The 121,896-nt window shown below is 41.1% G+C and overlaps 3 protein-coding genes and 2 pseudogenes across 3 annotated transcripts; 4 read left to right on the forward strand and 1 right to left on the reverse strand.

Annotated features, from left to right (window-relative positions):
- Positions 1–9,336: 9,336 nt before the first annotated feature.
- Positions 9,337–10,302, forward strand: LOC132691182 (vomeronasal type-1 receptor 4-like; annotated as a pseudogene).
- Positions 10,303–39,177: 28,875 nt separating this feature from the next.
- Positions 39,178–40,258, forward strand: LOC132675550 (vomeronasal type-1 receptor 4-like). Its single transcript, XM_060627872.2, has one exon. It carries the CDS (start codon positions 39,178–39,180, stop codon positions 40,117–40,119), a length of 942 nt encoding a protein of 313 aa, XP_060483855.2. The 3' UTR covers positions 40,120–40,258.
- A 7,634-nt stretch (positions 40,259–47,892) lies between these two features.
- On the forward strand, positions 47,893–49,860 carry LOC144614607 (protein FRG2-like-1). Its single transcript, XM_078438774.2, has 4 exons — positions 47,893–48,167; positions 48,441–48,515; positions 48,737–48,817; positions 49,083–49,860. Exons 1-4 carry the CDS (start codon positions 47,987–47,989, stop codon positions 49,769–49,771), a joined length of 1,026 nt encoding a protein of 341 aa, XP_078294900.1. The 5' UTR covers positions 47,893–47,986; the 3' UTR covers positions 49,772–49,860.
- Positions 49,861–54,898: 5,038 nt separating this feature from the next.
- LOC132691090 (uncharacterized) lies at positions 54,899–107,409 on the forward strand. Its single transcript, XM_078439248.2, is given in 11 exon segments — positions 54,899–55,012; positions 57,366–57,427; positions 63,057–63,210; positions 67,398–69,377; positions 71,688–71,739; positions 86,464–86,811; positions 89,437–89,494; positions 99,142–99,295; positions 104,818–106,929; positions 106,932–107,122; positions 107,124–107,409. Coding segments are annotated over 10 exon segments (5,331 nt in total). The 5' UTR covers positions 54,899–55,012; positions 57,366–57,412; the 3' UTR covers positions 107,391–107,409.
- A 9,860-nt stretch (positions 107,410–117,269) lies between these two features.
- Positions 117,270–118,236, reverse strand: LOC132689961 (vomeronasal type-1 receptor 2-like; annotated as a pseudogene).
- Between the last annotated feature and the right edge of the window lie 3,660 nt (positions 118,237–121,896).

A 121,896-nucleotide genomic window follows, 5' to 3' on the forward strand; every position in this document is an offset into this window, starting at 1 on the left:
GGGTGGGTGATGGGTATTGAAGAGGGCATCTTTTGGGATGAGCACTGGGTGTTGCATGGAAACCAATTTGACAATAAATTTCATATATTTAAAAAATAAAAGGAAGGAGGATACAAGACAAACACCTAAAACTGGATGCGGGATAATTAATGTGGGATTTCTTTTACTTCGTTCTATAACTCTTTTATAATTACATTTATTTCCACATGTACAGGCATACCAGAAATATTGTGGGTTTGGTTCTAGACAACCCTGACAAAGTGAGTATTACAATAAAGCAAGTCAAGTAAATGTTTTGGTTTCCTAGTGCATATAAATGTTTACATGACACTGTAGTTTATTGAGTATGCAATAGCATTATGTCTAAAAAAAAGTGTATATACCTTAATTTTAAAATACTTTATTGCTACAACGTGCTAACCATCATCTGAGCTTTCATTGAGTTGTGTTTTTTTGCTGGTGGACAGGGTCTTGCCTCCATGTTGATTTAGCTGCTGACTTGTCAGAGTGGTGATTGCTGAAGACGGGGTGGCTGTGACAATTTCTTAAAATAAGAGAACAGTGAAGTTTGCCACATGGATTGACTCTTCTTTTCACTAACAATTTCTCTGTAGCACGTGGTGCTGTTCCATAGCATTTCACCCAGCAGAACTACTTTCAAAATTGGAGTCCAGGGGCGCCTGGGTGGCACAGTCGGTTAAGCGTCCGACTTCAGCCAGGTCACGATCTCGCGGTCCGTGAGTTCGAGCCCCGCGTCAGGCTCTGGGCTGACGGCTCAGAGCCTGGAGCCTGCTTCCGATTCTGTGTCTCCCTCTCTCTCTGCCCCTCCCCCGTTCATGCTCTGTCTCTCTCTGTCCCAAAAATAAATAAAAAACGTTGAAAAAAAAATTAAAAAAAAAAAATTGGAGTCCATCCACCCAAGCCCTGCTGCTGCTTTATCACCTAAGTCTATGTAATATTCTAAAGATTTTGTGGTCATTTCAACAATCTTCCACAGCAACATCAACAGGAGTAGATCCCAACTCAAGAAACTACTTTTATTGCACATCCATAAAAAGCAACTTTTTCATCCATTAAAATTTTATCATGTGATTGCAGCAGTTCAGTTCCATCTTCAAGTTCCACTTTTTTTTTTAATGTTTATTTATGTTTAAGAGAGAGACAGAGAGAGAGCATGCACGCACACACACAAGCAGGGGAGGGGCAGAAAGAGAGGAAGACACAGAATCCAAAGCAGGCTCCAGGCTCCAAGCTGTCAGAACAGACCCTGACGCAGGGCTGAAACTCATGAACCACAAGATCATGACCTGAGCTGAAGTCGGACGCTTAACCGACTGAGCCACCCAGGTGCCCCCAAACTTCTAATTCAGGTTCTCTTGCTGTTTCCACCACATCTGCAGTAGGTTCTTCCCTGAAGTCTTGAACCCTTCAACTTCATCCATGAGGGTTGGAATCAACTTCTTCCAAACTCCTGCTCATATTGATATTTTGAGCTCTTCTCATGAATCAGAAATGTTCTTTTTAAAAAAAAAATATTTTATTTATTTTGACAGAGAGAGAGAGAGGGTCAGGAAGGGACAGAGAGAGAATCCCAAGCAGGCTCTGTGCTGTAAGCACAGAGCCCAATGTGGGGCTCGATCTTGTGAACTGTGAGATCATGATCTTATCTAAAATCAAGAGTCGGATGCTTAACCTACTGAGCCACCCAGGTGCACCTGAGTCAAAAATGTTCTTAATGGCATCTAGAATGGTGAATTCATTCCAGAAAATTTTCAGTTCACTTTGCCCAGATCCACCAGAGGAATCACAATCTATGGCAGTCAAAGCCTTATGAAATTGCTTTCTTTTTTAAAAAAAATTTTTTTAACCTTTTTTTTTTTAATTTTTGAGACAGGGAGAGACAGAGCATGAACAGGGGAGGTTCAGAGAGAGGGAGACACAGAATCTGAAACAGGCTCCAGGCTCTGAGCTCTGAGCTGTCAGCACAGAGCCCAACTCAGAGCTCGAACTCACGGACCGCGAGATCATGACCTGAGCCGAAGTCAGCCCCTTAACTGACTGAGCCACCCAGGCACCCCGAAATTGCTTTCTTAAATAATAAGACTGGAAAGTCAAAATGGCTTCTCAATCCATGGGTTGCAAAATGGATGTTGTGTTAGCAGGCATGCAAAGAACATTAATCTCATTGTGTGTCCCCATCAGAGCCCTTGGGTGACCAGGTACGTTGCCAATAAGCAGTCACATTTTGAAAGAAATCTTTTTTTTTTTTTTTCCTGACCAGTAGGTCTCAACAGTGGGCTTAAAATATTCAGTAACTGTGTTGTAAACAGATGTGCTGTCATCCTGGCTTTGCTGTTCCATTTAGAGAGCACAGGCAGAGTAGATATAGCATAATTCTTAAGGACTCTAGGATTTTCAGAATGGTCACTGAGCACTGGTTTCCACTTAAAGTCAGAAGCTGCATTAGCCTCTAAAAGGAGTCAGCCTGTCCTCAGAGGCTTTAAAGCCAGGCATTGACTTCTCCTCTCTAGCAATGAAAGTCGTACATGACATCTTCTTCCAGTAGAAGGTTGTTTTGTCTACACTGGAAATCTGTTGTTTGGTGTAGCCACATTCACAAAAGATCTTAGCGAGCTCTGGACAACTTGTTGCAGCTTCTACATCAGCACTTGCTGCTTCACCTTGTGATGTTACGGAGATGGCTTCTTTCCTTCAGCTTCCTGAACCACCTCCGCTAGCTTCAGACTGGTCATCTGCCGCCTCCATGCCTCTCTCGTGGCCTTCACAGAATTGAAGGGAGTCAGGGCCTTGCGCTGGATTAGGCTTTGGCTTAAGGGAATGTTGTGGCTGTTTTGATCTTCTCTGCAGACCATGACAGATTTCTCCATATCAGCGTAGGCTCTTTTGCCTTCTTATTTGTGTGTTCACTGGACTAGCACTTTTAACTTCCTTCAAGAACCTTTCCTTTGCATTCACAGTTTGGCTGTTTGGTACGACAGACCCAGCTTTCAGCCTGTCTTGGCCTTCGACATGCCTTCTCACTAAGCTTAATCATTTCTAGCTTTTAAGCTGAGAGGCATGTGACTCTTCCTTACACTTGGAAGCCACTCCCTCTCTCTCTGCTCCTCCCCCCTTTCTCTGAATAAATAAACTTATATTAAGTCACCTGATCTCAATGCTGTTGTGTCTCAGGGAATAAGGAGGTCTGGGGAGAGGGAGGGAGAGGGAGAGAGAGAGAGAGAGAGAGAGAGAGAGAGAGAGAGAGAGAGAGAGACGGGGACATAGCTGGCCAGTGAAGCACTCAGAACACACACAACGTTTATCGATTAAGTTTGTCGTCTTACGTGGCTGTGGTTTGTGGCACCCCAAAGCAATTACAATAGTAACTTCAAAGATCACCAATCACAGATCACCATCACAAATATATTAATGGAAAAGTTTGGACTATTGCAGGAATTACCAAAACGTGACAGAGACACAAAGTGAGCAACTGCTGTTAGAACAATGGTACTGATAGATTTGCTGGAGGCGGGGTTACCAGAAAGTTTCAACTGAAGCAAAACAAAGTGAAGCATAACAAAATGAGGTATGAGTATTTTGTATTTCCAACCTAACAAATTGCCACATACTTAGTGGCTAATATAACACCCACTTATGGTCTCACAGTTCATAAATCAGAAGTTCTGTAGGCTTGGCTGGGTACGCTGCTTAGAAGCTCAAAAATCAAAAATCCAGAGGGCAACCCACATGGGCTCTTCTGGGTAACACTAGGGAAGAATTCGGGTTCCAAGATCCTTTGGTTATTGGCAGAAATTATTTCCTCCTCATGGTTTCCATGTGCCCCTAGTCACCTGTCTCCAAAGAGAGTCACAGCATGGGAAGAAACCCTCAGGCCTCTCATCTCTAACTTACTCCTTGGTCTAAGACTTCATCTGGTTACACTGCACCCATTCGATAAACCCTTTTTGTGGTCACTTTATCACCTACACACAGAACCTTAAGGACATCTGCAACCTTAAAGACATCTGCAAAGTCCCTCTTATAAATTTTTTTTTAACGTTTATTTATTTTTGAGACAGAGAGAGACAAAGCATGAACGGGGGAGGGTCAGAGAGAGGGAGACACAGAATCTGAAGCAGGCTCCAGGCCCTGAGCTGTCAGCACAGAGCCCGATGCGGGGCTCGAACTCACAGACCGTGAGATCATGACCTGAGCCTAAGTCGGCCGCTTAACCGTCTGAGCCACCCAGGCGCCCCTGCAAAGTCCCTCTTGTAATGCGACATGACATAAACCTCCCAGTTACAACAGTGGGTGGAGATGTATTGGCCACATTATGAGACCAGTGATTTTTCTCAATGAAAACATAGGTTTAAAATAAATTTCAGTAAATCTACAAAAATAGTACAACTCTTCAAATGGTTTCCAATAAGGGGACAAAATAAAAGAAAAAAGAATACTTAGAAATTTAAGTTTTACCTTGCTCTGTCTCATATTTTAATAAAGCACATATTATATTCTAGCAACAGTGGAACAAAGGGATTTTCACCATTAACTGTGAGGTACTCAAGGTCTTCAAGACATAGGTAAAGCCAGATAAGGGACATTCTGACACCACTTTCCATCACTGAGTACCTGATACTGGTTAAAGGTGGCTCCTGGCCAAACTGCCATGGTCACACTCTTTGCTTCACATCTTAAAGGAGCAAAATGAGGGCACCTGGGTGACTCAGTCAGTTAAGCATCTGACTCTTGATTTTGGCTCAGTTCATGATCTCATGGTTCATGAGCTTGAGCCCTGCTTCATCAGGCTCTGCACTGTCAGTGCAGTCTCCAAAGACTGGGATTCTTTTTCTCCCTCTCTGCCATGCCCCCCTTTCTCTAAATAAATAAATAAACTTTAAAAACATATTAAAAAAAAAAAAGAGCAAAATGGCTGTAGCTTGTAGTACACCCCAATTCCTGCATCCAGTTCTCCACTACATATTCAATTTCAGGTGTTTTATGCCTAAGTTTTTTTTGCCTTGTGAATTAAACCTAGAATCTTTCCAAGATTAAGTTGTGAGTCAAATGTAAATGAGGGAATTAATGAATGTGGTGAGTGAATTAGTGATATCCAGTCTTCCCCTGTGACCTCCATCACTCCAGGCTCCATCTGTCCCCACCCTTTGGCTTTCCCCACTCCCACTCACTTGACCTTGAACATCCCCTAAAACTCCATAGGACCTCACCACCATATGATCCTTCAAAACTCCTCTATTGTGCTCTGAACTCAAATCTCCACCCCTCCTGCCCTACTGCATTCCAGATATCACAGACGAGCTTTCTTCACCAGCCATCACCCTTCTGTTAGCCCTCCAGTGCTGCCTTTCCCTAGACATAAATCAGTCCTCTGTTCTAGAGATCCCAGTCTGTTTCCACTGAACTCGGTGCTCCTGGAACCTAGCAGCCCTGGGCCCCCATCACCCAGCTTTCTTCTCTCACCCAACAGCCTCACACACCATCTCAACCATGAAATCCCCGCCCCTTTCCCTGGGCTGTTTAGCACATGGTGGAAGTATCCTCCCAATCTCCGTTCATCACTCTTCCGCCATTTTGCCTCACTCTTCATTACCATGGCCCACAGCTCTACCTCCCCTTCTACTCTCCGCCACTGTTTAGGCTCATTAACCACCCCCAGGACCTGCATGCCCTACTTGTAATAATACCCCCTCACCCATCACAGTCTTTAACCTCTCAAAGATGTAAAGTCCCTTTTACCCACTCTCCTTAACCACCTTCTCCCATTACCTGCCCATTCCCATTAAGCCCTTCTTTCCCGGGACCCCAAACCACTTATTCACCCAGCACACACAGTATCTTCCTACCCTTAACTTCTCTGCACAATTTGCCCCTCACTTAGTGAAACCTACACTTTAACTGCTCTATGAATCAACCACTCCTGTATCTTTTAAACCCCTTTCCTCTGTTCCTCAATTTCTGTCTCCCCACATCCCCATGCTCTCTAAACCATATCTATACCCCCATCCTGTGCCCTTGTTGTAGGTCACTCTATCCCACATTCTCGTTCTCTGTCACACATGCAGAGCAGCACATCCCCAACACCCCAACTTTACCACTGTGTGCCTCAACCTGAAGTGGCCTTATCACGGCATCTTTGAAATGTTACAGTTAGTAAACAACATCACAGGGATGGAAGGATGTAAAATGAGCAAGATATGTCCACTTTGCAGGTATCTAGAGTTCTGGAGCTACTACTGTTCTACACGTGAACCCCTTTTTAAGACTTATTGAGGATTATTAGGGCTGTGTGTCATAGTCACATAGGAATGTGACTGTGGCTGATCATGAGTTTGTCACCGAAAGTACATGTGAGTGTGAATGTGTTTAAGAAGTGTATATTTGAGTGTGTTGATATGTATGTGTGTAAATTTACAACTGTGAAAGTGTATGTGTGTGTAGGGGTTATCATCATTATGTCTCTAATCCCTGATTTGTAAATTGGGGAAACTGGATAGTGTAATAGTGTTAAATATTGGATTTGTTTCTTAGGCAAAAAAAAAGAAAAAAAAAAAAAGCAATGGATTAATTGTAGAAGTTCCACCATTAGCGGTCTTGAAGTAGTATCAACTTATTTCATAGTTTAAAAATTACACAATCAGCCTGAATAACCATCTGATTTTAGTGCTTGTCTTTTAACAGACACCTATAAATCTCTAATGTTCCATGGATGTTGTTCTGTTTAGACTTCCTATTGGAAGTTTTTATAGACTTCTTCTATGGAAGAAAAAAAATCCCATATCACCTAAACTACCAAATTAATTGACACTGACTTCTGGGGGGAAAAGAGTCCAATGTTTTCTAATATAAATGATTATTATGTTCTTTTTTTAACCACATTTTTTAACTGCTTTAAAAATCCTTCTGAGGTACATTATCTGGTTTATGTTCTCGTAATTTAAATGATGGAACAGAACACTGGCCTGAAAATTAGTTAAGGCTCACTTCTGGGATGAACAACTCAGGGGAGCAGAGAAGCCCATGAGACACCTCAGCCTTACTGCCAGTCCCACACGTGTCAGACCTTACTATTTCCTGCTCCCTCCCTATGAGACCCTGTCTGCTTCCAGGCATTAAGGAAAAGAAAAAGCCCTCTTAACACTTGCAAAGTTCTTTTAGGAGCTGATAACTAGAAACTTGTCATTATTTTCAGCAATTAGCAACTGGGGGAAAAAGTCTGTCACAAATATTCTCAGTTCCCCAAGCCTGTCCTCTCACTGTGGCTACAGGTGAAAAGATAATTCTGCAGGGAGGTGAGATCATAGAACTGCAAACCCATATCTTACGGTCTGGCTGCCTCCCTCCCTATCACACAAACCCTGATTGTCATGACCAGCACACTGAGCCCACCGTCCTGGCGGCTGGAGGGAGTCAAGTGACTTTTTTCTTTATCAGTCTGAGAGGCAGAGTCTGCAAGCACAGTGGGGTACCAGGAGTCTTGGAAAGTGACGTTCTCAGAAAGAGAGAGTCTTCTGGTTGAGTGCCAAGGGTGCACAGGAAGGAGGAATAATTCTGAGGCATGAGCTGAGCTAGTAAAGGGAGATGAGTTCCTAGACCTGATGGCTCCTGATGTGATTTAGTGTAATCCTAACTGACAGTGACTACTGGTGTTTAATCCAAGTGATAAGGAAAACAGACTTTAAAGTACTTAAGGACTGTGTACAGGAATCATAGACTACATTTTCAGGATTTGTAGCAGTGTGACTCTAACATCTGCATGCTTGTAATAAGGATTAAAATAAATCTACAGGAATCCTCTAAACTAGTGTAAAACCAGTGCATCCAAAAGGCAATTTCTGATATAGGAATGATTTCTCTAATTCTGGGTGTATGAAAAGCTATGGAGACAAGAATTGTTTCCTACTGAATATATCCTTGGTCTATTGAGTTTGGTGAGACTATTGTCCCTCTTCAAATTAAGGGGGAAGCAATTGAAATAGTAACGTTACAAAATGGGTTTCAGACAGCAACTATTACCCGGGAAATATCTTGTGATGTATTCTCTGGTTTAAAACTAGTCTTATATTAACCCCAAACTCTACAATCTCAATTTATATAATACACTTTCAAGCTAAGAAATTCTCTTGTGTAAGTCTTACATTTTGATTTTTCACAAACCTTCTTATTGCTAATACCTTTTCTTAAGTGGTGGTAAACAGAGCAGCTTAAGATTTGAAATTACTAATATTGAGTTTCTATTCTATACCAGCTTATCACATATTGGCATTTCAAGTCTCACTATTTAGGGCATGACATGGCATTCAATGATTTCTATGGTAGGTGTCATAAAAGAAAAATAGTGGATCAATTGCCAATACGCTAGAAAGCTAACGACACACTCTTTTCTTTAAACACAATTTGTCATGGAGCAGGTCCCTAGAATTATACTACAGTCAGTGAGTCTAGATTTGATTGAGATATTAAAATATTCATTATTGTTAGTGGTCAACACAAGAAATCTTTAAACATAAATGAAAAAATGTTAGAAAAAATACTACTTATCTAAAATAAGATCACAAGGTATGAGAATGTCTGAATATATGCCTGTATTTTGAATGTTTTTTAAAGTTTATTTATTTAAGTAATCTGTACACCTGATGTGGGCTCTAACTCACAACTCCCAGATCAAGAGTCACATGCTCTTACAACTGAGCCATCCAGGCATAACAATAGATCTGTATTTTTTAAAAATATTTATTCAATGAGCGATTGAAAGAGAGAGAGAGAGAGAGAGAGAGAGAGAATGAGAATGAATCCCAAGCAGGTTCCACACTCAGTGCAGACACCCTCAGATCACGACCTGAGCCAAAATCAAAAGTTGGATGCTCAAGCGACTAAGCCTCCCAGGTGCCCCTATACACCTGTATTTTGAAGAATACGTCTAATTAGCTTTGTTAAAACAGCACTGTGTTTAAAGTCACTGCCATCATACCAGCCCAGTCAGGTTCTAATCTCCCCATTCCCATTCAAATGTCAAAACATTTGAATTTGACAAATCACCAAACTTTCTCTGCCTCCTTATCTTTTCCATGAAAATACTGGACTCTCAACAACTTATGAAGAATACAGAATGTACTACATACACAGCCTTTATAGCAATGATCTATGTTACGTAAAAAGCTCTTCTAGTGTTCTAAGTTCAGCCCTTGGAAACTTGTTAAAAAGTAAATATTCTAAATAATTATTTTTAAGTGGGAACTCAAGTTAAGTGGAGAACATTGGATTTTAACCAATGTGACACACGTGCCTCACACCTCCTGTTCCCATGCAGGAACCTGGCTCAGAAGAAGAATTTCACTCCCTGGGATTTTACAGAATGACCACCAGGGATTTGACGATGGCAGTGATCTTTTTCTTACAAACTACAGTTGGACTTCTGGGGAATTTCTCTGTTTTTTACTATTATCTCTTCCTTTGTTTGACAGGATACAAGCTTAGGTGCACAGACTTGATTCTCAAGTATCTGACTGTAGCCAACCTCTTAGTTATTTTTTCTAAAGGAATCCCTCAAACAATGGCATCCTTTGGGTTGACACATTTTCTCGATGATTTTGGATGCAAACTTGTTTTCTTTGTTCACAGAGTGGGCAGGGATGTGGCCATTGGAACCACCTGCCTCTTGACTGTCTTCCAGGTGATCATGATCAGTCCTGGGGACTCCAGGTGGGCACAGCTTAAAATAAAAGCTCCCAAGTACGTGGGCACCTCCAACATCTTCTGCTGGGTCTTGAATATAGTGCGAAGTATTGTGGTTCCTTTTCATCTAACTGACAAAAGGAATAACATAAACGTCACAAAGAAAATAGATCAGGACTACTGTTACGCGATATCTTATGACAAAATCGCAGAGTCATTCTATGTGCCATTGCTATTATCCCATGATGGTTTCTGTTTGGGGCTCATGTTCTGGGCCAGCAGCTCCATGGTTTTCATCCTGCACAGCCACAAGCAGCAGGTCCAATACATTCGTAGGAACAATCTCTCCCCCAGATCCTCCCCTGAGAGCAGAGCCACCCGAAGGATCCTTGTGCTGGCGTGCTTCTTCCTTTCTTTATGGATGCTGTCCTCTATCTTCCACATTTGTCAGTTTTTAACAACTCCAGTCTGTGGCTGAGGAACACTTCTACACTACTCACTACGTGTTTTCCTACTCTCAGCCCCTACATCCTCATGAGACATGACCCCAGAGTGTCCACCCTCTACTCTGCCTGGATAAGGAAACAAAACCCCCTAAACTTATCATAAATATGTAAGTTATATGCCTATTCACAGTGGTTATTTATTAACCCCTTTCAATGTGCAAGCACATTTATGAAATATTCATATTATGAGAGAGGGGTAAACGAGACAAACTGAGCTTCTCCTAAATAAACAACATCCAGAGCAATTATAAACGAAATGTGGTATAGTTATCAAGTTAAAATACAGTAGCACCTCCTTATCCAAGGTCTCACCCTCTGCAGTTTGAGTTCCATGTGGTCAACGGCAGCCCACGAGCAGACAATCCTCCTTCTGATTTATGGTCAGAAGCTCCATAGCAGCCTAGCGCTAAATCACAAGCCTACCTCATTCCCCTCACTTCATCTCATCACGTAGGCATTTTATTGTCTCACATCATCATAAGAAGTGTGAGGACAGCACAATATTTTGAGGGAGGAGGAGAGAAAGGGAGAGAGAGAGACCAGATTCACAGTATTATTACAGTATATTGTTATAATTTTTATTATTACTCATTATTGTTAATCTCTTACCACATCTGACTCATAAGTTAAACTGCATCATAGATATGAGATATGTATGTGTGGAAAAAATCTCGTATGTATACAGTTCAATACTATCTGCAGTTTCAAGCATCCACTGGATCTGGAATCCGGAACATATCCCGAGTGGATAAGGGAAGACTGCGGTATATTTCTACGTATATGTTGCCAGATTAATATCTTCTCCATCAAATAATATTGGATAATTGCACATTCAGGAACATTAAAATAATTCTTAGTCCAATAACTGCAAACTGCCTTTTCTTTAAATTCTTTTTAATCTGATATTTATCTCACCATGCTGGTTGATTAATTGGGTGAAGTTGCATGCTTTTCAGTTTTCTACTATATTCCTTATGTTTTAGCTCTATCTCTTAATACATGTCAAATTGTATATACAACGTTTGATTTTAACAAGAACAATTTGATAGGATGTATATTTTTAGGATTTGCTTTACATATATGTTGTGGGCTCTCAACGACATGTTTTAATTTCTTATTCTAGCTTACTTCTCTCGTGTTTTCTTTTTTTTTTTTTTTACATTTATTTAGTTTTTTTTTTTCAACGTTTTTTTTTTTTTTTTAATTTATTTTTGGGACAGAGAGAGACAGAGCATGAACGGGGGAGGGGCAGAGAGAGAAGGAGACACAGAATCAGAAAGAGGCTCCAGGCTCCGAGCTGTCAGCCCAGAGCCTGACGCGGGGCTCGAACTCACGGACCGTGAGATCGTGACCTGGCTGAAGTCGGACGCTTAACCGACTGCGCCACCCAGGCGCCCCAACATTTATTTAGTTTTGAGAGAGAGAGTGTGTGAGAAACAGTGGGGGAGGAGCAGAGAGAGAGGGAGAGAGAGAAACCCAAACAGGCTCTGTCAACTCAGAGCCCGATGTGGGGCTCAATCTCATGAGACCATGACCTGAGCTGAAATCAAGATGTGGATGCTTAACCAACTGAGCCACAATCAGGTGCCCCTTTTGTGTTAATTTTTAAATTATTGTACAATTTATCCTTTTTCTTTAGAGATTGTAATATTCACGATCTCTTCGTTTTTAACCCAGATATTACAACAGATTTTTAGGGTTTTTTTTCAAAGTTTATTTATTTACTTTGAGAGAGAGATGCGGGAAAGGCAGAGAGAGAGGAAAAGAGAGTCCCAAGCAGGTTCTGCACCATCAGCCCAGACCCTGATGCGGGTCTCAGACCCATGAACCACAAGACCATGACCTGAACCAAAACCAGGAGTTGGATGCTTAACTGACTGAGCCACCCAGGTGCCCCACAAAAGACTTAAAAACTAGCCAAAGTGCCAAGTTATTTAGTATCTTTAACTTATACCTGGAAAACATAAGGACATTTCAACACTAACATATTTACATCTTCCCAGCTTTTTAACATTTCTTTGCAATGATAAGCCTTGTATCTCCTACCCAGAGACTCATGCCCTCTGCCAGCATCCATGAAACTTACAGGTAACTTGTTGGTTTGCAAATAGGATAAAATGGAAAACTCTCCATGCTTCTTGACAGTTTTGGTAAGGGGAATGATAGAAGAGGAAGAGAGATTTTCTGGAAGAGAAAATGACAAGGCCCTTTGTGGGGCTGGTTAGGGGACAGGAGAAAGTCTCCTGAAACCGGTAGCTAGTGCTCTTCACCAATGTGGGTAAAGTTGCAGAAGAGCCTCCACATCCTCCACGGTGATGAGGCTGGAGGGTGAGTGGCAGGACTGAACCAAGCAGCCTGTAAGAGCTTTGTTTGTCCATTTACCACCTGGCAGGAGGGAAGGCCAAGGAGCCCCCAAACTTGAGGTAAAACTTGGAATGAATCAAAATACAGTAAAGCCTTGGTTTGCGAGCATAATTCATTCCAGAAACATGCTTGTAATCCAAAGCATTGGTATATCAAGTGAACTTCCCCATAAAAAATAATGACAATTCAGATGATTGGTTCCACAACCCAAAAATATTCATATTAACGATTACAATACTGTAATACAAAATAAAGAAAACATAAAATATAAAGAAAAATAAACAAATCAACCTACACTTACCCTTGCAAACCTTCATGGCTGGTGCGAGGGAGACAAGAGGGAGGAGTGTTATCTATTAGCACAATAGTGCTAACCTGTGGGGGGTCAGAACATATCGTGAACTCTTTTCCACAGTAGAGATATAGATCACATATACCATGTGATCGGGCTACTCCAGATCTTCTAGCTCTTTATACGAGAGAATCTTCTGCAGAAGTGCACATGGTATATGCTTCTGCTTTCCCACCCCATACAGCCTGGGATGATCCCCAAAACTCGACTGTATCTTGGCACCTGTGGGGGGTCAGAACATATCGTGAAGGTCTTCACATGCCACGTCCTCTTTTCCACAGTAGAGAGAGGGTGTTTGTTGTGAACACCAAGCGCTTCTGTCCCAATAGCCCGGATAAGGATTGAGTCTTCTGTCCGTGACTGTGGTGAATAAAGCCCTGGTGAAACTCTGAGTCCTGTTTTCACTTTAAGGCTTTTTGGAACAATGAGGTCAGTTTATACTGCTCTACTCTTCCAGAAGTTAGGGGAAGTGGGCGGATTCTTTTTTTTTTTCTCCCAATGTTTGTTTTTTTCACATTTTTATTTAAATTCTGGTGAACATACAGTCCAATATTGGTTTCAGGAGTGAGTTTCAGTGATTCATCACTTACATACAATACCCAGTGCTCATCCAAACACAGGTCATCCTTAGGACCCATCATCCATTTAGCACATCCCCCACCCACTTCCCCTCCATCAACCTTCAGTTTGGTCTCTATCATTAAGAGTTTCTTTTGGGGGGCGTCTCGGTGGCTCAGTTGGTTGAGCACCCGACTTTTAAAAAATTTTTTTAAAATTTTCCCCTTAATGTTTATTTATTTTTGAGAGAAAGAGAGATGAAGCACAAGTGGGGGGAGGGAGGGAGAGAGAAAGATGGAGACACAGAATCTGATGCAGGCTTCAGGCTCCCAGCTGTCAGCATAGAGCCTAACACAGGGCTCTAACTCACTAGCAATGAGATCATGATCTGAGCTAAAGTGAGATGCTTAATCAACTGAGCCACCCAAGCACCCCGGACTGATTATTTTATGATCCAGAACCTCTGGCAAAGGGAGGCATCCTCCACCTGAGGGCCCCCCTTGGGGCTTTGTTTTATGGGCTCCCTCTCAATACTACTAGCTACACTGCCTTTGGAAGTCAATTATTATCTTGCTACTTAGCTTTTGCCAAAACTGATGCCTGAACTAGAGAGGCTCTTTGGCTCCCCAAACTGAAATTCCCTCTTTAAATTCCCTCTTGAACTCCATGACTAACAACTTTAAAGGGTGCCCAAATCCTTGACAAATAGAAGTGTAATATTCAAGAACAAAACCAGACTGCCCCAGGAACGTCTCAATAATATCGGAAACGACTGAGAGAGAGCTCTCTTTGGTGTAAATGATATGCCCCCTTCAGGCACAGGAAGGAGAGTCTTGTGGAAACTTTTCATTACAACAACCCTCCCTCCTGAACACACAGTGACTTGAATTTCAGGGGTGAGGGGATCCATTCGTCTTGTTGCTGTTCAAGACAAGTCTGGTATAAAAGCACCCTTTGCTTCTTAAAACTGCCACCTACTGCCCTGAGTGGTCTGCCCTTTTCTTCAACTCTCCCTGCCCTCTGTACAAGGGCTTGTTTCAGATTTCACCTGGGAAGATCCCAAGAAAGTTTCAAACTGACAGCCATTTACATCCAACCATCATATCTCAAAACAGAAACTCATGGATGGTTCTCCATGAAGACCACCTGTCACTCCCTGGAAAGAGCACTTTCTTTGCTGCCCTTTTGGAAGATGAGAAGTTAGTGATGTGGGAAACAAAGGCAAATGAAAAGTTTCCTTACAACTTACAACCCATGAACAAGTCCTTGAGACAGGCAGAGTGACCTTCTGCTGGGAACTCAACTCCTCCATGAGGACACGTTGCTAAGGGCAAAGGCAACCTTAGCCTGGCCCCCCAGGATCCCAGAAGTCTCCTATAATTAATCAAAATTCCTTTGGAAACTTCCCTTAGCTCTACCCCCGAAGATATAGGCTGGCAATCATACTCCAAGCTTATGACCCAGTGTTACACATTTGAGGGGTCTGATGACTCAGGTTTTACTACACAGTAATAAACGACCTTTTCCTAACAGTAGCTAGCCCCTCAAGGTCCTGGAAACCTCGTTTCCAAAATTCCTTAGAGACTTACTCTATCCCCAACCCCCTCCCAACCCGAAGGCATATCGCCAGTCACTCTTCACAGCCCCAGTGCAGCAATTCCTGCTGCAGGTCCTGTCCCTGTGCTTTAATAAAACCACCTTTTTGTACCAAAGACGTCTCAAGAATTCTTTCTGGGCTGGTGGCTCCAAACCCCAACACTTCAAACCCCACCAGTGACTTGCAGGAAGCAGCACTTGGAGTCTCACTTTATTGGGGGAACAACATGCATTTATTCACCAGAGTGGTTCTTACTGAGCATCTCCTCTGGGCTCACACATGTGTTAGTCAAGGGGCACTGTGAACAGGGCTCTGTGACTGGAATCCCACACGTGTGTGCAACACCCAGGACTCACTCACATAAATGATTGGATATTGGCGAATATAGATAAGGAGTCCTGTGGGACTGGGAATGAAACTCTGCTATCTCATCCGATTTTCTGATCCCCCGAGAAATTTTTCTACCCCAAAAAGAAGGGTTCCCCATTTTCAGACACCTGGCCTGCAGCATCATTAAATTATGAGTAGAGATATTTGGCCAAAGTTCCTGGGAAGGATTTTCAAAGAGATACAAGTAAAAGGAAGAACACCATGACAATAATTTGCATTAGAAACCACCGGACGTTTTTGGTTTTTTTGGTTGTTGTTCACTATTAATTTGGAAGTATAGGGGAGTTGGAAATTCTTTAGCATAATTTATAACATTGATCTCTCCCCCCGACCTCTAGTAGGGATACAAAGGCCGAACAACATCCATCAGAAAAATATAAAACGATCTCCTACAAATAAAAGCACACGGATCAGATGAGTCAATGGGCAGATTCTAGAAGTCTGGGATAAGCCCATGCTGCTTACTCATTTTAATGGCATTGGGTGGTTACATTTTTCTGCACCTATTTTTTGCTGAATGTGCAGTAATCACCTGTGGTTGCTTTTTTAAATTAAGAAACATAAAAGGAGCTCAAATTAATTCTTTGGGGTTTTTTTCCTAAAAAATAAACTTACAATTTGATGTCCACTATCTAGTACTCCCCATATTCAAGTCAGGGATTAGAGGCATAACTGTGGACTACCCTTACCGCACACACACGCCCGAATACAAACACATTTCTACATAAATGACGACACATGTATATGCAAAAAACATATTCGGATACAGGCATATACCCTCACATCTTCCTCTGTAACTCACGCGGACCATACTCACACGTTCCCATTCACATTAATAAAACCACATACATGCCATCAATTGTGTATCTTGATGATATGGTTCTATACGGGAAGGGGAGATATATTGTAAAGCATTGGCCCACGGGATTAATGGAGGCTGAGAAATCCCAAAACCTGGGGGCCTGGGTGGCTCAGTCGGTTGAGTGTCTGACTTCAGGTCAGGTTATAATCCCGCAGTTCGTGAGTTCGAGCCCCACATCTTTCTCGCTGCTGTCAGCACAGAGCTCGCTTCAGATCCTCTGTCCCTCTCTCTCTGTACCTCCCCCACTTGTGCAGTCTCTCAAAAATAAATGAAAACTTTAAAGAAAATTTAAAAATTTTATTTTTGAGACAGAGCATGAATGGGGGAAGGGCAGAGAGAGAGGGAGACACAGAATCTGAAACAGGCTCCAGGCTCTGAGCTGTCAGCACAGAGCCTAATGTGCAGCTTGAACTCACAAAGTGCGAGATCATGACCCGAGTCAAAGTCGGATACTTGACCTACCGAGCCATCCAGGCGCTCCTGAAATCCCAGATTTTAAATATGTGCAATAGAAACTTACATGCCTCATAAATATATCCTCAGCATTTTACACCATCATGGTAAATATATCCCCACCCCAGAAATTTTCTATTTTCTCTGCCTAAAAGCATTTTGTCTCATCTGCAGGAATCACTACTTCATTCATTTCAGTAAGAATCAGAATACTGGCATCTTGATTGTCCCCAAATGCTAAAATCTAGATCACCAAAAAACAATAGCTTTACTGAGATATTTTCAAAAACCAAGAATTAATAACAGCTCTACAAGGAGTTTTAAAAAATATTCAGAATTGGAAATATATATTGAACTTAGGAAATTGAACATTTCCTGTGATGAATGTTTTCCATTCTATCAATTTTTCAATAGTATATGGTTACCAAATTTATACCAAACACTTTAAAACTATTATCTGTTGCTACCTTATCTCATTTTTACTGTTTCTCTCAGTTGTTAAACCTCTCCCAGTAAATTCTAGGCTCAATAAACTAGGTTCAAACTCAGTCCCAAAAGTTCACTAGGTATTTTATACAATATTCTCATCAAATGGGAATTAAGGTGTCTCATGAATGTGTGGTTTTATACATTAGTGTAATGATAACACAATTTATAATATAAAAAATGTTCATAATATAAACAGTTAAATGACATCTAATGTGTAAGTGTTAAATTATTACTTGAGACCTTTTTATTTGTGTTTTTTTTTTTTTTTTTTTTTTTTTTGTAGCATGAAACCCAGGAACAAACCATCAATTTCTTGATGTTAAAAGTTATCCAAGGAATATTTTCTTAACATTCTAGCTCCTTGCCATTCAAGGGGTGATCCATACACCCCAAAATTTGACATCACTGGACCTTGTCACTTGTTAAAATGTGGAAATCTCAGGGCCCACCCCAGACTTCCTGAAACAGAGTCAGCATTGTAACAAGATCCCAATACAATCTTGTGAACATCAAAATTTGAAATGTACATTTTCCACTAACCCGACTTCTCCCATATGTGAAAAGTAGGGCATGTTGTCTGTATGATACCAAGAACACTCAGTACAGTAGGTACATATGTGTGTGTTGCCTCTTACACTGGCCACCTACCCATCTAGGGCGACCTGCCTCTTTCTTTGGTCCCTCCTGGCCCTCTGTGCAGGGGGCTGGTTTCAGATCTTAGCTGGGAAGCTCTCAAGTTGGCAAACCAACACTTGGTGTATCCTCTCTCTTTCCATTGGCACCTGGACGTCTACACTAGGAATCAGGGCTGTCAGGAAGACAGAATGACCTAAAGTGGTAAAAAAACCACTTAGTTCAGCTCCCGACATGGACCAAATGCTAGCAGCAAGAAGGATGTTGTCATCATATTATAAATAGATTTGCTACTGTCCTTCATACAGTGTTTAGGCATACTATGGAAAAGAAATCCAATATCAAATGTATATTTAAATTTTTATTATTTATTTACCTATTTACTTATATATAGAGAAAGAGCACATGTGTGCAAGCAGGGAAGGAACAGAAAGAGATGGAGATATAGAACCTGAAGCAAGATCTGGGTTCTGGGATGTCAACACAAAGCCCGACACGGGGCTTGAACCCACGAACTGCGAGATCATGACCTGAGCTGAGGTTGGACGCTCAACCTACTGAGCCACCCAGATGCCCCACAAATGTATATGTTTTAAATAGTTACATGTATGAAGAACTTACCAAAGTCAACACCCAAAAAACAAATGATCCAGTGAAGAAATGGGCAGAACACGTGAATAGACACTTTTCCAAAAAAGACATCCAGATGGCTAACAGACACATGAAAAGATGCTCACCATCATTATCAGGGAAATACAAATCAAAACCACAATGAAATACCACCTCATCCATGTCACAATGGCTAAAATTAACAACTCAGCAAACAACATGTTAGCAAGGATGTGACAAAAGGGGAACCCTTTGGTACTGTTGGTGGAAATGCAAACTGGTTCAGCCAGTCTGGAAAGCAGTATGAAAGTTCCTCAAAAAATGAAAAAGAGAACTACCCTACGACCCAGAAATTGCACCACAAGGAATTCATCCAAAGGGCTACAAAAATGCTGACTCAAAGGGGCACATGTACTCCAATGTTTATAGCAGCACTATCAACATTAGCCAAAGTATGGAAAGAGCTCAAACGTCCATCAACTGATGAATGGATAAAGAAGATGTGGTATGTATGTATGTATGTATGTGTACACACACACACACACACACACACACACACATACACTGGAATACTAATTGGTGATGAAAAAGAATGAAAACTTGCCATTTGCAACAACCTGGATGAACTAGAATATATTATGGTAAGCAAAAAAAGTCAGAGAAAGACAGGTATCATGTGATTTCATGCCCTATGTGGAAATTGAGAAACTCAACAGATGAACAAAGGGGACAGGAAGGAAAAATAAGACAAAAACAGAGAGGGAGACAAAACCATAAGAGACTCTTAAATACAGAGGACAAACTCAGGGTTGCTGGATGGGGGATGGGTGGAGGAATGGGTTAAATAGATAACAGGCAATAAGGAAGACACATTTCCTGTTGGTCCATGGGCGTCATATGTTAAAAGTGAATCACTGGGTTCTACTCCTGAAGTTAAGACTACGGTGTATGTTAACTGACTTGAATATAAATAAAGAAAATAAGGAAAATGAAACCACTTATTTTCACTAAAATTTTTTTTAATTTTAAGCATGTGTGGATCTAGGAAGATCCACAAGTTTTTGGCAGAAAAGATAAAGAATAAATTCATAAAACGGAAAAGATAGTTACATGTACAAATAAATTCTTTTAAATAAAAGAATGGGGGACAAATATCTCCTTTCAAAGGTATTCAGTCCCAGGTTGGTCCAATTGACCAGCTGGGTAATAGAGGGAAAGAGTATCTAATGCCGGAGATTACACCATGAACACCAAATGCAAAGCAGGTGAGTCTTTGAGTCGAGATTTCCCTGTGAGTGTTTGTTAGTACTTGTCTCTAGATCACCTGCCTCAAACACACCCAGGACACTAACACGAATCACAGGTTCCTGAATCAACATAGTGAGAAATTCTTTTGAGGATCCTGAATTTCCACTTATCAAAGCATCTGGTGATAGTAGGGCTCACGTTTCCAACTGCTCTTAGCTTTCTCCAACGTGCTGAGCAGGCGCGGGGACAAAGGAGCCTGGGGACTCACTGAGACTTGGAAGCTTATGTCCGTATCATGTTGTTATCCTGCAGTCCCTGATGGGAATCCTGGGAGTGTGGTTTCGGTTTCCAAGAAACCCCATTGCAGCAACCTGGGTAGCCCCAAGTTGAAGAACCGGTGCTGATGTGGAGTCTTTTGATCTCCCCCTGTCTTTTCACGGGTTTGGGGCCTTCGACCAGGGGGCTGCCTGGACAGTCCTATCACATTGCCTTTTAGGGACAGAGTCCTAGCAAGACAGAGAAGCTCTCCTGAGACACAATCTCACAGGGAAAAAGGGGACATCGGGTTTGCTCCCCTACTGAAATCCCACTCTGCTGAAAATGTGAAAGTTGAATGGACATGGTGCCCCTTATGTCCAGGGGTTTTCACGTGGAGATGGGAGGCCATTCAGGAGGCAGGTTATGCCTGTCCTCACCAGGTGGAACCAGGAACTTTGAATGAGGCCAACCCGCAAATATCTCCAGGACTGTGGATGAACACACCTTTGAGTTCCTACAGTAACTGACTTTGGCTCAGCGAGAGCTTTAGCAACCAGTTGTGTTCAACCAGGATTGCATTTTTGCCACCAATACCAATCAAAATTCTTTGTAAACAATGTATTCATGCGTCCCCTTTTGTCTTTAAAAGTCCCTGACTTCTCCCTTGTGAGACACTATGGGGGTTGCCACCCAAGTCTGTATCCCCTGCATTGCAATTCTTTGATCCTAGATTAACGCTTTTGCTTAATTATTGCCTCCTGGCAATTTTAGGTGATGAGAGCCATTTGCTGTTGTTGATTCAAGACAGAGCTTTCCCCAGAATTAAAAGAGAAGAGAGGTTAATGATGTGTTATCTTTGCCCTCTCCCTCCAGCTTCCTGGCCTTGGTTGCATGTTACAAATAACCACAGTGGGTTTAACACCCAAACACCCAACATCCACACAGGTAAGGAAACAGTTTCTATCTCCTCCATCTCCAATAAGGTCACACAGAGTACTTCACTTGTGACATTTCTGGGCCCCACAGGTGGGCGGTTTTCTGAGACCAACAAGCAAGCCTCCGACACCAGCTGGGTGTCCAAGAATTCAGCTCAATTCTGCCACCATCTACCCGAGACAGCAGCAAGTTCCAGGATGAGGGCTCAGCCCCAAAGGCCACCCCACACACACATACACACTTCGAATGCCTGTTATCACCCGGGGTTCAGAGCAATGGGCGACAGACCAGAGGTTCCAACAACCCCTCCTTGAGTTTGATTAATTTGCTAGAGCAGCTCACAGAACTTAGGGAAACACTTACATTTATCACTCTATTAAAGAGCTGGGATGCGTCGCCCTCCTGGTATGGGTGTGTGCGCCAGGCTGGAAGCTCTCCAAATGTTCCACCTTTAGGATTTTATGGAGGCTTCCTCACGTGAGCAAAATGGATCATAAACTCCATTTCTAGCTCCGCCCTATGGGGGAGAAGGGAGGTGGGGGTGGGGCTGAAGGAAGGTGGTGGCTTGTTCTTGCTGGAGACCAGCCCCATCCAGGAGCCCACCCAGGGTCACCTATTAGCGCCTATTAGTGATAATGCTCTTATCACTCACAAGGATATTACAGGGACTTTAGGAGCCCTGTGTCAGGAACCTGGGGCAGGTTCCATATATATATATATATATATATATATATATATATATATATATATATATATATATGTATGTGTGTGTATGTATATATGTGTATAGTCTATATATATACACATATTTTTCAAGTTTATTAATTTACTTGAAAGATCATGCTCACACAAGTGAGGAAGGGGCAGAAAGAGAGAGAGAGAGAGAGAGAGAGAGAGAGAGAGGGAGAGAGAATCCCAAACAGGCTCTAGGCTCATTGCACAGGCCAATGCGGGGCTCGAACCCACAACCGTGGGATCATGACCTGAGCTGAAATCAAGAATCAGCCACTTAACCACTGAGCCATCTCTACATATTTTTCTATTATCTCATGCCACATTTCAAATCCAACCCAGCAAATGAATATCCCCAGGAGTGAACCACATTATGGTAGATAAAACTTACCAGGTGATTCTGATGTGTCAATTAAGAACCATTCCATTTTCACTCTTCAACCTGCATTTGGAACCCTGGGATTGTTACTGAGAAACCCCAGATCCTGGTTCAGTAGGGCTAGCTTGTGCCTGAGAGTTTCTATTTCCTACAAGTTACAGGTCCTTGGGTTAGACTGTGCATTCCCTTTTGTCTTTAAAAGTCCCTGACTTCTCTCTTGTGAGACACTATGGGGTTCACACCAAGGTCCTCATTACTCAGGTGAAATTGGATGAAGAAAAAGAAACTGACCTGAGGTGTAAGGAAAAATGACAAAAGTTGAAATACACGTTCCATTTCAGACAATTTTATTCATATTTAAAGAGTCAAACATAACATTGCAACCACTTTTAATAACAAAATGTGCAAGGTTAAAAGAATATTCCCATTTCCCCAAGGCAAGGAGAATTTCCACTGAAATTCCTCCAAAGTCAAAATCTCGATAACCAGGAGAGGGCACTCTTCCGGAGGGTTCAGGCCTTCTCCACCATCACAGAGAGGCCTTTTCCCCAGTTACCCAAATACTAGTCATTTCTCCACCCACACAGATGAATTAATAGCTTTCCATTCATGTTAGGGTACAACATAGCTTCCCCTTGTTGACTTAGTTTCTTAAATAACGTCTGATTTACAAAGGACTACCCGTGACAATTTCATACGCTCCATTCCCACCGTGACTTAAATGCACAAAATGTAACGGTGATGTCTGTCCGGTGACCACAGTGTCACCTGGAGCCCCAGCAGGTGCACAGGCACCACCGGCAGAAATGCCGACTCACGGGACACAGCTGTTCCTGCCTCTTTTCCCCCCTTTCAGCCACTTCCAGGGTGGGACACTGGCCACACTCAGTCATTCTCAGCAGGGGAAGAGACCAGGCGGTCCTCTCAGTGGAACACAGGTAACCTGTCTCTCCGAGGCCTCTGAGATGGGAGGGCTCTGACCAGCGGGTGGAGACTTCTCCAGAGGGAGACAGGAACAGTGGAAAACCTGGAGCTCTGCCACGCCCTGTCCCATCTCATGTCCCATCCTCGCCCCTGCTGGCCTGGAACATGCCTGGGTGGTCAGGGTTAGGGGACAGCACAGGTCTGAATGGGGCTCAGACCAGGTGAGTCAGGTGGAGCCTGGCGTTCAAGACTGGGCATTAGGACCGGTATCTTCCCGGTCACTTGAGGTATCTGTTTGGATACTGGGGGGAAGCTGAGACCGGGACAACCCCCAGACCAGGTCACTGAGACCCACCTGGGACGGGGGTTAGAAGAAGTTGAATCTCGCTTTCTTTGGAGGGTTCTGGGAAGGCTGCATGGGGACCTGGGGAGACCTCTTCCCCTGTGCCTGGATGCTGACTTTGGAGCTCTGGCCATGTGTTCCCGTGGCAGGCTGTGGGTGGGGCTTTGAGTCCACAGGAGGATGCTTGGCTTGTGCCTGGCGGTGACACACAGGACCCAGGGCCAGTGTCTTCCTGGCCGACGGGGGAACATCACGGGAGGAAACCTCAGGCCAGCCGGCTGTCGACTTGGAAATGAGAGCCTGGTCCCAGAGGGAGCTCTTTGGATCTTCGCAGGGCAAGTCCGCCCCGCATCTTCGGGCTGGTTCACAAGCACGCACTTCAGGGGCCTTATAGAGGGGCCGTGTAGGGCAGGACGACCGCATGTCACCTGTCCTAGCAGGTGGCTGACCCGTGGGGACAGGGCCCAGGACAGATGGCTTCGTATTGGTTTGGACGGGCAACGGCCTGGTGGGGCGCTGTGGGAGAAGGAACCTCATATTAGACACCTCAGGAGTCAGGACAAGTTGGGATTCTCTCTACGTCAGGGAGGAAAAAAGGAGCAACCCAATTTAAACAGACAACTCATGCAATACTAAGTGTCACCGAAAACGACGTGCTCGTAGTCACTGCACATTTGCAGAGATCCGCTCCTCAGAGGTGGTGGGGGGAAACAATTACAAGGCCCATCTGGTTTTTGCTGCTTCTCAGATATGACAATTGAACCTTCCCTTGTCTTTGTTGTTAAGATCCAGGGAACACACAATGTGCAGAGTATAAATGGCAACCATCCTTTTCAAGGGTGATTTGGGTATTTACAAAAGTTTAAAAGAAGCCTCATCTTGGGCGTCTGGGTGGCTCAGTCGGTCAAGCGTCCAACTTCAGCTCAGGTCACGATCTCCCGGTTCATGGGTTCAAGCCCCGCCTTCGGCTCTGCACTTGTGGTGCAGAACCTGCTTGGGATTCTCTGTCTCTCGCTCTCTCTCTCTTTGCCCCTTCCCACTCATGTTTGCTCTCTCTCTTTGTCTCAAAACAAATAAATAAGGAAATAAATAAATAACTTTTTTAAAAGTCTGAATTATGAAAAAGATAAAAATAAATAAAAGAGGCCTCGTCTTGACATAGGATCACAGAAGGCATCCGACAGAACCCTTCACCTGTGCACAGAAATGCCCCCACCAGCGTTTGCTGGCTGACTTGCACAAAATCGGGAAAAAATACATTTTGAAAATAAAGAAGCTGGGATTTGAAAACTCCCAGGACGCCTGTGCGGCTCCTACAGTCCAGCCCGGAAGTGAACATGGCCCTGCACCCCCCAGCAAGTCACAGATGGAGACACAGAGCTTCCTAGAAGCAGGAGCGAGCAAGACTCACCCGCAGGTGGGCGCCCGAGTCCGCGGGTTCCCTGCAGGCGCTCTGCGGCTTCCGCTGGGGTCTCCCGGGTAATTTCCGGGGCAGCTCTTTCTCTTTCCGCTCTTCTTGCCTGCGGAACAAATCACGGGAACTGTCGGATGCCCCCGACCCCGGTCGCCACCACTGACTGGGAACCAAGAAGACCCCGGAGCCCAGTCGTCGGCCTGGTTTAGGGGCGACAGAGGCCCCGAAGCCCCTGTGGACTTTGCCAAGGCAGCTCCTTCCGGGACCTCAGCGCAGCCCCCGCTTCCAGGAAGCATCCCCTTCCCCGCCGTGGCTTCAGCATGAAATACTCTCACTTAGACTCCCTGCGCCTCTGCCGCGTGCAACACCCCAAGATAGATATTCCCGGCCCGACTCCTTGGAAATCCCGAGGACTCGAGGGAGCTCTGAGGTCAACCCCGGGCACCGCTTGCCTACTTCTCTCCGGTCCGTGCCTGACACAGCTGCACGGGGACAGCAGGGGAGGGGGGGTGCTCCCCGTCCTCGGGGCTCCGTTGCCCCAATCATTCTGACCCTGCGAGTCCTCACCTCTGTCCTGGTTCCTTCCCGCTGCCAGTCGTGTGGAAGGACCCTGGGGTGTGGCAGTCCTGAGGCCTCCTGGGTTCCAGGTTTTCATTCTTCCTGGAGCCCAAGGGCTGGGGGGCAAGGGCCCCACCCCAGCGCTTCATGGGGCACCTTCTGCTGCTGGCCAGGTGCCCAAAGGCTCCGCAGTTCTCGCACTTCACCTGTGGATGGAGGGAGAGGGTCCTCCGTGAGCCCGCGGAAATCAGGGCAGAAATGAAAGGTTAACAAAAGGACAGGTATTTGGAGATCAGTCGAGTGGGGGGACGACATAGACCCAGGGCCCCTGGCCAGGAAATCCGAGAGGCTATGGTCCTGCCCAGGGCCTGTTTCACAGAAAGTGACCTGAGAGGAAGGAACTTCGTGGCTAAAGGTGATGACTATGAACTGGATTTGAGTGTGGCACCAAGCTGAACGTGACGCTAAATACGGAGTCAGTTTGCTCCTCAGAGGATCCGAATGGGCCCGTCTGCCAGCTGAGGCCCTCACAAACCCGGCCAGCCTTGGATAAGCAAGAATCCCTGAGGACAGAGACACACAGGTTTCTGTTGAAACCCGCTCTTTGGGGTCCATGCCGATCCTCTGGTTCTTGAAACATCCACGCCACCGCTTACCCTGGTATTCTCCTCTTCTGGTGGGGGATTCCTCTGCCCCACCGGTCCCTTCTGGAGCTTCTTCGGGTTCTGAGTCATGGGGAGTCTTATGGGCCGCTGGTGTATGTAATGACGTGCCATCTGCCCCATGTCCTTGGGCCTCCGGTCATTCTTCCTCAGGACCTGATTGTTGGATTTCCTATTCACAAGCAAAGGACAAAAAAAGAAAAGAAAAAGATGTAGACACGGAGACAGAAGTCCCTCATAGCCTTTTACCTCTCTGCATGGAATGGGTGGGGGACTCGCTGATCACTGAGTGACCCCCCAGTGATGGGGTCTTCTCATGAACTGAGGTCCCATTGTGTGCCATTTTGTGACCTGTTTTCCATCATTGCATACTCCCAGAATAGGACACTGCCTGAGAAAAGGCCACTTGGAATAAACATGGTGAAATGAGATTGGCAGCCATGAATGTCTGTACAGGTCCTCCCCGAAAACCTCAGTGTCGCTCAGGCCTGTGTGCTGGGTTTTTGTCCAACTGCTTCCTCCAAGCTTAAAGCGTCTACCCATATTTATCAAAACCAATGAGCAGGCCAACACTATTGAGTTTTTCCCCCTACGCATTTCCAGAAAACTCGCAATTTTCATAGAACGTCTTCCTGAGAAAACCTGCCATTTCCTCTGACAAAGGTTTGCAGAGATTTGATGTGACGCTAATGAACACCTGTGAAATGTCATACGTGATCCCCGTAACCACATGCCAGTTCTCAACAGAGGCATGCACAAACTCACGCGGGGACACGCAACATGTGGACGCCCGTGCCAGCTCACATCCACGTGCAAGCTCACAGAGAAAAGCCTGTGTGATGGTGAGGGACACACAAGTCAGAAACCCCTTCCCCACCCCCCCCTTGGTCTGAGCAGAAGTCTACAGCCCACACCTGCACCTGGAGGGGATTTTTTTTTTCCCCCAGGCTCTACCCACGTCACTCCTGACGTTTGCCCCACCTCTCCTCTTGGTCTTTGTGTCTTTGTGAAGCCATGAGCCGGTCCACTGAAGGCTGACATTTCTTATTGGAGACACAGCGGGCACCTGGATCCTCTCCCGGCATCAGTGGGAACCGTAGCAGAACCTCCACGGCGGCATCAACGACCCATTTCTCTGTCATCGAGTCAATCTGACAGAGAGTAAAGAGAACCAAGATACAATCAGAGTTCTGCACGGAGGAGGAAGCCTTGAGATATGAGAAGATAATAAACCAGCTCCCAATTCTGTGAGTTCTTCCACTCAGTGTTAATCAGAGAGTAAAGGCTCTTTCCTCTGGTTCAACAGTGAGTTTGCCCACGACCTCCACGCGGGGGAGCCCTGTGCTCGGGGAATGCTGGCGGTCCCAGGAGGGAACTGAGATTCCTGTACCCTGCCCTCTGATCACTGCACATCCCTGTAATTGGCCAGCCGGCAAATATCCACATCGCTAATCACGGGCTTTCACCCATGGTCACCGTCATGGGAGGGGAAGCTGCCTCAGCACTAGACTGGGAGGCCACCTCCTTCCTCCACATGTCACCTGCCCAACCTCTCCCACACTTACATCTCTCTGCGGAATTCCAAGCTGCTTTAAGAACTCTTTCCCCTGTTCCATGGAAAGCCTGTTGGGGTCCATCGGGGTTGGTCAGTCCCAGGGACTCTGTTGCCCTGTGCGGGATAGAAAATGAAACCGCTGAACGCTGCACACCCCTGGACCCCCCCCCCCCCATGCTCAATGCAGCCAGCTCCTACCTCTCTGCCCACCATCTCCCCTTTCACCTTTTGTTCAAACTACATGTGCATATCCTTCTACTAGTAACATAGTACCAATGAATGAGAAATAAGATGATAAATTTTTTCTAAATTTCTCCACTAGACTTAACATGTTTTATATATACATGAGATGCAGATTCCATATTTAGAGACCTTATGTAATACACCATAAAACCCTTGGAAAAAAGTGATCACATAGTTGGTTTCAAAGAGAAAATTCAAAATGTAAGAAAACCGGATATTTTACATTCTCTAGTTCCCCTCTGGCATAACTGAACAAAATTAAATATAACTACATTATTTAACTTCTTTATCAGATGAACTATTTTCAAACTATGCAATATATTTCCAGCAATTTCTGAAATCAGATTCCTTAAAATCAAAAATGAAATTCAAATGGAAATTATAAAAAAGAGAAAAAAGATAAAACAGTTTATGCCAAAACTTAGGAGCAGGGCAAAACGTGGTTTAGGGGTAAATTCCTTAGTCTAAACACGCATATTATATACAAACATAAAATTTATAGGAAGTTTTCATCGTAAGAAATTGGAGCAAGGAAAATAAAAGATTACAAAAGGAAGAAAGAAATGAAATTGATGAATCAAAACCTAAATGGGATTAGGAGTGCTTGGCTGGCTCAGATGGTGGAGCATGCAATTCTTGAAATGGAGGTGGTGAATTTAAGTCCCACATTGGGTATAGAGTTTCCCATAAACAAACAAACAAACAAGTAAATAAAAGCTAATGGGAAAATGAAGCATAATAGGAAAATATATTGTATCTTTGAAAACAGCAATAGAATACCTTATCCGAGACTGTCATAATAAAAAGACAATAAAATTTATCGTAATAGATTATATTAGGAGGAAAAAAAAGACGAGGGGCATGTGGGTGGCTCAGTCGATTAAACTTCCGACTGTTGATTTTGACTAAGGTCATGATCTCACGGTTGATGAGTTTGAGCCCCGAAATGGGCTCTGCACTGAGACTGTGGAGCCTGTTGAGATTCTCTTTCTCTCTCTCTCTCAAAATAAATACATAAACTTAAAAAAAAAAGACCATTTTCCCATAGAAACAGGAAGGAAAGGGGTCAGGGAATCTGTATCTAATCTCAGGGAAACATATTTGAAAACCTAGAATAAAGTATATGTTCCTTTTCAATTTTTATTTTATTTAAGTAAACTCTGTGTCCAACATGGGGCTGGAACACCTGACCCCCTTTTCACATTTTTAAAAAATGTTTATTTATTTTTGAGAGAAAGAGTACCAGCGAGGGAGGGGCAGAGAGAGGGGGACAGAGGATCTGAAGCAGACTCTGTGTTGACAGCAGCAACCCCGATGCGGGGCACAAACTCATGAACTCTGAGATCCCTGAGATCGTGACCTCAGCCAAAGTCAGACGCTCAGCCAACTGAGCCACCCAGCCACCCCTATCCTTTTCACATTTCAAATGGCCAAAACTGAGTAAGGAGGAAGCCTTTCCCAAGTACAAATGAAGGTAGAGTAATTCTTGCCTCTCCATTCGACTGGGAGCTTCATAGCTCAGGTACTGCTGTTTTATTTACAGGTTCAGGATCAGGGTTCCGAATTTCAACCAGCTTTCAAACAAGTTCTCATGAATACACTGGCATAAAAGATAAATTACTAAATCACCCACAGTTTTAAAAACCCTGGGTCTGGGTGATCATTCTCTGCAATGATCTAAAAGTTAACATTTGCTTGGGGCTCCTGGTTAAGGGTCTGACTCTAGATTTCTGCTCAAGTCACGATCTCACGATTCTTCAGATTAAGCCCCAAGTCAGGCTCCTCACTGGCAGCACGAATCCTGGGATGCTCTCTCTGACCCTCCCCTGCTCATGCTCTCTCTCCCTCTCGCTCCCTCTCTCTCTCTCTCAAAACTTTAAATAAACTTTAAAAATAAAAAAGGGCCATCTGGGAGGCTCAGTTAGTTGAACAACCAACTATGTTTGTGCTCAGGTCATGATCTCAGGGTTCTGGGATAAAGCCCCATGTCTGGCTCCTTGCTGAACATGAAACCTGCTTAAGATTTTCTCTCTCTCTCTCTCTGCCCCTCCCCCCAATCACTCTCTCTCTTTCTCTCTCTCTTAAATAAAATAAAATAATAAAAGTTAACATTTGTCTAAAAATTAACATTTTTGAAATAGTTTTTTAATCAGGCTCTGTGCTAAAAATTCCATTAGTTAAGGGGTGCCTGGGTGGCTCAGTCGGTTGAGCGTCCGACTTCGGTTCAGGTCATGATCTCACAGCTCATGAGTTCGAGCCCTGTGTCCAGCTCTGTGCTGACAGCTCAGAGCCTGGAGCCTGCTTCAGACTGTGTGTCTCCCTCTCTCTCTGCCCCTCCCCCACTCATGCTCTGTCTCTTTCTGTCTTAAAAATAAATAAACATTACAAAAAGTTTTTAAAAAATAAAAAAATTCAATTAGTTAAGGAATCCTTACTTCAACACGTAAAATGGCCCTCTCCCCTTATTTCCTCCTATTTCTGTGAGGGGTAAAGGGAGGCCCCAAATAGTCATGGAAACTAACCTGGATTTTGTGCCTGTCAGTGGCCACTCAGATAACGTAGACGTTGGTCCAATACTACTGGACCCAGAAGGGTTTCCGGGATGACTGAGAAGGTCAGGTCTTCTGCTGGGCTTTTATACAGCTCAGGAATCCCAGGAAATCCCCTTCCACCGATAATCAGCTTATCTTAATTGAGTGTGAGCTCATCTTTGTGTGTGAGCTGGTTTTAGCCGGCTCACCCAGGATGAGAAAGGACGTTTTATTGGAAGAAATGTTTATTGAGTTATTGAGTGTTTACACCATCAGCACTTTCATTGTATCTCATATGTCTGTGTCTGATACAATACACTATAATTTGGTCTTTGCCATTCCCAGGGATTTTTAAAAGATAAACCTATAACTAGGCAATTTTAACACTATACACAATGCTGAAAATGTTTACACACATGTTGCCAATGGGAGGGGTTGTGCCTGCATGGGGGCGGGGCTCTATTGGAGATCTCTGAACCTCTGCTCAGTATCGTTTGAGCCAAAGATTGCCCCAAAGAATAAAATCTCATTTTTAAAAAATAGTTACGCTTATGCCAAAGCACTGGCTGATTCCTTCTGCATCTTGCTGCAGATGGGATAAGGTTAGTCTCCCCAAGGCAAGGAGCTCATTGGCATCCAGGGATTCAAAAACCAAGGGGGAAGAATGGCTTTCTTTATGCACGGAATCAGAGCCCCGCTCAGATGCAGGGAATGCCAGCATTGCCGGACTCCACGGCCAGGGCCAGGTTCCAGGATAGCGCAGGCAGGATGCTGCTCTTCGGTCCCCAGGGGACCTGCAAACCAGCAGGTCTGGCTGAGCTGGGAGGGAGATGCTCTGCCATGGAAAGGGATCTCGGGAAGATTTGTTTATGAGGACAGACGGGTGCAGAAGGAGATGGGCGGAGCTCAGCAGAATTCACAGGGAGGCATTTCGCTGGGTGGGGTCGGCATTCAGGTGGGTTTCTCCACCCACATGCTTCCTGACTCTCTCCTAGGACTGGGGAAAGGGAAGGCTCTTCTGCATTTCAGAGTCCTTCTGCCAGGGGATGCGGGGGCGATGTGGGGGTGGGTATATTGATGACCCATTTCTCAAAACGCAGGGGTGATGTCCAAGATAATCTCATCTGAAGGCGAAGCTCAGAGAATTAGGAGGAGAAAGAGAAGGGGGAGGAGGAAGGAATGACTGGTTTCAGGTAAATGTCCCATCCTAGATGGATTAATGTGTTCTCCCTGTCTCTACAAACACCATATTCTTAGACCTTGAAAACATTGATTTCTCTACCTCTGATGTTCCAGCCTAGTGAGTTTTTAAAACCACTTTGTTCCCTCGATTCTCATTCAAGTCAAGGTTGGCTCACTCGAAAAATAAAAACAGATTATTTTTGTGGTTTTATGTATTCTAATGTGAAAAGCATTTAGAACGGTTTCCAGTAAATGGAAAATGGTAAAATTCTTTGTTTTTGCTCTTCTCAAAACTACTTTAAACCCTGTTATTTCTCTAAAATTTCTTGATTACAAAGTGCTTCATTACACCTTTCCTCAGTATCTTAATTCCCTGTCACTCAGAGTGTGAACCACAGATTGGCAGTATTCGCATCAGAGATCTTCCACAAATGGAGAAGCTTTGGTCCCACCCATCATTTTTCTATAAAGTTCTGCTATTCAACATGGTCTCCAGGTAATCATTGAGTACATGAAAATTTGAAAAGTGCATTACTTTTTTTTGTAAGAAATATACCAGTAAGTTTATTTCAAATTAAAAAAAATTTTTTTTTAACGTTTATTTATTTTTGAGACAGAGAGAGACAGAGCATGAACGGGGGGAGGGTCAGAGAGAGAGGGAGACACAGAATCTGAAACAGGCTCCAGGCTCTGAGCTGTCAGCACAGAGCCTGACACGGGGCTTGAACTCACGGACTGTGAGATCATGACCTGAGCTCAAGTCGGACGCCCGACGGAGCCACCCAGGTGCCCCAGTAAGTTTATCTCAAAATCTATCTGCATACAAAAGTGTTTATGTTTATAAGGAGTAAAGTGCATTTCTAAGTCACCCTGCACCTCCTGAAAAATACACAACACTATGTATGATTTAAAAAAGAGCTCTTAGGGGCGCCTGGGTGGCTCAGTCAGTTGATTGTCTGACTTGGCTCGGGTCATGATCTCACAAACTGTGAGCCCCATGTCGGGCTCTGTGCTGACAGCTCAGAGCCTGGAGCCTGGTTCGGATTCTGTGTCCCCCTCTCTCTATCTGCCCCTCTCTCACTTGCTCTGTCTCTCCCTCAAAAATAAGTAAAAACATTAAAAAAAATTTTTTTTAAAGAGCTCTTAGATACGCATATAGGTGCGTATTAGATAGGTGGACAGGTGCTGGATAGACAGACAGACAATCTGTGTTGCTTCCATGCCTGTATGTTTTTTTGTTCCTCAAAAATATTGTATTGATGATAGTTGTTAACAACTCTCGCGTTACCCTCTTTCTTTCCATCAGTATCTAAGACTAAATTAAAGAATATTATTCTCCCAGGGAGCGTGGGTGGCTCAGTCAGTTAAGCATCTGACTCTTGATTTCAGTTCAGATCATGATCTCATGGTTGGTGAGACTGAGCCCCATGATGGGCTCCGTGGGATTCTCTCTCTCCTTCCCTCAGTGCCCCTCCCCCACTTCTGTGAGCGCACCGACGTTCTCTCTCTCTTTCTCAAAAAGAATTTAAAATTTTTTAATTAAAATAAGTATTATTTCCCCAAAAAGTTACTTATTGAATCCATCAGATCGCTCATATCAACTGAAACGGTTCTTGCAACCCTTTCCTTTTGTCTTGGGGTAAATTAAGAAGTCTTCTCGCGAGTCTTGCCAAATGTGTTTTCATTTCAGAAAATGTTTCCCTTCAGAATTTTATGTCCATGTAAAATTGACAGTGGGAATGCCTGGACGCTCTTTAACCCTGAACTGAAGTGGAAACACTGCTTGGATTTTGTTCTTGAGCGCTGGGCTATGCAGAGATAGATCGGGAGTTTGGGACAGAAGCCCTATGTATCCCCGTTCTCATGGAAACTTCAGCCCCGCTCACACTGCTTCTTAGAAGGACGATGTTCTAATCTTTCCTGAGATTCCCTCTCTTCCATTGTCTCCTCACTGCAGTATAATTGATTCTAAGTGGGAAAAGGAAAATGCTGGCCGCTGAGAGGAGAACTGTCTTACTCGATTATTCTGTTTTACACAAATTCTGATTTTTTTTCAAAAAACAATTCTTCTGTAGGCAGCTGGGAAAAAGAAAGAGGCGCTGCACCCCACACGGGATCTGTGAGGCACCGAGCCCAGCTTCACATCACCACAGGCACAAGTCTCCTCAGACGACACTTAGCAGTCTTCTGTCATCAGAAGACATACCTTCAGGTGGACCTGTGGGTGGAGACAGAAGTCCCAGGTCTGCATCACAGAGGAATGGAGCAGTCATGAAGGAGACCCAAGTATGGAAGCTGGAGCCAAAAGAAGGAAGTGGACCCTCCCCTCGCCCACCCTTCTCCAGTCCTGCAGACCCTCCACCTCCCCTCTTGTCATATCGTGCATATATTTTTGTTGACTCTGTTTATTCCTCATGCAACCCCTACATCACAGGGGTCCACCTTCACTCGCTGGAAATCTTGGTTATGATACCATCCTTTCCACAAATTTAAAGGTCAGAAGCTTCCCCAAGAGTTGTTGCCAATTCTCAGGGATCAATACTCTCATGATTTTCTCTGTTCTCCCCTTAACCTTTCCCCATAAAACCCATCTTTGCCTCATATCCACACAGACCTAGAACTCAGCCCCCAACATCACCAACCTGAAAGAATGCACGTGGAGACAAAATGGGCTAGTTCTCCATGTGGTCTTTATTCAAGACTCTGAAAGCGTGATGGTGGGCGAGGAGCCCTGGCACACCCAGCAGTGTAATGAGTGCAAATCCGCACAGCACATTTCCACTTGACCCAAGAAAATAATTCCACATATTGACATTTCCACTTGACCCAAGAAAATAATTCCACAGCATGGTATACTATTTACCGTATAGACTCCGCCTATGCCAGAAAGGAGGGCATCCAGGACACGTGCAATATCAGACCCCCAACACTCCAACTTTTCCACTTTGTGCCTTAACCTAGAGTAGCAATACTCACATCATTTTTTATACATTGCACATCATGATATCCTTGTGGGTGGTTGCAAAGAGGGAAGTATAAAAGATGGATTCATGAAGAGGCAGGTACTGCTCTCTTCTTGCATACATGGCTATGATGGCTAGATACGCATACATGCGTGTGAGTGTAATTTTTGAGATATGGTGGCACTGTGGGAGTCCATGTGAGTGTGAGTCGTAGTAGGCATGTATGATTTTGGCTGAGAGTTTGTACATAGGCATGGGCATGAGTTGGTGAGAGAATATGTGTGTCTATAAGTATGTGAGTATATGTGACTGTGTATGTGATTTATATGGAGGTGTGTGCATGTGTTTGTATGTGTGTGCATGCGTGTGTGCTCACATGCATGTGCAGTAGAGGCTGCCCACCGTATGGCTCTCATCCCAGGCTTGGAATTTGACAGGCATTGGATAGTGGGCCTGGATAAGATGTAGATTTGTTTGTAGGAGACAACTAAGGGGTAATCTGAACTCCTATTTTATATTTCTTCATGTGTTACAAAAGCAACAGTTCTCATTACTGAAAATACATCAAAAAACAAGTATGGAAAACTGTGGTAACCATCCAGTGCTCTTGAGTTGCATATGTAGCATTTATCTCATAGAAAAGGAACCATCTGAGGCTTAATTTAGACTCCCAAAGTAATTGGCATTGAGTGCCTTTGAGTTTCAACTTTTGAAAACCCTCAGGTATTTTTTCTGGTACCAACTTTTTGCTTCTAATTTAATGGTAGTTCACCTCTGTGGTCTGAAGATTAGGAAGAAATCACTCTTGGGTGGAAGAACTTGTCAGCAAAGCAGATCCAGGGAGAGACACCTACTCGTTCCCAGTCCCTCACCTGTCAGACCTCTGCGTTTTGCTCCCCTCCACGTGAGACCTGTCTGCCTTCAGGAATGGAAAACAGCCTGTACCAGTCATTTCAATGGTCCCTTTGTAGTTATTAACTGGAAATTGGTAATTGGTTGCAGTAATTACCTACTTCAGAAAACAAGTTCTTTATAAATGTTCTCAGATCCCCAGCCGGCGCTGTCATGGCCACTAAAAGTGAAATGATAATTGCAATTCTGAAGGGAGGGGAGGTCACGATCACTGCCCCATATCACAGGGTCTCGTTTCTGCCTCCCTCCCACATGCATGAGCCCTCATGACCTTGCACTGAGTTCACCATCCACACGGAGGGATGTTTCTGGGAAAATATTTTCCATTTCAGTCTGAGAAGCAAGTCTATAAGGTATAGACGTCTATGGGGAGTAAATGTGGGTAAGTGATTGTATATGAAACGGGGATTATTCTGGGTTTGAGACGGATCCAGTGTCATAGCCACAGAAACATGAGCTTAGTAAAGAGAGATGGGGTCCTAGACTTTACCCAATGCCTGCTGGCTCCTGGTGTGATTTATTGTAATCCACAATGACAATGATTGTGGGTATTTAATCCAGTGAAAAGGAATCCTGATTTTTCAGGTAATTTGAGCCAGAGTTATTTTTTTTTTTAACGTTTATTTATATTTGAGAGACAGAGAGAGAGACAGAGGGTGAGCACGGGAGGGGCAGAAACAGAATCGGAAACAGGCTCCAGACCCTTAGCTGTCAGCACAGAGCTCGACGTGGGGCTCGAACCCACAAACTGTGAGATCATGACCTGAGCAGAGAAGTTGGACCCTTAACCAACTGAGACACCCAGGCGCCCCATTTTTTTACCTGGCCTGTACTTCTGAAAGCAATTGCTTTCAGCCTACCTTACAGGAATCAAAGACCAACTTTGTAGCATTACTGAAGGTGTGCCTGTAATCCCTCCTTATAATATTATAATATTATAATCCTTATAATAAGGACTAGGATAAATAAATCTGTACGAATCATGCAATCTTGTGAACAAACAGGATATCCCAATGACAACTGCCAGAATAGAAATGTTTTCTCTAACTCTGAGTATGATGTGCTTAATGGAGACAGTAGTATCTCTGCTGAAAATATCATGGTCTGTGGATTACGGTGAGACTGTTTTCTTCTGGAAGCTATTGAAAATAGCATTTAAGGAAAAGACAGTTCTGTAATAATGTATTTCAAAGAGTAGCTGTTAGGCTTACGTGTATCCTATGGTGTTTTCTCTGGTATCAGTTGTAAATTCTATAACATCGATTTGTAAAGCACACAACGGTCCTATATTAGAGTTTACAATTTGCATATGTCATATTTTAATATATTTCAGAGAACTTACCACATGGTTAATAGTTCCTAACCTGGTATTAATAAATAAGCATATGATCTAAAATTACTAATACTTCAGTTTTTACCTTACTCTATTTTATCCCATATTAGAATTCAACATCCCATACTTCAGGGCAAGACATGAGATTATGATAGGTTTCCTTATACTTTTGTTCTTGACATAAAGGCAAATGCCCCAAAGGTTTTTTTTATTTCTGTTTCCATCCTACTCTTGAGTCATTCTTGCTTGCATTCATTCAATTCAATTTGTCATGGGACAGGTTCCTATAACATGAATCTGCAATCAGTGCATCTACATTTTATTAAATATCTAAAGCTTTATTCATTTTGATATTGGTCTACAGAACAAATCTTTACACATCGTGAAAGTTATAACAAAAATTATAAAGTAACATACTATCAAGCTAAAATAAAAAGGCAAAGCTAAAACCAAAACTCTATATATAGATTTTTCAAAGAACACAGCTGTCTAGCTTACTTAGCATAGTATAGCCATTAGATGCACTGTGTCTGCAAACAACTCAGCCAGATTCAAGTACACACTTTGCCCCAAGTACGGTATGAATTTAGGCAAATCACCTATCCTGTCTGCATTCTCCTTGTCTTTAAAATGAAAGGGATAGTAGTGATGACTCAGAGTTTTGTTTAAAAAGTAAGTTACAACATGTATGAACCTCATAGCAATGGCTCGTACATTGTTATTTGCTTTAAATGCCTGGGGCGCCTGGGTGCCTGAGTCAGTTGCACATCTGACTTCAGCTCAGGTTGCGATCTCATGGTTCTTGAATGTAAGCCCTACATCGGGTTGGCTGCTGTCAGCACGGAGCCTGCTTTGGATATCCCAATGCTCACTCTCTCTCAAAACTGAATAAACAATTTTTTAAAAAAGGTTATATACTCAACTCTTGAAAATCTCTTTAAAAATTAATATTTCTCTTGTTAACCTTTATTGATATACAATTGACATGCCAAAAATCGCACATATTTAATGTATATATTTTGATGAGTTTGGAAATCTGCTTACCTATGTGATGCCATCACCACAATCAAGGTACTAAAATATCCAGCACTTCCAAAACATTCCTTGTGTTCCTGTGTGTGTGTGTATGTGTGTTTGGTCAGAGCACTTCACTTAAAGTATAGGCTCTTTTCATAATTGGAAGTGCACAATACTGTACTACTAACTATAGTCACCATATTGTACAACAGATCTCTACAACTCACTCATCTCGTAAAACTGAAACTTTACACACATTGAACAATTCCCCATTCCCCCTCCCTCCAGCCCCTGGCAACCACTGTTCTATTCTCTGCTTCTATGGGTTTGACTATTTTAGATTCCGAATGTAGGTGAAACCATACCGTATTTTTCCTTCTGTGGTTCGCTTATTTCACTTAGCATAACGTCTTCTATGTTCATCCAAGTAGGAGTTCCTTCTTTTTGAAGCTTAGATAATATCTCATTGTATGTATATACTCCACTTTCCTCATCCATTCATAGTCAATGGGCATTTCAATTGCTTCCATAACTTGGCTATTGTGAATAATGCTGTAATGAATGTGGGCATGCAGACACCTCTTTGAGACCTTGGTTTCAATTTTTTTGGATATATACCAAGAAGTGGGATTTCTGGATGATGAGATAGTTCTATCACATTTTTTTTTTTTGAGAAACTTCTATACTTTTCCATGGTGGCTGCAATATTCTACATTTCTACCAGTAGTGTATAAGGACTCCAATTTTTCCACATCCTTACCAACACTTGTTATCTTTGGGGCTTGGAAGATACTAGTCATTCTAACAGATGTGAGATAACATCTCATTGTGGATTTGATCTGCATTTCCCTGATGATTAGTAGAGTCGAGCACCTTTTCATATCCTTGATCATTCATATGTTCTTTGGAGAAATGTCTATTCCTAAAGTTGCCCATTTCTTAATTGGGTTATTTGGTGGTTTCTTCTATTGAGTTGTTGGAGATTCTTATGTTTGGTATATTAACCCCTTGTCAGATGAATGCTTTGCAAGTATTTTGTCCCATTCCATAGACTGCCTTTTCACTTTAGTGATTATTTCCTTTGCTCTGCAGAAGCTTTTTAGTTTTATATAATCCCACTTGTGTTTTTTTGGTTTTGCTGCCTCTGCTGTTGATATCAGATCCAGGAAATCATTGCCAAGACCAATGCCAAGAAGATTTTCCCCTATGTTTTCCTGAAGGGATTTTACAGTTTCACATCTTATGTTTAAGTCTTTCATCCATTTTGAGTTGATTTGTTGTGTATGGTCAAAGATAGGGGTCCAATTTCACCCTTTTACATATGGATATCTGGTTTTCTCAACACCATTTCGAAGGAGAAACTAATGATAAGTGGAGAATATTGGATTTTAGTTGACAAGACGCATGATGCCCACACCTCATATTCCCATGCAGGATCCTCTGGTTCTGAAGATAAATCTCAGTGACTGGAAACCGGCAGAATGGCCTCCAGGGATTTGGTCATAGGAGTGATCTTCTTAACCCAAACCGTGGTCGGAATCTTGGGGAATTTCTCTCTTCTTTACCATTATCTCTTCCTCTCCTTCACTGGGTGCAGGTTGAGGCCCACAGATTTGATTGTCAAACACCTGGTTGCAGCCAACTCCTTATCCCTCCTCTGTAAAGGAGTCCCCCAGATGATGGCAGCTTTCAGGTGGAACAATTTTCCAGGTGATATTGGATGCAAACTTCTTTTCTATCTTCACAGAATAGGCAGGGGTGTGTCCATAGGCAGCACCTGCCTCTTGAGTGCCTTCCAGGCCATCACAATCAGCCCCCAGAAGGCCAGGGGGATAAAACTTAAAAGGAAAGCTCTCAAGTACATTGACTTCTCTATATTCCTGTGCTGGACCATCTACATGCTGGTAAATATCATTTTCCCTATCCACGTGACTGGCAAACAGAACAACATGAGCATCTCAATGAGAAAGGATTTGCAATACTGTTTGGGGACAACTAATAACAAAATCACACAATTGCTACATGCAGCGTTGTTATCATTCCCTGATGTGTTATGTTTGGGGCTCATGGTCTGGGCCAGTGGCCACATGGTCTTCATCCTGCACAGGCACAGGCAGAGGGTCCAGCACATTCACAGCACTAATGTCTCCCCCAGATCCTCTCCTGAGTCCAGAGCCACCCAGAGCATCCTCGTCCTGGTGAGCACCTTTGTGTGTTTCTACTCCCTCTCCTCCATCTGTCAAGTCTCTATTGCTGTTTTCGATAATCCCAGCTGGTTGCTGGTGAACGTCTCTGCCTTGATCAATGGATGTTTCCCAACTGCCTGCCCCTTTGTTCTCATGAACTGTAACTCCTGTGTGTCCAGGTTCTACCTTCCCTGGCTGAGGTACACAACATCCACGAAAGTGATAACAAACGCGTAAATTGTACGTTTTTGCGCAGTGTACAGTTGTTACTTCATTCATTCCCCGAGCTGCCAGCATAATGACGCAACAATCACACCCCAGGAGAGTGGTCAGCAAGCCAGAATGAGCATCTGTCCCAATAAAAAACAATCAGTGGTAATAGTAAATGTGAATGAAATATTAATGCAATTATTATGAAAATACTTATGTAATTGAAATTTTGTTCACACTTCCAGTGAAATAGTTTGGAATCTGTGCAATTAAAACATGTTCCTGAAACAATCTAGAGATTGTGAGGGAGTATTTGAGTGTTGTGATTTTTAATTTGACATACTAAATATATCCAGAAATTAACTACGCTTGGAATTGTTGAAAAGTTGCAAGAAAAGTTAACATGTGAGACGGCCATTCAAGAAAGTGAAGAAAAGAATGTTCTCAAGTAATAATGAAGTAGGATGGGGTGATGGTGGAGTGCAAATTCAGGTTCAGTTAGGAACATTTGGGGCTAAGTTATAAAACTTGTAGTTTAAACCTTAGGGAGACAGTAATCTTTAAAATATGATGACATGGAGGGATATTAGCACATTTAAGGCATTTAACATAGAAATGGACAAAGGGACCTGGGTTGGGACAAAGGAGAGCACAAAAACCTGTTGTCACTGATGAAAAAAGTGAGTGGGTGGCAATTTTAAAAAACACATCAGGCAACCTACTGAATGGGAGAAGATATTTGCAAATGATATATCTAATAAGGGGTAAGGGGTTAATGTTCAAAATATATAAGGAGCTCACACAGCTCAACCAAAAAATAATAATAATCTGATTTTAAAATGAGCAGAGGAGTGCATCTGGGTGGCTCAGTTGGTTAAGTGTCTGACTTTAGCTCAGGTCATGATCTCAGAGTGTGTGAATTCAAGCCCCACATCAGGCTCTGTGCTGACAGCTCAGAGCCTGGAGCCTACTTCAGATTCTGTGTCTCCCTCTCTCTCTCCCCTCCCCTACTCTCACTCTGTCTCTCTCTCTCAAAAATAAATAAACATAAGAAAACTTTTTTAAAAAATGGACATGGGGGGCGCCTGGGTGGCTCAGTCGGTTGAGTGTCCGACTTCAGCTCAGGTCAACAAACTCACAGACTGTGAGTTCAAGCCCCGTGTCGGGCTCTGTGCTGACAGCTCAGAGCCTGGAGCCTGTTTCAGATTCTGTGTCTCCTTCCCCTGTTCATGCTCTGTCTCTCTCTGTCTCAAAAAAATAAAGGTTAAAAAAAAATGGACATAGGACCTGAATCGACATGTTTCCAAAAAAGACACTCACATGGCCAACAGACACATGAAAAGATGTTTCATATCACTAATCGTCAGGGAAATGCAAATCAAAACCACAATGAGATATCATCTCACACCAGTTAGAGTGGCTAGTATCAAAGATATAAGAAATAACAAGTGTTGGCAAGGATACAGAGAAAAGGGAGCCCTTGTGCATTATTGGTAGAAATGTCAGTTAGTGCAGCCACTTTAGTGGCCACTAGTAAACAGTATGGAGATTTCCACAAAGTATTAACATCAGAAATATAATACAACCCAGTAATTCTACTTTTGAGTATATGCCCGAGGAAAATTAAAACACTAATTTGAAAAGATACACACAATGCCGCTGTTTACAGCATTAGTTACAATAGCTAAGGTATGGAAGCATTCTGGGTGTCCATCAATAGATAAAAATGGGATATATATACATGATGGAATATTACTCAACCATAAACAAGAATGAAATCATGTTATTTGTGACAACATGAATAGACCTAGAGTTTATTATGTTCCATGAAATAAGTCAGAGAGAGAAGGACAAATACCATATGATTTCACTTATTTGTGGAATCTAAAAATCAAAAGAAATGAATGAATGAACAACAACAACAAAAGAGACACATACTCACAAACACAGAGAATGAACTGGTGGTTGCCAGTGGGGAGGGTGTAGAGGGATAGATGAAAGAAATGAAGGGGACTAAGAGGCACACACTTTCAGTGATAAAATAAATAATCCATGAGGATGAAGAGTTACAGCATAGGGAATATAGTCAATAATACAGTAACAACTGTGTGAGGCGACAGACGGTGACCATACTTATCATGGTGAGCATATCAGAATGTACATAGTTGTCAAATCACTACGTTGTACACCTGAAACTAATATGATATTATGTGTCAACTCTACTTCAATTAAAAATTTTAAAAAAGGAAAAAAACGCAAATACATGCCATCTGGGATAAACTGGCATGAATTTGTAGAAGGTAGGTTTTTCTTTAAAGTGTGAGGATGCCAGTTGGCCATGTTGGAATGAGGGAGATTTGGGAGGAGCACCCTCAAATATCTAAGGTGAGGAAGTAAGGGGAGGCTTCCACTTTACTGAAATTCACTTCAATGGATAAAGAAAATGTGGTGTATCCATATACAATGGAACATTATCCAGCAACACAAAAGAAGGAAATCCTACCATTTGCAACAACACAGATGGCTCTCGAGGGCATTCTGCTAAGCAAGATAAGTCAGATAGACAAAGATGCATATATGACATATATGATATTGTTTGCATGTGGAATATAAATAAAACCAAACTCCTAGACAATAGAATGGTCATTGACAGGGATGGGTGCCAGGGGAGATGGGGAGACGGTAGTCAAAGGGTACAACCTTCCAGTTATAAGATGAATAAGTTTCTGGGGTTCTAATGTACAGCATGGTGACTACAGCTAACAATACTGTGTTATATACTTGGAAGTTGCTAAGAGAATAGATTTTAAACATTCCCAATATACCAAAAAAAGAATTACGTAATGAGATAAAGGTCTTAACTACCCCTGTTGTGGTATTCATTTTGCAATATATATGTGTATCAAATTGTCACCTTGTATATCTTAAACTTGCGCAATGTTACATGTCAATTGTATCTCAATAAAACTGGGAGGGAAAAACGCTCATTGTCTTCATGGTGGTTGCTTAAGATACTAGAATCCCTTCCATATTGTGGGAGGATGCCAATAGTTTTGCTTCTTTTTTGGTTTTTTGTTTTGTTTTGTTTTGTTTTTTTGAGAGAGAGAGAGCACATGCAAATGGGTAGGGGCAGAAGGAGAGATAGGGAGAAGAGGATCTTAAGCAGGCTCCATGCTCAGCATGGAGCTCAGTGTGGGGCTTGATCTCATCACCCCGGGATAATGACCTGAGCTGAAATCAAGAGTCCAAAGCTTACCTGATTGAGCCACCCAGGAGCCCCTCTATTTTTCTTACTTGGACCATTCCTGCTGGGCACTGCAAACCTTGTGCACACTGTGACTGCCAGCATGGCAGTGAAATTGGGGTCCTGGCCAAAGTGCTTGGGTGCAGCATGGGGTGCATCAATAAGTCCACCTCCCATCCTAAGGCTGGTTCATGAGCTAAGAGAGAATTCAGTTCAAGTCTTTTTTTTAATTTTTTTAAGTTTGAGAGAGACAGAGAGAACACAAGTGGGGGAGGGGTGAAAGAGAGGGAGAATCCCAAGCAGGCTCTGTACTGTCAGCACAGAGCCCAACATGGGGCTTGAACTCACAAAACGACGAGATCATGACCTGAGCTGAAATCAAGAGTCAGATGCTCAGCCGACTGAGCCACCCAGGTGCCCCTTCAAATCAAGTCTTTAGATGGAAGGCTGGATGGATCCACATGGGCGGATGTCATCTCAGGTGTCCTGACAGGTCAGATCTATTCCTGGATATGTGGGTAGGCGTCAGCCTGGTAGGATGTTGTAGAAAAACACCAGTCAAATAAAATATGTTTTACCCTCAATGAAGAGTAAAAAGACATCTCAAAAAAGGAAAAAGAGACCTAGGACCTATGGAAACATTTCACAGTAAAAGAAATGCAAATGGTCATTTCACATATACAGAGGTATCCAACCTCAAGGGGCGCTTGGGTCGCTCACTTGGTTGAGCATCCGACTCATGATTTAGAGTTGGTGATCTCACAGTTGGTGATCTCACAGTTGGTGAGTTCCAGCCCCAAATCAGGCTCTGCGCTGGCAGCACAGGTCCTGCTTGGGATTCTGTCTCCCTCTCTCTCTGCCCCTCCTCCACTTAGTCTCTCTCTCTCTCTCTCTTAAAATAAATAAAAATAAACTACAAAACTAGAAATTTCAGCATACATATTCCTTAAATTTTATAATTTTATTTTATATTTTTATATATTTTATATACAATACAAAATTTAAAATATATGTAATATAATAATATATAGAAATTTAAACATTATATATTAAATATGTATCTGTTATATATAACATACAAGTTATATATATCATATATATTTACATATATTATACAATTTAAAATATATGTGTTATAGGGGGACCTGGCTGCCTTAGTCAGTGGAGCATAAAACTCTTGATCTCAGGGTTATGAGTTTGAGCCCCACATTGGGTGCAGAGATTACGTGAAAGTAAAATCCTTAAAAATATGTTATATATACATATATTTCATATATTTATATAACATAAAATATATATTTACGTATACAATGGGTAAATTTTTATGTATTATTATATTCTATACATATATTATTATTATTTATCATTTTGCGTTCCTGAGTGAGGAACCCTGAAAACTATTGAGCTCTTTCTATATTTCTATTGAATCTCTGTCTGAGCTTGGAGATGGCTGTGCATGCAGAACAAAGAAAAAGACATCGGATTCCAGCATCCTTGGATTCCAGTTCTAAGAATGGCTTCAACCACCCAGATTCCTCACCTTTGCCTTTTTTGCTTCTGTCAGTCTTGCCAAGAGGCCCGGGGTCTGGAATTGCTGAGGCTTCCTTGGTTCCAGGTTCTTCTCCTCCTTGGAGGCCGAGGGCTGGGAGACAAGGGCCCCAGCCCAGCCCTTCAGGGGACATCTCCTGGTCCTCGCCATATGTCCACAGGCCTGATAACAGGTCTTGCACATTATCTGTGGGTGGAAGAGGACAGTGGTCAGTGAGACAATCACAGGCAGTTTTCAAAGGTTACTATCAGGACAAGTGTTTTGCTTTGGGAATTGTTTTTTCTGGAGGGGACACAGACATGTAACCTGTTAAGTGTCTGGAACTTCATGATGCAATCAATAGTCATAACCGCAACTCATTTTATTTTATTTAAAAAAAATTTTATTTAAGTTTTTATTGAAATTCCAATTCACAACCTATTTTAAATCGGGAACCAAGGACAAAAGATCAAAAGATCTGAGGAGGATGATAATGGCTCAGCTGTCCTTGCAGTTCAAATTTTGGAGGCCGAGCAAACTCCATGGGACATATTGAATATGTCCAGGATAATTGAGAAAGGATGAGGCGGACCAGAAGCCTCCCCCTCCAGCTGGCTTTTTTACTGCCCGAGGAGGCCCCGCTCAAGCTTTGGAGCTCACCGCACCAGCTGGAGACAATCCACTTTGATTAATCACTCTGAAGATATAAAGGGATTATTTCCTGTTTATTTTCCTCTGCATTTTTATTTCATTTTTATTTGTTTTTTATTTTGCCACACATCTGATATCATCAACTATAATTTTATGAGTGTCATTTCCAAGCATTTAAGATATTTTAACATATATGCACCTATTTTTTAAATTATATATTGCTTTCTGCAAGTGCAAGATATGTATACACATCCAAATACTGTTCAATTCTGTATCATGACTTTTCTCTCAATTGTTTCTGAAGATTCTCCCTTTCACACATATACCTGTAGTTCATCCCATTTCAGCACTGTTTGCCATTTACTTGGACTGGACCTTTGGTTTTAATCTCTGATCCTATTCAAGGGGATTTATGTTGTTCCTAATATTTTCCTTCCACTGGCAATGCTGCCACAAACATACTTGGCCCATGTTCTTGTTTGCTATGAATTCCCTGTTGCTATAAACAGAAAGTGAGGAACCAGATTTCCGGATCATGGTTTTCAGGCATCTTCATATTTAGTGCCCATATTGTCCCCTGAAGGGGTTAAACCAATCACAACCCACACTAACCCTGGAGGAGAGTCTTCAATTCCCCACATCCTTGATACACAGGGTAATGTCTGAATTTTTACTAATTACATGCATGCGAATTGGTGATGTTGTTTGTTTATTACCATTTGTTTTATTGTAAGCAATGCTGTACATAACATAACATCATATTCATCACAGTCTTACTAACACGTGAATTGTCCTTTTGAATTTCTTACTCAATTCACTGCGGATTGTTTTTCTTTCCTTTTAATGGGTAGACATTAATTTTTATATATTCTGGATATATTTCTCTCAAAGTGATGGGAATTGCAAGTATGCACTTCCATTTTGTACCTGGCCTTAAATTATATTTTCAGACAGAATGTACCAGATAGTAAGTATTAGTAATGTAGGAACTTTATTTAGATCCTGGTTCAAAACAAACAAACAAAAACAATTAAAAAATGTGTTTGAGTAATTTGGGAGAATGTGACTATGAACTGGGTATTAGATGACATTAAGAAACTAAAGAATAGGGGTGCCTGGCTGGTTCAGTCAGTAAAGCATGTGACTTTTGTATTCAGAGTTGTGAATTTGAGTCCCAGGTTGGGTGTAGAGATTACTTAAAAATAAAATCTTCAAAAAAATAAAGTAAAAAGTAATTTGTGTTGTAATAGACTGGGAGTCTTTTTATTATCTTTTATATCCTTGAGTAGTTATTTATTAGAGATGAATTTTATGGCTCGCCACTGGTTGATTACAGAAATCCTGAATTCCACGATTTGCACTCAAGATTTCAGCCCCATTTCCCACCGAACCCCCATTCCAAAGGAGAAGTTTTCAGTGGATGATACGAGAATGGCAAAACACCGACGCATTTTGAGGTGGCCTTAAAAAACAGATTCACTTTATTTTCTTTAATTGTGTGAATGCTTGAAATTTCCATATTAATACCTTTAATGAGGGCGCTTGAGTGGCTCAGTCAGTGAAGCTCAGGTCTTGATCTCAGGGTTGGTGGGTTGAAGACCCACATGGTGCTGAGCACTGTGAGTGAGGAGCCTGCTTGGGATTCTCTCTGCCCCTCCCCCCACTTGCACGTGCATTCTCTCTCTCAAAATAAATAAACTATTAAAAAGGCTTAAAAACCTTTAATGAAAATCAATATTGGCGAACTATCTTCACCGTGAATTATTTTTAGTTCATTGCTGGTTTCACTTTTATATAAACATGTGGTATTTGTCAGATGTACTCATAGGTAAGATTGACTTGTTGATGTTCCTACAGTGACATCCAGTCGTTAAAGGTCCAGGGCAGAGTTCCCGCTGTCTTTGGCCACGAATGGAAACAAAGGAGAGAAACACACCGTTTGCATCAGAAGGGTCTGGTGGACATTTTTATTAAGTCCGATTTTCCTGTGACTTACTCAGAACGAAATTATCAGTGAGAAGAATACTGACAATACATGTTTTCCAACGATATGGAAGAAATCTTTCTGATAAACCTACCTAATTCCTGTACTCTTGGGAAGAAGGAACACAAATCCAGTAAGGTCTTAACTAGCTGTGGGTGGGAGTTGGACCAGAAGTAAGACAGGGAGGGGTCCCCAGCCTTCCAGTCCCTCTGCCCCCTGGCTTTGTTGTCCCGCTTTTTGTCACCACGACAGGCCCCTGCAAAAGGCTCCCCTGGGCTGCGTGGGGCCCCCCACAGGAAGCACGAGCGGCCACGTTCCATCTCTCGCGAGAGCCCAGGTTCCCGAGCGGCAGGAAGGTGGAATTTTTCCAGCCAATAGGAGCGAGCCACGCCCTGCGTGGGCGCCTATAAAAGGCAGGTGCCAGCGGCCAGTCTGCACTTGGGAGACCTGGCGGTGCAGGGAGAAGGCCGTCCCCGGGGGCTTCCAGATGGACTCTGGAACTGAAGGCTCAGAGCCCCGCTGCTCATCCGTGCGACACCCCACTGACCGGCCGCCCTGCCACCAGAACTCGTTCACAGAAAGCGGCTCAGATGTGGCGGAGAAAGCACTGGAAGGGAAAGAGGAGACGTTACTGTCGCCGTTGAGAGAGAGCCGCACCCAAAGGCGAGGTAGGAGTCGGGTGGTTTGTGTGGGGGGGCTGGAAGGAGGAGTAGGGGTCAGGGTTGTATTCGGAAATCGGTGGTAGGGAGCACCCAGCTCCAGGGAGGCTTTGAGAAACGGGGCATTGACCCCCCCGGGCCCAACTTGCTCAGGTTCACCTCGGACCCTGGCTGAACAGGCTGTGTTGAGAGAACCGTCCACAAATCGGGGTCTGGGATGGACTAGAGGGTTCTGCGGGCCTCGAGAGAGGCCACTCGCGCAAACGGCCTCTTTTCCCCCAGGGCCAGAGCCCAAGACCGAGGAGGAGGATCCCAGGGAAAGTGAGCCCAAAAGGGACAGCTGCATTTCCGGATCAGGTGAGAGCTGGTTTTGCTGGGGAGGGGGCACAGGACGTGGGGCGGCTCAGTCTCCCCGGTCAGGGAACTGGAGCTCGGTGGCACCCTCGCACATCCTGGGCTCTAGGAAGAGCTGGGAGCCTGGCCTTGGTTGCCAGCCCCGGTCCTCACGTGTGCAGGACGGATTAGGGCCGCGAGGGGTCGGCCCGAGGCGGCCACAGAACCTCTGGCCTTGTCCGCAGAATCGGAAGGCTGCTCCAGCTGGGAGGGCTCCGGCAAGAGGAAAGTCACTTCCAGCGACAGCACCTGCCCCCCGGCAGCAGGTAGGATCTTGCTTTGGGGCGGAGGTGCGCGGAGAGGAAGGCAGGTCAGGCACGCGGGGCGTGGGCACAGAGGGTTGTTGAGGGGCTGCATCGGGTGAGGAGGCCCTGGAATCCAGGGAGCTCTGGGGGACCCGTGCCGGGCCTGGCCTCGCCTCGTCCCGGAGCCGGGGCAGGAAGGCTTGGGAGACCGGCGGGGTTCACCCGAGGGGGTGGGGTCCCCGGGACTCCAGCTGGCGGGGCGCTCGGCCACGTGCTGCCTCCGCAGGGGCCTCTCCAGCAGGTGAGCGCAGTGTGACTCCGGGAAAGAGGAAACGGACGACGCCGGACTCGGGCCAGGGCAGCGAGAGCGAGGAGACCGCGGGTGCCCGGCGCCGGAGACGCGGGGCGCGGGGCGCCGGGCGCGGCCGGCGGAGCAGGCGCAGGTCCCCGGGAGACCGGCCGCCCCCACTTCGGAAGAGGCTGGTGACCGCCGTGCGCGCCCTGTCTGAGGCGGTCCGTCAGGACGTGGCCGGGGCGTGGGAGCAGCGGGAGCGTTCCCCGCTGACCTGGGAGCAGCGCTCGGGGCTCGGGCGGCTCTGGGCGCCTCTGGGCGCGGCCTTGCAGACCGTCTACACCATGGCCAACCAGGCGGCCTACGTCTTCCCTGCAGAGAGCTGGCTCGTCCCAGCGCCGCCGCCGGGCCCCCGGGCTCCAGCTGGGGATACAGGAGAAGCCCGGGGCTCCCCCCGCGACGGACACGGGGCCTCCCCTCCGCGGGTCGGGAGCGAGGCCGCCCGCGCTCCGTCAGGCACCCGCGCTGCCGCAGAGCTGCGCGCGCAGCCCCCGGGGCGAGACCAAGGCCCCGCTACCGCCCACACTGCGGGTACCGCGCGTGTCAGACTTGGGGCGCTCGGAGCAAAGGCACTGCCAAGACCGAGTGCGGAGCTGACGAGCTCGCGTCCGATTTCGTGTTAGGCACTGTGGTGTGTTTTGAGGGTCTTAGGACGGCCGAGCATTATTTCATGATGAGAACAGGTATCGGGGTGTAATTCCTATGTTGTTGCCCACGTCTCGCCAAGTAAACATACTTCTCTCCTTCCCTTCGATCCGAAAAGGCGCTAAGTCTTGGGTCCCCTGCCTCCAGTCTTGGAGGACTGAAGCCGCAGGCCTGGGGGAGCATCTATGTGGCGGGATGGTTGTACTGTTCGGTTTGGTGAAGTCACCATGTCGGTTTGCCCTTCGCTTTTCAGTTACTCTATATGAAACCTGGTTCAAGATACATTAGTGTTATTGACCGTATGTGCTTATTCTCACAGCTGGCTCATATGCCAAATTTTAAATTTTCTTCTATTTTGCAGATTTCAAGTTATCCTATTTATGAGAGGATATTAAATCCAAGATAGATGCTGTCATTTTGTATATATTTTATGTACTTTCCAATTTGTATTTTACACTGGGATCATGTAGTCTTTCATCTATAAATGTGCAGACTTTTATGTAAGCAAAATAAACCTTTTTCCGTATTGTCTTGTCCTTTGGTTCCTAATTTCTACATAACAGCGATAAAATAAAAATGCAGCTCATGGATTGTAGGTCTTAGATAATTTCATATTTATCTAGATGGAGTTTGTTTTATGGCAAGTGAGGGTTAGGAAGGAGGCTGTTTTCTTTTCACCTCTACTGCATTTCCACCTTGACTTTCCTACACCTAGCAGCTCTTATTGTAGGACGGGGATAGCAGTTAATTATCCCACTGAATGGGGCAATTCAATTATAACATATTATAAATCAGTTTGAACCCATGCCCTGGCTTCAAATTATACAAAACAAGTGCCTGCATGTGTACAAAAAATTACAATTGGCAAGTTACATTTGGGGATTGGAGGTGCTATTACCAAAGGATGAAAAATAAAATTTTAAAATAATAAAATAATACAACAAAATAAAATAAAAAACAGAACACCTGGGAATAAATCCAATAAAAATGTATCAAGTGTATATGAGAAACTATATAAGATTTCAGAAATATATGAAAGTAGACATAAACAAATATAAAATCACATCATTGTTCTTAGGTAGAAAAACTCCATATTATCAAACATCAATTGTCCCTAAGCTAATTTATAAATTTAATTTGTTTCTGAAACAGATAACACCAGTTCCTTATTGAATCCAAGCATGTTATTACAAAAAAAAAAAAAAAATCCCTACAGCTGAAAATACAAATAAAAATATGCAAGAAAACTCTGAAAAAGAAAAAAAGATGAGGGTAAACTTTTAGTTAAGCAAGAGCTCCAGAGATCTGTACAACATCGCACATATAGTCATCAATGTATTTGTACACTTAAAAATCCATTAAAAGTGGGGCAAGTGGACATGCACCCCCATGTTTAGAGCAGTGCTACGGACAATAGCCAAATTATGGAAAGAGTCCAAATGTCCATTGACTGATGAAGGATAAAGAAGTGGTATATATATGCAACGGAGTAGTACTCAGCAATCAAGGAGAATGAAATCTTGCCGTTTGAAACAATGTGGATGGAACTAGAGTGTATTATGCCAAGCAACATAAATCAGAGAAAAACAAACATGATTTCACTCATATGTGGAATTTGAGAAACTCAACAGATGAACATAGGGGAAAGGAAGGGAAATTAAGATAAAAAGCAAGAGGGAGGCAAACCATAAGGGACTCTCAAGTACAGAGACAAACTGAGGGTTGCTGGAGAAGGGGTGTGTGGGGGGAATGGGTTTTAGGTGACGGGCATGAAGGAGGGCACTAAGACCACTAAGGTGACCTATCATATAAGTTATAAACATAGAAATGAAATGAAAGTACCTGAAAAGGATTTTCAGAGTTACAATCAAAGAGAAGAACATGCCAACAATAATTTACATCAGGGATCACTGGATTATTTGCACAACTCAGTGCCAGTATATTTGGAAGTGTACATGATGCGGAAATTTGGTACGAAGACATGCTTTACCAATATTGATCTCCCTAGTGTTAACAGGAAGTCTAAACAGAACAGTATCTACAAAAAGGGAGAAGTTTCTGAGACCCTCACAAATAAAAGCAGCAGGATCAGAAGGTGAAATGCGAAGATTCAATAATTCCTTTAACTCTCAGTTAAGCCAATATTCATTTAAATTAAATTAATTTTTATAAATTTAAATTTAATTTGAGAGAGAGAAAGAGAGAGAACAAGCACACAAGTAGGGGAGGGGCAGAGAGAAAGAGAGAGAGAGAATCCCAAGCAGGCTCTGGGCTGTCAGCACACAGCCTGACATGGAACTCCATCTCACGAACTGTGAGATCATGACCTGAGTCGAAATCCAGAGTTGGATGCTTAACCAGCTGAGTTACCCAGGTTCCCCAATACTCTTTTAAATAGCATTGGGTGGTTACCACATCTTTCCACACCTGTAGTTTTGCTGATTTTTCAGTCATCAGCTCTGATTAACTTTATTATTAAGAAACAAGAGTTCAAATTAATCCTTTGTTTTCTCTACCCACAAATACACAATCAAATACTCCCCATATCCAAGTCAGACAGTAGAACCATAATGGTGGACAACCCTTAGTTCACAAATACAAACACCGAAACATTACACATAGAGGCAAACACACATGCATACGCACAACATACACTCAAATGCACAGCCATACACATTTACACACTCACACTCCATAGCAAACTCACACTCATGCACACGCTCATCAAATACAAGCACAGACTCACATTTACACACTCACCCATATTCCTACATTCCCAGTCCCGTGTATGTAATTACATTCAGACTGTCTGCATGCACATGTGTGTCTCGACGATATGCTCCCATGTTGGAAGAATACAGGAATCTCCTGACCTTGGAAGCCTGAAAGCGGGGGGCACTTTCCACCTTTCTAACTTCTTCCATCCCTGCAACAACCCCAAACATGATATTTACCACGTGCTACATCTTAAAGTGCTGGAAGCATTGCCACTGCAGGTGCAGGCAAATAGGGCAAAGTTGGAAGGTTGCAGGTGTGTTGGAGCAGGGTCCAAATGAGGCCAGAGGGAGAGGGTATAGTTAGTGTGCAGAGAGCACGGGAGCATGGAGAAACAGATGCAAAACTCTTCAAAGGCATAAGATGCCACAGTACTTGGTAAATACAGATAGGGACAGAAAAGCAAGGGGGAAATGCTAAGATGAACCCTGAGTATGGGATCAGAGTCAGGGACATCAGTATGTGCACAGAGTTGGCTGTAGATGTGCAAGTAAAATCACTATGAAAAATAATTCAGTAAGCTAATAGGATATACTATTGATATACAAAGAAAAATGAAAGAGGGCTCATGAAATAAATAGCTTTAAAAAAATAAAATGAGGGGCGCCTGGGTGGCTCAGTCGGTTAAGCGGCCGACTTCGGCTCAGGTCATGATCTCCCGGTCCGTGAGTTCGAGCCCCGCGTCGGGCTCTGTGCTGACAGCTCAGAGCCTGGAGCCTGTTTCAGGTTCTGTGTCTCCCTCTCTCTGACCCTCCCCCGTTCATGCTCTGTCTCTCTCTGTCTCAAAAATAAATAAACGTTAAAAAAAAAATAAAAAAAAATAATAAAATGAAATAAACCCACCAGGTATGAACCTAACAAAAATGTGTAAAGCCAATATGTAGGAAAAAATAAAATATTCCTGACATATACGAAAGTAGAAATAAATGAATGTAAATTTACATCATGTTCTTGAGTGGAAAAACTAAATATTATAAAAGGTCAATTTTCCTTAAGCTAATTTATAAATTTAATTGGATCACGATACAGATACCATCAGTTAGTTTTTCGAATTAACAATGTTACTGCAAAAATCTAACAGAATAATGAACAAAGAAGAATAGGCACAAAAACTCTAAAAAAAAAAGAAAAGAAAATGGGTATGGTTATCCTTCTGAGATGTTTTTTTATTAACAGACTATTAGGTCAGTGAAGTCAAAAATTGAGAAGTATGTCAAAGTGCACAAGAAAAGTTAATAACCAGCAAAAACTAAAGTGGGGACACATCATTAACGCTTGGTATTTGGGAAATGGGAATTCCTATCAAAATGACCATGAATGGTCTTTTCTTTAAATCCCTCAGCAAGATAAAGGTCAAACAAAAGGGAAGTCTATAGGGTAAAAAATAATTAAAACAAGGTTAAATTCTTCGTAAGACTTGCTTCTTTCTCCCTGAGTAAATTTTTCTTAAAAATCTAATTTTCAAGCATAAAATAGTCTTCCAAAGTAACTGAGAACAAAGGTTTTTTAAAAATTGCGATTGCAATGATATTTAGCAACTAAGGAGCTTAATCAATATACAGGTGCAATCTGGTAGTTCTGAAAGGCGTTTGGATTTATAATTCATCTCGAGAGGTGCAGATTCGAATATCAAAGAGAGAAAATTGATGACCACCCACAGAGGCAGAAATGTTTGTTCCCTTAAAACAACAAGCCGCCCTCCACCCCCCACAGCCCAGGGCCCAGCGGTGAACGCCAGGGAAGGCAGTCCAGCAAACGGGGAGCAGAAATGATAATTCAGTGCAAAGCTCTGATGGGGAGTTAGTACCAAACTGCACATTGTCCACAGAACAGTTTTGCATTTCGCAATGTAGCGTCCATCACCGCCACTGACCACCCCGGCTTTTGCTGCATTAAACAAGGAGCTGTCCTTGTCCGAGTCTCAGTCGCCCCTCAAAGACCCCAGGTCACAGGTTCCCGCACAGCTCCGCCTCACTAGCCGGAGCGCGTCTCCACCGCTGGCTACAAATGTTTCCCAGGGTACTGAGATCAACTTGTCAAATACCACCACTCCCAACAGAAGCGGCCCACCCTTCCCTAACGTTGTACCCAGGCTGGATCCGAACGACACCAGCGAGATTGGAATGAATCCAAAAGCGGAACCCGAAACCGCCGGTCTGCAGGACAGAGGACCAAATGCCAGGCGAAGGACGGTGCCGGAGGCGAGATCCAGCTCGCCCAGGCTCCCGCCCGCACCCGCCTCTTCCTAGACCGCTTCGGCCCCACCCAGAGATCGCCCCGCCCGGTCGTCTCGACGCACGCGCATGCGCGCCTTTCTGCAGACCCGGAAGCGGATCCCGCGGAGCAACGGTCGAGCTGGCGGGAGTGAGTCTCCATTTTTCTGGATCTTGCCCTGGAGGCGTTCCTAGTCCCTGCCTCCACATCCAGATTTCGGGGATCGCCTGGTAAGGTAGAATCCTTGAACCCTCTCACCCCTCTCGCTGGGAGTTCGTCCCTTTCGCCTTCGCGGCGTTACCGTAAGACGTTTCGATCCCAGTCGCTCGGTGCGGGTCCCGGGCGTCCGCGTCGTTTCTGGTTAAAATCTCTCTGAGGCAGGTTCGGGCCAAGCCTTTCTGCCTCTGGCCCTTGCAGACCCCAGTCGCCTTGCCAGTCGCTTTCCTGCTCAGAACCTTTCTCTGACTCCCGAAACTTCCCCCTCCCCTCAACCGCGTTCGGCACAGTCGTCACTAGGAAGGTGGATGCAGGCCCTTCGCCCCGCCGCAGGTAGGGCATAGTGGGGACAGAGATGGCAGGGGAAGACGCAGGAATCTGCGGAGTTAGAGGGTCATCGGAAAGTGTGGGGAGAAAGAACGGTGGGGATTCAAACAAAGGCTGCCACAGAGTAGGGTGAAACTTTTGGAAGAGGAGTAGTGAGGGAGGGAAACGGAAATGGACTAAAGGAGAGAAGAGAAACAAGGACACAGAGAGACTTATTCAGAGAACAAAACATGTAGTGATCTCAAAGCACGGGACCCAAACGCTAGTGAGTACAGAAGATAGTAAGTTGTGAAGTACCGATTTGTGGCTCTATGATCTTGTTAATCTAAACTTTGGTAAATTTTTTCAGTTGTGCAGAAGAAAGTGAGAGTTGTGAAACCTGGTGTTTGAGGCAACTGCTCTTTCTAAGTATTGCATCGGAAGATAATTCCATTTGCAACCCCTACTCATCTAGAGGGCAGAGGTCTAGCTCAGTCAGTCAATGGGGGAAGACTTTCTGTAACCACATGGTGCTTTTTACAGTGGCCATTATTAACAGTACTGTTTCTCTCCCCCTTTTTTTATGGCTCATGGCATTCTTTTCTAAACTTGATGTATCCTCTTTATCTTTAATATCATAATCCATTGGATAGCTTTTTAATTTCCAGATTATTTTACCTCTTAATTTTATCGTTCAGATTATGAGTTTTACTTTCTTACCTATCATATATTGGAAGTATTCTGGATGTCTGTTAAAGAACTTTATAGTATTTCATTACACATCCGTTAAGGATGTTGATAATCTCTTAACACTCAAAACCTAGTTTAGCCAGTTAATTTAATATTCAATAGTTCTCTTCTTCCGCTAAGTTATCTTTTAAATTACCAAGTGCTGAGCCGAAATCTCCAACTAAATAGATGTTCCCCTCAAGTCCCCTCTGCCTTCTCTGTACAGATGTTGAAGGGTGGTCTGGATTGATATGGAACTTTGTTCCAGCAGTGCTCATCTGTTCATAATACAGAGATTGCTCAGAGCTCATCCCCACAGGTGACCCTTTTTCATGTTTTCCAGGACTAGTAACTATTTGTAATTTCATATAGGTTTTCTGGAAAAGAGGAATTAAATGCTTGGGTTTGCTTAAACCCATGAAAGAGAAGCTTCTCTTGTTCAGGAATATGAACAGTAATCTGGAATTAGGATAAGCCCTTTGTACTTAAACCTGTCCAGACCACCTTTTCAGAATTTACTTACACACAGTTCTGCTCACTCTACTCAGATTTCTTAAGGCTAACTTGGTCAAATTACTCCCCTTTGGAGTGCACCCACCTGTAACGTGAGATGATAGGCCAAGAATTCTGAACCTGGGCTAATAAGATCCCTGAAATGATTTTCAGAATTGGGTGTGTGTTTGTCTTTGGCCATTTTCTAGGAGAGGGTGTGCAGTTATCATTAGAGTTTACAGTGTGGGCTAGTTCCAAAAATAATGAAAACCACTAAGAAAGAGGCAGGAGCATAGTCTTAGAGACAGGGATATGCCTCTGTCAGCTCCATCCTCTCTGTGTATCCTGGCTAAATCTTAAACATTTGATCATGTCATCTTTTGACATTAAACCCTCTTACAGGCTTCCCATCACCATCAAGACAAAGATCTAAACTCTCAGTATGGCTACCAGGGAGCTCTGGAGCTGGGGTGACCCTTAAGAATTATTCCAAATTGATGGCATGGACAGGCTTCTGTATCCTGCATCAACCATTCCTTGGATGCTGGCTGCCTAGGGAGGAGCCAAGAACTTGAATGAAACAATTCCTTTTGGTCAAGTGCCGGAATAACGTAGACTGTGGAGTGTGTTGGTTTCAGCAGCGGGGAGGGCTTTCTGAAGGAATGGGTGAAAAATGCACCTGTTGGACTCCATATAAGACTTTATTGTCCTTGCATCCCTCCTTTTGCAATGGGCAACAAAGAACTCTTTCTCCCACAGTGAGGTTCTCTCTATGTATTGTGGCAGAGGAAGGGGTTATGTTGATTCTAAACATTAAACAACATACCTTTTGCCACACAGTATAACCTTACCTGAGAAAGAAGACCGGAAGAGGGAAAAAAGGAGGAATGGCTCTTTTCCAGGTAAAAGTCATATTTTTCACTGATTGTTCTTTTTCCTAAAATGTCACACTTTGGACTCATTAATCTTCTCTGTCTCCATAGTATCCTGCCTAAATTATTTACTGACACCCACGGCCTTCTCCCTATTTCCTCTCATCTCCATGTAGATTCCATCTCACTGTGACCCAGTGACATGGCACTTGGGAAGACTCTCCTTTTAGGTGGTCATCCTGTGAGGGATTTTCTCCGCAGGCAGGAACTGGAGATGGGGAGTAGGCTCTGTGGTGTCCATGAGGTTGGGCAGTAAGGATTCTTCACAGACCCCTTCTGGATGCCCTTCAGCTCATATAAACCAGAATTAAAGAGATTACTATTATGTAAGTAATGTGTTAACATGCACAAGTACCTGAGAAACCCTGAAAAATAAGACGACTAATGGGGGAAGTTTGCTTGTCCAATTTTATAATGCCGTTTGACGTTAAACAAGGGAATCAGTGTGCTTCTGACTACAAAACATTAATATTTTGGGATAGAATGGGAAGTTCAAAGTAGGAATAAGGAATAGAGAGGGTGTTTTATTTAATTAACATAATTAGTTTTATTTTTTTGTTTTGTTTTTGTATTATTTTTTTTTAATATATGAAGTTTATTGTCAAATTGGTTTCCATACAACATAATTAGTTTTAAAGTGTAGAATCAACCTATTTCTCTAAAAGTAAGTGTTCCGTGAATTATTTATAGCACATCCATCTCAAAAGACCATGGTGTTCCTTTAGGAACTCTTACACCATACATCTTTTAGATAAAAATGTTTATAACTTAACCAGACATAGGAGCAGAACTTTCTGTCATCAGAGAGGCTGATGCTCAATTTTCATTTTATGAATTATTGTTAAATATTGTTATTTTTATATTTTTCTATTAAACTCCCCTAGAATATATATTTTTGTGGTTCAGTTCCACACAGGTATGTATTCTGGAAACTAAGAAGTAAAATACCTCCTTCGCTGTCATATCTTCCACCATCAATGATTGTCTTCATCAGGAAGTGGTGTTCTCTTTAGTGCAGATCTTCTAAAAATGCATTTATATATTATAATGTGATTTTAGAAAATATTCTTCTATAAATGTTTTATCACATTTTCTGCAAATTTGAAATGTTTACATATGATATGTTTGGATGTTGTTTTCATGTTAGTAAACATAGAGATAACTGCTTTTTTTAGATCCTCATTGGAACTTTCTGTAAGTGAAGATATGTGAGTCCTTTACAATTTCTTACTGTTACAAAGAATGCCATGGTTGCTGCTTCTGAGCAGGCCGACTTCACTACAGACTTCTAAGGATATCTTATGATTCTGCACCTTAAGCATGATTACCAGATTAATGATGGTCTTTCTGAGGAGACAGAGACGTTCCACTTACTAAATAAAGATTTTAAATCAACTGTCTTGAACATCCTCAGCTAAAGGAAAACATGGAAGAGAACTAAGAAGTAGAGAAACAGTGTATCAACAAATAGAAAATATCAGTAAAGAGACAGAAATTATAGTAAAGGGAAGGAATAGAAATTCTAGAGTTGAAAGAGTATAAACACCAAAATTAAAAATTCACTAGAGGGTTCATTAGCAGATGGGCAATAAGAATAATCAGTGAACCTAAACATCGATTAACTGAAATTATCAAGCAGAAGAAAGGGGGAAAAAAGCTGAATAAAAGGGGAAAAAAAGAAGAAAAATGACCAGAGACTAAGAAACCTTTATGATACTATCAAGAATACTGATATACATATAATAGGAGTCCCAGAAGAAAAGGACAGAGAAAAAAGGTACAGAAAGAATATTTGAAGAAATAAGACCTGAAAACCTAATTGTATCAAAAACAACCTACATATTCAAAAAACTCAATGAACTTCAACTCTGACAGGTGCATGGAGATCCCTGGCAGTCACATAATCAGTCAAATTTTATAAGACAAAAAAGAGAATGTGGAAAGCAGCAAGACAGAAAAACTTCTTGCATACAGGGATTCTGAATACGTTTAACGGCCTGTTTCTCATCAGAAACTGTGGAGGCCAGGAAGCATTCTCATGACGTATTTAAAGTTTGAAAGATTAAAAAAAAAATCTATGAGGAATTCGTTATCAGGCAAACTATGCTTTAAAATTGATAGCATAATTAAGAGCCTCCTACATGAACAAAAGCAGGTGGAGTTCACACTTACAGACTCAGCCTACATGAAATACCAAATGGAGTTCTTCAGGCTGAAATGGGTAGTAATTAGTGGTACATCACTAATAATAAAGAACACTAGTAAAGGTAACTACGTAAGTAAATACAAAAGCCAATATTATATATTTGTTTTCTAAGTCATTTTTTCCTATGTGTCTTAAAAGACAAATGTGTAAAACAATAAGCAAACCTGACTTCGAGTGAGTGAAACATCTGTTCATTTGTTATAAAGTAGTTTTGACAGTACATAAAGGGAGACTGTATAGCAGCAGTTGTTGTATGCTATTAAAGCTAAGTTAATATCAACTAAACTGTAAACTGTAGTTCCCAGGATATCCACTCAGAAAATAACTTGAAAATAGACAAAAATAAATACAAAGGCAATCAAAATGTTACGCACACACATAGACACCGAAAGAAAGGAGGAATTCTGAAAGAAAATAGACAAACAGCAGATGTCAGAAGTATTTCTTACCAGTTGTAATTTAAAATATGCATAGATTAAACTCTTTAATAAAAGACAAAGGAATTGAGTTTTAAAAATGATTCCACTCTATGTCTATAAAAGGTTCACTTTTTAAAAGTCTTTATTTTTATTTTGAGAGAGAGGTTGAGTGGGGGAGTGGCTGAGACAAGGAGAGAGAGAATCTTAAGCAGTCTTCACACTGTCAATGCAGAAACAAATGCAGGGATCGAACTCATGAACTGTGAGATCATGACCTGAACTGAAATCGAGAGTCAGATGCTTAAGCGACTGAGCCACCCAGGTGCTCCAAGGCTTACTTTAGGTACACAAATAGGTTGAAAGTGGAAAGATGGAAAAAGATATTCCATGCAGATAGTAATGAAACCTAGCTGGGTAATTATACAGATATCAGCCCAAATAGAGTTTAAGTTGTAAAATTGTTATCAACGATGTGGAAGGACCTATACTGAAAAAAGTGCTGATCCATCAGGAAGATAAAACAAGTATAAGCAATATGTACATGGAAGCAAAGCCCCCAAATTTTTGAAGCAACCATTGAGGAGATGGTTCTATAGTAGTTGGAGACCTCAATGCTCCCTTTTTTTTAAATAATGCATAGAACAACGAGACATCAATAAGAAAGGAGTGAGCAATGCTGTAAACCAGCTAGGCTCCACAGACACATACAGAACACTGCATCCAACAAAAACTGAAAAATTAGGAGTAGAAAGGAACTTGCTCAGTCTGAAAAAGTGTATTATTAAAATTCCATGGCTAACTTCATACTCAATGAACAGCTGAAAACTTCCCCTTAATATCAAGAACAAAACAAGTGTGACTCATTTTGCCACCACATATCAACACTACTGGAAGTTCTAGCCAGAGAAAACACAGAAGAAAAATAAATACAGTATGTCAAAATTGGAAAAAAAAAATCAAACTATCTATATTCATAGTATACATGATCTTCTACTTAGAAATAAAGAATCCTCAGAATGAATTCATTGAAGTTACAAAATACAATATCAACACTCAAATTTAGTTGTATTTCTTTTGTACAGTAGCAATCAACAAATGGAAAGTAAGTAAGTAATTCCATTTACAAGAGCAAGAAAATGAATGAGAATAAATTTAACTGAGGAAATGGAAGATTTATATACAGTGAAAACCAAAAAGTTGCTGAGGAAAATTAAAGAAAACTTAAATGTCAAGATATCCAGTGTTTGTGGATTGGAAGACTGTAAAATGTGAGTCCTCCTCAGAGCAGTATAAAGTAATACAGTCCTCAGCAAAATCCCAGCAGCGTTTTTTGCCCAAATGGGAATCCTGATTCTAAAACTCATATTGAGTTGGTAAGGATGCCACATAACCAAAATAAACATGAGAAAGAACAAAATTTGAGGACCTACAATTCCCGACATCAAACCTTCTACAATAACTTGGAGTAATCAAAAGTATAATTGCATCATAGGCTAGAAATATTGATCAAAGCGATAGAACTGAGTGTCCACAAATAAACCCATACATCTATAATCCATTGCTTTTTTACAAGTGTGTCAAAAACAGACAGTGGAAAAAGAATAGTCTTATAAATCATACAACTAGTTGTCTGTGTGAGAATGAAATTGAAACTACCTTGTACCATATAAGGAAATCAATTCAGAATTAATGATTAAATGTAAGAGCTAAAACTATAAAAGTCTTAAGTGAAAACAGGGGTAAATCTTTAGTACCTTAGGGTTGGCAGTGGATGTTTACACGTGACCCCAAAAGCAAAAGAGAAAAAGACAAAGTAGATAATTTGGTCATCATCATAATTAATCATGTCTGTGCATTGAAGGACATTATCACATAAATGAATCGGTTTACTTAATGGGAGGAGATAATTTGCCAATCCCATATCTACTAAGGGTCTAGAACCTAGAATATAAGAACATATACCGTATACATTTCATTATACATTAACATGTACAATATATGAAGAACATATACAAGTCAACAACCAAAATACAAAGAACCCAACTTAAAAAATGGTCAAAGGATTTTAATAGCCATTTCTCCATAGAAGATACACAAAGGAAATAAGCACATGAAGAGATGTTCAGTGAAAGGAGTCATTAGTAAAATGCATATCAAAACCACAATGAGATATCATTTCACACCCACTAGGATGACTATTGTAAAACAACAACAAAAAAAAGTGTCTGTAAAGAGGTGGAGAAATTAGAATCGTGACACACGGTGTTAGAAGGTATCTGCTGTGGAAAAGAGTGTGGCAGATTCTTAACAAAATTAAACCACGTGACCCAGTAATTACACTTCTAGGTATTTATATAACCAAAAGAATTGAAAACAAATATCTAAGCACTTACTTGTACTCGAAAGTTCATAGCAACTTACTAATATTAGCCAAAGTTGATAACAACGAAATGCCCATCAGTAGTTGAGTGAATATGGTCTAGTCCTGCAGTGGAATACTCTGCAGCCAGAAGAAAGGAAATGTTCCACTGATATATACTATATCATGGATGAACCCCAAACATTATTCTAAGTGAAAGAAGGCAGATGCAAAAGGTCACATTTTTGATACCATTCCATTCACATGAAAAGTCCAAAATCGGTAAATCCGTAGAGACAAAGCATTAGTGGTTGCCAGGGACTGGGCAATAGGAAGCACCTGTTAATGGGTAAAGGATTTCCTTTGGGGATGATGAAAATGTTTTCAATCTAGACAGAGGTGATGTTTGTGCAACACTGTGAATGCACTAAATGCCACTGGATGGTACTTTAAAATGGCTAATTTTATGTTAATTGTAGCTCATCAAAATTATTTTACACGGAAAGGGAACACTCACTCCAGCCTAGTCAGTCTTTACACATCTCTGCTTCTCTAATTTTGTGTCAAATAAGAACACTTTCCCTGTCCACTTGGTGAAATGTCTTTTCTTTTCAGGGACGGTTGACATTCAGGGATGTGGCCATAGAGTTCTCTCAGGAGGAGTGGGAATGCCTGGACCCTGCTCAGAGGGTCTTGTACAGGGATGTGATGTTGGAGAACTACAGGAACCTGGTCTCCCTGGGTGAGGATAACTTCCCTCCAGAAGTCGGTAATTACTTTTTATGTCTTTGCATTTTCTACTGAGAGCCACTGTTTTGATCATAGGAGTTTCAAATTCCTGTTCTTAAGGGAGTGATTGCAGCTGTTTTGATTGAGAATGGAAAGACTTCATAATGTGGCAAATGGATTCTAACTTCGTTTTCTTCAGAAGTTCTGCATTCCTGCATGTTTAGTTGGGAGGTGATGACAGGCACTTGATGTCATATGTAAGTGATGAATCACTAATTACTACTGAAACCAATATTATACTATATGTTAACCAACTAGAATTTAAAATCTGGGAGTTTGGGAAATAGGATTTAAAAACCCTTAAATTCTTAGTAAAGTCAACTCTCATTGACATCTTTAAAGATAAGGCTCAGAGAGAAGTTACTTAAAGTTGGGGGAAAAAAGAAAACCTTATAGTCAATTTTCATAAATATCTGATTCTGTGGTCTTACCCTTGTGCTTTTGGTTAGTCGTTCTTGGAAAAGAACCAGATCTCTGCATTCCTACAATAATCCTTAAGCATTCTGGCAGTTAGCTGATTAATTTTCGAAATATGTTTCTACACCCACATAAAATGAATGTCCTTTTTTCTTTGCTGAACAAAGAGCTGGGAATGTATTCTGGAAGAGCAAAGCAGATCATGTTCTGTTTTTCTTTATAAATGGAAATCTCTTCTTGAGCTGAATATCATCTCCATTTTGGAAGAAGGGAAAGATCCCAGGACTGTGGAAAGTGAACTGAATATATGGGAAAATCCAGACAGGTGGGAATGTGTTGGGATGTGAGCACAAGTCAGAGCTCAGATGGGCACAGAGTAAGCAGCTCCAGTAAACATTGTTTGGGAAGGATCTGTGGGAAAATAAAAGTTTATTTCTTAGGAGCTTTCAAAGGAAATCCCCTGCCACCCCCTACACACTTCTCATTCTGTTATTCAGATGAGTAAATCAAATATGTACGAGGTTTTAAACTCCAACTTTTAGAACCTATAACACAATTACCTGGCCTCTCTGACCATACTGGTTCCGAGCTTTCAGAGGGGCTGGGATAGCTGTCCCTAAGGAGTCTTTTCCCTGATCTCTCTTGGTTCTCATTCCATACAGGTCAGAGCTGAGGCCTCTGTAGTGCAGACCCCAGGACCTATTCACTTTCCATTTCCATTTTGTATCCTTGGGAGAACTTCTAAGGAGACAAACAAAATGTAATCAATGTCTAATAAAGTAGAGCTAAAGTTTATCTCTTTCTTTCCTGGGCCATCCTGGCTTCTTGAGGTCGGGTGCTTTTGCATTAATTAGGAGGAAGTCGTGATGTGGATAATTCCAAAAAGTGAAATTCCAAAATTAGATGTAGTTTACATATAGCACAGCTTAACTGATATCTCTAGTTAGCTTTTCTATTGAAAAAAACCTGTATTATTCCATAGATGTTTATTGTATTCTCAGTATACAGAAAGTACCATATTGATACATATATATATTTTTGTTTGTTTGTTTGTTTGTTTGTTTCCTGCAGGAGGGGGGAGTTGTTTTAAGAACTCGACGCAGCAGCAATTTTTGTTTTGTTTTTAAGTAATCTCTGCACCCTTTTGATCCCTTCACCCGTTTGTGCCACCATCCCCTCAACTTCCTGCCTCTAGTAACCACAAATATGCTCTCTCTATCTAAGAGGGGTTGTACTGTTTTTTTAAGATTCCACATATGAGAGAAATCATACTGTCTTGGGCTTGTACTCATTCTACTTAGTACAGTGTCCTCAAGGTCCGTCCCTTTTGTCACAAATGGCAAGATTCTACTCTTTTTTATGGCTGGATAATGTGTCATATACACACATCTTTATTTACCCATCAATGGACATTTAGATTGTGTCTGTATCTCAGCTATTGTAAATAGTGCTGCAGTGAACATTAGAATGCTTCTATCTTTTTGAGTTAGTATTTTGATTTCTTCAGATAACTACTCAGAAGTAGAATTAGCGGATCACACAGTAGTGTGTGGCCACACCAATTTTGGCTCCAACCAATAGTGCACAAATTCTCCACCCATCACCAACACTTGTTGTTTATTTCTTGTCTTTTTGATAATTGACATTCTAAGAGGTGTGAAGTGAAACCTGATTGTGATTTTGATTTGCATTTCCTTGATGATGAATGATGTTGAGCATCTTTTCATGGTCCTGTTGGCCATCTCTAAGTCTTTGGAAAATGTCTATTCAGATCTTCTGCCCATTTCTTAAATTGGGTTATTTGAGCATTTTTGGGTAATATTTTAGATTACCAGTCCATTATCAGATACATGATTTGCTAATATTTTCTCCTATTCAGTAGGTTCCCTTTGTATTTTGTTGAAAAGGTGTTTTTTTGCTGTGCAGACACTTTTTAGTTTGATGCAGTCCCACTTACTTTTGGTTTTGTTGATTTATCTTTTGGTGTCAACAGTCACAAAAACAAAGACAAAAACAAAACCATCATTCCCAGGATCTGTGTCAAGGAGCTCTTCCTATACCCCTATCTTTTAGGAATTTTATGGTTTAAGGTCTTAAGTTTAAGTCTTTAATGCATTGTGAGTTAATTATCGTGTATGATGTCAGACAGTGGTCCAGTTTCACTCTTTTGCCTGTGGCTGTCCAGTTTTCCCAAACCATCTATTAAAGAGATTGTGCTTTCCCCATTGTATAGTCTTTTCTCCTTTGTTGTAAATTAAGTGACCATCTGTGTGAGTTTATTTCTGGGCTCTATTTTGTTTTGGTGATCTATGTGTCTATTAGATTTATGCTAATACCACACTGTTTTAATTGCCACAGATTTGTAATCAGGGTGTTGAAATCAGGGAATGTGATGCCTCCAGCTTTGTTCTTTCTCAAGATGCTTTCACTTTGCAGGGTCTTTTGAGGTTCCATACATATTTTAGGATTTCTGTTTCATGTGTAGGTTTTTATGTGGACATAAATTTCAACTTATTTGTGTAAATACCAAGGAGTACAATTGCTACATCACATTTGAGAGTATGTTTAGTTTTGTAAGAACGTGCAAACTGTCTTCCAGACTGGTGCACCATTTTGCGTTCCCACCAGCAATGAATGAGAATTCTTATTGGTCCACATTCTCACTAGTATTTGTGTTAGTGTTCTGGATTTTGGCCATTCATCTAAATGTGTAGTGATAACTCATTGTTACATATTTACCTCAGTTAAATTTATGACTTTTTTTAAAAAACATTTTTGAGAGAGAGCGTGAGTTGGGTAGGGACAGAGAGAGAGTGAGAGAATCTGATGTAGGCTCCAGTCTAAGAGCTGTCAGCACAGAGCCCGACATGGGTTTCAAAACTAAAAACCATGCAATCATGACATGAGTCAAAGTTGGACGCTCGAACGACTGAGCCACCCAGGCCGTCCCTATGGCATTCTTTAAACTGAGTGTTTCTGATATCTTGAGAACGTATTTTTTTAAGTTACTGCTTTAGTCAGAGAGATATCATTAACTTGATTTGTCATAGGTTTTTAAATAATGATACATTATTTTTGTGAGCTTGTGTGTCTCAGTCGGTTAAGCGTCTTGACTCTGGATTTTGTCTGAGGTCATGATCTCACAGTTCCTGAGTTCGAGTCTGGCATTGTGCAGTGTGCTTACAGTGTGAAGACTGCTTGATATTCTCTCTTCCTGCCCCTCCCGTATTCACAAGCTTGCTCTCGCTCTCTAAGTGAATAAACTTAAAAAAAAAAAATTCTTGTACATGTCTCCTGGAACATGTATCTATTATATAATTCTTTTGATTATATACCTGGAAAAGGAATTCGTGGGATATTTAGTTTGATAATTTTTAGAGCAAATACTGAAATAGATATAAGCCTACAGTCTTCTTATAATACCATACTGTCTCCCTGTTGAATGTTTTCTACTGTTACTTCATACCCGTAGAATAAGTTCTTACAGAATGAGTCACTATTATGCCTGTTGCTAAATCAGTTCCTTTTTCTAACATCAGGCTTTAAACTTATAACACAATCATATTCCCATAGATGTGCAAGTACAAGCACTGTCCCCACATTTATAGAAAGAAAACTTAAAAACATAGTAAATAACAATAGTGTTTGAAGTCTGTGCTTGAGAAACTCCTGTATTCATTATAAAATAATATTTTGGTGTTAATTATGGAATTTAGTATAAAATATTTACCTTCCAATTCTATTTGATAGGGAGTTCTGCTGGATTTGCAATCAAGGAATTATCACCAATACAGGACATTAATAAAGGAGAATTTTACCACTTAGTGATATTGGAGAGAAATGAAAGTCCTGACATCAAGGATTTTGATCTCAAGGAAGTCTGGGAAAATAGGCATGAGTTTGAAAATAACTGGGGATATGATGCAAGAAATTACAAAGAAGTGCCTTTGACCCATAACAAAAATGTCACATGGAGAAAAGATCAAAAACTTAATCAGCCCTCAGTTACTCTTCCTCAAAAGCAGTGTGCTTCTGTAAGAAATAATACATACCTGTATTTCATGGATTATGAGCCATTTGTAAGGAATGTATTAAAAATGGACAATAATAGAAGTGGTGCTGGAAACCAGTACATAGACTGCTTGGAAAATAGAATTGGATTAAGTTTACAGGCACACCTGGCTGAACTGCAGACATTTCATAGTGAGGAGAAAATGTATGAATGTAATCCAACTGAGAAGTCTGTCAGCAATGGTTCCTCAGTCTCACCACTTGAAAGAATTCCTCCCAGGACCCAAAACATTTGGAATAAGTCTAGGAAGATTTTTAAATATCGTTTGTTACCTGCACAAGACAGGAAAGCACACACTAGAGGAAAATCTTACAAATGTAATGAATGTGGGAAGGCTTTTAGCAAAAGCTCAAACCTCATGAGTCATGAAAGAATTCATTCTGGACAGAGACCTTATAAATGTAATGACTGTGGCAAAGCCTTTACGGAGCACTCACATCTTACTCAACATAAGAAAATCCATACTGGAGAGAAACCTTATAAATGTGATGAGTGTGGCAAAGCGTTTAACCAATGTTCGAACCTCACTAGGCATCAGAGAATCCATACAGGAGAGAAACCATATAAATGTAACATATGTGGCAAGGTCTGTAGTCAAAATTCAAACCTTGCAAATCATCAGAGAATGCATACTGGGGAGAAACCTTACAAATGTAATGAATGTGGTAAGGCTTTTATCCAACGTTCACACCTTTGGAGTCATGAGAGAATTCATACTGGGGAGAAACCTTACAAATGTAATGAATGCAGCAAAGCCTTTGCTGAGCGTTCAAGCCTTACTCAACATAAAAAAATTCATACTGGAGAGAAACCTTACAAATGTAATGAGTGTGGCAAAGCTTTTAAACAGTGCTCTCACCTCATTAGACATCAGAATACACATCCTGGAGAGAAGCCACACAAATGTGATGTATGTGGCAAGGCTTTTATCCAGAGTTCTAGCCTTGTAGAACATCAGAGGATTCATACAGGAGAAAAACCGTATAAATGTAATAAATGTGATAAAGCTTTTATCAGACGTTCACACCTCTGGGGTCATGAACGAACTCATACTGGAGAGAAACCTTACAAATGTAGTGAGTGTGGCAAAGCCTTTGCTGAGCGCTCAAATCTTACTCAGCATAGAAAAATCCATACTGGAGAGAAACCTTATAAATGTAATGAGTGTGGCAAAGCGTTTACCCAATTTGCAAACCTTACTAGGCATCAGAAAATACACACTGGTGAGAAACCACACAAATGTAATGTGTGTGGCAAGGCTTTTATCCAAAGTTCAAGCCTTATGGAACATCAGAGAATTCATACAGGAGAAAAACCTTATAGATGTAATAAATGTGATAAGGCTTTTATCAAACGTTCACACCTTTGGGGTCATGAGAGAACTCATACTGGAGAGAAACCATACAAATGTATTGAGTGTGGCAAAGCATTTACGGAGCGTTCACATCTTACTCAGCATAAGAAAATCCATACCGGGGAGAAACCTTATAAGTGTAATGAGTGTGACAAAGCTTTTACCCAATTTGCAAAACTTACCAGGCATCAGAAAATCCATAATGAAAAGAAACAGTATAAACCTAATATGTGTTGCAGTGCTTTTATTCAAAGCTCAAGCTTTGGAGATCATCAAAGAACTCATAGGAGAAAGAAACCTTGCAAATAATATGAGCAAGTATTCAACACTTACTTAACATCAGAGATTCCATCATGGAGAGGAACCATATGAAACTAACATATTTGGGAAAGCTAGTAACCAGGGTTCACACTTCACCTGATATCAGAATACAAATTTCTGAAAGGAAGCACACTGAAGAAATGTATGGCAAGGCTTATCCAAAGCTTGTTACACCTTGTGGAACATAAATTTTACCAGAGAATTCTTACAAATGTAATGAGTGTGGTCAGGTTTATAAAAAATGTATAAATTGGGGAGGGGGGGTAAAATAGATGAATGGGATTAAGAGGTACTGACTTGCAGTTATAAAAAAAAAATGTACAACTCTGCTTTGTGGTCTTGAAAGCATTCACATAACATGGAAGCCATACAAATATGTCAAGGTCTTTACCTCAGGAAGCACCTAAGAATTTATCCTGGACAGAAACATTACACATGTAATGAAGGCAATAATTTCTTTAGCCAGTTCTCTCAGTAGATTGCAATTAAAGAATTCACACTAGAGGGAACTAGGTCTGTTTTGAGGATTAACTATTCTTAAGTATTAAATTCCACAGAAAATTAAAATTATTTAAAACTCATGAGATAATGTATGTCAACGGAACAAGTAGATCTGTGGAAAGACCTAATCATCTTCTGTTTAGATATGTTGTAAAGATTTTATTTACCTCTCTACACCCAACGTGGGGCTCAAAGTCACAATCCTGAGAGCAAGAGTCATGCTTTTCCAACTGAGCCAGCCAGGAACCTCTATGACGTTTTTCACTCAGTTATTTAAGGTTTCTTGATGCTACATTATTATTGATGACTTACAACCTCAAGTTTGGAATCCACTGATGTTATACTTTCATTACATGTGTTTCATTTGTCAACCATCGTGGTGGTCTCAGAGAAAGTATGAAAGGAACCTCTTTTATTAGGTGGGGCTTAGTCATACCTATATACCCTGGAAAAACTAGGATGCTGGTTTTAAGATGTAGAATAGTATATATTTTGGAGCAAAAGGAGTGACCAGGAATAAATCTAAAAGCTATTATGTAAATTACCATGTTTTCTATGGTCACAGCCCCTTCTCTGGATTTGTTGGTATGATTGAGAGCCTTGGTTGATAACTATATGAAAGGGTTATGCTATCAAATATGTGATCGTGAAACACTAGACTGAGACATTGAGACAATGATATTTTCATGTGGGAATGAGGGGTTATTAAGGATGGTATTTATGTTAGAGAAAATGGAGGGGGAATGATGGTCTCTCCCTCTTTTGAAACGTAATAGCTATTATATATCATGGATGAGTAAAAATTAGTCTTAATTTTGGAAACTGAAGAGAAAGTTCTAGAGGACATTTAAATCAAAAGAACCAAAGTAGGAGCACATAGGTGGATCAGTATGTTTAGTATCTGCCTCAATTTCTGCTCAGGGTCATGGGATCAACCTCTATGTTGGGCTTTCCTCTTGAGTGTAGAATCTGCTTACAATTTTCTCTCTCTCTCTCTGTCCCTCTTGCCTACTCATGCTCTTTCTAAAAAATAATAAGTAAATAAATAACCCAAAAGAGTATGCTTGTGAAAGACCCAAATTTGGCCACTTAAAATGCATTTTCATACCATTTTATTTAGGGTACCCTATTTCCCATATCTAAGTAAGTAAAATATAAGCTTTTATGTAACCCTGAATGAATCCTGTTCCTTTTATTATCCCAAGTGCATCACACTTCTTTGGGGCATTTCATAATGAACACTAATAAAACATCCTTAGACTCTTAGGTTGAATGTCATCCATAACAATTTTTTTTCATGTTATATTCAAACCTACAGTTTTGGAAATATATGTTGAATTTCAGAGTTACCCACCCATAGCACATCCCAAGTATTTTTGTGGTTCTAATTAAAATACCATAGCAATGCAGTTTCAAACTCTGACCCATCACAATTTGCATCCCCATTCATGAATACAGACCATGATTCTATTTCTGCCTGCCTTTTGTGCTGAAATGAGACCCATGGTTTGCTTTAAGTGAAATTTACATTAAATGAAATTAGAAAAAGAGCAAGCATATGAAAAGTATTAGGAACTGAAGGAAAATTTGAGGAGTAAGGATAAAGGTAACACAATCTATATTTTGTGCTGGAGTGCTCAGGGAATAATTTGAAAAGATAAATCTTCATGAGTTTACTCTCAAGAATGAACAACACAATGGGAATCTTGTTTGATAACTAGAAATCTCACATATTTACCCTCTAAAACATTTTTTGCTTTTGTTTGCATTTGTGCTTACTCCACTGGGACAGGATGTTCGGATGTCAAGAATGATGACTCCGTTCACTCAAGTGTTCGGAGAATGTTGGTTATATAATGACGCTTTCTCGGGAGAGCAGGGCAGACTTCTCAAGTTCTGAAAATGGCTAGAGAAAGCAGGCAATGGTGACTACTTTGTTACGATGCATCCTGTGTGGGGCCGGGGTGATGGTACTCATTGACACTTTGAACTTAGAACTGCTGCGAAGGGAAGGGCCTCTCGGGCTTTATTATTAGCTCTTCCTGCCCAGATGAGCAGAATAGTAAGAGATAATGACGCTTCACAGGTATCATTAGTCGGCCATCAAGAGTAGAATCAGACTCTTCTATAAAACTGAATGTTTACTCCTGACTGACTTGGTTGGGAAAGACCACAATCTTCCTCATGCTAACTACTACCTTCTTTTTCCAGCTGTATATGTAGCCCCCACCACACAATATGATTGTGGAAAAGGGTTATGATACACTGTTTAGATCAGTTACTTAAGGTATTTTTAGACTTGTTATGATGTCAGGATTTTTTAAATTAAGTTATAGCCTAATATTAAAATACATTCAGAAATGATACAGTATTTCCCAACTACAAACCTTTTGTAGATTGTTCACTTTAAGGGAGGTTAGAATGAATTGAATCTCAAAATCAGTCCTATCATTTTTCTAGCAAGATGCTAGAATCAGAGAGTGCCTGAGTGGCTCAGTCAGCTAAGAGTCCAACTCTTGATTTTTTGTTCAGGGCATGATTTCATGATTCATGGGTTTGAGCCCCGGGTCAGGCTCCACACTGAGTATGGAAAAATAAACAAACTTTAAGAAACTGTTTTAAAAAGTAGTAGAATCAGAATATCTGTATTGAAACTTTGCAAATCAGTGTTAGATGCAGGTAAATAAAATTAACTTAAAATTAATAAATTTCAAAGGAAATAAATCTGTAAGTTAGAAAACACTAAGGACTAATAATTTTGACACATTTGGAACACCTATGACACTTTTCATGGGTTGCATGCAGTATTACACACTGAGGATAAAGAACAAAGTCTGGTGATGAAATCTGTCTCATCCACGGTTCTCCTTGACAACCTTGATCTTTAATATTAATAAGGAGTATGTTTAAATTTGTTCTGCAAAATGTTTTCTTTACCATCTTTTTCTTTTACCTTCTGTTGTTTAGGCATGAATATGAAGTTTGAAAATTCCCCAATATACTTAATTAATTAATTAGAGAGAGAGAGAGTACACACAAGTGGGAGGCAGGGACAAAGGGAGAGGCAGAGAATCTTAAGCAGGTTTCACTCTCAGTGCAGAGCTGACACAGGCTCGATCCCAAGTCCCTGGGATGTTGGCCTGAGCAAAAATCAAGAGTGATGCTCAACTGACTGAGCCACCCAACTGCCCCCTAATATTCTTATAAAATTGCATTATTAAAATGTGTAGCTAATTGGGAAAAAACCCTCCTGGGATTATATCCACGTAAATAAGACAAAACCTAATAAAAGGCCTTTTGCCCCTCCCCATTCATCCTTCTTGGTCCTACAGCACCCATCCTGCTGTAGGGAGAGAGAGTGCTGAGTCCTAAGGGAGGTGGAGCATGCAGAGGACTGCCCAGGGGACCCATCCCATCCCAACCTGCATCTCTGTGCTTCCTGTTATGTGAGAATGATAGACCACCTAGTTGTTTCAGCCACTAACTTCCAGGAGGTCTGTCCTTCACAAATGAAAACTGTCTGACCTGACCAGTAAGATTAATATTTGTATTGAGAGTAGAATGGAGCATTTGAGAGGGAATCTTGAATTTAACATTTTGTAGCTGAGAAAAGCTGCAAAAAGCATCATCCTTCACAGATGGGTTAGAGCTGTTTGGCACATGTTGCCTAAAACTCACAATGTGAATGAAACAAAATATAGCGTGAGAATTTATGACAAATGTTCAGGGTGCTAGGGTAGAGACTTACAGGAGTAAGGAATTTGGTGCCATAAATGGAATAACATGTTTACTTGAGTATATGAACTATTAGTCTCTGAGTGTATACGCTGCAGTAACTTTCTACTTTGGACAGATAAAATGCATTCACTCATTCTACCAGTCAGAAACTATTCTAATCACTGATATTAGCAGGAAACAAAACTCCTGTCTTCAAGTAACTTATATTCTATAAGGTTGAGTCTATAAGGATAAAATATGATAGTGATAAGTACCATAAACGTGTTTATATGTAATGATCGGCTGACAGGGTTTCCTAATTTAAACAACATTTTCAGGCAATGCCCACATGCTGAGGTCATCTTTGGGCAGAACCACTGAAAGTATCATGCAAATACACATGGAGAAGGGCAAGTGGGTGTAGGAAAGAAGCAGAAAATCACCACAATGGGAACAGAATTACGGTGGATCAGGAATACCCACAATTGGCATGTGGCTTGGTGAAATGTGAGGCTAAGTTTCTACTGGAGACCTTTAAAATTTGGGAAACCTTATAGTTAGAATTTGTACAATTTTAATAACAAAACTCCCCAGAAGGCTTAGGAGCATATGTGATAGATCCAAAACCATGACCTGTTTGGAGAATGCACAGACCTATTTCTTTGTGGCAGCCTTACCACTATTGAGAGAACACAGCAGTGAGGTGGGGTAATGAATTAATGGAAAGATGGTAAATACCATTTGTGAAAACTGTCTAGGGAGTTGATCCCAGGACTTGTTAAGATACATGCTTTTCCTGTTGTCTATGCTTATACCCAGCCAAGGGTATGTTGCTTCTTCCACTTACGAATGTGTACCAAGTAATACTAGTCAGGTCGTTTATGCCCCAGTTATATCTTCAATGTCAATATCATCAAAAAAAATTGTTTACATGTAAGAAGATACTGTACTTACAAATTGAATAGTAACAATATCACATATTTCATGTTTTCCTCACTAATTCAAGACCTAGTAACTCCCAATTATTCCTAGTTTTATTCTTCCAGTTGAGACCAGTCTTGTGTCAGCGTTGCCTAATATTTTGACTATAAAAGTGACTTTTCAGTATGTTTCATATCCCAATTTTATACTAAATCAGATGTGATGAGAATGGGACTATGTGCAAGGTCGGCAAACATTTATTTAAGAAACATATAGTAAATATTTTATTCTTTGTAGGCAATACTGTTTCTGTTACCACTCTTCCAGTATGTCCTTATTGAGTCAAAAACACCTAAATATGAGTGTCCCTGCATTCCAGTTACACTTCACTTAAAAACAGACTGTAGGTTGCATTTGGCTCATGTTCTGTAGGTGGCAGACTCCTGATCTACCCAAAGGAATTAAGAGCGCTATATAGTAATAGTAACTATATGGTAAATAAAAACTGTCTTCCCTATTTTTAAGCCTCGTTAAAGAAACTAACAGTCTAGTGTATATGTGTATAGCATATGTAAAAGAAACCTATACTAATGGTAGCACAGGGCACGAGTGGAGAAATGGAAGTCCATGTGGAAAGGAAAGGTCGGATGCTCTGTATGAAGAAGTATAAACACATGTGAAGGTATACTGTGGTCATCTGTGTAGGATAACCTCTACAGCAAACAAAAGCAGTACTTAGAGCTAACAACAGTGAACCACAATAAAGGATTTAAAACCATCTGTAAAAATCAGTTATTTCAAAGAAGACAGAAAGAGAGGGAATAGAGCAAAGGAGACATTATAAAAGCAAGAGCAAAATAATTTAAATCTATCTGTAAAACGAAATCATCTAAAGGCCCCATTGAAAAGCAAAATTGTCACTGGATTTTTTTTTTAGTTTTATTTATTTTGAGAGAGAGAGACTCAAGGAGGCTCTGTGATGTCAGCGTAGGCCCAACATGGGGCTCCATTTCAAGAGCCATGAGATCATGACCTGAGCTGAAATCAAGAGCCTTACACCAATAACCATGTGAGCCAACCAGGCGCCCCTGACAATTGGACTTTTTAAAGACAACACGATATTTCCTATGAGAAATTCACAAATTAAGGACACAAAGTAAACTCTTGAACAAAAGATAAACAAATGCTATAAAAAAAATAGCTATATTAAGATCAAAGTAATTTCAAGACCAAGCAATATGACTGGGGAAAATGAAATCTATTTCCTAATCATAAAGAGGCACATTCACCAGAATGACATGAAAATCCTAATCCCTTGTTTTCACTACAAACAAATATGTAATCAAATACTCCTCATTTCCAAGTCAGACACTAGACCATGATGGTGGACATCCCTTAGTTCACAAACACACACACGCACACACACACAAGCATCACACATAGATGCAAACACACATGCATATGCGCAACATACACTCAAATGCACAGCCATATACATTTACCCACTGACACTCACATGCACTTCACAGCAAACACACTCATGCACACACTCGTGAAATACAAGCACACACGTTTACACACACTCATCCGTACTCCTACATTCCCAGTCCCGTGTATGTAATTACATTCAAAGAGTCTGCATGCACATGTGTGTCTCCACAATGTGCTCACATGTTGAAAGAATACAGGAATCTCCTGACCTTGGATGCCTGAAAATGCCTCCAACTTTTCACGTTTTTTACTCATTCCATCCCTGCAACAACCCCCAAAAATGATATTTACCACAAGCAATATCTTAAAGTGCTGTGAGCATTGCCACTGCAGGTACAAGTGAACGGGGCAGAGTTGGAAGGTTGCAGGCATGTGATAGAGCAGGGTCCAAATGAGGCTAGAGGGAGGGCGTTATAGGCAGTGTGCAGAGAGCATGGGACCGTAGAGAAACAGATGCAAACCTCTTCAAAGGCATAAGATGCCATAGTACTTGGTAAGTACAGATAGGGACAGAAAAGCAAGGGGGAAAGGCTAAAATGAACCCTGAAGTATGGGAACAGAGTCAGGGACATCAGTATGAGAACAGTTAGCTGTAGTTATGCAAATAAACTGACAGATAAAGAGACAACTATAGATATGGGTGTGAATAGGTTATTCCCGGGTCAGTCTACTCAGAGAGTCTTAACAGCAATGACATCCCAGTAGCAAGAACACTCAGCACCCACATCTTGGTTTCTAACACCATTCTCTAAAAAAAAAAAAAAAAAAAAGGCTCCTTGTAATTATGGCTGATTCTATGGCAGGAGCAGGGAAAATACAAGATGTGGCCGGAGGATCTTGTAATGGCAGAATGTTAAGAGTAAGGAAGTAATAAAAAAAAAAAAATGGGGACATATCAAAGGGACATAATAGCCAAACCTGAAAGAGCTCCTGCCTCCTTGTTGCCAAATCTCTGATACCAACTGGGTGTCCTGCGATTCAGTGTAATTCTGACTTTATCTGGTGTTAGTAGAGACCCCACAAGTTAAGGGCAAAGTCCTTTCCAGGACTGCCCCCACTTCAGACACCAGTTACAAGTCAGGCATTCCCAAACCTCCTGTGCATCTCCAGCCAACTACAAATTTAAGGCTTCCTCTGAGCCCTGGTCTTCAATATTTGCTGGAAAGACTCACAGAACTCGGAAATTGCTATATGTATGATAATCCTTGATAAAGTTAACTCATATATTGGGACCCACAAAAATGGAGGCCACCCCAGTGGCCCCACTCACATCACAAATCTAAACCTAAATCAGCCTGCTCTTATGTGACACATCCAGCAAGGGAGCCAGTCACAGTCCTCCAACTCAGTTTCAGGTAGCTGACCATGCCCTAGAAAACACCTGCTAGTCTTCCTTCTAAGGAAATCCCTGACCTCCTAGCCAATCATGCACTGTTTCTGCACTGCCTCTTCTAAAACTCAATCTTGCCCCAAATCCCGCAGGAAGAGCACTCCACTCACTGCATGTGAGGCTCTGTCCTCCCCTCAATCAAGGGTTGTCTTCCCTGGAATAAAAGACAGCAAACTCATTACTAAATTGTTTTAGTTTTGTCATTTCTCATTTTATTAAAAAGGATAGCAGTAAAGATCCAGATGAAGGCATCCATAGAGCAAGGTTTGGGAGGACTCCCCATACAGTAGCTTTTGTCCCCCACCAATAAACTCCCAGTATCTTCTCCAGGTGTTTAATCCAAGTGTCACTACCTAGGCATGAATGATTAAATCATTGGCCATATGACTGAACTCAATCTCCAGACAGACTCCTAACTCTCCCCAGAGGCTGTGCTGCTGAGTGATTACATCTGATTGTGTAGGTGGCTTTCACAGGTGTCCAGTCCCCTTTTTGAAGTTCTGTGGGGGAACTCACGAATGGTGAGTTCATGACCCATGCCAAAGTCAGATCCCCAATGGACTGAGCCACCTAGGTACCTCTAAAATATTTCATTTAAGAAATGTTCTATTTTTAAGTAATCTCTACACCCAATATGGAGCTCAAAGTCACAATCCAGAGATTAAGGGATGCATGCTATACTGATTGAGCCAGTCAGGCCCTCCTTAAATAGTTCTAGGTTTCAGTTACCTCTTCTTTTTCCCCTTTCAATGGTGTCTACATTGCCTTGGTGGTGTTTTCAAAAGCAATACTACCCTTGTTAAACAAAATATGTTCATATACTCTACCTTCAAATTGCTACTCGTCTCCTGCACCAAGCTTGATGAAATGGTCCTCTGTAACATCTTGTATCGTCAGGTTGGAAAAGCAGAAGTCCATCTTGAAATCTCTTTCTAGCCAACACATCCAACTGCCATCAAGATTTAACACAGAACAATCTACCTTCTAAACATTTCAACAGTCCATTCAGTCTTTTCCCACATACCCAATCTGTTTACTGGCTGCCTCACACCTGCACTTTTTGGAAAATTTAGCTGACAACTCTTCCTATGTTCTTTGTCCACTGCAGTTTACTCTTCAAATGTTGAGCAGAAAATATTTTCATACCCTCATCTTGCTCCATAAACATTATCATATTGAAACATCTCCAATTTCTCTTAGATATGAGGTATAATATTCACAACATAGCCTCCAAAGCCAACAATAAGTAAAACCTAGTTTTCCCTCCACCTTCACTCCAGGCCATTTGCATCACAAATAGGATTTACAATTCCTGGATAATTGGAATTTAATGTCTTAGAAAATTTAATATCTTAATTTGAAAGTTACACATTCAAACATATTTCCAGTATGTTCACAGTATTTCAGGACTCTTTTATGGAATCTTAACTTAGGCACTATTACCAATAATAAAATACAATTATAAAAGTACACACATATTGATTACCGAAGATTTCACGTACCATGCTCTTTACTACTTAATATTAGGCTAGTGTCAATGTGTCCTGTTCACCCCTCTCTCTGTAATGAAGATGGCACATGTTTGTTCTTAACATTCTTTGAGGTCTCAATGCATCCATGACTGAACAGGTGGAAGAAGATTCATAATTCCCTGATGAGATAGGGAATTAAGTATTTCCTCCACAGAAGACAAGATACAGCCTGAATATAGTGGGGTCATGGTTCATGAGAACAAAGGGCTAGTATTGAAAACCACACAGTGATTAGTACAGCGACATTCACCAGCCACCAACTAGAATTATCCAAGAGAGCCAAGTAAACAAATGATGGACAAAACAGCATAAAACCGTACAAAGGTGGTCACCAAAACAAGGATGCTTTGGGTAGCTCTGGTCTCACGGTATCACTGGAGGGCCTCGGGGAGAGATTATTCCTAATGATACCCTGGACCCTCTGTTTGTGCCTGTGAAGGAGAAAAACCATGGAGTTTCTGGGCAGGGTCATGTGTCCCAAACACAAAATGTCATGGAAAGATGTCATTGCTGCATCTAATGAGCCTGTGATCTTGTCTCTACGCTGTGAAGCAGAACAATATACCAAACCACTTCTTTTGGTAATAGTTTTGTTGTTCCATTTACCAGTCATATAAATAGGAAAAAAAACATGTTTACGAACATGCGGAACACCATACACAGGATAGTGGAGGGGCCAATGTATTTTGGAGCTTTGACTTTAAGCTCTGTCTGCCTTGAGTTCCCAGGGCTGATCATGATGGCCTGAAAGACACAAATGGACATACCTCTGGCCACTCTGTGAACACATAAGAGAACATAGCATCCATAATGATTGGTGAAATGTTTCAGCCCTAGAGGTGCCATGGTCTCTGGGATTCCTCTAGAGAGAATGTGCAAGGAGTTGGCTACAGTCAAGTGCCTGAGAATCAAATTCATGGGTTTGCCTTGCATCCTCTGAAGCAAAGGGACATCTAATGATAGAAGAGGGAGAAATTGCCCAGGATTCTAATGACAATGTGGGATTGGAAGATCACTGCTATATACAAATGCACTGAGGCCATTCTATCATTATTAGAACACAGTATTCAAATTCACAGGCAGCTAGTTCTGCCTGAAAAGGTGTTTCAGACTTCATGGAAAATAAAATGTCCACTTACCTTTCCTTTCCCTTCAGAATGAACATCTAAACTATATTGTCTTTTGTTAGGAGATGTCCAAAGTTACATGTGTGTCTTTTTATAGCACTTACAATGTGTGGGTCACTGTTATTACTGCTTTCCCTATTGTAACTTATATAATATTCACAACCCTATGAGTTAGGAACTAACATTACTCTCATTCTGTAGACAAGGAGAATTTAACCATGGGAAGTTAAGTGACTCATGTAAATAGTAGTAGAATCAGGATTTGAAACTGGGTAGCCTAGTATGCAATGACACGAATGCTTCCTACTATACTATAGTCTGCCAGGAACCTCGTTATGGGCATAAACACACATACAGATGCCTTCTCATATTTTAAATTTATTTTACTTAATAAACCTGGTTTGATCATTTCCCACTTTTGTTTAAGTATCCTTTATAACGAATGTAACTAAGGAGTGAAGATTCAAAGGTCTTAATAAATTATACTTGCACTGAATAGTTTTATATGAGCCAGTCAGATTTCTTTAATGTAGACAACTGTTAGGATAGTAGCTGAACTCATTTCATTTTTTTCCTGGACCAAAAGGACAATGGCATCCATAACAAATTATTGTGCTGAACTGCACTATGTGCTAACGTATAGGACATGAAATATCACATAGTGATAAAGCATGTTAGGGCATAAAATAAGTTAAACCTATTTAAAGATCACATCCCTGTATGTTTCTTCTTTTAGAGTAAACAAATGGAAACTCAAATCGATATTTGATTTGGAAAAGCTATTAAAATAAGTAAATAAATAAATCTGCAATATGGAATTTGAAGACTTGGAATCATGGGCATCTAATGAATTGAAAAGCAAGATAGGTGAGTGGTGAGCTGGGAATACTATTGAAGTGATTTTCACCAGAAGAAACATGGCTTAAAATTGCTTTTTTTTTTTTTTTTTTTGATGAGATTATATTTTTAATTAATTTATTATTTTAAAATGAAATTAAAATGTAAAAATAAAGTCCTTAATACTTTGCTCTTTAAAACCCTCTATAGTGATGTTATCTTTTTCTTAAAGGATCTTTCCTAATTTTAGGAAAGAAGATTCTCTCACATATCAAGAGTCCACAGAGATTTTCAGTAGAGACACATTTACTGTCTCCATTAAGCACATGAAACTCAAGTTACAGAAGAGTAAATTTCAACAGTTCGCATTCAGTCACGCTGTTTCTGCTGTGAATCAGGTATTTCAGTTAGTTCCATCATACTTATTGTAACATGCACATGCGTTCCCAGGGCTCCCAGTATTGCTCCTGAAAATGTCTCTGTGACTCTTGCTCATGGTATTGAATAGCAGACAAATTCTGAAAGTATGATTTTTTTTTTAAGTAGACTGTCCCTACCCACTGAGGGATTGGAACTCATGACCCTGAGATCAAGAACTGAGCTGAGGTCGAGAGTTGGATGTGTAAACGACTGAGCCACCCCAGTGCTACCTGAAATTATAATCTTGAAGCAGCATAAAATTCAGCCTCTGACAGCACTTGGATCAAACACAAAGCACCCCTTCAATGAGGATTTTGGTGAATTACATCATGAGCAGTCATGCACTGATTGACCAGTCTCTCTCAAGCTCAGCCTGTGCCAGAAGATTCTTTCCCAGACATGCTCACCTACCCAGATTCCTGCTGCATCTCCCAACTGTAGAGACTGTGGTCTCACACTAAACTAGAAGATACTCACAGACTCCTTCCTGCTGCCAGGACTGGAAGCTGGGTGTAAAGTAGCAGGCAAAGCATGTGTGGGAGGGAGGAAGCCAAACCCTGAGATAGAGGTTAGTGATTCTGTGACCTCACCTCCCCAAAGAATTGCCATCAACATGTCAGCTGTAGTGACAATGATAGTTCAACACTTGGGGAACTGAGAACGGTTCTGAAAAACTCTTTAATTACCAGGATCTATTAGAAGTTTCTAGTGAACATATCCAAAGTGACTGTTGGAGTGTTTGAGAGAGACTCTTCCTTTTCCGTTATTTCTGGAAGCAGACAGGGTCTCACATGGAAGGAGGAAATGCCGAGGTCTGAGCCACTAAAGACCAGCCTCATTGGATTCTGTGCCTCCCTGAGAATTTCTTTTACTCCTGTCTAATTCTTTGTTAGTCTTCAGACCCAAGTACCACCACCATTTAACTGATGGGTAGAGAGAAAGAATCCTCCAAATTACTCAAGAAGGATTTTCTATGTTTAAAATTTTCAATATCTGCAATTCATTTTAAATTTTCAATAAATGGAAATAAAGGACATGAGGTCAGTAAGTGAGATAAAAATAACTTGTTCCACTTCCCCAACTCAAAACAAATTAACTAGAAAGCCTACATAAAATGGACATTTACTAGGAAGATACATTTTGCCAAAATTGACTTCAGTAGGAGGGAATTTAACCAGATCAAAATCCATAGAGAAGAGGAAGACATTTATCAGAGTCCCTTATGAATAAAAGCACCTGGATCAGATTAGCCGCCAGATTCTTCCATTCTTTTAAATACCAGGTAAGCTAATGCTACTTACTCAATTCAAGAACATCAAAGAGGAAGTAACATTTCCAAATTATCTTTATACATCACATAAAATTCTGAAACTAAAGCATCCTAAAGTTTGTACCAAAAAGAATACCACAGAAAGATGTCACCTTTTCCTACAGATGGTACCATGTAAAATAATGTAGCCCCAAACCCCTGAGAAATAAAATAAAAATATGATGAGCAAAGAAATTCGTGTCTCCAATTCAAGAATGATTCATTATTAGGAAGTTCATTAGTATGCTTCATCATATTTATGAAGAGAAATCAAGAAATCTTACTCATAATTAAAAAACATTTTTGGAAGAATTCATCATGTAAGAATGTTAAATCAAAACACTAGGAAATTCTTTAGAATCTTTCCAAACTTGAGAAAACAAAGTCTTCATCCTGCTCATAGGAAATCACTAGAGATATTCCACTAAGGCCAGAAAACCACAGTAAAAAAAGGACGTGATCACCTGTTCTATTTATTTATCACTGTGTTGCAGGGTTAGCCAGGGCCATTTAAAATGGCAGAGGAATTCGAAAGAAAGACCTAGAATTATGTTTTCATATGATGCAAGTATACCTCTGGAAACATAAAGGAACTCATAGAAGATCCACTTGGAAAAACAATTCAGTATGCTAATGGGTTATACTGCTGATATACAAAAACAATAGGCTTTTGTACGTAGGGTATTATTTTTAAGATTATATTTTTAAGTAATCACTACAACCAACATGGGTCATGATCCTGAGGTCAAGAGTGGCAGGCCCTACCAAGTAAGCCACCCAGGTGCCCCTGTACATAGCATATGTTTGAACAATAGCCTATGTACAACAAAGAATCATTTATGAGTTTTAGCAGGAGTGTCTCCAATTAAAAAGTGTAATATAAAATGAAAGAGGGGAGTAGGGGACTCAGTCAGTTAAGAATATGACTTTTAATTTCAGCTCAGGTTGTGATCCCAGGGTCATGGGATTGAGCCCTGTGTCTTGTTGTGCTGAGCATCAAGCTTGCTTGGGATTCTCTCTCTCCCCCTCTTTCTCTCTCTCTCTCTCTCTCTCTCTCTCTCAAATAAATGAACAAACATACAAACAAATATTGTTGTAAAAAAATAAAATGAAATAAAGTAACCAGGAATGAATCTAACAAAAATGTGTAAAGTCTATATGGGGAAAAAAAATTCCTGAAATATAGGAAAGGAGAAATAAATGAATGGAAATTTACATCATGTTCTTGGGTGTAAAAACTCAATATTATAGAAAGGTCAATTCTCCTTTAGCTAATTTATAAATTTAGTTTGATCCTGATATAGATACGATCAGTTTCTTCAAACTATCAATGTGACTGTAAAAATCTTACAGAATACTGAAGAATAGGCACAAAAACGTCCTCATTGAGTTTTGATGCAACTTGTTTTGTATGTTCCGAATGGCCAGTGGTGTATCCATTGGCAGCACCTGCTTCTTGAGTGTCTTCCAGGACATCACGATTGGCCCCAGGAACTCCAAGATGATAGAACTTAAAATAGAGGCTCTGCGTGCCTCTCTAACAGTCAGCTGCCCAATCGTAACTTGGTGGTAAATACCACTTTAATCTTCCTGTGACTGACTGAACTGTGAAAACATCACATAGAAACATGACTGGGGGTGCTGAATACCAAGATCACACAATCACCACTTTTAACCTTCCCTCCTGTCAGACATTTGGGATTCATGCCCTGGGGCAGTATCTCCCTAGTTTTCAAGCTTCTAAGATACAAGCAGTGGGTCCAGCACATTTACAGGAACAACATCTCCAGAATTTCCCCAGAGGTGAGGTCTACCCAAGGCATCCTTGTCTTGGTAAGCACCTTTGTGTCTTTTTAAGCTCCCTCTTCCACCTTTTCATGTCATTTGGCTCTTTCTGAAAATCCCAGTTGGTGGGAGCTGAACCCCTGTGCTCTAATCACTCCATGTTTGGTTTTTTTCTTTTTTTTTTTTAATTTTTTTTAAACGTTTATTTATTTTTGAGACAGAGGGAGACAGAGCATGGACGGGGGAGGGTCACAGAGAGAGGGAGACACAGAATCCGAAATAGGCTCCAGGCTCTGAGCTGTCAGCTCAGAGCCCGACGTGGGGCTCGAACCCACAGACCGTGAGATCATCACCTGAGCCAAAGTCGGAGGCTTAACCAACCGAGCCACCCAGGCGCCCCCCCCCCTTTTTTTTTTTTCTTAACAGTCAGCCTTTTTGTTCTCTGGAGCCCTGACCTTATTGTGTCCAGGATCATCTCTGCAGGCTGCAGAAGGAATACACAACTGTCTAAAATGACAAGATACCTATAAACTATTGTAAACTGTTAGATAATGAGTACTTTTTAATTCACTGCTTGCAGAGATTTAAGCCCTGGAAGGGTCAGTCACATAATAGAGAGGATGTGAAAAGCAAATGCAGCCAGCACCACCTTCAGAATTTCCACAGGAAACAGAAGAGGAGCTATTAACTGGCACATTTCCTATTAAAAATTATTAAGAGTGTATATGAGGCTGCTGAAAACATGAAACACTAGTGGTAGAGTTTGCTTGCACCATTTACGTACAGAACAGAAATCCTTATCACATGTTTGTGGACATACTTAACCAGTATTGCATCAGTACTAGGAAAAGTTACATCTCTCTGAAGGAGTCCACCTTTTAGAAGCTTCCTTATCGGCCCTTGACACCAAGCAATCAGAAACAGAAAACAAAAGGATCAGTTAAAATATCTAATTTTCTGGGTACCTGGGTGTCTCAGTTGGCTGAGCCAGGGACTCTTCGTTTCGGCTGAGATATCTCAGGGTGTGTGATATCCAGTCCAGACATGGGGTGAGGGGCGGCGTACAGAGGGCTCTGCTCAGAGCCTGCTTGGGATTCTAGATCTAGCTCTCTGCCCCTTCCCGCTTGCATTCCCTCCCGTGCTCTCTCTCAAAATAAATAAATTTTTAAAACTCTAATTTTCAAGAAAAAAATAGACTTCTAAAATACCTGAGAACAATTTAATTAAAATTGCAATGAAATTTGGCAATTAAGGGCTTAAGCACATACAGGTCCCACTGGTAGGTCTCAAAGACATTTGGATTTGTAATTCATCTGGAGAGGTGTGGAGTTGAATATCAAATTTAAGAGAGAGACATTAATCAACACCCAGTGACGCAGAAACTTTTATTCCTTTAAAGCAACGTGCCAGCGCTCCGTCCCACAGCCCAAGGCCCGGCGGGGAAAGCTTGGAGTGCAGTCCAAGGAATAGCGAGAAGTGACAGTTGAGTGAAAATTCTGAGGACGAGTTAATACCGAACAGCACAATTCCCACAGGACAGTGTGTATTTCTTTTAATGTTTATTTTATTTTTGAAAGAGAGAGAGTGCGAGCGAGGTAGGGGCAGAGAGAGAAGGAGACAGAATCCAAAGCAGGCTCCAAGCTCTGAGGTGTCAGCACAGAGCCCGATGGGAGGCTCCAACCCACCATAGGGAGATCAGGACCAGAACCAAAGTCAGGCTTAACCTACTGAGCCACACAGGCGCCCCCCGCCCCCCAGAACAGTTGTGCGTGTCGCATTCTAGCGTCCATCACCGACACTGACCACCCCGGCTTTTACTTCATTTAAACAAGGAGCTGTCACTATCCGGGTCTCAGTCGACCCACAAGGACCCCGGGCGCCAGGTCCCCACACTGCTCCGCCTCCCCGCTAGAGCGCATGTCCACGGCTCTCTAAAGACTTTTCTCTCACCCCCCCACCCCAACCCGCCCCCCCTCCCAAAAAAAAATTGCTTCCCCGGGCACCGGGCTCAACTTGTGAAATACCGCCGCTCCCAACAGAAGCGACCCACCCTTCCCTGAGGTTGCACCCAGCCTGGCTCGAAACGACACCAGCGGGATTGGGCCGAATCCAAAAGCGGAACCCGAAACCGCGCGGCCGGAAGAGAAAACACACCCGCAGACGCTGGGAGGAGAGTGGTGCGCTGGACCCGCCCCACCGGATGTGTCCTGGACACGCCCCGGCACCGCCCCGCGACGCACGCGCATGCGCCATTTTCTGCAGCCCCGGAAGCCGATCCAGCAGGGCAACGTGCGCTGTGGGGTGAGCGAGTCTCCATTTTTCTGGTTCGCACCAGCGGTTGCGCTGCTCAGTGCCTGGGGCTCCACCCCAGGTTCCGCGGTCGCCTGGTAAGGTAAAATTCTTGAACCGTCTTCTCCCTTTCATCGATCGCGGCCTGGCTCTAAGACGTTCCGAGTCCTTTCTCTCGGGGCGGGTCCCGGGGGTCTGTGGTCGTTTTCGGTTAAAATCGCTCCGAGGCAGGTTCGGGCCAAGCCGTTCTGCCTGTGGCCCTTGCAGACCCCGATATCCTTGCCGGTCACTTTCCTGCTCAGAACCTTTCTCTGACTGCCGAGTGTCCCCCGTGCCCCCAGCCCCATATTGCGTCGGGCACAGTGGTCACTAGGGAGGTGGGTGCAGGCCGTTGGCCGCAGGGTGGCCGTCCGTCTGGGTGTGGACGGAGATGGGGGGGGGGGGGGGGAAGGACGCAGAAATCTGCGGAGTTAGAGGGTCATCAGAAAGTGTGGGGAGAAAAACCGGCGGGGGTTGACACAGGCTGCCGCAGAATAGGGTGAAACTGTCTGTTGGAGGAGGAATAGCGACGGAGGGAAACGGAAATGGACAAAAGGACTGAAGAGAAACAAGGACACAGACTTCTACAGAGAAGAAAACGCGTAGGGGTCACAGACAAGGCACAGGACCCAAACCGTAGTGAAGAACCGAGGATATCAAGTTGTGAAGTACCGACTTGAAGTTTTATGACCTCGTTAATCTAACATTTGGTGAATTGTTTCAGTTGTGGAGAAGAGATTGAGAGTGTGAAACCTGGTGTTTGAGGCATCTGCACTTTCTTTTTTTTTTTTTTTTTTTTTTTTTAATTTTTTTTCAACGTTTTTTATTTATATTTGGGACAGAGAGAGACAGAGCATGAACGGGGGAGGGGCAGAGAGAGAGGGAGACACAGAATCGGAAACAGGCTCCAGGCTCCGAGCCATCAGCCCAGAGCCTGACGCGGGGCTCGAACTCACGGACCGCGAGATCGTGACCTGGCTGAAGTCGGACGCTTGACCGACTGCGCCACCCAGGCGCCCCTGCACTTTCTAAGCATTGCATCAGAAGATCATGCCATTGGCAACCCCTACTCATCCAGGGGGAATAGAACTGTCAGTTAAAGGGGACTTTCTGTAACCACATGGTGCTTTTACGATGGCCATTGTTAACAATACTGTTTGTCTCTCCCCCTTTTTTCGTGGCTCGTGGCATTCTTTTCTGAATTTGATGTATCCTCACACTTGTTGTGACTTTAATCTCAGATTCCACTGGAGAGCTTTTCAACTTCCAAATTATTTTTTCTTGTAATTTTATTGTTCAAAGTAAGAGTTTTATATGCTTTCTACTCTACCATATGTTGCAAGGATTCTTTGATGTCTGTTAAAGAACTTTATGGTATTTCATTACACATCCGTTAAGGATGTTGGTAACCTTTTAACACTCAAAACCTAGTTTAGTGTGCTATTTTAATAATTCAGCAGTTCTCTTCTTGTGTTAAGGCAGTTTATAAATTATCAAGCTTTGAGCTGAGTTCTCCAGCTAAGTAGATGATCCCCTCAAGTCCCCTCTGTCTTCTCTGTACAGATGTTGAAGGGTGGTCTTGATTGATGTGGAACTTGGTTCCAGCAGAGCTCATCCGTTCATAATACAGAGAGTGTTCAGACCTCGTGCCCACAGGTGACCCTTTTTCATGTTTTCCAGGACCAGTAACTTTGTAATTTCATATAGCTTTTCTGGAAAAGAGGAATTAAATGCTTGGGTTTGCTTAAACCCATAAAAGAGAAGCTTCTCTCCTTCAGGAATATGAAAGGTAATCTGGAATTAGGACAAGGCCTTTCTACTTCAACCTGACCAGGCCACCTTTTCAGAGATTTCTTACACCCAGTTCTGCTCATTCAACTGAGACTTCTTCAGGGTAACTTGGCAAATTAACTCCCCCTCTAACCCCCGATGGACCCACCTGTAACAGGAGACAATAGACCAAGAATTCTGAACCTGAGTTAATAAGATGCGTGAAATGATTTTCAAAACTAGGTGCGTCTTTGGTAGTGTTGTGGGAGAGAGTGTGCAGTTATAATGGGAGTTCACAATGTGACCCAGTTCCAAAAATATCGAAAGCCACTAAGAAAGAAGCAGGAGCATAGCTCAGAGACAGGGATGTGCCTCTGTCACCTCCACCCTCTGTGTATCCTGGCTAAATCTTAAAAATTTGATTGTGTCGTCTTTTGACATTAAACTCTCTTACAGGCTTCCCATCAGCATCAGGACAAAGGTCTAAACTTCTCAGTATGGCTTCCAGGGAGCTCTGGAGCTGGGTGGCCCTTAAGAGTTGGTCCATATTGATGGCATGGACAGGCTTCTCTGTCCTGCATCATCCATTCCTTGGATGCGGGCTACCTAGGGAGGAGCCAAGAACTTGATTGAGCCCATTCCCTTTGGCCAAGTGCCAGGTAGACAAGACAATGCAGTTGCAGTGGAGTGTGTAAGTTTGAGCCGTAGGGGAGGCCTTCGTGAAGAAGTGGGTAAAAAATGCACTTGTTGGCCTCCACATAGGACCTTATTGTCCCCGCATCCCTCCTGTTGCAGTGGGCAGCAAAGGCCTTTTTCCCATGGCAAGTTTCTCCCCATATGTATATTGTGGCAGAGGATGGGGTCATGTTGATTCTGAAAATTAAACAACATCCTTTTTGTCACACAGTATAACCTTACTTGAGAAAGAAGACCAGAAGAAGGGGGAAAAAAGAAGGAATGGCTCTTTTCCAGGTAAAATCCCATTTTTTGTTGATTTTTCTTCCTAAAATGTCACTTTGGACTTGTTAATCTTGTCTGTCTGTGAGGTGTCCTGCCTGAGTTGTTTACTCACACCCAGGGCTTTCTCCCAATGTCCCTCCTCTCCATGCATATTTCATCTTACTGTGACCAAGTGACGCGGAACTTGGGAAGAGGCACCTGTTTGGTGGTCATCCTGGGAATGTTGTGCTACACAGGCTAGGACTGGAGATAGGGAGTTAGCTCTTTGGTATCTTCAGGAAGGATTCTTCAGAGATCCCTCCTGGATCCTTTTTCAGCTCATATAAACCAGGATTAAAGAGATTATGTATGTAAGTCATGTATTAATGTGCAAAAGTACCTGAGGAACCCTGGAAAATAAGAGTGCTGGAAATTTACTTCATCCGGTTTTACAAATGCATTTTGATGTTAAACCAGGGACTCATTGTGCTTCTGACTCCACGATATTAATACTTTGGAATAGAATAGAAAGTTGAAAGTAGGAATGAGAAGTAGAGAGGATGTCTTGGTTTATTAACATAATTGGTTTTCAAATGTAGAACCAACTCTCATGTCAAACAGTGTCACAGACGATGAGACTGGAGTTCTCTCTTGTCCAGAAGAGAGCAGATGCAGAATGGAATACGAGAAAGGGTGACGTCTGCGAGGAGACAGGGGCCCCCAACAGGGGTTTTGTCTCAGTATTTATTGAGCCCATGAGATATTACACATGTGGTACACATGAAGAAAACAAGTACTTACACACATGAACGTGGAGAAACCATGAGACAGGAACATTAACTTGTGTGTGTAGGAAGCAGAGGGTCTGGAGGCAAGTGCAGTGTGTGACCAAAGTACATTAGTAGATTGGCGTCAGATGGAAAGGAATTTCCTGCAGGTGCTGTAAGAAGTTACTCGTGATCCCATTGCAATATCTTGCTAGCTAACTTCGGGCACGTTTGCCCCATGGTGGGAGATTTTCGCCCTAAGCTTTTCTGTAGCTAATGACTTTACCTTGGGTGCTTTTGTCCCGTGGTGGCAGCTTTCTGCCCTAAGCTTTCTAACCTGTTTGTGGAAGTCTAAGGGATTCTTGAACCTATTTCCCCCTGGCTCCCCATTTTGGTTTTTTTCATCTTAAGTTTGCGTGTGAGGACAGTCATGATGGCTACCTGATCCGTATTTTGCTGTCTGGTGGTTTGGAGAGTGTTTCTGCAATGGCATAAAAGGAGACATCGTACAAGTATTCTGCTTCACAGAGTTATAATGGAGGTTTAGCACCTATTGTCTTTTTCCTATAAGTTGGATGGCCGCCATAAGGGCTTTGAGGCGTGCCATTATTTGTTTGTAGAAGTTTGGCTTATTAGCTCTTTGATAGTGTTGACCATAACTGGGTTAAGTACATGTGCAGTTTCAGTGTGCTGAAGACTAATTCGAGCAATGGTAGCAGAAGCTATAACGCTTACTGTGGCTTGGATCCCCATGAGTAAGAGGCCTATGAAACGCCTTTGTCTGGTTAATGAATACCAGTGATGGAGATCATTGCCATCAGATGCAAATCAGGTGTGTAGGCTATACCACTTCGTTGTAAGAGGAAGTGGGCCTGGTTTGACAGGCGTTTAGGCTTCCCTCATGTTATATGAGGAGCTAGGAATTGCATTTGTGGAGCGACTTCAGGATGAGGAACAGTGAAGTGGTTTCTTCCATCCTGAAAATGGAGCGGTGGTCGTTCATTCTGAGTCATTCTCTGGAAGGTCCTGGTTGATTGGAAGGTGTTCTGGGGTCTCCCCCATGCTGTCAAAGAGCTTCACCAACCAAGAGGGAATCCCCAGAGGTCCAGAATATGAAAGAATACAAGCATATTCTCAGACCCAAGTGAGAAGTTTGAACTGGCACCATAGGATGAGAGGGTTTATGGAATTTAGGAAAATGGAGCTTAGCTGCGTTAGTCCTTGAGGGTCAAGATTTGAAAACGTAAGAGTGATCATAGTGTGATCGAGGAGAAGTTGAGCTTGTAATGTAGACAACCATGGGTAATTCTGCCTTTTTTGTTGTTTTTAACATATTTTTATGTTTATTATGTGCTTGTTCTACAATTGCTTGTCCTTGCGGATTGTAGGGAATTTTAATTTTATCTGCCATTTCCTTCTTCCTTTGTTCCACATTGCTCCCCCTGAAAGTTTTGACTCTTAAAATCTTCAAGGTTGCTGAGGGTGGATGGTCTTCTCTTCTGTAACTTCTTCTTGCTGAATAGGGTCATAGAGAGTCCATCCCTAGGGGCAACATTGGTAAGTTGGGGTAGGTATAGCAGAGTTAGGAAAAGGAAAGACAGTGCAGGGTAAACAGCCTCCTTGAGTATAAAGGATCATCTGTCTACTGGGAGTGATAGCGGTGAAGAAGTCTTCCAACAGGAGTCGCAAAACTATGACAAAAAAAACTCAAAGATGGACATGATTAAAAGATCTAATGCAGGTAAGAAGGAAATTCAGTTATTTCTGTGGCACATAACACTTCAATTATCAGAATATCAAGTGATGACCTTATGCCAAAAATATTAAAGGTAGGAATTGCATATAATCTCTATAATAGGTATAGCATGTACTCAAATGTAACCTAAGGATTATTATTTGTTTGGCATTTCCAGAGTAACTTAACATACTAAAGAAGTCTAATTGGTCAAAAAGACTTCATTTACAATTTAAATTTTGGAAAATTTGTTAGAAAAAAACTCAAAGTTGTATACCACCAAGTGTGTTTACCATCAGACCCCGATATCCTCACTTTCCCTGCAATAAGAAGCTGAAAGCAGTTGAGCCTTACTTAGTAATCAGTGATTTAGCATCCCATCCTATTTAGAAAAGGCCTAGATGTCCCAACAAATTCAATCCCAATTTATCATGCACGGAAAACTTTTCGAATTACTAAAGCCTTTGAAAGCTAGTGTAACAATGACTCATGAAACCTGTGAGACCAAGTTTCCAATTACTTTAAGTTGTAACATGAGCTTATTTGACCTTTGATTAACAGGTCTGTTTCAAACCAACAAACTTACATTAGGGTCCCCCTAACACAGTTTGTTCCCCATGGTTAATTTTTATCTGAAACACTGGTGAGGAAGTCTGAAGTGGATGGTCTTGGCTCGTTGACATCTCAGAGACAATTTTAAGGTTGGGTAAAGGTTTTTATAGGTCATGATATGGCTTGCAGTTATGAATATTAGGTAGACCCTGGTTCAGTTTATAATATGTGTTCCCATTTTTTTCCAATTTTCCAAAGGCAAGAAGTCTTGTGAGTTTTCTTGAGGTGTCTGTAAACACCATAAGGGCATTCTTAGTAGGTTGTTGCATCGGAGTGAGGATATCTTCAGAAGGAATCTTTTGTTCCTTTAACAGGTTAGATTTTTCCCATTGACAAAGTGGGGAGTTGGCATTCTCAGGGTGTAGGGGTGCTGATGGGGCTGGCTGACAATAAGGAGGTTTAGGTTCCGTGGCAGAAGGTTTTATTTACTTTCAGTGGGTCTACATCTTCATAAACATCTTCTGCACTCAGGGGGAAAATGGCCATAGGGACAGTAGACTATATAAGAATAATTCAGGCAGAACATTGGCGCCTTCCATATGTCATTCCTTTAGTGTGTCTTACCTATTCGTTCCAAATGTCTAAGTCAAAGGTTCCTTGCTCAGGAGACCAAGGACAGTGTTGCTGGATAACCATTAGTAATTTAAGGAGTGCTGTATGAATTTGTTGTTTTCTGTTCTAGGGATAGGGAGTCTCCCATAATAATTCTCTCAAAAGTTCCACAGCAGTGAATAATAATATAGTTTTGCTTTTCTCTTACCTCATCAGGAGAGATTGTAGACCCGTGCACTTTTTCTGTTTGTAGAGTTCTAGTCGTTCTGTGGCTTTCTGCAGTCCCTGAGTTACATTCGCTTCTTAGCCACGTTGGCCTCTAGCTCCATTGTGTTCTACCACATTGTCTTCTTAGACACGTCCCCTGCTTCACGTCGACTTCTTAGTCACGACGGTTTTTCTTCTAATTATGTTGACTTCACGTCACCTTCTATCACATGGACTTTGGTCACCTTGGTTTTTATCATGTCGATTTCTATCCCATCGGGATCACCATCTGGCAAAGATTATGAGCCTTGAGTTCTCTCTTGCCCAGCGAGAGAACAGACCTAGAATGGAATACGAGAGAGGCTAATGTCCGGGAGGAGACAGGAGGCCCCAACAGGGGTTCATCTCTGTATTTATTGAGCTCCCAAGATACTATACACATGGTGAATGTGAAGAAAATAAGATCTTACACGCGTTAATGTGGACAAAACCATCAGACAGGAATCATTAAATTGTGTGGGTAAGAGGCAAAGGGTCTGGGGTGTAAGTGGAGTTTGTGATTAAAGTACGTTAGTAGTTTGGTGTCAGATGGAAAGTAATTTTCTGCAGATGATATACAAAGTTGCTCAGTATCCCATTACAATATCTAGCTAACTAACCTCGGGTGATTTTGCTCCATTGTGGCTTCTTTCTATCCTAAGCGTTTCTCTATTTAATGACTTAACCCTGGGCGCTTTAGCTCCGTGGTGGCATCTTTCTGCCTTAAGCTTTCTTAACCCATTTAGGTAAGTATAAGTGATTCTAGAACCTATTTCTCCACATAATAGTAAATGTTGTATAAATTATTGATAGCACATCCATCTCTTAAAGACCATGGTTTCTTTTAGGAACTCTTATACGTTGTACATTTTTTAGAGAAAAATGTGTATAATTTAGCCAGACATAGCATAACTTTCTGTCATCACAGAGGATGGTGCTCAATTTTAATTTTACATATTATTATTAAATTTTATTATTTTTGTGTGTATGTATTAAACTTCAGTTGCACAGATTTTTGCAGTTCATTTCCACACACTAATGCATTTTTGAAACTAAGAAGGAAAACATCCTCTTCCCTGTCATGTCTTCCACCATAACAGATTTTCTTCATCAAGAACCGATGTTCTCTTTCGTGCATATTTTCTAAACGTGCATTTATGTATTGTAGTATGATTTTAGAATATATTCTACTGTAAATGTTTAATCCTATTTTGTTCTGCAAATTGGTATCTTTACATGCCATATGACTTGAAGTCGTTTTCATGAAAGTCAACAAGAGGTAACTGCTTTTTTAGATCCTCATGGGAGCATTCTCTAAATGAAGATACATGGGTCCTTTACAACAACTTACTGTTTCAAAGAATGCCACGATGGCTGCTTCTGAGCAGGCCAACTTCACTACAGACTTCTAAGGATGTTTTAAGATTGTACATCTTTTAAGCATGATTACCAGGTTGATGATGGTCTTTCTGAGGAGGCACAGACATTCAACTTAGTAAGTAAAGATTTTAAATCAACTGTCTTGACTATCCTCAGCTAAAGGAAAATGTGGAAGAGAACTAAGAAGTAGGAGAACAATGTTTCAACAAATAGAAAGTATCAGTAAAGAGATAGAAATTATAGCAAAAGGAGGGAATAGAAATGCTGGAGTTAAAGTATAAACTTTATACTTTATATATATATATATATACATACACACACACACACACACACACACACTTTATATACACCAGAATTGAAAATTCACTAGAGGGTTCATCAGCAGATGGACAAAAAGAATAAAGAATCAGTGAACTTAAACATAGGTTAACTGAAATTGTCAAGTGTGAGGAGGAGAGAGGGGAATAAAGCTGAATAAAAGGGAATAAAAGAAGAAAAATGGTCAGAGGCAAAGAAACCTTTGGGACACTATAACTAATACCCCTGTAAACGTAATAGGAGTTCTAGAAGGAAGGGCAGAAAGAATAATTGAAGAAAGAAGAGCTGAAAACTTCCCAAATTTATCAAAGAGAACCTACACGCCCAAAAAACTCAATGAACTTCAACTAGGTCCAATGCATGGAGATCCCTGGCAGTCACATAATCAGTCAAGTTTTATCATAATAAGACAAAGAATGTGGAACGTAGCAAGACAGAAAAACTTCTCATGTACAGGGATTCTGAATAAGATTAATGGTCTGTTTCTCGTTAGAAACTGTGGAGGCCAGGAATCCATCTCCTTTGGTATTAAAAGATTGAAAAATTAAAAAAAAAACAAAACACCATATCAGGAATTCCTTACAAGGCAAACTATACTTCAAAATTGATAGTGAAGTTGAGATTCCTAGATGAACAAATGCTGAGGGGGTTCACACTTACAGACTTAGACTATAGGCAATGCCACGTGGAGTTCTTCAGGCTGAAATGGATAGAAACTAGCATTACCTCAAAGCCATAGGAACAAGTAAACAACGCTAGTAAAGGTAACTACATAAGTAAATATAAAAGCTAATTATTGTCTTTTTGTTTTGTAACTCATTTTGTCCTACATGTCTTAAGAGACAGTAAAACAATCAGAAAAATCTGCTCTTGAGTGTGTGCAACATCTGTTCGTATCTTTTATGAAGTAGTTTTTAACAACAACATAAAGGGAGAATGTATAACAGCACTTGTTTGTATGCCATTAAAGCTAAGTTAGCATCAACTGAAATTCAAATATTAGTTGTTTAATATGTAAGCTATAACTCCCAGGATAACCACTCAGAAAATAACTTGAAAATGTACAGAAAAATAAATAGACCATCAAAATGGTATGCACGCACAGACACCCAAAGAAGGAAGGAATTATGTAACAAAATATTAGCCATACAAACAGCAGATGTTAGAATAATTCTTACCAGTAGCAATTTAAAATGTACCTAAATTAAACTCTTCAATAAAAGAGAAAGGAATTTTACAAATGGTTCCACTCTATGTCTGCATATGGCTCACTTTATTTTTTCAAAGCATTTTTTGATTGTGAGAGAATGTGAGTGGAGGAAGGGCAGAGAGAGCGAGGGAATGAGAAATTCTCTCAAGCAAGCTCTGCACTGTCAGCCCGGAGACCAGTGTTGGGTTGGAACCCACAAACTGTGAGATCATGACCTGAGCTGAAACGGAGAGTAAGACGCTTAAGCGACTAAGCCACCCAGGCGCTCCAAGGCTCACTTGAGATACACAAATAGGTTGATAGCAGGATGGAAAAAGATAATTCCATGCAGATAGTAATGAAACCTAGTTGGGGAGCTATATAGATATCAGACTAAATAGAGTTTAAGTTGTAAAATAGTCATCAAAGATATTGAAGAACATATATTGAAAAAAGGGCCAATCCATTAGGAAGATAAAACAAGTATAAACGATACTTACATAGAAACAAAGCCCCCAAGTTTCTGAAGCAAACATTGAGAAGCTTGTTCTATACTAGTTGGAGATCACAGTGCTCCCTATTTAATAATGGATAGAACAACCAGATATCAATTATAAAGCAGTGAGCAGCACTGTAAACCAGCTAGGCTCCACAGACACATACAAAACACTGCGTCCAACAAAAAGTCAAAAATTGGGAGTAGAAGGGAACTGGCTCAGTCTGAAAAAGCGTTATTAAAATTCCATGGCTAACCATATACTCAATGGTGAACACCTGAAAACTTCCCCCTAATACCAAGAAGAAAACAAGCATGCCCCATGTTGCCTCCACTTAGTCAACACTCTCCTGGTAGTTCTAACCAGAGAAATCACAGAAGAAAAATAAATAAAATGTGTCAAAATGAGAAAAGAAATCAAACTATCTCCATTCATAGATTACATGATCTCCTATTTAGAAATAAAGAATCCTCAGACTTAGAATGAATTCATTGAAGTTACAAAATACAATATCAGCACTCAAAATTCAGTTACATATCTGTACAGTAGCAGTTAACAAATGGAAAGTAAACAATTCCATTTACAAAAACAAGAAAGTAAATGGGAATAATATTAATCAGGGAAATGGAAGATTCATACAGAGTGAAAACTACAAATGTTGCTGAGGAAAATTAAAACCTAAGTAAATGTCAAGATATCTTGTGATTCTGGCTTGGAAGACCATAAAACAGAGGGATCCCCAGAGCGATATAAAGAGTAATAGAGTCCTCAGCAAAATCCCAGCATGTTTTGCCCAAATGGGAATCCTGATTCTAAAACTCATACTGAATTGGTAAGGACGCCACATAACCAAAATAAACATGAGAAAGAACAAAATTGGAGGACCTACAATTCCCGACATCAAACCTTCTACAATAACTTGGAATAATCAAAAGTATAATTGCATCAGAGGCTAGAAATATTATTCAAAGATACAGAACTAAGCATCCACAAATAAACCCATACATCTATAATCCATTCCTTTTTTCCAAGTGTGCGGGAAACAATGGAAAAAGAAAAGTCTCTTTAATAGTACTGACATATCTAGATATCTGTGAGAATGAAATTGAAACTACCTTGTACCATATAAGGAAATCAGTTCAGAACTAATCAAAGACTATATGTAAGAGCCTAAACTATAAAAGTCTTAACTGAAAACATAGGGGTAAATTTTCATGACCTTAGGGTTGACAATGGATTTTTATACATGATCCTAAAAGCAAAAGTGAAAAAGACAAAGTAGATAAATTGGTCATCATCTCAGTTATTCACGTCTGTGTGGTGAAGGACATTATCACCTAAGTGGAACAAATGGGAGGAAATAATTTGCCAACACATATCTACTAAGCGTCTAGAACCTAAAATATATGAAGAACTTACACAAGTGACAACCAACATACCAAGAACCCAATTTGAACAACAGTCAAAGGATTTTAATAGACACTTCTCCATAGAAGATACACAAATGAACCCAGCACATGAAGAGATGTTCAGTGAAAGTAGTCATTATTAAAATGTAAAATCAAAATCACAGTGAGCTATCGTTTCACATCCACTAGGATGACTATTATGAAACCACAAAAAGAGGTTGAGAAATTCACATCATGACACGTTGCTATAAAAACGTAGGTACTGTGGAAAAGAGTGTGACAGAGTCTGAAAAAATTAAACCATGTGACCCAGTAATTCCACTCCTAGGTATATAACCAAAGGAATTGAAAACAGGCATCCAAACACTTAACTTCTACTGGAACTTAGTAATATTAGCCAAAGGTAGTAACAAACAAATGCTTTACAGTAGTTGAGTGAATATGGTCTACTCCTGCAATGGAATATTCTGAAGCCAGAAGAAAGGAAATGGACCACTGATGCATACTATATCGTGGATGTACCCCAAGGATGATTCTGTGTGAAAGAAGGCAGATGCAAAAGGCCACATATTTGATCCTTTTTTTTTTTTTTTTTTTTTTTTTTGATCCTTTTCCTTTTATATGAAACGATCCCAGATCGGTGAATCCACAGAGACAAAGCATTAGTGGTTGCCAGGGACTGGGCAATAGGAAGCACCTGTTAATGAGTAAAGTCTTTCCTATGGGGCTGATAAAAAAAAGTTTTGGATCTAGACAGAGGTGATGTTTGTGCAATATTTGAATGCAATAATTGCCCCCTAATGGTATTTTAAAGTAGCTAATTTTATGTTCACTGTAACTCACTCAGAATTATCTTACACGGATCAAAGAACACTCACTCCAGTCAAGTCAGTCTTTACACATCTGTGCTTCACTTGTCTTTGGTCAAATAAGAGCACATTCCCTTGCACTTGGTGAAATGTGTTTTCCTTTCAGGGACGGTTGACCTTCAGGGATGTGGCCATAGATTTCTCTCAGGAGGAGTGGGAGTGCCTGGACCCCGCTCAGAGGGCTTTGTACAAGGATGTGATGTTGGAGAACTACAGGAACCTGGTCTCCGTGGGTGAGGATAACTTGCCTCCAGAAGTCGGTAATTACTTGTTATCTGTGTGCTGTGCCTTTTCTATTGAGAGCCCCTGTTTTGATCATAAGAGTTCCAATTCCTTGTTCTTAAGGGAGTGATTGCAGCTGTTTTGATTGAGAGTGGAAAGGGTTCATAATGTGGCAAATGGATTCTAACTTCCCTTTCCTTCAGAAGTTCTGCATTCCTGCTTGTTGATGTGGGTGCAGAACTTAGCAGTCAGAAAAGCCTAAGGGAGGGAACTGGTGATGAGGAGCCCTGGTCGTTGTATGTAACTGATGAATCACTAAATTCTACTCCTGAAACCAGTACTACACTCTGTTAAGTAACTAGAATTTAAATAACAATCTGGGAGTCTGGGGAATAGGATATAAAAACGCTTATATTCTTAGCAAAGTCTAATTTCGCTGAAATCTTTAAAGATAAAGCTCAGAGACAATAATGTTATTTAAAGTTGGGGGGAAAAGGAAACCTCGTGGTGAATTTATTTAAATCTCTGATTCTGTGGTCTTACCCTCGTAAGGGTTTTGGTTGAGTAGTTCTTAGAAAAAACCCAGATGTCTGCACACCTAAAATAATCCTTAAGCCCTCAGACACTCATTTGAGTAATTTTTGAAATACGTGGTTTCTACACCAAGCAAAACGAACGTTCTTTCTTGTTTGGTGAACCAAGAGCTGGAAACGTGTTCTGGAAGAGCAGAGGAGATCATGTTCTGTTTTTCTTTATGAATGGAAATCTCTTCTTGAGCTGAATATCATCTCGGTTTTGGAAGAAGAGAAAGAGCCCTGGACTGTGGAACATGAAGTGAGGATAGGGAAACATCCAGACAGGGAATGTGAATGTATTGGAATGTGAGCACAAGTCCGCTCAGAAGGGCAGAGAGTAAATTGCTCCAGTAAATATTGTTTGGGAAGGATCTATGGGAAAATACAAGTGTATTTCTTAGGAGCTTTCAAAGGAAATCCTCCCCCACCCCACACACACTTCTCATTCTGTTATTCAAACGAGTAAATCAGATGTGTAGAAGTTTAAACTTCCAGTGATAATACCTACAACACTGTTACCTAGCCCCTCCGACCATACTGGTGCTGTGGCTTGAGAGGGACTGAGATGGCTGTCCCCAAGGAGTCTTTTCCCTGATCCCTCTTGGTTCTCATTCCATACAGGTCAGAGGTGAGGCCTCTGTAGTGCAAACCCCAGGACCTATTCACTTTCCATTTCCATTTTGTATCCTGGGGAGAACTTCTCAGGAGACACAAAAGTTGTAGCATCTGTCTAATAAAGTAGATAAAAGTCTATGTCTTCCTCGGCCATCCTGGCTTCTGAAGGTTGCTCCCTTGTGCATTAATTAGGAGGAAGTCATGATGTGGATAATTCCAAAAAGTGAAAATCCAAAAGTAGATGTAGTGTAAATACAGCTCAGCTGTACTTGGTGATACCTAGTTAGCTTTTCTGTAGGAAAAACATGTATCATTCCACAGATGGTTATTGCATTCCTGGTATACCAAAAACACCATATTGATATTTTTTGGTTTTGTTTGTTTGTTTGTTTTAAGAACTCAAGAGGCAGCAGCAACTTTTGATTTTAAGTAATCTCTACAACCAGAGTGGGGTTTGAACTCAACTACAAAGTCAAGGGTTGCATGGTGTACTGACTGAGACAGCCAGGCAGCCCAGTTTTTTTCTTTATTAACCTTTTGATCACCTTCACCCTTTTCTGCTCAGCTACCTGTGTGTAGCAACCACCAGTATGTTCTCTGTATCTAATGGGTTTTTGTTTCTTTAAGATTGCACACATAGGAGCAATCATACTGCAGTGGTCTTTGACTCATTCCACATAGCATATTGTCCTCAGGGTCCATCTCTGTTGTCACAAATGGGAAGATTGTATTCTACTTAGTGGCTAGATAATATTGTGTTGTATATACACATCTTTATCCATTCACCCATCAACGGACACTTAGATTGTGTTCGTATCTCAGCTGTTATAAATAGTGCTGCAGTGAACATCAGAATGCTTCTATCTTTTCTAGTTAGTATTTTTGTTGTCTTCAGATAAATACCCAGTAGAATTGGTGGATCACACAGTAGTTCTCTTGGCTACACCAATCATTCTCCACCCGTTGACAACACGTGTTGTTTCTTGTCTTTTTACTAACTGCCATTCTAATATTAGGTGTGAAGCGATATTGTGGTTTTGATTTGCATTTCCCTGAGGATGAATGACGTTGAGCACCTTTTCATGGTCCTGTTGGCCATCTCTAAGTCTTTGGAAAATGTCTATTCAGATCTTGTGCCCATTTCTTAAATTGGGTTATTTGAGCATGTTTTGGCGATGTTTTAGATTACCAGTCCATTATCAGAAGCATGATTTGCTAATAGTTTCTCCCATTCAGTAGGATGCCTTTTCATTTTGTTCAAAAACTGTTTCCTTTGCTGTGTAAACACATTTCAGTTTGATATAATCCCACCTTTTTTACTTTTGTTGTTTTTCCTTTTTGGTGTGGAGAGTTAAAAATAAAATCATTGCCCACACATGTGTCAAGGAGCTCATTACCCAACTTTTCTTTCTTTTTTTCAATTTTTTTTAATGTTTATTTTTGAGAGACAGAGAGAGGCAGAGTGTGAGTGGGGAAGGGACAGAGGGAGAAAGACACAGGATCTTAAAAGGCTCCAGGCTCTGAGCTGTCAGCACAGAGCCCGATGTGGGGCTCGAACTCACAAGCCGTGATATCATGACCTCATCCAACATCAGAAGCTTATCCAGCTGAGCCACCCCGGCCCTTCACCCCTAACTTTTCTTAATAGGAGTTTTATGGTTTCAGGTCTTAGATTTAAGTCTTTAATCCATTCTGAGTTAGTTTTTGTGTATGATGTCAGATAGTGGTCCAGTTTCATGCTTTTGCCTCTGGCTGTCCCGTTTTCCCAAACCATTGATTGAAGAGATTATACTTTCCCCCATTTTATAGTCATGTCTCCTTTGTTGTAAATTAAGTGACCATGTGTGTGGGTTTATTTCTGGTCTCTATTCTGTTCTGTTGATCTATGTGTGTATTTTTATGCTAATACCATACTGTTTTAATGACTATAGCTTTGTAGTCCGGGAGTTTGAAATCAGGGAACGTGATGCCTCCAACTCGTACTTCTTTGTCAAGATGCTTTGGTGATTCGGGATCTTTAGCGGCTCCATAGAAGTTTTAGGATTTTCCCTTTTGCGGATATGTTTTCATGTGGACAGAAATATTACACTTTTTTGAATGAATACCAAGGAGTGGGAATGCTAGGTCATATTTAAGAGTACATTTAGTTTTGTAAGAAAGTGCAAACTTCTCCAAAGGGGAGTACCATTTTGCATTTCCACCAGCAATGAATGAGAGTTCTTATAGTTCCACATTCTCACTAGGATTTGGTGTTGGTTTTGTGCATTTTGGCCATTCTCATAAATGTGCAGTGATATCTAATTGTTACAACACATATTTTCCTTGATTAAAGTTACCACTTTTCTTTAACGTTTATTTATTTTGCGAGAGAGAAAGAGAGGCAGCAAGGGAGCAAGCGTGAGCAGTATAGAGGCGGAGAGAGAGACACACAGAATCCAAAGCAGGCTCCAGGCTCTGAGCTGACACAGAGCGTGTCGCAGGCTTTGAAGTCCTAATCTGTGTTCATGACCTGAGTTGATCACAGACACTTAACCAACTTAGCCCCCCAGCTGATCCTATGGCATTCTTTAAATTAAGAATTTGTGATATCTTGGAAACATATTTTTTAAGTTCCTGCTTTAGTCCCAGCAGTATCATTAACCTGATTTGCCGTAGCTTTTTCTATAATGATATATTATTTTGGGGCTTGGGTGGCTCAGTCAGTTGAGCATCTGACTCTTTTTTTTTTGGCCTAGGTCATGAAGTTATAGTTAGTGAGTTCAAGTCCCACATTGGGCAGTGCGCTTGCAGTGTGGAGACCTCTGGGGAATCTCTCTCTCTCTCTCTCTCTCTCTCTCTCTCTCTCTCTCTCTCCCTCCCTCCCTGCCTCTCCCCGCCTCTCCCCCATTCACAAGCTTGTTCTCAGTATCTCTCTCTATAAGTAACAACCTTAAAAACGTGTCTCCTGGAACATGTATGCATTATATAATTGTCTTGAGTATATACCTAGAAGCGAAGTCTTGGTATATTTAGTTTGATAATTTTTAGAGCAAATATTGAATTAGATATAACTGTACAGTTTTCCTGTAACCCCCTACTGTTTCCCTGTTGAATGTTTTCCACCTTTGCTACATGCCCATAGTTGCGTTCCTACAGAATGTGTCAGTATTATACCTTTTGCTGAATGTGTTTTCTTTTTCCCCAAGGTCCTGCGTTAAACTTATACCACAATCATATTCCCATAGATGTGCAAGCACAAGCACTGTCCCCACATGGTCAGTTACTTCTTATGCTTCACTCTTGCTTTTCTGAATCCAAGTCCTGGCCTTTCCTCAGATGTTTCATTGAGCTAAACAAACCACCCTCGTATATCCTGGTATATTAATTTTGATCAACAAAGCACCTCAGTTTACACAGCACCTGACTCCCCTGCCCTCCGTACTGCAGAAGGAACCCTATTCATACACAGGGGACATGTGTATGAATTGCTCAGGACAGCAGCTTGATCTGGTGGTTAATTATACTGTGTGTTTACTAATGTATGAGCATATGATGAAAGAAACAAGATATTTTAAGGACTCTGTATGTTACAACCTGCATGTTGATCTAGGGGGTTAAGTTAATAAGTAACCATAGTTACACAAACTAGTAGTCTCTGGAATTCTTTTTTTTTTTTTTTTTTAATTTTTTTTTTCAATGTTTTTTATTTATTTTTGGGACAGAGAGAGACAGAGCATGAACAGGGGCGGGTCAGAGAGAGAGGGAGACACAGAATCGGAAACAGGCTCCAGGCTCCGAGCCATCAGCCCAGAGCCTGACGCGGGGCTCGAACTCACGGACCGTGAGATCGTGACCTGGCTGAAGTCGGACGCTTAACCGACTGCGCCACCCAGGCGCCTCAATAGTCTCTGGAATTCTAAAGCAGTTTTTCTTGGAGACGTAAAGACAGGATTTACATTCCATAAGTAACTCCTACTAGAAGGAATGAAAGATTCATTGAGCATCACTGAATTATGAGATATTGGATTCAGGTAAACACGTTTTTATAAAGATTAAGAATTAAGGAAGAGAGACAACTCTATAATTTCATGCACAGTTATAAAATAGCCATTGTATAAATGGGGTCAGTAATCATGAAGTTTCATTTAATTATCCAGTTATGTGTCCAAAAAATATGGATAGTGTAAAATGTGTTTCGAAAAATTATCTTAAAATCAGAGAAATTGTTAATATGGAAAACGTTATAAAAAGAGAACTCAAAAACATTGTATATGACAGTAGTGTTTGAAGACCATGGTTGATTAACATCCTTTGTTTATAATAAAGTGATATTTAGGTATGTAATTATGTAATTTAGTATAAAATATTTATCTTCCAACTCTATTTGATAGGAAGCCTTTCTCCTGGATTTGCAGTCAAGGAATTGTCATCAGTAGAGGACATTTATAAAGGAAAATTTTACCACTTAGTGATATTGGAGAGAAATGAAAGCCATGGCATCAAGAATTTTGATCTCAAGGAAGTCTGGGAAAATAGGCATGAGGTTGAAAATCGGTGGGGAGATGATGCAAGAAATTACAAAGAAGTGCCTTTGACTCATAACAAAAAGCTCACTTGTAGGAAAGATCAGCCACTTAATCAGCCCTCATTTACTCTTCCTGAAAAGCAGAGTGTTTCTGTGAGAAAAAATACATACCAGTATGTCATGAATAATGAACCATTCATCAGGACTTTGTTACAACAGGACAGTAACATAAGTGGTTCTGGAAACCAGTATATAAACTGCTTGGAAAATAGAATTGGATTAAGTTTGCAGGCACACCTGGGTGAACTCCAGAGATTTGACAGTGAGGAGGAAATGTATGAATGTAGTAATCCAATTGAGAAGTCTGTCAGCAATGGTTCGTCAGTCTCACCACTTGAAAGAATTCCTCCCAGGACCCAAAACATTTGGAATAAATCTAGGAAGATTTTTCATTTGTTACCTGCCCAAGCCAGGAGAGGATACACCAGAGGAAAATCTTATAAATGTAATGAATGTGGGAAGGATTTTAGCAAGAGCTCAAACCTCATGAATCATGAGGGTATTCTTTCTGGACAGAGACCTTACAAATGTAATGCATGTAGCAAAGTGTTTGTTGAGTGTTCAAGCCTTACTCAAGATAAGAAAATCCATACCGGTGAGAAACCTTACAAAGGTAATGAGTGTGCCAAAGCGTTTACCCAATTTGGCAACCTTAGTAGTCATCAGAAAATACATGCTGGGGAGAAACAGCACAAATGTAACGTGTGTAACAAGGCTTTTATCCAAAGGTCAAGACTTAAGGCACATCAGGTAATTCATACAGGAGAAAAACATTATAAATGTACTAAATGTGATAAGGCTTTTATCAAACATTCAGCACGTTTGCGTCATGAGAGAACTCATACCGGTGAGAAACGTTACAAATGTATTGATTGTGGCAAGGCCTTTTTGAGGAGTTCACACCTTACTCAGCATAAGAGAATCCATACTGGAGAGAAACCTTACAAGTGTAGTGAATGTGGCAGGGCTTTTAACCAATTTTCACACCTTTGGTGTCATGAGAAAATTCATACTGGCGACAAACCTTATAAATGTAATGAGTGTGGCAAAGCCTTTACCCAGGCTTCAAGACTCACTAAACATCAGAGAGTCCATACAGGACAGAAACCATATAAATGTAATGAATGTGGTAGGGCTTTTATCCAATCTTCACACCTTAGGCGTCATGAGAAAATTCATACTGGTGACAAACCTTACGTATGTCATGAGTGTGGCAAAGCCTTTACCCAGCGTTCAAAACTCACCACACATCAGAGAGTCCATACAGGAGAGAAAGTATATAAGTGTTTCGTAAGTGGCAAATCCTATAGTCAAAATTCAAACCTGGCAAATCCTCAGAGAATGCATACTGGAGAGAAACCTTACAAATGTAAAGAGTGTGGCAAATCATTTACACAATTTGGAAATCTCACTATGCATCAGAAAATACACACTGGGGAAAAACCACACAAATGTAATGTGTGTGACAAGGCTTTTATCCAAAGGTCATACCTTGTGGCACATCAGAGAATTCACACAGGAGAAAGACCTTATAGATGTAAAAAATGTAGTAAGGCTTTTGTCAACCATTCAGAACTTTTGCGTCATGAGAGGACTCATACTGGTGAGAAACCTTACAAATGTATTGATTGTGGCAAGGCCTTTTGGAGGAGTTCACATCTTATTCAGCATAAGAGAATCCATACTGGTGAGAAACCTTACAAGTGTAATGAATGTGGCAGGGCTTTTAACCAATTTTCACACCTTTGGTGTCATAAGAGAATTCATACTGGCGACAAACCTTACAAATGCGATGAGTGTGGCAAAGCGTTTACCCGACTTGGAAAACTTACTAATCATCAGAAAATACACACTGGCTAGCAACCACCCAAATGTGATGTGTGTAACAAGGCTTTTATCCAAACATCAGGCCTTTGGCACCTCAGAGAATCCGTACAGGAGAAAAACCTTGTAAATGTACTAAATGTGATAAAGCTTTTAGCACACGTTGAGACCTTTGTAGTCATGAGAGTACTTCTACTGGAGAGAAACTTTACAGATGTAGTGAGTGTGGCAAAACCTTTGCTGAGCACTCACATGTTAACAGAAAAATCCATACTAGAGAGAAACCTTAACAGATGTAATGAGTGTGGCAAAGCGTTTACCCAATTTGGAAACCTTACTGGGCCTCAGAAAATACACACTGGGCAGAAACCACACAAATGTAATGTGTATAACAAGGCTTTTATCCATTGTTCAAGTCTTATGGCACATCAGAGAATTCATACAGCAGAAAAACCTTACAAATGTAATATGCGTAATGAGGCTTTTATCAAACATTCTCACCTTTGGTGTCATGAGAGATCTCATACTAGAGAGAAAGTGTACAAATGTATTTAGTGTGGAAAAGCCTTTATGGAGCATTCACATCTTACTCAGTGTGAACCTAATATGTGTGGCAGTGCTTTTATTCAAAGCTCAAGCTTTGGGGAGCATCAAAGAATTCATAGGAGAAAAAAACAATGAGCAAGGGTTCAACACTTGCTCAGCATCAGAGATTCCATCATGGAGAGGAACCATATGGAACTAACATAACATAAGTGGGAAATCTTGTAACCAGGGTTCACAACTCACCTGATAGGAGAATAGAAGCCTCTGAAAGGAAGAACACTGAAGGAATGTATGACAGGGCTTATCCAAAGCTTATTTTAAGTTGTGGAATGTAATTTCTACTAGAGAGAAAAACCTTACAAATAAAATAGGTTTGATCTGGGTTATAAAAAATGTACAAATTGGGGAGGGGATAAAAATAGGTCAATGGAGTTAGGAGGTACAGACTTCCAGTGATAAGAAAACAAAATGTACAACTTTGTGCTTTGTGGTCTAGAAAGAATTCACATAACACGGAAACCATACAAATGTGTCAATGTCTTTATCTCAGGAAATACTGAAGAATTCATGCTGGACAGGAACATTAATGTATAACAAAGGCGGTAATTTGTTTAGCCAGTTCTTCAATGGACTACAATTTAAAACTTCACACTAGGGGGAAGTAGGTCTATTTTGAGGATTAACCAATCTTAGGTGTTAAGTTCCACAGAAAATTAAAATTATTTAAAACTCATGAGATGGTGTGTCAATGGTACAAGTATATCTGTGGGAAGACCTAATCATCTTTTGTTCAAATATTTTATAAAGATTTTATTTTCTTCTGTGCACACAACATGGGGCTCAAACTCACAACCCCCAGAGCAAGAGTCACATGCTCTTTTGGCTTAGCTTGCCAGGTTAACATTTTTTACTCAATTATTTGAGGTTTCTGTTTTGTTTTTTTTTTTTAATGTTTTTATTTTTCATAGAGTGAGAGGAAGAGAGATCTAGTGGGAGAGGGGGAGAGAGAGAGGGAGGCAATCGGAAGTAGGCTCCAGGCTTTAAGCTGACAGCAGAGAGCCAGACTGGAGTGTTGAACTCATGAACCACGAGATGACCTGAGCCGAAGTTGGATGCTTAACCGACTGAGCCATCCAGGCACCCCAATTATTTGAGGTTTCTTGACACTACATTATTATTGATGACTTATAACCTCAAGTTTGGATTCCATTGATGTTATAATTTCATTATATGTGTTTCATTGACAACCATAGTGGTGGTCTCAGAGAAAGCATCTGTATGGTGAATGGAACCTCTTCAATGGGGGTGAGGGGCTTAGTCATACCTATATACCCGGGAAAACTGGTATGCTAAGTTTAAGATAGACTATACTATATACATTTGGGAGCATAGGGAGTGGCAAGGAATAAACCTAAAACTCTTATGTAAATTGTAATGTTTTCTTTGTGGTCACAGCCCCTTCTCTGGATTTGTTGGTACGATTGAGCACCTTTGTTGATTACTACAGGAAAGAATTACTCTATCAGATAGTTGACCATGAAGCAGTAGGTCAGGACATTGAGAGAATATTTTCATGTAACGCTGGGTTACTTGGGATGGCATTTGTACTAGAGAAAATGGACAGTGAGCAATGGCCTCTCCTTTTGAAAGGTAATAGCTATTATATATCATGGATGAGTAAAAATTCATCTTAATTTTGGAAACTGAAGAGAAAGTTCTAGAGGACATTTAAATCAAAAGAACCAAAGTAGGATTGCCTGTGTGGTTCAGTATGTTGAGTATTTGACTCCATTTTGGCTCAGGGTCATGGGATCAATCTTTACGTTGGGTTCTCCACTGAGTGTAGAGCCTCCTTACAATTCTCTTTCTCTCTCTCTGCCGCTCTCTGCTACCTGTGCTCTCTCTCAAAAAACAAAACAAAACAAAAATACACCCAGAAGTAGTATGCTTGTAAAAGATGCAAATTTGGGCACTGAAATTGCATTTTGATTCCATTTTTTTTTAGGATACCCTATTTCTCATATCTAAGTAAGTAAAATATAAGCTTTTGTGTAAACCTAAATGAATCCTGTGCCTTATTATCCTGTGTGCATCACACTTCTTTGGGGAATTTCATAATGAACACTAATCATACATCCTTAAGCTCTGTATGTTGAATGTCATCTGTAGTAATTTTCATGTTATATTTAAACCTATAGTTTTGGAAATATATATTCATAAGTTGAATTTGAGAGTTACCCACCCTTTGTATATCCCATAGTATTTAGTGGCTCTAAGGGAAATACCATAGTGATGCAATTTCAAACTCTCACCCTCTACAACCAGCCTCCCCATTCATGAGTATACATCATATGATTCTATTTCTCCCTGCCTTTTGTGCTGAAATGAGACCCATGGTTTGCACCTTTACATTAAATGAAATTAGAAAAATAGCAAGCATATGAAAAGTATTAGGAACTAAAAGAAAAGTTGAGAAGTAAGGATAAAGGTAACAATATTTTGTGCTGGACTGCTCAGGGAATAATTTGAAAAGATAAGTTGTCTTGAGTTTACTTTCAAGAATGAACAACACAATGGGAATCTTGTTTGATAACTAGAAATCTCACATACTTAGCCTCTAAACCATTTTTTGCTCGTTTGCACTTGTGCTTACTCCTTGAACAGGATGTTCAGATGTCACGAATGTTGACTGCACATACACTGAAGTGTTAGGAGAATGTTAATTATATACTGATGCTTAGGAGAGCAGGGTAGACTTCTCAAGTTCTGAAAATGGCTGGAGAAAGCAGGGAATGGTGACTACATTGTTATGATGCATCCTGTGTGGGGCCAGGGTGATGATACTCATAGGCACTGTGAACTTATAACTACTGCCAAGGGAGGGTCCTCTCCGGCTTCATTATTAGCTTTTCTTGCCCAAATGGGCAGAATAGTAAGAGGTTGTAATGCTGCTTCATAGGCATCATTAGTCAGGCATCAAAAGTACAGTCAGACCCAGTAATACAAAACTGAAGTTGACTCCTGACTGAATTGGTAGGGAAAGACCACAATCTTCCTCAGGCTAACTACTACCTCCTTTTTCCTGATGCACACATAGCCCCACCACACAGTTGATTATGGAAAATGGCTGTGAAATAACTGTTTAGAGCAATTACTGAAGACATTTTTAGACTTGTATGATGTCATGGTTCTTTTTCTATTAAGTTATAGTCTAATATTAAAATATTATTCAAAACCGAGAGAATATTTTCCAACTCCAAGCCTTTTGTAGATCTGTCACTTTAAGGGAGAAAGCAACGAATGGAATCTCAAAATCACTGCTTCAGTTTATCTCCCAAGGTACTAGAATCAAGGAATTGCCAGGTCAGCTCAGTCAGTGAGGCTTCCAACTCTTGATTTTGGCTCAGGTCTTGGTCTCACAGTTCAAGGGATCACGCCCTGTATTGGGCTCCACACTGAGTATGGAAAAATAACTGAACTTTAAAAAACTTTTTAAAAAGGTCCTAGAATCAGAATATCTGTATTGAAACTTTGCAAATTAGTGTTATATTCAGGTAAGTTAAATTAATAAATTTCAAAGGAAAGACATCTGTAACTCAGAAAACACTAAGGACTAATAAATTTTGACTCGTTTGGAACACCTATGACACTGGTGATAGGTTGCATGCAATATTATACATACAGGATAAAGAAAAAGTCTAGTGATTAAATCTGTCATCCTGTTATCCTTGACTACTTTTTCATTTAATATTATTGTGGGGTATATTTAAATTTGGTCTCCAAATGTTTTCTTTACCATCTTTTTCTTTTACCTTCTGTTGTTTAGGTGTGAATATGAAATTTTAAAATTCCCCAATATCCTGATTTTAATTAATTTATTAAGTTTATTTTAGGAAGAGAGTGCACACAAGTGGGGGACAGGGGCAGAGGGAGAGGGAGAGAATCTTAAGCAGGCTACACGCTTGGTGCAGAGTGTACACAGATCTCGATCCCACAACTCTGGGATGTTGGCCAGAGCCACCTGACTGAGCCACCCAACTGCCCCCCTAATACCCTTTTAAAATTGTGTTATTATTTTTTTATGTTTTTATTTATTTTTGAGAGACATATTGCGAGCAGGGGAAGGACAGAGAAGAACGAGACATAGAATCCAAAGCAGGCTCCAGCCTCTTGAGCTGTCAGCACAGAGCCCGATGTTGGACTCGAAGTTTTGACCCACTAGATCATGACTTGAGCCAATGTCAGAGGCTTAAGTGATTCAGCCACCCAGGAGCCCTTCATTCATTTTTCTTGGTCATACAGCAGCCATCCTGTTGTAAGGAGAGAGAGTGCTGAGTGCTAAAGGAGGTGGCCCATCCCAACCTGCGTCTCTGGGCTTCCTGTTATGTGAAAATGATAAACCACCTTGTTGTTTCAGCCACTGATTCCAGGAGGTCTGTCACTCACAAATAAGAACTGTCCTATTGTGACCCATAAGATTAATATTTGTATTGAGAGTAGAATGGAGCATTTGAGAGAATCCTGAATTTGACATTTTGTAGTGTAGAAGAGCTACAAGAGGCATCCTCATTCCCAGATGGGTTATAGCTGTTTGGCACGTGCTGCCTAAAACTCAAAGTGTTAACCAAACAAAATACAGCTTGAGAATTTATGACCAATGTTCAGAATGTTAGGGTAGAAAGTGGAGCATGTGAACTTAGTCTCTGACCTTATGCACTATAGTAACTTTTTACTTTCCACAGATAAAATGCATTTGCTCATTCTACCAGTCAGGAACTATTCTAATCACTGATATTAGCAGGAAACAAAACTCCCTGTCTTAAGGTAACTTACATTCTATAAAGTTGAGTCTATAAGGATAAAATATGATAGTGGTAAGTACCATAAACATGTGCATGTACAATGATAGATCACAGGGTTTCCTAATTTAAACAATGTTTTCAGGCAATGCCCACATGATGAGGTCATCTTTGAGCAGAAGCACTGAAAGTGTATCATGCAAATACCAATGAGGAAGGGCAAGGGGGTGGAGGAAAGAGGCAGAAAATTGCCCAAATGGGAACATGTTTATAGTGGATTGGGAAAATCTACAATTGGCGTGTGGCTTGGTGAAATGTGAGGCTAAGTTTCTACTGGAGATATTTAAAATTATGGACTCCTTGTAGTTAGAATTTAAAAAATTTTAATAACAAAACTTCCCAGAAGGCTAAAGAGTATATGTGATAGATCCAAACCATGACCTGTTTGGGGCATACACAGACCTATTTATGGCAGCCTTACCCCTACCAAGAGAACACAGCCATGGGGTGGAGTAATGAATTAATGGAAAGTTGCTAAATACCGTTTGTGAAAACTGTATAGGGAATTGATCCCAGGAGTTGTTAAGATACATACTTACCCTGTTGTCTACGCTTATACCCAGCCAAGGGTATGTTGCTTCTTCCAGTTACGAATGTGTACCAAGTAATACTAGTTGGGTCTTTTATGCCCCAGTTATATCTTCGGTGTCAATATCATCAAAAAAATTTTTTTACATATAATAAATACTGTACTTACAAATTGAATAGTAACAATATCGCATAAAACATACTCCTGTTTTCCTCACTAATTCAAGACCTAGTAACTCCCAATTATTCCTAGTTTTATTCTTCCAGTTGAGACCCGTCTTGTGTCAGCGTTGCCTAATATATTGACTATAAAATTGACTTCAGTATGTTTCATATTCCAATTTTATACTAAATCAGATGTGATGAGAATGGGACTATGTGTGAGGTCAGCAAATATTTATGTAAGGAACATATAGTAAATATTTTATTCTTTGCAGGGGACACTGTTTCTGTTACCACTCTTCCAGTATGTCCTTAGTGAGTCAAAAACACCTAAATATGAGTGTGCCTGCATTCCAGTTAACACTTCACTTAAAAACAGACAGTAGGTTGCATTTGGCTCATGTTCTGTAGGTAGCAGACCCCCGATCTACCCAAAGGAATTAAGAGCGCTATATAGTAATAGTAACTATATGGTAAATAAAAACCGTCTTCCCTATTTTTAAACCTCATTAAAGAAACTAACAGTCTAGTGTATATGTGTATAGCATATGTAAAAGAAACCTATACTAATGGTAGCACAAGGCAGGAGTGGAGAAATGGAAGTCTTTGTGGAAAGGAAAGGTTGGATGATCTATATGAAGATGTATAAACTCTGTGAAGGTACTGTGGTCAGCTGTATAGGATAACCCCCAATGCAAACAAAAGCAATACTTAGAGCTAACACCAGTGAGCCAAAGAAAAGGGTTTAAATCATCTGTAAAAATCAGTTAATTCAAAGAAGACAGAAAGAGAGGGAATAGAGGAAAGGAGACTTTATAAAAGCAGGAGCAAAACTATTTATCTGTAAAAGGGAATCGTCTAAAGGCCCTATTGAAAAGCAAAAATTGTCACTGGATTTTTTTTTTTTTTCAGTTTTATTTATTTTGAGAGAGAAGGAGAGAGACACTCAAGGAGGCTCTGTGATGTCAGCATAGGCCCAACATGGGGCTCCATTTCAAGAGCCATGAGATTATGACTTGAAAGAAATGCGGAGTCTTATACCAATAACCATGTGTGTCAACCAGCCATCCCTGACCATCAGATTTTTTAAAGACAGGCAACACAATATATCCTATGAGAAGTTCACTTCACAAATTAAGAACACACAATAAAATCCTGTACAAAAGATAAACGCTATAAAAAATAGAATGGCTATATTAAGATCAAAGTAATTTGAAGAGCAAGTAATATGACGGGATAATGAAATCTATTTCCTAATCATAAAGAGTTACATTCACCAGAATGACATGAGAATCCTAATTAATCCCTTTGGTTTTCACTACACACAAATACATAATCAAATACTCCCCATATCCAAGTCAGAGACTAGGACCATGATGTGTGCACAAACGCACACACTCATACATAAATATTACATGTAGATGCAAACACACGTGCATGTGGGCAACATACACTCAAATGCACAGCCATATACCCTCACACTCACATACACTCCATAGCAAACACACACTCACGCATTCATTCGTGAAATACAAGCACACGCGTTTACACACACTTGCCCATACTCCCACATTCCCAGTCCCGTGTATGTAATTACATTCAAACAGTCTGCATGCACATGCGTGTCTTGACAATATTCTCACATGATGGAAGAATTCAGGAATCTTCTGACCTTGGATGCCTAAAAATGGGGAGCACTTTCCATGTTTTTTACTTCTTCCATCCCTGCAACAACTCCTAACGATATTTGTCACATGCAGTATCTTAAACTACTGTAAGCATTGCCACTGCAAGTCCAGGCGAACGGGGCAGAGTTGATAGGTTTCGGGTAACCTATCAGAGTGATAGATAGAGCAGGGTCCAAATGAGGCCAGAGGGAGAGGATTATAGTTCGTGTGCAGAGAGCATGGGAGCGTGGAGGAATAGACACAAAACTTCAAAGGCATATGTTGCCATAGTGCTTGGTAAATACAGACAGGTACAGAAAAGCAAGGGGGATAGGCTAAAATGAACTCTGAAGTACAGGATCTGAGTCGGGGGCATCACTATGAGCACAGAAGTAGCTGTAGATAAGTAAATAAAATGGCAAAGAGAAAACTATAGATCTGTGTGAGGACAGGTAATTCCCAGGGCGGTCTACTCAGAGAGTCTAAGAGCAATGACACCCCAGTAGAAAGGAGAACACTCAGCATCCACATCTTGGTCTCTAACACAATTCTCTAAGAAAAAGACTCCTTGGAGTTATGGCTGATTCTATGGCAGGAGCAGGGAAAATAGAAGGGGAGCCTAGAGGATCTTGAAGTGACAGAATGTTAAGAGTAAGGAAGTAATAAAAAAAAATGTACATATCAAAGGGACATAATAGCCAAACCTGAAAGAGCTCCTGCAGCCTGTCACCAAATCTCTGGTACCAACTGGGTGTCATGCAATTCAATATAATTCTGACTTTATCTGGTGTTAGTAGAGACCCCACAAGTTAAGATCAAGGTCCTTCCCGGCACTGCCCCCACTTCAGACACCAGTTACAAGTCAGGCATTCCCATACCTGTGCATCTCTAGCCAACTACAAATTTAAGGCTTCCTCCAAGCCTCTCTGCTTCAATATTTGCTGGGAAGACTCACAGAACTTGGAAAGTGCTATCTGTATGGTAATCCTTGATAAAGTTAACTCGTATTTTGGGACCCACAAAAATGGAGGCCATGCCAGTGGCCCACCCACATCACAAATCTAAACCTAAGTCAGCCTGCTCTTATGTGAAACATCAGAAGGAAACCTAACATACACCAATCATAATCCTCCAACTCAGCTTCAGCTAGTGGACCTTACCCTGGAAAACAGCAGGTCTTGTAAGGAAATCCCCGATCTCCTGGCCAGTCATGCCCTGTTTCTGTACTGCCTCTTCTAAAACTCAATCTTGCCCAAATCCCTCAGGAAGAGCACTCCATTCACTGTATGAGAGGCTTTGTCCTCCCCCAAATCAAGGGTTGTCTTCCCTGGAATAAATTACAGCAAACTTGTTACTAAATTGTTTTAGTTTGTCATTTCACATCTTATTGTAAAGGATAGCAGTGAAGAGCCAGATGAAGGCATCCATAGAGTAAGGTTTGGGAGGAGGACTGCCCATACAGTAGCTTTTGTCCCCCACCAAGCTCCTCCCAGGAGCTTCTCCAGGTGTTTAATCAGGGCTTCACTACCTAGACTTGGTTGAGTAAATCATTGGCCATATGACTGAACCCAATCCCCAGCCAGCCTCCTTTCTCTTCCCAGAGGTTGGGCTGCTGAGCATTTCCATCCAATCATGTAGCTGGTCTTTCAGAGGTGTCCAGTACCCCATTTTGAAGTCCTGTGTTGGAACTCACGAACTGCGAGTTCATGACCCAAGCTGAAGCCAGATGCTCAATAGACTGAGCAAGTCAGGCTCCCCTAACATATTTCATTTAAGAAATGTTTATTTTTAAGTAATCTCTACACCCAATATGGGACTCAAAGTCACTATCCGGAGATTAAGAGACACATGCTCTACTACTGAGCCAACCAGGTCACCCTAAAATAGTTCTATGTTTGAGTTACATCATTTTTTTCCTTTCAGCAGTGTCTACATTGTCTTTTTGGTGATTTCAAAAGTGATACTACCCCTTGTTAGACAAAATATGTTCATATACTCCACCTGCAAATTGCTACTCGCCTCCTGCACCATGCTTGATAAAATGGTCCTCCTGTAATGTCTTGTATCCTCAAGACAGAAAAGTGGAAGACCATCTTGCAATCTCTTTCTCACCAACACACCCAACTGGTGTCAAGATTTAACACAGAACAGTCTACCTTCTAAACATCTCAAAAGTACATTCAGTCTTTTTCCCACATACCCAATGTGTTTACTGGCTGCCACCCATCTGCACCCTTTGTAAAATTCAGCTGACGCCTATTCCTGTGTTCCTGTTTGTCCTCTGCAGTTTAGTGTTCAAATGTTGACCAGAAAATATTTTAATTAAAGCACTCATCTTGCTCCACAAACGTGATCATATTTCAAACATCCCCAATATCTCTTAAATACGAGGCATAATATTCACAACATAACCCCCAAAGCCAACAATTGTAAAACCTGTCATAGAATCTTGATTTCTCCATGGTTATCAATAAAAATAAAACTAAGTACACACATATTAATTCAAGAAGATTTCATGTACCATGCTCTTTAATATTAGGCTGGGTGTCAGTCTGTCTCATTCAGCCATGTCTCTGCAAGAAACTACTCATAATTTTCTTAACGTTCTTTGAGATCTCAGTGTATCCATGTCTGAACACGTGAAGACAATTCATATTTCCCTGATGAGGTAATTATGTATTTCTTTCACAGCAGACACAGTACAGCCTGAATATGTTGGGGTCATGGTGCATGAGAGAAAAAGGGCTAATAATTGGAAAACAACATGCAATGATTAGTACAGTGACATTCACCAGCCACCAACTAGAGTTCGAGAGCCACTTAATCATAAATGATGGACAAAACAGCATAAAACAATACAAAGGTAGTCATAGTCACCAAGACAAGGATGCTTTGGATGGCTCTGGTCTCATGGTCTCAAGGGAGGGTCTGGGGGAAAGATTGTTCCTATGGATGCCTTGGACCCTCTGCTTGTGACCGTGAAGGAGGAAAACCATGGAATTCCCTCACAGAACTTCAAAATGGGGGACTTGCTGGCTAAGGTCATGAGTCTCAAACACAAAATGCCATGGAAAGATGTCATTGCTGCATATAATGAGCCTGTGATCTTGTCAGTACACTATAAGGCAGAACAATATCCCAAGCTACTTTTTTTGGTACTTTTTTTGTTGTTCCATTTACCAGCCATATAAATAGGAAAAAAAAAAAAATGTATTTACCAACATGTGGAACACCCTGCACAGGATACTGGAGGGGCCAATGTACTTTGGAGCTTTCACTTTAAGCTCTGCCCACCTGGAGTTCCCAGGGCTGATCGTGATGGCCTCGAAGACACACAAGGGGCAGGTGGAACAAATGGACATACCTCTGAACACTTTGTGAACATATAAGAGAATGTAGCATCCATAATAATTGGTGAAATGTTTCAGCCCTAGAGGTGCTATGGTCTCGGATTCCTCTAGAGAGAATGTGAGAGGAGTTGGCTACAGTCGGGTGCCTGAGAATGAAATTGGTGGGTCTTGGCTTGCATCCCCTGAAGCTAAGGGACATCTAATGATAGAAGAGTCAGAAATTGCCCAGGATTCCGATGACAATGTGGGATAGGAAGATCACTGCTATATTCAAATCCACCGAGGCCATTCTGTTATTGTCCAAAACTCAGTATTCAGATACACAGGGAGAAGGTTCTGCATGAAAATATGAGTTACAGGCTGCATTTTCCTGGAAAATAAAATCACTTACCTTTTCTTTCCCCTGAGAATTGACATGGAACTTCCCTAACCTTATGAGTTAGGAACTAACATTACTCTCATTCTATAGACAAGGAGAATTTAACCATGGGAAGTTAAGTGACTCATGTAACTAGCAGTAGAATCAGGATTTGAACCTTGGTAGCCTAGTTGCCATGACAAGAATGCTTCCTACTGTACTATACACCGCTAGGAACCTCATCATGGGTAAACACACACACACACACACACACACAAACCTCATATTTTAAATTTATTTTAACATGGTGTGATCATTTCCCATTTTTGTTTAAGTATTCTTTGTGAGTAATATAACTAAGGAGTGAAGATTCAAAGGTCTTAATAAATTATACATGCACTGAATAATTTTATATGAGCCAGTCTGATTTATTTAATATAGACAATGTTAGGATGACAGCAGAACTCACTTCATTTTTTTCTTGGACCAAAATGATAATGACATCCATAACATATTATTGTGTGGAACTGCACTGTGTGCTAACATACGGGACATGAAACATCACATACTGATAAAACATGTTAGGGTAGAAAATAAATTAATCCTATTTAAAGATCACATAACTGTATATTTGTTATTTTAGAATAAAGAAATTGAAAATTAAATTGATATTTGAGTTGGAAAAGCTATTAAAATTCTATATAAACATGCAAAATGCAATTTGAAGACTTGAAATCTTGGGCATTTAATGAACTGAAAAGCAAGAGAGGTGAGTGGTGAGCTGGGAATACTATTGAAATGATTTTCACCAGTAGAAACATAGCTTAAAATTGCTTTTTTTCTTGATGAGATTATATTTTTAAATTAATTATTTTAAAATTAAATTACATTTTAAAAATATAGTCCTTAATATTTTACTCTTTAAAACCTTCTATACTGACGTTTTCCTTTCTTTTTTCTTTCTTTTTTTTGACGTTAACTTTTTCTTAAAGGACCTTTCCTAATTTTTGGAAAGAAGATTGTCTCACAGATCGAGAGTCCACAGAGATTTTTCAGTAGAGACACATTTACTGTCTTCATTAAGCACATCACACTCAAATTACAGAAGAATAAATTTCAGCAATTCCCGTTAGACATGCTGTTTCTGCTGTGAATCAGGTATTTCAATTAGTTCCATCATTCTCATTATCACATGCACATGCCCTTAAAGTGCTCACAGTATTGCTTCTGAAAATGTCTCTGTGACTCTTGATCACTGTATTGAAAAGCAGATTAAATCTGAAAGTATAATCTTTATGTTTTTAAGTAGACTGTCCATGCTCAGTATGGGGCTTGACTTTGAGATCAAGACCTGAGGTGAGATCAAGAGTTGGATGCTTAAATGACTTAGCTACCCAGGTGCCCCCTGAAATTATAATCTTGAAGCAGCTTAAAATTCAGCCTCTGACAGCACTTGGATCAAACACAAAGCACCCCTTCAGTGAGGATTTTGGTAAATTACGTTAGCAGCAGTCATGCACTGATTCAGCAGTCTCTCTCACAAGCTAAGCCTGTGCCGGAAGATTCTTTCCCAGACATGCTCACCTACCCAGATTCCTGCTGCATCTCCCAACCTTAGAGACTATGCTCTCACACTAAACTAGAAGATTCTCACAGACTCCTTCCTGTTGCCAGGACTGGAAGCTGGGTGTAAAGTAGCAGGCAAAGCATGTGTGGGAGGGAGGGAGCCAAACCCTGAGATACAGGTTAGTGATTCTGAGACCTCACCTCCCCAAAGAATTGCCGTCATCATGTCAGCTGTAGTGACAATGATAGTTCAACACTTGGGGAACTGAGAATGGTTCTGAAAAACTCTAATTACCAGGATCTATTAGAAGTTTGTAGTGAGCATGTCCAAAGGGACCGTTGGAGTGTTTGAGAGAGACTCTTCCTTTTCCATTATTTCTGGAAGCAGACAGGGTCTCACATGCAAGGAGGAAATGCTGAGGTCTGAGCCATTAAAGACCAGCCTCATTGGATTCTGTGCCTCCCTGAGAATTTTTTTTATTCCTGTCTAATTCTTTGTTAGTCTTCAGACCCAAGTACCACCACCATTTAACTTATGGGCAGAGAGAAAGAATCCTCCATATGACCCAAGAAGGATGTTCTAGTTTTAAAATTTTCAATATCTGCAATACATTTTAAATTTTCAATGAAGGGAAATAAAGGACATGAGGTCAATAAGTGACATTAAAAATTACTTGTCCCATTTCCCCAACTCAAAACAAGTTAACTAGAAAGCCTACAAAATAGACATTTACTAGGAAAATATATTTTGCCAAAATTGACCTCAGTAAGAAGGAATCTAAACAGATCAAAATCCATAGAGAAGAGGAAGACATTTATCAGTATCCCTCATAAATAAAAAGCACCTGGATCAGATTAGCAGCCAGATTCTTGCATTCTTTTAAATAGCATATAAGCTAATGCTGCCTACTCAATTCACAAGCATTAAAGAGGAGGTAAAATCTCCAAATTATCTTTATACATGACATAAAATTCTGATACTGAAACATCCTAAAGTATGTACCAGAAAGAATACCACAGAAAAATGTCACCTCTTCCTACAGATGGTACCATGTAAAATAAAATAGCCAAAACTCCTGAAACTATATGAAAATATGATGAGCAAAGCAATTCGTGTCTCGAATTCAAAAATGATTCACCTTTAGGAAGTTCATTAATGTACTTCATCATATTTATGAAGAGAAGTCAGGAAATCTTACTCGTAGTTACAAAACCATTATTTGGAAGAATTCATCATATACGAATGTTAAAACACTCAATATTAGGGAATTCTTTAGGATCTTTCCCAACTTGACAAAACAAAGTCTTCGTTTTGGTCATAGGGAAGCGCTAGAGATACTCCACTGAGGCCAGAAAACCCCAGTAGAAAAAGTACACGATCACCTGTTCTATTCATTTGTCATTATGTTGTAGGTTTAGCCAGGGCCATTTAAAATGGTAGAGGAATTAGACGTAGAACTATGTTTGCAGACGATACAAGTATACCTCTGGAAACAGAAAGGACCTCATAGAAAATCCACTTTGAAAAATAATTCAGTAGGCTAATAGGTTTTGGTACTGATATACAAAACCATAGCCTTTTGTACATGGGCTATTATTTTGAAGATTTTATTTTTAAGTTGGGATGAGCACTGAGCATTGTATGGAAACCAATTTGGCAGTAAATTATATTTAAAAACAAGATTTTAAGTAATCTCTATACCCAAGATGGGGTTCAGGTCATGATCCTAAGGTCAAGAGTGGCAGGCTCCACGAACTGAACCACCTAGGTGCTGCTGTACATATTATTTGTTTGTACAGTAGATTATGTACAACGAAGAATCATTTATGGGTTTTAGTAGGAGGGTCTGCAATTACAAAAGTATAACATAAAATAGGGACACATGGGGGGCTCAGTCGGTTACGAGTACAACTCTTGATTTCAGCTCATATTGTGATCCCAGGGTTATGGGATCAAGTCTTGTGTCTTGGTCTGTGCTGAGCATAGAAACCACTTGGGGTTCTCTCTCTCTCTCTCTCTCTCTC

The sequence above is a fragment of the Panthera onca genome, chromosome E2 (genome assembly GCF_046562875.1).
Source record: "Panthera onca isolate mPanOnc1 chromosome E2, mPanOnc1 haplotype 2, whole genome shotgun sequence".
In the NCBI taxonomy this organism is placed as follows: domain Eukaryota; kingdom Metazoa; phylum Chordata; class Mammalia; order Carnivora; family Felidae; genus Panthera; species Panthera onca.

Coding starts and splice junctions, on each gene's coding strand:
- LOC132675550 (XM_060627872.2), top strand. CDS start 39,178: ATGGCCTCCAGGGATTTGGTCATAGGAGTGATCTTCTTAACCCAAACC.
- LOC144614607 (XM_078438774.2), top strand. CDS start 47,987: ATGGACTCTGGAACTGAAGGCTCAGAGCCCCGCTGCTCATCCGTGCGA. Junction 48,516..48,736: donor CAGCTGCATTTCCGGATCAG/GTGAGAGCTGGT, acceptor CCTTGTCCGCAG/AATCGGAAGGCTGCTCCAGC. Junction 48,818..49,082: donor CACCTGCCCCCCGGCAGCAG/GTAGGATCTTGC, acceptor CTGCCTCCGCAG/GGGCCTCTCCAGCAGGTGAG.